The sequence below is a fragment of the Papaver somniferum genome, chromosome 5, assembly GCF_003573695.1.
Source record: "Papaver somniferum cultivar HN1 chromosome 5, ASM357369v1, whole genome shotgun sequence".
Taxonomy (NCBI): Eukaryota; Viridiplantae; Streptophyta; class Magnoliopsida; order Ranunculales; family Papaveraceae; genus Papaver; species Papaver somniferum.
In genome coordinates this window covers 184,834,713-184,978,891 of record NC_039362.1, presented here as the reverse complement: position 1 = coordinate 184,978,891, position 144,179 = coordinate 184,834,713, and the positions used below count along the sequence as shown (strand labels likewise).

General features: G+C 37.9%; 2 protein-coding genes, 3 long non-coding RNA genes and 1 pseudogene across 9 annotated transcripts; 5 read left to right on the top strand and 1 right to left on the bottom strand.

Annotated features, from left to right (window-relative positions):
- Positions 1-42,155: 42,155 nt before the first annotated feature.
- On the top strand, positions 42,156-42,971 carry LOC113278317 (early light-induced protein, chloroplastic-like). The gene is made up of 2 exons (XM_026527186.1): positions 42,156-42,400; positions 42,491-42,971. The coding sequence occupies exons 1-2, from the start codon at positions 42,239-42,241 to the stop codon at positions 42,833-42,835; spliced, it is 507 nt and encodes a 168-aa protein (XP_026382971.1). The 5' UTR covers positions 42,156-42,238; the 3' UTR covers positions 42,836-42,971.
- A 19,135-nt stretch (positions 42,972-62,106) lies between these two features.
- On the top strand, positions 62,107-63,966 carry LOC113283920. Its single transcript, XR_003327831.1, has 3 exons — positions 62,107-62,345; positions 62,658-62,763; positions 62,944-63,966. It is a non-coding gene; the product is annotated as an uncharacterized LOC113283920 (long non-coding RNA).
- Positions 63,967-71,145: 7,179 nt separating this feature from the next.
- Positions 71,146-74,307, top strand: LOC113283919. Of its 4 annotated transcripts, none has more exons than XR_003327827.1 (4): positions 71,146-72,083; positions 73,588-73,630; positions 73,725-73,784; positions 74,027-74,307. It is a non-coding gene; the product is annotated as an uncharacterized LOC113283919 (long non-coding RNA). The 4 variants fall into 4 exon arrangements; XR_003327828.1 differs by having other exon boundaries at positions 73,588-73,635; XR_003327829.1 differs by lacking the exon at positions 71,146-72,083 and adding an exon at positions 73,009-73,459.
- A 10,528-nt stretch (positions 74,308-84,835) lies between these two features.
- On the top strand, positions 84,836-90,413 carry LOC113280289 (annotated as a pseudogene).
- Positions 90,414-91,787: 1,374 nt separating this feature from the next.
- LOC113283917 lies at positions 91,788-94,555 on the top strand. The gene is made up of 5 exons (XR_003327824.1): positions 91,788-92,369; positions 92,536-92,694; positions 92,806-92,876; positions 93,224-93,302; positions 94,075-94,555. It is a non-coding gene; the product is annotated as an uncharacterized LOC113283917 (long non-coding RNA).
- A 23,327-nt stretch (positions 94,556-117,882) lies between these two features.
- LOC113283916 (protein HESO1-like) lies at positions 117,883-121,158 on the bottom strand. Of its 2 annotated transcripts, XM_026533303.1 has the most exons (11): positions 120,949-121,158; positions 120,705-120,756; positions 120,348-120,523; positions 120,034-120,204; positions 119,701-119,865; positions 119,390-119,568; positions 119,210-119,305; positions 119,017-119,086; positions 118,788-118,918; positions 118,586-118,693; positions 117,883-118,474 (listed from the first exon to the last, which is right to left on the bottom strand). In XM_026533303.1, the coding sequence occupies exons 2-11, from the start codon at positions 120,707-120,709 to the stop codon at positions 118,058-118,060; spliced, it is 1,518 nt and encodes a 505-aa protein (XP_026389088.1). In that variant the 5' UTR covers positions 120,710-120,756; positions 120,949-121,158; the 3' UTR covers positions 117,883-118,057. The 2 variants fall into 2 exon arrangements, with proteins under 2 accessions (XP_026389088.1, XP_026389089.1); XM_026533304.1 differs by having other exon boundaries at positions 120,705-121,158.
- Positions 121,159-144,179: the final 23,021 nt, after the last annotated feature.

Genomic DNA, 144,179 nt, shown 5'->3' with positions numbered 1-144,179 from the left:
CTTTTTCTTTTGTTTTTATAGTGTATGCCCAAGGTTATTAAAGAGCGGTATTGGAAAAGAAACACTCTAGGTCGTTTGATTAGTGATAAACCTAGTAGTTCTTCTTGTGAAGGCGGGGAGCTCGAAGACTCTTCTTTTGAGAGCTCTGTCTTTGGAAATTTCAGCTTTGAAAACTTGACAATTAGTGAAGAAAGTACTCATAGTCCTTTGGTAGTGCCAGGAATGGAAACTTTGAAAGCTTTATTAAACCCAACTAGGACCTCTCATCCGTCTTGTATCAAGTTAGCTGAAACCGAGGCAAATTATGAACTCAAACCTGGGACTTTACAGATGGTCCCAATCTTTTTAGTAAAAGAGAATGAGAATCCCTATTTTCATGTTAGGGAATTTGAGGAAGTTTGTAGCACTCTGAAAATTAAAAACCTTAGTGATGATGCGTTGAAATTTAGGTTATTCCCCTTTTCCTTAAAAGATAAAGCCAAATCCTGGCTGTATAGTTTGGCTTCTGAGTCAATTGAAACCTATGACCAACTTACATCTGCCTTTATACAGAAGTTTTTCCCAAGGCACAAAACATCGTCTATTAGGACACAAATCTGTACTTTTGCTCAACAAGAGGGAGAATCTTTATATAGGTATTTAGAAAGGTTCAATGACTTAATATCTCAATGTCCTCATCATGGTTTAGAGATGGTTAGGTTAGTTCAGATCCTCTACGAGGGTTTAAATTATTCAACAACAACCATGGTTGAGTCCTTATGCACAGGTGAGTTTGAGAATAAAACTGTTGATGAGGCGATGACATTTTTGAATGAAATCGCCGATAAGACCCAACAATGGGAAAATAATAGGGAACCCCAGAAAACAATTCTTCTAAGTAGAGGAAATGTCAATAGGGTAGAAGGATCTTATGAGTCAGATGCCAAAATAGCAGCCATAGCCAAAAGGTTAGAAGCCTTAGAATTAAGTCATTCTAGTGGTAACAGTGGTAGAATAAAGCCTTTTTGGGAAGGCCATACTGTTGAGGATCAAGCCAATGCTCTTTATAACAACACTAGATTCGATAACCGTCCGAAGTTTGACCCATATTCAGAAACCTATAACCCTGGATGGAGAAACCATCCCAACCTTTCTTGGTCTAAGGGCCAGAATCAAGGTCAGTCTAGTAACTCTCAGGTTCCCCCAGGTTTTGGATATACTAAGAATCCTTCAGCTCCGGCACAGTTTCAGAACCCTTCGGATAAGAAGATTATGAGTTTAGAAGAGTCTCTTGCTTTGTTAACTCGTAACACTGTGCAGTTTCACCAATCTGTTGCTCAAGGTTTAGAAGAAAATAAGAGAATAGGTCAGGCTAACTCTCAGGCTGTTTCCGAGTTGAAAAACCAAGTTAGTCAGATAAATAAGTCTTTAAGAGAAATAGGTAAGTTTCCTAGTCAAACTCAACCCAACCCTAGAGGAATTAATGAAATAGGTGAAAGACCATACGATCATGTTAATGCAATAACAACCCTTAGGAGCGGTAAAACGGTAGACAATAAGGTAGCCATGCCTAGTGGACATACTGTAGTTCCACCTTCTACTTCCGAAGAGGAGCCCATGGCTGAGGAAACTGAAACAATTTCTAAGGAGTCCCAAGAAATTCCTGATAGGACTACCTATGTGCCTAGAGCCCTTAATCCACATTTGTTAGCCCCAACAAAGAAGGAGTCGACTTTCAACGAGATAATGAAAACATTTAAGCAGGTGAACATCAACATTCCATTATTAGAAGCAATTAGGCAGATGCCCGCTTATGCCAAGTTCCTTAAAGATCTTTGTACACGAAAGCGTAAGATGAATGTCCATAAGAAAGCCTTTTTAGCTGGTCAAGTAAGTTCAATTCTTCTGAACCAAACACCCCATAAGTATAAGGACCTTGGATGCCCCACCATATCTTGTGTGATTGGTAATCATGTAGTTGATAAGGAATTGCTTGACTTAGGAGTTAGTGTTAACTTACTGCCATGCCATGTATATACCCAGCTAGGACTTGGTAAGTTGAAACCGACCAAAATGACACTTCAATTAGCTGATAGGTCTGTCAAAGTACTTAGTGGTGTGATCGAAGATGTTCTTATTGAGGTTGATAGGTTCATATACCCAGTGGATTTTGTTGTTCTAGATACCCAGCCTGTTCAGGACCCAAGTGCTCAAATACCGGCGATTTTAGGTCGCCCATTCTTAGACACATCTAATGATGTCATCAATTGTAGAACCAGACTTATGAACATATATTTTGGCAATATGACTACTGATCTAAATGTCTTTAATGTCATTAAGTCTTCTGAGATAGATGATTTAGAAGTGGTGAACATGATTAGCACCCTAGTTCCTGATCCTTTAGCCTGCACTATGCTTGATAATCCATTTTTGATGAACCTTTCAGTGCTTCGGAGGATGTAACCATGGAGAACACCTTAGTTGATGAGCCTATGCTAGAGATTTTCTTTGATAATCCATTATATGAGGATGTTTTTCGTTTAGATGAACAGTCCCCAAAAGAAGCTAGTATCTGTGCTGACTTTATGGACCCTAGAACCCATCCCATAGATTTTGGTCCATTTGAGGATATTGTTCACCCTAAGTTTGGGGGTAATGATGACTCTAATGATCGTCATGTATCCCTAATTGAAGTCCCTAACTTGGGACTCGGGCTTTGTGCGTCTAAGATACTACTTGAGTTTCTTCAAACTCTGCTACCCGATCCTCCAGATACTGTCCACGAAGAAACCCAATTCTTAAAGACATGTCATTCGGTTGAACCTGTTTTCCTAGACACTTATATAGATCCCAAAGAGACAAGCCAGATAAATCTAGTTTCCTTAATGAAAGCCCTGGATCAAGTTATGCTCCGCCAGCTCATTTTTTCCCAAGATGGTAGTCTTTCTTTTGTGTCTGCTCTATTTGGTTCTGAGGACCCGCAACTATTTCAGCTATTGGAATATGACTTTGGAAGGTTACAATCCTTTTTGAGGTGTTTGATGTCCAGCTAAAGACTTTAAATTTAGCATTTTCTGGGAGGCACCCACGCTCATGCTTACGGTAATATCCTTCCTTATTTCTTTTTTCATCCATCAAGTGGTAACAGTTTCTCCTTGTTCATGCTTTTAATTTCATCTTTAGAACATTGAGAACAATGTTAGATTTATGTTTGGGGGTATGGGAGAAAGTTTTTAGTTGCAATAAACAAACTCCAAAGCCTAGAAATTTATGCTTATTAAGGTTGGCACTAACCAATCTAAGTGGATGGAACATCTTGGTTATAGGAGTTGAGGAACCAATCTGATTAGATGGAAACATCTAAAGAGTCTATTCATAAAAGCACAGAGCTCAGGTGTTAGAATTAAAAAAAATGTTAGTTTCGCCATATCTCGTTGAATCCTGATCCTTCTGTTTTTATTTTTTAAGTGACTTGGTGGGGCACACGATTCAAGTTGTTACCATTGCCAGGGTGAAATAGGGTGATTGAGATACCAAAAAAAAATAATAATTGAGAATTGAGACCAGACCAACCGAAATAAATTCAAATAAAGTCGACCACTGGTGCCCTTGTATATGCCAGTTGTGTTGACCTAGAGTTAGGTTTATCGACCACTGGTCCCCTTGTATATGCCAGTTGTGTTGATATTAGTCAGACCGGTATCTCAGTCTATTAGGATAGGTTCATCTTGGCAGAGGCCTTCAGACAGATATAGGAAACACCGCTCACTTTAAACCATATATTTTATCTCTTTATCCATCTTCTTGATCTTTTCATGTGATTGGTTGACTCCCGTTATGATGTCCAGAAACTATCTGAGTAGAGCTCTGTTACTTATAAATGAATTTTAGTATGCTGAGTGCAAACTCGTATACAACAATTGGAATTTTGCATCAGGGTACTTCCTCCTGTGGTCAATGAGAGTATGCCAACCAAGGAGATTCTTTAGTGCCTTCCAAGGTTCTGCGTAGATAGCTACGGTATGGAGTAAAGGTTTTGTGGGTACACCTCTGGTAAACCCTCCGGAGACAACACTCCGCCGCTAGGGCCACCTAGCGGTTTAACGGCTTGCTGCACGTGCTAAGTGTAGTTATTTTATTTTCTAGATTATTATTGCTCGAGGACTAGCAAATAATAAGTTTGGGGGTATTTTGATAGACACATTTTTGTGTCTGATTTGTCCTCAATGTCTGTATTGTTGGTACTCGATTGTGTGCTTATTATGGTGTTTTATGTGTTTGTAGGTGTTTTTAGAGAAATACACTTGTGTGGAAAAAGTTGCTCGAAAAGTGCTATCTGGACCTCCGGAGGAGATTTGCTATTCGGACCCCAGTTTTCGCTAAGGGGCATCTCATTTAGGCATCTACTATTCGCACCCCTACTCTGGATAGGGGGATGTCCTTCTTCTTCACCTTGTTTTGGCTGGAAAATAGAGTTTCCCGCTGCGCAACTTTCAGGGCAAGAATTGGACGTGAGTTTTGCCGAGTTTCTCACGGATTTGATTTGGAATAATCCTGTTTCACTAAAACAGGGAAGGTAATTGATTCATGCATGCAAATAAGGGAAGATTTGGGTTGAATCTCGATAAAACAAGGAAAAAATATTACGGGGTTTATGGTTGATTTTCTGGTGATTTTTATACGGACGTTAAGTGCAGTCTAGGGAGGATATATTCTCTAGATTTTATACAATTGATTGGGAGAGATATTATACAACTGGAGAAGACGTGTAGAAGAGATAAAAAAGGGAAAAAAAGCTGGATTATTCCCGTGACCTGCAAACAAAAAAAGTAGATCGATCGGAGTTATTACGAGAGATTTTTGGATGCCCTTGGGTTATAAATTGTGCTGAGGTAGCATAGAGGGGGACAGAGAGTTTGAGGAGCAGTGAGAACGAACAGAGAGTCGAGAAATCAAAGTTACAGGAAACACCTTTCTGCTGCTGCATAGCTGAAGAACATGAAGAACAGACAAACCAAGACAGTCGTTTATCAACAGCGATAACGACACACAGCCGTGGGTCTTAGAGGCTACAGTCTCAGCGACTGTTGAGCGACAGTCTTATTGGATATTGTAACATCGACAGTACTCATTTATCGTTCTTTGTAACAGCTGGTTTGTAACAGAAATAAGTGTTACAAACCCGTTTTTAATTATTTTCTCCCATATTATCATCCTTGTAAGCACCTTTTTAGCAATGAATTATCTTTTTGAGTGTATTTGCATCATGACGAAGAGCTAAACCGAATCCTTGGGGCGATGGAGGAAGCTGTTGTTTCGGTTAAAGTGATATATCTTTATTTTAAATTAATTATAGCAATTCTATTATGATTTTTGCATTGAACTAAAAATGGATTATATGATTTTGAGAATGTGATGTTGATTCTAATTCTGCATTTTCGTTAGTGCAGAGGTGCATCTCTATGGGGTTACGAAGAGCATGTCATACTGCTGCTTAAAGGTCTGAAAAAAGAGACTTGTTAAGGTAACACAGCTGAACCTTCTCCAATCTGTTTTGAACCGTGTCTATAAATTCTATGAGTTTTTGCTGCCATCTTCTTGTTGATATGATATTCATTTGCTTTACAAGTTTTATGTCTAGTATCAAGGTTGTCTTGGCACTGTGAAGCCAAATCAATGACTCGTCATCCGATAAGGCTGCGGGGTTTAGAAGGTATTGGAAGAAGCAAATTGGTTTATGTATTGATTTGGGTACTAAGTATGGGCGGATCTGGAAAATGGATGAAGATCAGACAAGGTGGTGCTGGTCTGTATCTCTGTTAAGCCTCAATGATACAAAATGGCACTGACAGATACAGGGTATACTCTATATGTTTATTTATTATTATAAAACTGTATATGTTTACGTTCATGTTCTATCTCTGTTAAGCCTTAATGATACTAAATGGCACTGGCAGATGCAGGGTATACTCTATAATCCTTAATTTGTTCAACATGTTTGTGTGTGACACTGTATATACTTGCATTCACGTTCTGTTTCAGAATCTGATTCTACACCGACCTTCTAGGTAACTTGCTTTCCTATAAATACTCCTTCCTTTCGTTCCTCTCAACACATTCGTCTTTATCTTATTTCTTCTCAAAAATCTTCACAGTTTGTTTAATGGCAATTAACCATGAATTACAGCAACATCACAACAACTAGACGCAGTACTAGCAGAGGCCAACAACGTGGTGCTACTAGACAATACAATAATAATGTAAAGCAAAACCTACGAGAACAGGAACTCCAATTCCTGCAAGAACAATTGCTCGAATATAAGTTGCAGAAGCAACAACAACAAGGATTCGAGCGACAAAAATTACTTATTCAACAAAAGAAATCCCAGGAAGATTACTTTCTGCAACAAGAATTACAGAAGCAGCTTCAAAAACAGCAACTACTGCAGCAGCAGCAGCAGCAACAACTGTACACAAAATTTCCTGCTGGTGAACCTTACAGTACATATGAACGGAAAGAATGGGAAGAAGGGTTTCAAAAACAAACGATGACTATTTCAGATGAACAGTTTGCAGAAGATGTGCGCTTTATATTAGAGTCAGGGATATATGATCAAGAAGATAAAGAACTTGAAGAACAAACTCGCATTCTTGATCAACAAGAGCGGAACAATTATGCAAAATTGACTTCCTTCTTGTATTCATCAAGAAAAAATCCTGAGATTAATGATTCATCATCATCGTCAATCAGTTCTAGTTATTGCAAACCGCTGTTTATGAAACTAGGGTGAATCTTTCTTCGAGAAACAAGTTTTGGATTTTACATCTTGCCCAATCAATCAAAAAAGAAATGTCAGAACAGTTGATGAAGAACCCAGAGTTGCAAGATCAAGATTTTATTAGTTGTAGACGAAAATTTCACCATGTAATTTATGTTATGTATCCCGTCTTATCAACAATTTCTTGTATTTTGAAAGTTATGAGCGTTTTCGATTACATTCGCCATTTTGTGGCTTTAATTTTGTCCTCTGACATTGTTCTCTGATCTTGGGTGTTGTATGTAATCTACTTTTCTACTATGAATTATTGAATAAATGTACTAAATTTGAGTACTGCAACTGGTTTTAGGATAATCGCAGCGATTTCTGAATGTCATTATGAGCAGTTTGGTTCTCTGTGACTTTTCAAGTTTTGGGATTAGAATGTATGGCAAATGATGTTTTTGATCAAGCTGTTACTGACATCAGTATCTTGTTCATCTCCAGACCATGTTCAGCTTTGCACAATTCTGAAAGAGTTCCAGTAAATTCTTCTTAGGCACTACTAAGCCATCACTGAGGTGAGCTCTCAAAACCCTAGAGTAGAATTGTAGAAGTCCCTTGTAAAGCTTTGAAAATTCGAGTCGCCCCAACTACCCAATCCAGCAAACACTTATCATTATCTTCTCTCAGCAAACACTTATCATTATCTTCTTCGTGTATTCAACTAAGAACTCATCTTTTTCCGTTTGCTTAATTATTCTAGCTTCGAAATACGAACCCAAGAATCCTTCTTCTGCACTGCTTACTTCTACCAAATCACCATGACGGAAACCCCCCATTGCTGTCAAAAAGAAAAGAGTTTAGAGACAGAGAATGATGAGTGTATGGTAAGAAGTTAATATTTATAGACAGCTGAATGGTGAAAACAGATTAATATTAGAAGTTCGAAGTGGACATGGATTTGGAAACTGAATTTGGAAGGAGGGAATGTTAGAAACATGGCCACCGCCAGAAAATTGTCCGCATGAGAAATTAAGGAGGGAGTAGGTTTGACCATTCAGTCACCCAGATGGTCAATCTAGACCTTGGGCCCTCCTATCAGAGGTTGGTGCCGAAAACGAAAAAGTGGGTGCTGGTGCTACTGATGATTTTTGACCTGCCTTTCTCCGTCGTGGCTCGCCTCGCGTATGTGCACAATCCAAATAGTTAGGGTTGTGTAGGTAATGGATATCAGCCCAATCACTCGATTTTTGGTCTTATGTGAGGTGAATTGCCGATACAAATTAATTTTTGAAATTTGAGGGTTTAGACTGACAAGGCAATAAAATGACGAATAATGCAATTATTATGTACTATCATAATTCAATGAGAGAATAATATGATAAATTTAAAGAAAAAAGAAATTGTTAAAGGGCCTGATAATTATATTACCATCTCCTGGTGATGATAATCAGGAGAAGTCATGAAAGGACAACTTTCATGATGATGCTGGAAGGAGTACATCACAGACGACAGGCAGTCCCAGATGAACCTTCTCCTCGTACTAAAGAAGTGATCATAATCTTCATGGAAATAAAGAAAAAATAAAGAAGCAACAGATGAGGGGCCAGCCAGTCTCAACAGCTCTGTTATTTAACTTCTGGATAGCTTTTTGGCTGCCCGATGTCTTCTGTTTTCGTAGTATTTCTAACCTACGATTATTGTTTCTAGATTCCAACTCATGTCTCCCAGCAGAAGACTTGTTACTAAACTGGTAGTTAAAGATGTTAACTGATTTTGGATGGCAACTCCAATTGTGGATGACACAAGGATTCTTTGTCCTGTCCAAGGAACTAACAAAACGGTAATCCGGAGTAGAATTGTGGGATGAAACGTTATAGGTGCTTAACTTTGGTTTGGATGGTTTCATTTGGCATGTCGCCAGTGGTTCAACTCCATTCCCATGAATGGTTGATCAAGAAATTTAGAATGCTTTTGTGCAGTATAAAACCGAATGAAGAGTATTCTAAGTTGAGGCATCTTATATGTCATAGTAATATTGCTGTAGAAGAACGGTTGGAATACGAGGTAGTATATAGAAAACCAAGTTGCCTTTATATATTTAGGGTTGTTGTCATTCATGCGGGTAAGTCAAGTGGTGCGGGAACTGCTCCAAACATCACTGATGGTTTTTACTAATTATGTGATCGAAAAAGTAACTTTGAAGCAGAAGCAGTAGATATTTGCCACTGGAGAATGAGTACAGAGGTAAGTGTTGCTGCCTCCACCGTATGAAGAGCTTGATTTTGTGGAAGAATGGGTGTCCTGCTTTTAGATGAGAGAGATGACGATTATAAAAGAAAGAAGAAGATTATTTGCATCTTAGCACTTTATATCTAGAAACCTGTTTTAGCATAAATTTCCTCAAAACTGTTTCTGGAATAGTTCTTAAATGATTGTAGTGGTTTTCGGTTTTCTTATCCTCTTCTCATGTCGTTCCCTTTACAAAGTGAGCGATATGAGAAGAGGCAAAATGTAGGAGTGAAATATCACACATTCGTTGTGTATGCGAAATAACAACCATCTAATATAAGCAAAGACTATCGCACATAGCAAAATTGAAATGACGAATTTGATGATGTCAGCATAGTCACGAGTAAAGTGTGAAGATCTATGCGAAGTGTAAAGTGTGTGAAGTTGAGCAAATGTACATGAGAGATTGGTGTGGAAATGGGGTTGCACACAAAACTTGCAAGTATACAAGGTCAAGCTTTATAATATAGGGATAAGAAAGGGATCAGTCCACAGGGAGTAGGAGTGCTTAAAAGTTTAACCTAAGCTGTCAATGAAGGAAGCAAACAATATGGCAGATGGGAAAGATGGGAAAACAGTTAACCAAGCAAGCAAATGACATGTAATAAAAACAGCAAGGAACCAAGGCTGTAAGCCAAGGGCAGGGGGAAGCTTGTGCACTGATTTCAGTGCACAACAGCTACAAATTGCAAGAAATTAAACAGGAAAATCAGTAAATTTAGCAGGGAACAAAATAGAACTGAAATTAAGTGATTGTAAAAGGATTTGTGGTTAAGCCAAGGCTTAGGATCCACCTTGTGTCCTAATCAAACAACATGTTTCTAGGTTGAGTTAAAAATCCTATGCATACATCTAGAATGGGAGGAAGGCTAATTTGCTCACTAGTTTGCCCCTAGCATTGACTGTCTTTTGACAGAACAATCAATCACAGGCACTATGAGCATTAACCTCTTCCCATTGCTCAATCAAAACATACATCAGGATAACTATCCTAGCAACTTGTCAATTGACAGTGCATAAGGCTTCAACTGAGCCTTAGCTTAGTGCTACTTAGCTCATGCTCAACATAAGTATAACAACATCATTCATCAAACAAAATAGTTCAAACACAACACACATAGCATTCAACTGTCAACTGTGATAAAGAGAACTGGAATTGAAATTGCATAAAATTTGTTTCAATTCTCTCCTGGCTAGTCCAGAGATCCTCCTCACATACCCCCCCTCACACATCCCCTATTTATACATATAAGAAAAATCCCCAAAAATCAGTGAAGTTAGGGTGTACCCAAAAATCCAAAATTCACTCACCTAACACACTGATAACAACCCAATCAACCAACCCATGCTTCAATTAGACGTACAATTGATTTCCCCCCAAAAGTTCCCACATCAGAAAAATTAGGGTTCTTATAAAAATTATTAAAATTTACCTAATCACTGTTGACACTGGTAGATGTCGACCCATGCCTACAATCCTTCTCCTGATGCTTCTCTTGTTCTTCCCATACCGTCAATTTGCCTCTAGATCGACCTAATTTACCTATTTCACACTTTAGGGTTTCGGTTGAAAATGTGTGAAATAAGTAAAGTAGAGGGACTAGGGAGAGGGGAACAATGATGGGTTATCATTGTTTGACGCTGTGGTGATTATGGTGGTGATGGCGGAGCAGTTGGGAGAGCAGGTGGTGGAGATGGTGGTGGTATGGCGTCTGTAGAGGAATGGAGAAGATGGAGTCGATGGTTTTGGGAAGAAAGGTGGGTTTGGTTGGGTATAGGGTGTTCGATACTTGGGTGTTAGGCGGGTTCAGAGAGGTTTGATGATCTGCGACAAGGAGCGATGGATGGGAAGATGGTAGGTGGATCCAACGGCTTTACGGAGGTAAGCGTGGAGCGACCGTCGGATGAAGGGATGTAGCAAAACGGACGACCCAAGATGGAGATGGGCGTTGCGATGTAAAGCGGGGGCTTCGGAGTTTGATGTGCGATGATGGAGCGACCGTAGGATGCTGAAATGCTTCGATCTGACGGCTGAAATCCGAGACGGGCTTGGATATAGAAAATGGGTTTGGGTAAGGGTTTTGGGCCTTGGGTATGCCAAGCCCATATCTTCTTTAAGAACAATTATTCCTCTTCAAGCCCACTTCTAGCCTTTTGGTCTTGTGCACGACATTCTTCGCGGCTTCCTTGTGTAATTCCTCCCGGCTTTTCACTACTTTTCTTCTCTTTTCGCTCCGCAATTCATCCAAACTTTATTTATTACCTAAAAATGCAAAATTAAGTAAGAAAAATATTTATTCTTGAAAACAATGAAAATACAGAATATGGGATAAAATGTAGAATTACTGCGCAAAAGATGAGTTAAAATGCCAATTAAAAGGGATAAATATATACAATATTTGGCACTCATCAGAGATTGTAATGCACAATGATTCCGAAAATAGGGGATCTATTAGCTGTCATCCACTATGTAATATGCGATATAAAGGGAAAGGCTATCATGTAATGGGAGAGATCTCTTAGAGTGTGTTAGACAAGAAATTAGGAGAGAGAAAGTTTATTTGGAGAGCAAGTTAAGTCTTTGTATTATCTTGTATCCAACTTAATATCTTAATAAATAAACGAATGATTTTCACTATGAATCCTTAGATTATTATTTAGATTCTTGTATGGATATTGTTGTAGGATTTCCTGCAACTACACATGTTGCGTCTGAATAACCGAAATCATTTATGATTGTTCAAGAATAACTGAACATTGTAACCCAAATAACTTAACATCCATTTGTAAGTATAATTGTAGGTACGCAAAACATGCTCGCCACGTGGTTGCACGAGAGTGCACGAAATAAGATCTAAAATTTTTGCTAAAAGATCCTGTATCATTCCCAGAGATAACGGTCAGTGACTTGTCAAATCAGGAGTCAATAGGTACTTTACTGATCCCGAAGTAAATAAGGAAACTTGAAGTAAAAGGATTCGAACACGAGGAAGTATCTCGGGATTAAATAATCAACGAAGGATGGCAGAGACACGAAGAACCAGTTAGAGTATTGAGCAAGATATTAACCACGAAGTCAAATAAGCGAGATGGGTGTTGCTTGGAAGAGAAGATATCTGAAGAAGTAAGTAAATTAGTGGGAAAGAAATAAGACAGCTGTCGCGAAAAACCACCAGGATTATCGGCGAAAAGAAGGGGAAAACTTTATGGAAAATGGTCTTCACGAAGTAAAAAGTACGATCACACCAAAAGCGTGACCAGCGGCGAAGTAAAATGGGTTGTATTCCACTAACTAGTTTGTATTTAAATAGAGACCTTTGGTCATTGTTAAAGAGGTTCGATTTTTGTAAGAGAGGTGAGCAGTATTGTCTAGGAAAAAATTAGGGTTTACTTAGGTTCATATATTTGTATTTTCTCTTTCACAAGTTTCTAATTAATAAAAGGAGTTCTTATAAAAAAAATTCATGATGTCTTAGATCTTGTTTTCCTTTCTATTTGGGTGTACTATCGGATTTCCGGTAGTTACATTTTGGCGACCAGGAACAGGGAGCTTAGATCGAGGATTCATCCTCATCTAAGAGATTGAGAAAAGGTTGGAGTTGTTTTTAAAATCGTAGTAGTTTATGATTTTCAACGAGCTGTTCTTTAGGTGAGCATGATTTCATAGACCTTAAACAACTTATTTGATATTAAAACCTAAGGAATAAAGAGGTTTTGAGTAGTATTTTGAAAACTTGTCTAGATTTGAGAGAAATTTTTCTTTGAAGTTTTAAGTCAAGATTAATCACTTTTCATCATCAAAGAAAACTAACGAGTTGGTAAGTGAAGGTTGAAACGAAGATATTGATTAGGATCTAGTTAATGGAAAGAATACCGGATCGAGCAAAGTACGTGATAGCGACAAAAAAAAGAAAACGCTTGGAAGCGAAGAGAGGAGGAATAATGGAAAGAGGAGAAACATCAATTGAAGGAGGGAGACACGGCCTGAACCAGCGGAAAGACGGAGATGCTAACGGGGATAATTACAGAGAAGGATCCGTACATACCTCAGACACGGAAACTGCCGCGGAAGAAGAACCAACACACGAGAAAATGGAAGAAAATGTCGATGAAGAAAACATGACATTGGAACAGCTAAGGGAGACACTTCTTCAAGAAAGAGAACGCGAAAGGGATTTGGTGGAACACACCAGATTGGCAAGACAAAACACCAAACTGACATTGCAAAACCGTCGGCTCAACGAGGAAAGAGTAATCGATGATTTGGGAGAAGGAGATATGGACTCAGGAACGAGAACAGTCTCGTCAGGAAGAAGGAATTTTCCTCGAAGGGATGATGCGTATGACGAAAGCGAAACGAAGAAATGAGAAGTGATAACGGAAGAGAACGAAGAAGAAGGCAACGAAGATAAAGCAGCGAGGAAAGGAATTTACAAAGAGCACTAGAATAAATGAGATGGGAGGATCAAAGGCGTAGGTATGAGGAGGAGAGAAGACGAGAAGAGGAAAGATATTACGAAGAAGACAGAATGCGTGAAGACGAAAGGAGGCGTGAAGGAGAAAGAAGGCACGACGAAATAAAGAGGCATACCCGCGAAGAAAATGGAGGAAGCTTGAATCAAGAAGTCCTGAATGAGCTAAGAGATATGAGGGCTCTAATAAACAACAGTCGGAGGGGTGGAAGAGTGCAGATAGAAGTGGCAATAGAGGAGGCAGAAAAATCTCCGTTCACTTATGAGATAACACATGCAAATATTCCTGAGAAATGCGTGTTGCCAACTTTCGCGAGCATATTCAGTGGATCAGAAAGTGTTGTACATCATTTAAAAAGCAATACACCCTATCGTTGATGCAATGGGGACGAAATGATGCAGTACTGTGTAAGTACTTTCCGGCGAGCTTGACTGGAGAAGCATTGGCTTGTTTTGACGGATTGCCGAAGAGATCAATTTCCTCATTTAAAGACTTGCAAAGTATATATCTGACAACATGTATAAGCAATATGCTGAGACTGGGGATTGAAACTTTGTTCAACTTGAGACGAAGGCCAGGGAGAGGTTGCGAACATTAGTGACAAGATGGGGAACAGTGTGCAGCGAACTCGCAGGAAAGGTTGACGAGAAGAATTTCATTTTAGCTTTTGTGAACGCCCAAATCCCGACCGATATGCTATATATACAGATATTCATAATTCGAAATTCATTGACCATGAACGAATTAAGGGAGTACCAGGAGGAGTACATAACATTGGAAGAGAAACATATATAGGCAAGTTAGCGAAGTTATGCCAATCCCGGCGAAATAAGGAACTTCTTGTCTATTGCCGAGAACATTACATAACGTCGAGGATAACTCAAAGTATGAGAAAGGAGAACTTTCAAACATAGTTCCAGCGAAACTTGTGGCAGTGTCAAGTGGGGATCAAGAATGAATTGATCAAAATATCCGATACGAATAATGTAGACGAAGAAATTATGAGCTGCGAGGAAACAATAGAGGATATCAACCACGAAACAACCAAGGGCCAAGATTTGTAGAAAGAAGACCTAACGCGCCGGTTTTTGAGGATGTTAAGCTCCACAGACCCAATACGACTGTAGAGAAAGTGTGGTAGGCGAAAGTGCTGACGAAAGAAATTCCTCCGCCACCAAACCTAGGAAGGGAACCACCCTCAAGAAGTAGGAGCCACAAATTCTGCAGATATCATCGCTTTCATGGGCACAACACAAATGACTGCAGAAACATCCAAAGAATTATACTTCGTCTGATAGACCAAGGGAAACTCGCACACTTCCTGGAGAATCAGATGCCATTACCACTGCCACCACCTCGTGACAACAACTAGAATCAATCACAGGTGTACCGAATTGAGATAGATCGAGGAGAAAGAAGACTGGATTGTAATTCGATTTTACATTCAGCGAAGAACATCCAAGACTTCCACGATAATATACTTAAAAGAGTGCATAAGAGGGACTTTGACGGGAACGAGATATTCAGTGTCATGAAGAAAGAAACCTTAGAAGAATGGCAGAAGAGAGAAATCTCGTTCTCAGCTCAAGACGCACCATAAGGAGGAATTTCGCATACGGACCCGTTAGTTATAACTTTGAATTTTGGGAAATACTCGAGATGAGAGGAGGATTCTATCAAAGGAAGGAAAATTTGGGCAATAAACAAGATATTGGAGGATACAGGGAGCTCCGTGGATATACTCTTTTACCACGCATTTAAAACGATGGGATACAAAGATTCCGACCTCGTTCCCGTATAATATATATGGGTTTAATGGAGTCGCGTCAAGACCCAAGGGAGAATTAGTCGTGAAAATATTTGCAGGCGAATTGGAGATGAAAGTCACAATGTGCGTGATAGATGTTGACTAACCTTATAATGCCCTCATAGGCATACCCTGGATACATGGGATTAAAGGAGTCGCATCAACTTTACATCAAGCAATACGATTCCCAATGCCAAGTGCAATAGGGGAGATTAGAGGAGATCAAAGGGATGCACGAGATTGTAACGAAAAGGAAGTTCATAATTATGAAGATAAATTAATGAAGAAAGTAGAACATAAGAAGAGACTGTTAGAGGCGAAGAGGGAGGAACAGATGATGGTATTCAAAATTGGGACGAACGAAGTGCCACCTAAGGACCCTAAGAGGAGGAAAAAGGTTTTAATCATTCACGAAGAAGAAGGAGAGATAACCCCAGAATGAGAAGATCAAGTCGAGATAAAACAAAGTGGAAAAATGAAGAAGGGAAGAATAACAGAAGATGAGGAAATGACGACAGTCGAAGGAGAAACACCCGTGGACAAGGAGAAACGAACACCACATGGGAGGAAAAAGGCAAACCTAAGTAAGGATAAAAGAACATCAATATAAGAAACAGGAAGTAACATTGAGAGTAAGGAGGCACAAAATTCTAGAGATAAGAAGAAAGATACTAACGAAGGAGATAAAGAAATTGAACAACTAAAGGAAGATATTTATCAAGAAAGACGGAGGAAGAAAGATATGGTAAGGAAGCGGATAAAATTAGAAAAGCTGATAATCATGAAAAATCATCTCAAAAGGAAACATGACGAACATAACGCGAGGAGGAAGGAAAATATTTCGGACAAGAAGCCAGCGTCTATATAGTATCATGGACATCAACAGGAAGCAAGGAGGCGAGAAGAACGAGATGAAAAACAAGACTTGCGAAGAGCTATCAAGGTAAGCAAAAGAGAATTCAGGGAAAAGGAATACCGGTCCCGACAATCTATGACGACCAACAAGCAGGGAGCCACGAATAGAACCGGTACTAGAGTAAGGGAAGGAGTATTGGAGCATAAAGAAATAATAAACAAATGTTCAAAAAGTGAACAATGCAAACCAGAGATCGCGACATTGTTTTCCTTGAAGAAAATAGATAACGAAAGCCTACGAAGTATAGTGGCAAGATGAAAAGAAATCTGCAACAAGCTCAAAAGAAGATTGTCAGAGGAAGACCTAGTGCGATCATTCATTTATGCTCTATCAACTAGGAGTCTCTTGTTTTCGAAGTTACTTAAAATCAGGAACAAGGTGCGGATAAAGGAGTTAGAAGAATATCAGTCCGCTTATATTCGCATGGAGGAAAAAAATCGTTAATCAAGAAGAAGGAGTGTCAAAATGGAAGATATATCTTTACTTTGATCAGGATCATCTATAAGCAATGTATTGAACAAACAAAGAAATAATAATGATATCTATTTATTTTGACAAACAGATATAGTTGAGAACATGGGTTTTCATATTTTGCAAAGTAAATTTGAGTAAAACCATAAAACAAGCAAATAAGACCTCGCATTAGGAGACAAATAAGACCCAAGATGTAAAGCAGTTTCTAGGAAACTTAAAACCTTCTCCTAAGAAGGCTGGGAATCCACGGCGTGCACCCTAGTTCGCATGAAAGTGTAAGAGGCAATAATAAGTCATAACATACTTCGTGAACAACTCTCAGAGATATAAGCTAGGGGCAATGATAAGACATATCCTCCGAGGATCCCTTTTATGATGACCTTCGGTAAGGGGTGCAGAAATATAACCAGGGCGCCGACATATTCGGTTGAGCTGCGGGTGCCTGGGACGTCTGGAGCGTTACCATCCATGATCGTATGGCAAGTCCTGGCTACGATGCACTCGGTCCCAAAGAAACCCCACCCAGGGTGTGACTTCGTAACCAATAGCCATATCGGCGAAAGGGATAAAAAGTCACGAAACAGCTGACTGTCGTAATAACCGGATGGGAGGAGACCAACATGCATGTTAGGGTTAACCTCCTTGAATGGGCAATCAGGGGGAACATAAAGGGACGACACCCTCCAGATTAGGGAGCTGAGTGACCAAAAAATGACGGCAATATCATGGGGCTATTATTCATGGGAATAACTGGGCCTGTCGTATTGTCGCGAAGTAAGACCTCAAAATGAAAGTTAAGGCGAGGTTGATAGATTGTTATTCGCAAGAATAACGAGCGCCTGAGACTTCGTCGAATTAAAACCCTTAAAGATAGGGTAGGGCGCAATAAGACCTTAATTAGGAGGCGCAATAAGACCTCTTATAACCATATACAAGTAGAAGAAATGGGCAAAAAAGGTCCTACTCAACAGGATGGTAAGACAAAAATCTTACACAATATCACCAAACCAATGGCAACTCGAAACCCAAAATAACACAAGAGGCAAACTAGCGGAAAATGAGAGATAAAGCAAAGAATGAAATCGACATGAAACTAATGTCGAATGTGAAACAAAGGCGAAGACGAGTGAAATGAGGTTGCAATAACGGCTTGCATCAAAAGATGAGGATGGTATTTGAGGAAGTAATGAAGCGATTGATTAAAATGGCAAAACAAGGACAAGCTTGGATGAAACTTGCAAGATGAACTAACTCGAGTCAATCTAAGAAGCAAGACACGAAAAGAAGTATACAACCGGAACTCAGGGAAGGATACGAGATAAAGGCAAAAGAGAGTGGCGTGGACACTACTGAATGCTTCGTAAGAATAAGAGACAAGTATATACTTTTATACTTTGTATTCTTCTGAGAATTACCTCCACGAAATCTCAAAACCCCAAAGGGAAAGGTGAGGATACCTATTCAACAAAGGCAGGAAGATTAATAGGAGTTGAATTGCAACCCGAAAACACATACTGAAGACAAAATAATTAATGCAACAAAATAATTAACAAGAATAAGACGAAGAAGCATAAAGTCACTTCGGAACTCCACAAAAGAATAAGAGGCAAATATATATTTTTATATTTCGTATTCTTTTGTGCACTACCTCTGCAAGTATATATATACTTGGGAGATATTCGTCTGTTCATAAATATATATGGAATCAAAAATGATTGGCTTACGAAAATTGATAAATAAGTATACCCAAAAAAATTCAAATATATTAAAATACAAGAAAATGAAAATTTCAAGTATTCTGCCCCCAAGCTTGGGAGCGCCCAGTCTAACAATTGTCAAAGAGTAGTTAAACAGTTACATGATAACAAGCTAAAATAAGATGGAGGGAAAATCAAGATTGCTGCTGAAGAGGAACACCATCGGTAACCTCAATCTTGGGGAGATCCTCACCAGCCTCGCTAGTCTCTGCCCCACGAGCGACAACACCAGCCTCGCCAGCACCCGCACCCTGAGACTGAGAAACGAGAACTGAAGGTTGACGAAAGGAATTCGGGGAAACAGAAGCACCTTTGGAAACCTCGCCTTCTGTCTTTTCGTCCTTCACGTCCTCGTCAAAATCATTGACCTCATTGTCTGAGACTGACCCCTCATCACCTCGTTGCTCATCACCTCGTTTCTCATCATCCGAAAAGACTTCGAGATCAAGGATTGCACGAGGGATCCCGTGACCATCACAAAACTCATTGAAGAGCTTGAGCAGGTGGCTTTGAGTATTCTTGCGAGACATCTTTGCAACTTTGGCGGCATCCTTCTCCATCTCGTCCAGATCGGTGTTCAGACCTTCAGCATCCGTTTTAAGGAGAGAAACCTCATTACGGAGGTCATCCCTTTCGCGAGATACGTGAAGAATCTGGTTCTTAAAGTGCTCCTCAGACCTGCAAATAAGAGGAAAAGTGGATTAGAAACCTAGGAAGGATAATTCAACCAAAAGTTATCTATAAGACCTTAAACTACCTTCCATTTGAAGGATAGTAGAATTCGGAGTTTGTTGAATATCAGAATATAAGTGGTCGAGCCTAGAGACTTCAATATTTGCGACTTCGAGTTGGAAATAAGGTTCGGGACACGAAATATCAGAACCTTTGCCTAAACCAATTTCCGAAAAATCCTCGTCAATACGAATAACCACAGATCCTTTACTCTTGCGAAGATCAGTTCGTTTAGCCTGAGTAGATGGTTTGGTGGGCCTCTGATGATGAGGGCCATCAGAGTGAGCAAGAAGAAATTCCACCTTGTTCTTTAGGCATTGGATTTTTTCTTTTAAGCCATTTACTTCGTTGCGAGCCTTGCGAAGATCACTCTCAGACTTGTGTTTTTTCTTGATCACTCGCTCTTTATCTTCCTCTAAATGTTTATTCAAACTTAACGATGAAGAATGAAGATTCCTTGAAGTGGTAAGAGAATTATTAACTCGTTGAAGCTCAATCCTGAGATTCTCATTCTCGATATGAAGATGATGGTTCAATTCTTCGATACGAGCATAATCAGTAGACAAGCGATCCACTTGGGAAAAGAGAGTTTCAACCTTCACATTCAGAATTTCGTTTTCGGTGACGTAACTATCATCTGAGTTGAAAGGTTCAGATTCTCAACACAAGTATCTTCGAGCAGGGTGAACGCTTCGGAATCATCCATTTGACGTTTCATGCATCGATATTGACGGGAAGTAAAATAAGAAAATTACTGAAGTAAAAAACTAAGGCAAGGGTTAAACCTATGAAAAAAATGAGGGCTTTCTTCGCAGTTACTCGTTCTTCTGGTCTTGCTTACTAGAATACTCCTTTTCTTCCTTCAACTCCCGAGTCAACTTCTCGATGCGAGCATGAGCAGAATCCAGCTTTTCCCTCGAGATAATCTGGATTCCACAAGAGTAGCCATATAGCGGTTGACCTCCTGCGAGTCACAAGAATAAACCTTTGAAAAGGATGCAAAGGGTAAAGAAAAGAATGATAAACTAAAAGAGAAATCACAAAAACTTACAAATCCCATCAGAGCTGCATATTGTTGAAGGGACAGATTCGACGAAGCCTTTGCTAGGAAGGATGGATCTTTACGAAGGAAATCTTCCGAGCTAAAGGAAGCCATAGACTCGAGAGCGGCAGACTTGGTAAGGGGTTATCGTGAGCTCCATAATAGATATTCTGCAAGAACTTGATGTCTGGATCGAAAAGTGGATTATTAAACTCAGAGGCAGCAACCTTCTTCTTTACCTTCACCGCCTCTTCGCGCGAAGACTTCTCGGGGATTTCCTCGAGATTGACAGTAGGAGGAACCACTGGTTTGAGGGGAGAAACTTTTGGCTGAGAGTGGCAAGGCTGATGTCTCGGAGGAGGTGATTGATTTGAGGCAGTAACAGGGATTTTCACTGAAGTCAAACCAACGAGATCTAAGGTTCGACGTTGACGCTTCGTGGAGGCTGCAGCGGGAGGAATCTGAGAAGTACCACTCCACGAAGTAGAGAACATTAGAATTAGTAAAGCACGAGATAATTATACTTTGATAATCACTGATTAGAGTACCTGGTCATGAACCGGAGGAGACGTGAGAGGGTCGCGCTTCCTTCGTCCTCTGGTTAGCACAGGAACAACAGGCTGATTCGTGGGAACTTCGTCCTGCTAAAAGTTTTGATTAGATAAAGTTCGCAAACAATTACGAAGTAAATGATGAAAATACCTGATCAGACGAAGGGGATTCCACAGTATCCTTTCTTTTGCGATCCATGAGGAGACCAGCAGCCGGCATTTCATGCTAGCAACACAGAGATATTATATGAGAACAAATCCACCACAAGCGTAAAACAGAAGTTAGAAAGGGGACAAAGGATTACATTGTTTAGCTTGTTAGGCCATTGAAATTTCCATGGCTCATAGCCGTTGAGATGAATGTGCTGAGGAAGAGGACCTGTGCGAGGAACTCCTTGTGAATCAACTCCGCATATAAAGAGACCCCAACCACCAACGGAAACATCATTCAAGCTTCGTCAGTGGAGTAACGAAGACGATCGTTGCTTCCCAGACCAATCGGCTCAACATCCTGTAGAAGAGTTTTAGAAGGATCGACGAGGTTATTTCGGGAGAGTTTGACGCCCCACTCCTGATATTTTCTCGTGCGCATGAACTTGGCAGAATAATTGACTACAAGGGAATCAACGTTATAATCTTGACGATCATACTCTTCTACGGCAGAAGAAATTTGCGGAATACCATTCTCGGAACGGGTCCCGAATTCGTTGGAAATACGAATTGCATTACCACAAAGATGAAAAACACCTCGCTGGAGCTTGTTCAGTATCTCATAGAAAATAGGGTTAGAAGGGTTGTAGAGAGGGAAAGATAACCCCACTCTCAGCTGACCAATAATAATGATCATCTTGTCCACCGACCAAACTGATAAGCATGTATATGCTATATTTTATATCCATATTTATATTATTTATGATACAACTAATACTATTTTAGTGGTTTTGTAGAAAGCACAAGTGAATTCGATCATCCAGCGAATAAACAACAAAATGTGAGACTTACTGGTGTTTGCGACGAAAATGGAAAAATGTGGTTGGCCTGGTACTTCCATATATCAGCAACCACAATGATGAAATGTGGTTGGCCTGGTATTTCCATGTATCAGCAACCACAATGATCAGTTATGCTGGCCTGGTATTTCTATATACCAGCAACACTTATTATACTGGCCTGGTATTTCCATGTATCAGCGGCCGAGTTGGCCTGGTATTTCCATATATCAGCAGCCACAATTATGAAATGGGGTTGGCCTGGTATTTCCATATATCAGCAACCACAATGATGAAATGAGGTTGTCCTGGTATTTCCATATATCAGCAACCACAATGAAAACAATGACAAAATGAAGCTGGCTTGGTATCTCCATATATATCAGCAGCATAAAATTGTTTCATAGGCGAGGCACAAACGCAACAAAGGAATTGAAATCAAAATGGGGTTGGCACATTGATAGGTGTCTAAAACACCTAATTTTATATCTAGTATTTATGCTTTCTTTGTTATTTTTCTTGTAAATTATGTATCTTATTTTGAATTTGAGTTATTAGGTACTTTGGAGTCTTTGGAACAAAAGAAGGAGAAAACGTCCATTTGGAGCGTAAAGGAAACAAAGTCAATTCACTGGCGAGTAATACTTGGAACGGACTAAGGTTGCGCAAAGTAGGCGAAGAACGAACGGTCAGTTCCCCGCAACTGACAGCTGAGCAAGGAAGAGTGTAGGCAGTCAGTTCTGCGAAACTGACAGACCATAGATGAACTGGGTGTCCCTTATCCTAATGTACCGGGTGTCAATATCAATTCCACCTCCTACACAAATTTAGATTTCAGAGAAGTTGTAATTCTTCTCATTATTCAGTCTGAAACCGAGAGACACGCTGTTGTTGGTGGTGATAATAAACTCAGGAAGATTGAGAAGAAGCTGTTACTGCTGAGAGAATCAGATCGAAGATATGATCGATTAAGAGCTATCGTGGTGGTTTTCTGCTTAGTGATTTCTTCGGAAGAAAAGAACATGGAGAAACACAGAGTTAGGGTTTAATCACTGGAAGAAAGATGGGTTTGAAACTTTGAAACAAATCTCGAATTTGTGAATGTCTAGGTGTGAAATTTAAGATCTCAGAAAGGGGTTTTCTGTTGATTTACGAATTAGGGTTTGAAATGATTCAGATTGTTGATATTTTTGGTCCTGGTGGTGAGTTAGGTCAGGGGAAGAAAGAGATGAAGAACAAGGCTACAATGAAGTAGAATCTGGTGGTGACAAGACTAATAGTGATGCTCAGCTGGTGGTGTTTGAGTAGCTTGAATAAGAGAAACTGGTGGTGGTGCTGGTTTCAGTGGAGTCGCAGGCATGAACTGCAGCTGTTGATAATGAACTGTAGGGGTGTAATTGGTTGTTGTTGGTGGTCATGAATATGAGGTAGTGAACAAACGGAAGAAATGTTAGTTTTAACAGTTGTTGCAGTTGGTGATAATTATCTGAGATGGAGTGGAGTTTGTGCTGAAATGAGAACAATGTTGATTTTCATGGAAATGGATGCTCTGCAATGGTGGTTGATGAAAATGGTTCATGGGAATTGCAGAATGCAGTGATGATGGCTTGAGACAATTGCAGGTCAGATAGGTTGCTTAAGTCGCAAGTGGTGCTGAAATGGAAGTGAGATTAATAGAAGTTGGTTGCAGTTGAGTACCAAGGGTGAAGATAATAATTGAGATGAATTTGGAGATCTTATGGGATGGATTTGGTGGCGCTGATGGATTGAGGCAATAGTATTTTGCATAATTGAGCTGAGAAGAATGGGACCGATACATATGATTTAGATGTATGTTAGGTTTACAAGGAGTTGAAACTCAAGAAGTAGCTGCAACAGATGGTGGTAATAGTGTAAGTAAGTGGTTTGTGCTCAAGATGGATTGATGCAGTTGGTGATGTGACTGATGGAGCTAATGGGTACTGGTGGTGATGCCAAGGATGAAATCTACAGAAAGGTGCTATGTAATTCGAGTTATTGGTGGCCTCAGATGGAGTTGCAGGTGGAATTTGGCTCGGATGTTGTTACATGTTATGATGTTTTGTTGGTGGATTTGGTCATGTTGAGTTGTAATGAAGTAGATGGAGTCAAAGTTTCCGTGTGCAAATGAGGCAATGAACTGGTACTGTTGGTTTCCAAAGCTATGACTGAGCTGCAGTTGCAGGAGAGAACAAAATGAAGCGGCAGAGGCTGAAACTGGTGGTGCCACGGATATGAACAAGAGCTGCAAGAAGAATGCACAACCAACATGGCTGGAGTGAAATGGTGAAGTACCATTGTGCAACACAGCTCTTTCCTGTGCAAGTTGCAACGGCTTTGGTTTTAGCTTGGCCACCCAGCCCATCCAGCTGAGTAAGATGCTGACTCATTGACTCGAGTTGACTCGTCTGACTGGTGACCGGGTGGACTTTGCCGGTCACCTGAGTACTATTTCCGGTCACCTATCCGGCCGATTTCCGGCGACTCTCCGTCCAACTTCCGGCCATTTTTCGGTGACAAATTGGCAGAGTCTCTATATGGGTTTTTCTCACATATGGGCTTGGTGGATTTTCAGCTAATGGACTTTGAAGATTAGACCTAATTTGGGAAGGAAAGGGATATAAAAGAAAGACTCCTACAAGTTTTAGGATATCACGTTTTATTATTCTTCTTGGAGCTTTGGGAGAAAACTACTTCTAGGGTTTGCTTTGCTTTCATCTTCTTTATTATTTTATTGATTATGATGATGATGAAATCCATTATTATGAGTAACTAAATACACTTATTGGTTATGGGATAAAAGTTGATTTCTCAATGCATGTTATTTGATTCTATGGATTAGTTTTGTCTCAACTTTATTGTTTATGATTCATGGTTTATAGTGTTATATGATTTGATTGTTATATGATTTGATTGTTTGATTGGTTGAGTCCGGAATCAATCCAATTTTCTTTCATCTCTAGAGCTATATTAGGATTTTCAATACGTAAAAGTTGTTTGTCCCTGATTTTAAGTAGCATAATTGTGGTTAGTGCTTGTAGTGATATGTCCTACTACCCACATATGAATCATAACCCTGGTTAAAACAAATTAGTGCTTTTACACGTTTGTTTGCTTTGATTAGTCTTATTCCATAAATCTTAAAGCTTTTAGGGAGTTAAACTTAATTGTGTTTTTACACTTGGGTTGCTTTCTAGGAAGAACTCACTTATGCATCTTTTAATGTGGTTGTGTTGAAACTAGGGAATTAGCGGGATATTCTTGCAATCAAGGTATTCTATGACTTTTATTAAATAAGAGATTAAATTATCAATTCTAATCACTGATGAAAATACATGTTTTTGAATGATACTATCCCGTGACCAATATCTTCTCCTTATTGATTATTCCAACTATTTACTTTGCTTTACTTTATTTTATTTTATTTGCTAAAACAAAAACCCCCCTTGGTTATCTTAGAAACTGAAAATTGCATAACAACAAAAGCCTCTCTGTGGATACGAACTCTTTCATACCACTTTCTACGTTATTGCAGTTGAGTAAGGAAGTGAAATTATATTTGACGATTGACAACCGATCAAATTTTGGCGCCGCTGCCGGGGAGGCATATGGCTTGTTATTAAGTTTTTAGTTTCTTATCATCATTTTTGTTTCCATACTTGCTTTTTGTCTCTTGTCTTGTTACTTACTTGTTTGTGAGAATTGTTTTCAGGTACCTAATCCCTGGCTTCTAAAGGTTGGAACTATCCAAGGTGCGGAATAGCCACACGAAGAGGCACAATACTCCAACCAAGTCAAGGTACAACGGAAGAACAAGAGCTATCAGTGGAAGAAGAGTTACAACAAGAGGTACCGGTTGAACAAGAACCACCTTTTGAAGAAGAAGAAGAAGCAATAAGTGATGCAAATCGTACACTCAAGGACTTGGCTTCTCACAAGTTGGATACACAACAAGGGTGTATTCAATCAAATTCTACTTTTGAGATCAAGCCGGGGTTGCTTAGAGAATTACCAAAGTTCCATGGAATGGTGAATGAAGACCCAAACAAGCATCTTATGGACTTCCACACCATTGTCACGGCCATGCTTCCAGCGGATGTTGAAGCGGATGATGCAATGTTAAAAGTTTTTCGATTCTCTTTGATGGATAATGCTAAGGATTGGTTGTGTTATTTACCTCCCGGAAGTATCACAACATGGAATGGGTTGAAGAAACTCTTTCTAGAGAGGTATTTTCCAGCATCCAAGGCTACTCAAATTCGCAAGGAGATTTGCGGGATGAAGCAAAATGTGGGAGAATCCTTATATGAATGTTGGGAACGATACAAGAGATTGGTGGCAAGATGTCCTCACCAAAAATTCAGCGACGTAATGATCATCCAATACTTCTATGAAGGACTCAATACAAGTGATAGGAATCTTCTTGACGCTGCAGGTGGTGGTGCACTAGTGAACAAAACGTGGCACAAGCTAGAGATTTGATTGAGAACATGGCAACAAACTCCCAACAATTCTTGAGTCGTGGTTCGGACGTGCTGTTAAGGAGAGTAAATGAAGTGAGCGAGGTAGAGGAACTTCGTCAAAAAATGGGTAACGTGACAGCAATGATGCAACAAGTTGCAGCCGGTGATACCAAGTTCTTCTCAAGGGTATGAAGACTCCAATGAACAAGATAATGTGATCTTCCCAAATCAGCAAAGACGGTATGATCCCAACTCCAACACTTACAATACGGGATGGAGAGACCACCCCAATTTTAGCTATGCCAACAAGCAAGGAGCGGTTCAACAACCTACTTTCAACTGTCCAAGTGGATTTCAACCACAACAACAACAATTTCAGCAACCACAACAATCAATGCAAGGTCAAGGTTCGTATATTGATGCAAAACTTCAAAAGATGATGCAAGGCATTGGTACCATGTTTCAAGAGAGCCAAAAAGAGACTAAGAGCGCTATTAAGGAGTTGCAGACACAAATGGGATCCATGGCGAGTGAGATAAACAAATTGAAAGCACAAAATAGTGGGAAACTCCCTTCTCAACCTATTAACCCAACAGAGGGTGTCAATGCAATTACGTTGAGAAGCGGTACACAACTTGTGCAACCCGAAGTTACTGATTCGGGCAAGGTGGAAAGACCCAAGGAGCCGATGTTGGAGGAAAATAGAGATGAAATTCCCCAAACAACCGAGGTACCGATTCCTAACTGTAAAAATCTTATTCCTACTTATGTTCCTCCTTTACCTTTCCCTCACAGATTTGCAAAGTCCAAAATGGAGGAACTAGAAAAGGAGATTTTGGACGTGTTAAGGAAGATTCATGTGAACATACCCCTCATAGATTATATAAAGAAAATTCCAAAGTATGCAAAGGTGTTAAAGGACTTGTGTACCAATAAGAAAAATCTCCAAGGTAATGAAGTGCTAAGTGTGGGAGAGAATGCTTCGGCAATCTTACAACATAAATTCCCACTGAAATGCAAGGATCCGGGTAAGTTTGACATTCCCGTCACTATTGGTAACACTACATTTAAAAAAGCAATGTTAGATTTAGGTGCATCCGTTAATGTTATGCCTGCGTACATATATAATTCACTTGATCTTCGTCCTCTTAAAAATTCTGGAATTGTTTTGCAATTAGCCGATCGCTCTAATGTTTACCCAATGGGTATTGTTGAGGATGTTCTTGTGCAGGTTAATCAACTTATATTTCCAGCTGAATTTTGTGTGTTAGAGATGAATGAAGGTTCACCGGACTCATCTCTTCCATTGCTACTTGGGCGTCCCTTCATGAAAACGGCGAAAACCATTATTGATGTGGATAAGGGAACACTAACTATGGAGTTTAATGGAGAAATAATACGTTTCAACATTTTTGAGACGATGAGATATCCTAGTGACGTCCACTCTTGTTTCTCTATTGATGTTATGGATACATTAGCACAACAAGTGCTTTGGAAACCGTTTTAACTACATCCATGGATAATGGTGTAGAGTGTGGTAATGAAGTCAAGGTAGCCCTTGGTGATCTTAGTTCACTACAAGGATACCCGAAAACTCATAATATCTCTTTTATTTCTTTACCATGCAGTGATGAATTTTTTTACCATCTATTGTTAAATCTCCAAAATTATAATTGAAACCTCTTCCAAGTCACTTAAAATACTTATACTTGGGTGACAAGGAAGAGTTACCTGTGACTGTTTCTAACGAGCTTAGTGAATTACATGAGCAACAACTTCTAAGGGTGCTAAGGAAGTACAAGACGGCCATTGGATGGACAATCGCTGATATCATTGGTATAAGCCCTGCCGTTTGTATGCATAAGATTCGTTTGTAGGATGATGCAAAGCCTACAAGGGAAGCGCAACGTCGTTTGAACCCTCCCATGATGGAAGTTGTGAAAAAGGAGATACTCAAGATTTTGGAAGTGGGTGTTATATACCCCATATCCGACATCAAGTGGGTAAGCCCGGTACAAGTAGTACCAAAGAAATAAGGTGTGACGGTAGTGGAGAATGATAAGAATGAACTTGTCCCAACTCGTGTGCAAACCAGTTGGAGGGTTTGTATTGATTATAGGAAATTGAATGCCACTTCTAGAAAAGATCACTTTCTTTTACCTTTTATTGATCAAATGCTTGAACGTTTATCTATTCACTCTTACTATTGCTTCCTTGATGGCTATTCAGGTTATAATCAGATTGTGATAGCACCGGAGGACCAAGAGAAAACCACTTTCACTTGTCCTTTCGGTACTTTTTCTTATAGAAGGATGCCTTTTGTCTTGTGCAATGCTCCAGTTACTTTCCAAAGGTGTATGGTCAGTATCTTTTCAGAATATGTTGAAAACATAATCGAAGTGTTCATGGACGATTTTAGTGTCTTTGGTGATTCATTTGACCTTTGCTTGGAAAACTTGTCTTTAATCCTTGAACGATGTGTTGAAACAAACCTTGTGCTAAATTGGGAGAAGTGTCATTTTATGGTAACTCATGGCATAGTTTTAGGCCATGTAATATCTTATAAAGGCTTGGAAGTTGATAAATCTAAGATTGACCTTATTCGTGCTCTAACACCTCCCACTACGGTGAGGGAGATACGTTCTTTTCTTGGACACGCAGGTTTTTATCGTAGGTTCATCAAGGACTTTTCCAAGATAGCATCACCACTTTGTAACTTATTGCAAAAGGATGTGGTTTTTAACTTTGATGAAAAGTGTATGGAGGCATTCAATCTCTTGAAAGAGCTTTTGATTTCAGCCCCTATCATTAAACCACCGGATTGGAGCAAGACTTTTGAGCTCATGTGTGATGCAAATGACTATGTGGTTGGTGTGGTGCTTGGGCAGCGTGTGGGGAAGTTTCCTCATGCCATTGATTATGCTTCTAGAACGTTAAATGAGGCCCAACAAAACTACACAACCACTGAAAAAGAGTTATTAGCCATTGTGTTTGCTTTAGAAAAGTTTCGCTCTTATCTAATTGGTACAAAAGTTGTTGTATTATCTGATCATGCAGCACTTAGATACTTCCTTACAAAGAAAGAGGCGAAACCGAGGCTCATACGATGGATTTTGCTCTTGCAAGAGTTTGATCTTGAAATCAAAGACAAGAAAGGAATTGAGAACACCGTTGCGGATCATTTGAGCCGACTTGCTGTGGACAAGGAAGTTATCCCATTGCGTGAAAGCTTCCCGGATGAGCAACTATTCTCAATTGTCCTTGGAGAACCATGGTATGCGGATATTGTTAATTACTTAGTTTCTAAACAAATCCCAAAGGACTTGTCTTGTGCTGAGAGGGACAAACTTAAAAGGTTATGTAACCAATACATATGGGATGACCCTTATTTGTGGATACAAGGTAGTGACCAAGTATTACGTAGGTGCATTCCCGAATCTGAATTTAACTCTATATTGTCTTTTTGTCACTCTTATGCTTGCGGAGGACATTTTGGGAGTAAGAAAACCGCTCACAAGGTGCTTGAAAGCGGTTTCTATTGGCCAACCTTGTTTAAGGATGCACATAAATTTTGCACAACTTGTGATAGGTGCAAAAGAACAGGCAATCTATGTGCTCGAAATCAAATGCCACAAACTTTTATTCAATTTATTGAAGTTTTTGATGTATGGGGTATTGATTTTATGGGTCCTTTTGTGAACTGTCATGGGAATTTTTACATATTACTTGCTGTTGATTATGTGTCAAAATGGGTGGAAGCTAAGGCCACCCCAACTAATGATTCTAAAGTGGTTTCAGATTTTGTGCAAGCAAATATTTTTGCAAGGTTTGGAATTCCAAGGGCCGTAATTAGCGATGGAGGTTCTCACTTCAAAAACAGGTTCTTGCAAAGCTTGTTAAGGAAGTACAATGTGTCGCATAAGATTACAACACCTTATCATCCACAGAATGGACAATCCGAAGTTTCCAACCGAGAGGTGAAGTCCATACTTGAAAAGACGGTGAATCCAACAAGGAAGGATTGGAGCATGCGACTTAATGATGCTTTGTGGGCTTATAGAACCGCATACAATACACTTATTGGGATGTCTCCTTTTAGGCTTGTGTATGGTAAACCTTGTCACTTACCCATGGAGATTGAGCATAAAGTGTTTTGGGATATCAAGGAATGCACTATGGAGATGGATGGGGCTGGAAAGCAAAGGAAGTTACAACTCCAAGAGCCAATGATGCATTTGAAAGCTCACGCATTTACAAGGAGAAAACTAAGGCATTTCAGGATAATATAATTTCTAGAAAACAATTTTGTGTTGGGCAGAAAGTGCTTTTGTTTAATTCTCGCTTGCAATTATTTCCGGGTAAATTAAGGTCACGATGGATTGGACCTTTTGTTGTTACTAATGTGTTTTCTCATGGTGCAGTCGAAATTCATAGTATTGCTACATGCAAGGAGTTTAAAGTTAATGGGCACCGGTTGAAACCATACTATGAGAACTTCTCTTCCGAAGTGGTGGAAGGAGTTAATTTTGTGGATGCACTCCCTCTGGAGGAGTCATAGAAAGCAAGGAGAGAGTCGGGTTGATGACTTTAAACCAAGCGCTCAGTGGGAGGCAACCCACCGATTTTGTATCTTTACCTTTATTTTTTTTATTTTTCAGTATTCTTGTCTTGTTTTTTTTAGATTTTTATTGTCTTGAATTTCCCACCTTGACTTACTTTGGATGATTCAATTTACATTGAGGACAATGTAAAGTTTAAGTGTGGGGGAGTGGTTAAGCTTTTGCTTTGTACCTTTTTCATGCATTTTTTCAACTTTTTTGTAAATTAGTGAATAAGAAACTCCAGCTTGTAGTTAGTTTAGAGTCACATAGTATACATGTCGCTAAGATTACATCGAGAATCTCATAAGAGTGACTGAACTTACAGATGACAGAGAACGTGATCGGGTTTCTTACTTGTATGAGAGTTAAAGTTGGATTTAACCATCCCAGTGGCAAATAAGGTGCAGATTGAATTCGGTATTAGATTTGTGATCCCTTATAGTGGAGACTACCCATATTACATTATGAGAGGCACCGACCTTCAATTCTTTGTACTTGTCTAAATATGTGCTTTTAGAGTGTGTGTCACCGTACGTAAACTCCGGGTAGAATAGTGAGCTACCCAACCTCCCACCATAAAAGCACTATTTTGATCTCTTGAGTGCTATTTTTATCAATCATGAATGGTGACATCGAATTGCTAACTTACATACCACTTGTAATCTTGTTCACAATTAGCACCTTCCACTTTATCTCTCTCTACACCAACGGGTCCATAGAAACACCATCATCATCAACAAGAAGAGCATCACAAATTCGAAGGAAAGTTGAAGACGTTCAAGGTTTATGAGCAACGGTACAGAAATGAGCAGATTTCAGATTCAAGTAAAGCAACAAGATAAGGAGCAAAATTTTTACAAGTCGAAGACTATTGTACAAGAGTGAAGATTATCAAGATGAGAATTCAAAAAGTTTATGACATCAAGACATACAAGTTGTGAAGAATTGAGTGGTAAATTACTCATACCATGGTCTTTGCATTTTCATTTGTTAGTTTGTATTTTATTTTCTCAAAAAAAAAATAAAAAAAATAAAAAAAAAATCCATTGTATTATATTTTGGTTTGTTTAGTTCATTTTTGGTTTTGTATTCATTCAATAAAGACAATGGAAGAAGAAATATCCATAATGAAGTTTCAAGCAACAAGAAATTAGAGGAAAGAATCACATTGTCAAGATTATACGAAGTTTAAGAGTTATCATCAAGTGTTGAAGATCGAAGACGAAGATGAAGACAAGGATTGAAGACCGAAGACGTTTCTATGGATGCTGTGAGAGTGGTGCTAACTGAACGCCGAACAGATAACGAGGTAAGTAAGCATATTCCCACCTTCGTTAAGTGGTTGATTTCCTTTCTAAGAGATCGTCAGAAAAAATTGTTTTAAAAATGATAAAAGATGTGGGCTTTCAAAATACTTCGGAGGGTTTTTACCTTCCTACCATTCAAGGTGTCGCAGGATTTTCTCTTCATTCCTACCTGGACACATGTGTGACCCATAAAGAGCTATTTATTATTGAGAGCAGTATCATAAAACCCTTTCTTGTGAGGCAGAGTCGAGACTTTTGATCACTCTGAACCCGATTTTATTTCGAGAAGGGATGGTTATTTCTCTCTCAACTTTTAAGGATGAGATTGTGTTCATTTATGTGTCTAACTTCTTATTGCTAGTGTGCAGAATTTCTATGTCTTCTTAGCGCGTTGGATACTATCTTTTCGGAGAACTAGTAAGTTGGATAGTAGGTTTTGTAGGCATACCTCTTGTAAACCTTCACGAGACTATAACTCGTCCACTAGGGACACCTAGGGGTTTAAAGGCTTGTTATTTATGCTAAAAGTGACCGTAGCGTCGACGACACGGAGTTCTATGTATTTTAGAATTAGTTTTGTTTGATTTGCTCGAGGACTAGCAAAGTCTAAGTGTCGGGGAATTTGATAGGTGTCTAAAACACCTAATTTTATATCTAGTATTTATGCTTTCTTTGCTATTTTTCTTGTAAATTATGTATCTTATTTTGAATTTGAATTATTAGGTACTTTTGAGTCGTTGGGGGCAAAAAAAGGAGAAAACGTCCATTTGGAGCGTAAAGGAAACAAAGTCAATTCACTGGCGAGTTATACTTGGAACGGACTAAGGTTGCGCAAAATAGGCGAAGAACGAACGACCGGTTCCCCGCAACTGACAGCTGAGCAAGGAAGAGTGTAGGCAGTCAGTTCTGGGAAACTGACAGGCCATAGATGAACTGGGTGTCCCTTATCCTAATGTACCGGGTGTCAATATCAATTCCACCTCCTACACAAATTTAGAATTCAGAGAAGTTGTAATTCTTCTCATTATTCAGTATGAAACCGAGAGATACGCTGTTGTTGGTGGTGATAATAAACTCAAGGAAATTGAGAAGAAGATGTTACTGCTGAGAGAATCAGATCGAAGATATGATCGGTTGAGAGCTATCGTGGTGGTTTTCTGCTAAGTGATTTCGTCGGAAGAGAAGAACATGGAGCAACACAGAGTTAGGGTTTAATCACTGGAAGAAAGATGGGTTTGAAACTTTGAAACAAATCTCGAATTTGTAAATGTCTAGGTGTGAAATTTAAGATCTCAGAGAGGGGTTTAATGTTGATTTGCGAATTAGGGTTTGAAATGATTCAGATGGTTGATATTTTTGGTCCTGGTGGTAAGTTACGTCAGGGAAGAAAGAGATGAAGAACAAGGCTACAATGAAGTAGAATCTGGTGGTAACAAGACTAATAGTGGTGCTCGGCTGGTGGAGTTTGAGTAGCTTGAATAAGAGAAACTGGTGGTGGTGCTGGTTTCAGTGGAGTTGCAGGCATGAACTGCAGCTGTTGATAATGAACTGTAGGGGTGTAATTGGTTGTTGTTGGTGGTCATGAATATGAGGTAGTGAACAAATGGAAGAAATGTTAGTTTTAACAGTTGTTGTAGTTGGTGATAATTATCTGAGATGGAGTGGGGTTTGTGCTGAAATGAGAACAATGCTTATTTTCATGGGAATGGATGCTCTGCAATGGTGGTTGATGAAACTGGTTCATGGGAATTGCAAAATGCAGTGATGATGACTTGAGGCAATTGCAGGTCAGATGGGTTTCTTAAGTCGTAAGTGGTGCTGAAATGGAAGTGAGCTTAATAGAAGTTGGTTGCAGTTGAGTACCAAGGGTGAAAATGAACAATTGAGATGAATTTGGAGATCTTATGGGATGGATTTGATGGTGCTGATGGATTGAGGCAATAGTATTTTGCATAATTGAGCTGAGAAGATTATGGTGATGAGCTGTGAAGAATGGGACCGCTACATATGATTTATATGTATGTTAGGTTTACAGGGAGTTGAAACTCAAGAAGTAGCTGCAACAGATGGTGGTAATAGTGTAAGTAAGTGGTTTGTGCTCAAGATGGATTGATGCAGTTGGTGATGTGACTGATGGAGCTAATGGGTACTGGTGGTGATGCCAGGGATGAAATCTACAGAAAGGTGCTATGTAATTCGAGTTATTGGTGGCCTGAGATGGAGTTGCAGGTGGAATGTGGCTCGGATGTTGTTACAGGTTATGATGTTTTGTTGGTGGATTTGGTCATGTTGAGATGTAATGAAGTAGATGGAGTCAAAGTTGTCGTGTGCAAATGAGGCAATGAACTGGTACTGTTGGTTGCCAAAGCTATAACTGAGATGCAGTTGCAGGAGAGAACAAAATGAAGCGGCAGAGGCTGAAACTGGTGGTGCCACGGATATGAACAAGATCTGCAAAAAGAATGCACAGCCAACATGGCTGGAGTGAACTGGTGAAGTACCATTGTGCAACACAGCTCTTGCATGTGCAAGTTGCAACGGCTTTGGTTTTAGCTTGGCCACCCAGCCCATCCAGCTGAGTAAGATGCTGACTCATTGACTCTAGTTGACTCGTCTGACTGGTGACCGGGTGGACTTTGCTGGTCACCTGAGTACTATTTCCGGTCACCTTTCCGGTCGATTTCCGGCGACTCTCCGTCCAACTTCCGGCCATTTTTCGGCGACAAATTGGCAGAGTTTCTATATGGGTTTTTCTCATATATGGGCTTGGTGGATTTTCAACTAATGGACTTTGAAGATTAGACCTAATTTTGGGAAGCAACGGGATATAAAAGAAAGACTCCTACAACTTTTAGGATATCACGTTTTATTATTCTTCTTGGAGCTTTGGGAGAAAACTACTTCTAGGGTTTGCTTTGCTTTCATCTTCTTTATTATTTTATTGATTATGATGATGATGAACTCCATTATTATGAGTAACTAAATACAATTATTGGTTATGGGATAAAAGTTGATTTCTCAATGCATGTTATTTGATTCTATGGATTAGTTTTGTCTCAACTTTATTGTTTATGATTCATGGTTTATAGTGTTATATGATTTGATTGTTTGATTGTTTGGTTGGTTGAGTCCGGAATCAATCCGATTTGCTTTCATCTCTAGAGCTATATTAGGGTTTTCAATACGTAAAAGTTGTTTGTCTCTGATTTTAAGTAGCATAATTGTGGTTAGTTCTTGTAGTGATATATCCTACTACCCACATATGAATCATAACCTTGGTTAAAACAAATTAGTGATTTTACACGTTTGTTTGCTTTGATTAGTCTTATTCCATAAATCTTAAAGCTTTTAGGGAGTTAAACTTAATTGTGCTTTTACACTTTGGGTTGCTTTCTAGGAAGAATTCACTTATGCATCTTTTAATGTGGTTGTGTTGAAACTAGGGAATTAGCGGGATATTCTTGTAATCAAGGTATTCTAGGACTTTTAATAAATAAGAGATTAAATTATCAATTCTAATCATTGATGAAAATACATGTTTGTGAATGATACTATCCCATGACCAATATCTTCTCCTTATTGATTATTCCAACTATTTACTTTGCTCTACTTTATTTTATTTGATTTGCTAAAACAAAAACCCCCCTTGATTATCTTAGAAACCGAAAATTGCATAACAACAAAAGCCTCTCTGTGGATACGAACTCTTTCCTACCACTTTCTACGTTATTGTAGTTGAGTAAGGAAGTGAAATTATATTTGACGATTGACAATCGATCACACATGCAAACTGAAAATGAGAAGTATTCTATCTTTCTTACTTTATTACAAATATATTCCACCGGGAAAGATAATTTATTTGCCATGTGAAGAATTAATTGAGGAATATTTACACGTGAGATTATTTTGGAAATAAAATAATTCTTTCTTCATTTGGGACATTTTGGAAATAAGGAGAGTTTATTATTTCATTGGAAGAACGAGGTGGCAATACTATTTGGGGAAAGATACTGATGACGACATCAAATTGTATGCAAGTATTTCATAGAATAATTTATTTTGATACTTTGTTTGAATGAAATAAAAGAAAGGGAAGGTGTATAAGAAGGATGTCGAATATTTGAGAGGAGAGGCGCGGCTGCAGAGCCGCAGACGAGAAACAAGGGTTTTGTGATTTTGATTTCATTTTCTCCATGGTTTGCTAAATCGTTTGTTAGGGTCTATATGGAAGCCAATTAATTATTTAAACACTACGATGATATCTCTAATAATAATTCATTGACTAGTAATTTCTCTTCATATAGCTTGGTGATTAATCATTTATGTGGTTGTTTCGATTATCTATGCCTTTCGATTGATATTTCGTGTTTCGGTTAAATCCATTGACGTGATATGCTTTAGGATTGATAGGTAATGCTTTACAATCACTACCCATGAAGCGAAGGAGATTACAACAGAGAAACAATATTTTAGAATTTAACATACCATCTTCCGAGGCATGAGATTGAGTTCAATATTTGTCTTGAGTAATACATAAAGATTAGTTGAGTTATTATGATTGAATTGGTGGGAATCGAAAACCTCAATAACCCATAACCCATTTTGTTACGATTATTTATTATTTCATTTTGTTCCGGATATCTGAAAAATCCCTAAACATCATCCTATTGATTAGTTAATTCTTGGTATTAGTTGCTAGAGTATTTCACACTCCTCGTGGAATGAACTGTACTTGCCATTGTCTACTAGTTAGACGTCGTGCGCTTGCACTATTTTATTGTAGGTTTCCGAGCCTATCAAGTTTTTGGCGCCGCTGCCGAGGAATGGTTGCATAATACTCTTTAACTGATATCAATTTCTGTATATAGCTTATTTTTATTTTCTGTACATAATTTATTTTTATTTTTCTTTTAGATTTCTTTTAGTTCTTTTTACGCATTTTATTTGATTTTTGTTTTTTTAGGTACCTTAGTCCGAAGTGCTGCGGGCGAAAAGCAAGTATGTACTCGGCAAGCTTTTGCAAGAGCCACTTGGAAGATCCATTAGAGGTTTGCTTAGATCATTTTAGGTTTGGTTTTGATGATGATAGTGTTATTTGTGAAGTTAATTCCTTGTTAGACTCTGCACCGTTGCTAGACACTAATAAATGGAACCCCAAATTAGAACCTCTAGTTTTGTCCGAGTCTCTACTAGTTCCATCAGTCGAGAAAGATCCGACCTTGACCCTTAAGCCATTAAGTTCTGAATTTTTTTGTCTTGATGATATTAATAATGAAACCGTCTTAGATGATAATGGGTCTATGAGTCGTGATATTATTGCTCCATTGAGCTCTTGTTCCGCGGAAATTATTTCAGCTGATTTAGAACCTGATTTAGAGCGTGTTCCGCCAATAAAAACTGTCAAACAATCTGAATTTTTTGCGTATGAAAATGATTTACTTATCCCATCTATGCATTATTTGAATATCACTTATAGTTTTCGATTGAGAATGAATTTACATACCGTTTTGGAGGTTTATAGTGTTCACAGGGACACATATTCAGCTGACCGGATTAGTTGGGATGATCCTCAACTTTTTAGACTATATATATATATGATTGGATGTCTACTTTGGGGTACCAAACTCACCTTGTTTGAGACTACATGCTATTGGAAAGTAGGGAAACAAATACATTTCGCTTCATGGGAGTCAACCCATCATATTTGTAATGTTTAAGTGTGGGGGAGTGGGTCATTATCCATATTTTTGCAGGTTTTCACTTTTCTTAGAATAAGAAAAAAAAATCAATTGCATAATATTTCTGTTTTGCTCGAGGACTAGCAAAATATAAGTGTGGGGGTTTATATAAGCATGTATATGCTACATTTTATACCCATATTTATATTAGCTATGATACAATATTTTAGTTACTAATACTATTTTAGTGCTTTTGTAGAAAGTACAAGTGAATTCGATCATCCAACGAATAAACAAAAAAAATGTAAGACTTAATGGTGTTATCGACGAAATTGGAAAAATATGGTTGGCCTGGTACTTCCATATATCAGCAACCACAATGATGAAATATGGTTGGCCTGGTATTTCCATGTATCAGCAACCACAATGATCAATTATGCTGGCCTGGTATTTCTATATATCAGCAGCACTTATTATGCTGGCCTAGTATTTCCATGTATCAGCAGCCGGGTTGGCCTGGTATTTCCATGTATCAGCAGCCACAATTATGAAATATGTTTGGCCTGGTATTTCCATATATCAGCAAACACAATGATGAAATGAGGTTGGCCTGGTATTTCCATATATCAACAACCGCAATGAAAAAAATAATAAAATGTAGCTGGCTTGGTATCTCCATATATATATCAGCAACATAAAATTGTTTCATAGGCGAGGCACAAACGCAACAAAGGAATTGAAATCAAAATGGGGTTGGCACATGCAAACTGAAAATGAGAAGTATTTTATCTTTCTTACTTTATTACAAATATATTCCACCAGAAAAGATAATTTATTTGCCATGTCAAGAATTAATTGAGGAATATTTAAACGTGAGATTATTTTGGAAATAAAATAATTCTTTCTTCATTTGGGAGATTTTGGAAATAAGGAGAGTTTATTATTTCATTGGAAGAATGAGGTGGCAATACTATTTGGGGGAAAATACTGATAACGACATCAAATTGTGTGCAAGTATTGTATAAAATAATTTATTTTGATACTTTGTTTAATGAAATAAAAGAAAGGGAAGGTGTATAAGAAGGGTGTCGAATATTTGAGGTGGAGAGGCGCGGCTGCAGAGCCGCAGAGGAGAAACAAGGGATTTGTGATTTTGATTTAATTTTCTCCATGGTTTGCTAAATCGTTTGTTAGGGTCTAGATGGAAGCCAATTAATTATTTAAACACTACGACGATATCTCTAATAATAATTCATTGACTAGTAATTTCTCTTCATATAGATTGGTGATTAATTGTTTATGTGGTTGTTTCGATTATCTACGCTTCTCAATTGATATTTCGCGTTTCGGTTAAATCCATTGACGTGATATGATTTAGGATTGATAGGTAATGTTTTAGAATCACTACTCATGAAGCGGAGGAGATTACAGCGGAGAAACAATATTTTAGAATTTAACATACCATCTTCCGAGGCATGAGATTGAGTTCACTATTTTCTTGAGTAATACATAGAGATTAGTTGAGTTTATATGATTGAATTGGTGGAAATCGAAAACCTTAATAACCTATAACCCATTTTGTTACGATTGTTTATTATTTCATTTTGTTCTGGATATCTGAAAAATCCCTAAACATCAACCTATTGATTAGTTAATTCTTGGTATTAGTTGGTAGAGTATCTCACACTCCTCGTGGGAACGACCTGTACTTGCCATTGTCTACTAGTTAGACACTGTGCGCTTGCAGTATTTTATTGTAGGTTTCCGAGCCTATCACAAGCTTCCGACTGAATCCATCTGTAATTCAGTTCCATGTTCGGAGTTGCGACGATAGGAGGATTTACGGTGGAATCAACTGCGGGGGTTAAAGTTAAGCCTTTCTTTTGAAAATCGTTTTGGAATTCCTTGAGAGTCCTAAAAGGAGTTGGTGTTGGAACTTTCTTTGAGAGTTCTAAAAGAAGCAAAAGAAGAGAAGGTTAAAGAGAGAAAGAACATCAGAAAGAGTATAAGAAAGAGAAGGAAGGAGATGAAGAAAACGTGAAATTGTGTGGATCCGAAATATTTATAGTGAAAAATTAAGTAACCCGAAAAGGCAGGTCATCAACACGATTGAAGAACCTCAACCGGAAATAAACGGTTATGCAAAGAACGTGGCCACGTGGAAGCAAATAAAAGGGAAGCGTGGCGGTTAAGGAAAGTCAAGGGGTTCTCATTCTATTTTCATAACCCTAAATGGAATAAGAAAAGGAAAATGTAGGTACATAAAACATGCTCGCCACCTGGTTGCACGAGAGTGCACGAAATAAGATCTAAAAATCTTACTAAAAGATCCTGTATCATTCCCAGAAATAACGGTCAGTGACTTGTCAAATCAGGAGTCGAGGTACTTTATCGATGCCGAAGTAAATAAGGAAACTTTAAGTAAAAGGATTCGAACACGAGAAAGTATCTCGGGATTAAATAATGAACGAAGGATGGCAGAGACACGAAGAAGCAGTTAGAGTATTGAGCAAGATATTAACCACGAAGTCAAATAAGCGAGATGGGTGTTGCTTGGAAGAGAAGATATCTGACGAACTAAGTAAATTATTGGGCAAGAAATAATACAGTTGTCCCGACAAACCACCAGGATTATCGGCGAAAAAAAGGAGAAAACTTTATGAAAAATAGTCTGCACGAAGTAAAAAGTACGATCACACCAAAAGCGTGACCAACGACGAAGTAAAATGGGTTGTATTCCACTAACTAGTTTGCCTATAAATAGAGACCTTTGGTCATTGGTAAAGGGGTTGGACTTGTGGAAGAGAGGTGAGCAGTATTGTCTAGGCAAAAATTAGGGTTTACTTAGGTTCGTATATTTGTATTTTTCTCTTTCACAAGTTTCTAATTAATAAAAGGAGTTCTTATCAAAATTGTTCATGATGTCTTAGATCTTGTTCTACTTTCTATTTGGGTGTATTATCGGATTTCGGATAGTTACAATAATTTTGGGATAATATATTTGACCAAAGAAAAAAGGTACATTTTGGTGTCTGACTCCACCTGTAAGCCAGAAGCAAAATGCAACACATTTTTACAATCTTCGGCCGTATTTTGAAAATTATACTTGCCATTTTCCAATGATCTAAGTTGCTTAGCAGCTTTTGATTTCTCAAACTCATTTCTTCATTCAGTTGCAGACCTGTTTTTACCACATTTCATATCCACGTCATTGAACAGTGAGTCATGACTCCTGGTGCCTCTGCGGGAGAATTACCAGAGCTATCAATAACTCTCAGTTACTTTAATAAATAGCGTTGCACAAACGATAAATGACAAGACCAGAACCAATGAAATAACCAACATCGCCATTGTAATTACTGGAGACAGACAATAGCAATGCCAAGGCTCATGACTCGATCTATTGAATCCAGTTTGCTGCAATTGATTGAGCTGAAGAATTCCCAACTCAAGGCATAGGACATTTGAACAGGTTCAGAAAAAGTTCTTTCTGCTGCTATTAGAGGAGAAGAGTGGGGCGTCCCAAGTCTCAGCCCAATTTCAGCTGCAGTAAATGTTGATAGTGCATAAATGAGGTGCCCGAATTTAGGGGGCAACAAATTCTCCAGTCTCTTATTTTCAATGGCTAGCTGCATAAAGAATGTCCTTGAATTTATCAGGCTGTTGGCTTTAGGATGGATCACTTTAACCTAGTAATTTAGTTTAATGTAAAAAACGCAATCAACAAACGGAATGAAAATATATGCGACTTGGTACTGCTGTTCATTTCCAGTGAACATATTTTTATAGAATCATGCAAGAAAAACTAGAATTTGGATATAAGAAAAAGATTCTTGGAAAATTAACGGCTAGTTTGAGACCGCCACTTAAAGAACATTAGAGTCTTTAGACAAAGGTCATCTTATTTAGGATGATAAACTAAAAGTACGGAAACGACAAAGATCAAGTCGACCAGCCTTGTTGTTCTTTGTACATCAACATGTTCTCTCGCAGCAAATAACTTGATGTTATCATTTTGTCCATGTCTGCTCGTGACTCTTCCACCATCCCACTACTTCATTCATCCCATGAATCAAAAATACCAACTACTAGCTAAGTAGCTAGAATCCAAAGACTGGTACCGGTTCAAATTTTACCCACGTAATTCATTTCTGTACCATGAATCCAAAGACTTTCACGTGTCAGTGAATTAACGGTGTGTACAAAATTTGCTCATGTGGACTTTTACCAACCAATTCACTCTCTCTTTCAAATACGAACTTCCCTCTATATATACCATCTTTAGGCATATTGTTTCATCACCAAACCATATCATTCAAACTATTTATCCTTTATCACCACTACAAGAGCCTTACATCTTTGCTCTCGCATCTACAGGATTTACATTTTTAAAATATAATGGCTGCTTCTGCATCATCTGTAGTTTACAGCTCAATCTTGCCTAACCATGTCACCCGTGTTCAAAGCCAAACACGAAGAAATGCTAGCTTCAAAGTTTGCTGCATGGCCGAGGATAAGCAGTCTCCAATTTCAACTCCACCACCACGTGTTGCACCTAAGGTTGGTTGCATCGATTATATTTGTTTACCCATAATTCGGTGATTAATTGTCAATTTAACTTATTGCTTAAATGTTTTTTATGGTCTGCAGATGAGTACTAAGTTTACAGATTTATTAGCATTCAGTGGGCCGGCACCTGAGAGAATTAATGGTAGACTTGCCATGATTGGGTTTGTTACTGCTATAGGAGTAGAACTTGCAAAAGGTACTGATGTCGCAGCACAGTTGGGTGATGGAGGACTACCATGGTTTCTATATACCTGTGTTCTACTATCAGTGGCCTCAATTGTCCCGTTGGCTCAAGGTGTGAGTGTTGAATCGAAATCAGACGGCATCATGTCCTCCACAGCTGAAATGTGGAACGGCAGAGCCGCAATGTTGGGCTTGGTTGCGTTGGTGCTCACTGAAGTTGCCAAGGGAGGAGCTCTGATATAATTTACACAATGTTATTAACTCATTCATGTATTCCCTGTTTGTGTTTTTTCAGAAGATTAAATTTTACAAGGTCCCCATGTAAATGTTTTTAATCCTTATATGAAAATTTGTGCACCTTTTGACTAATGTGCATCATTTGTCAAGTAAGATCCTTGATCGGAACTTTTACACCAAGTGAGTTTTTATATACTTTTCCCTCTCTCCTAAAAAACTTTTGCCCTCTCTCCTAAAAAACTTCTTCTCTAACGGCTACTTTTCCTCATCCTCCTCCATCAATCTATCATTCATCTTGCCTCAATGGTCTGTGAGTAGTACTTTTTGCTTCTGTTGATTCCGGAGCAAAGAGGGACTAAGCAATTGAGGATTGATAAGTACTAATTTTAGTTTGATCTAAGTTTTTATCACGATTTCTTTTGATTTTGACATGAGTTTCTTTGAAATTTCCTATATCTTGAAGGGATATAGGTTGATCGGAGACTGTAGGGATTTTACGAAAAATAATCCCCCTATCTAAATGGATTTGGCTGAGTTCTTTGCATCATTTAATATCAAACTCATATGCATCTTCTGTTTTCTTTTTACATGTCTTTTCACTGGTACTTTTGAAAACTTCTTGAGTGGGATTCTTTGTTTAGCTTTGCCGGGTTTGTTTTGTTTCATAAATTAGTAGCAGAAAAATGCATAAAAATTCTAATAGCTTTAAACATAAATATAAAATTGACTTATATATTTTACATCATAGATTTAGATAGTTAGATAAGCATTGGATCGATAAGTAGTTACCACAATCTCTATTAATACTCGATCCCCTCTTCTGCATCCTTTTTCTCCATTTCTTCATATTGATTCTTATCTCGTTTCTATAGATACCGCCTCTCCCTCTTTTAAACATAGTAATAGTCAGTCCCAAATGGCATCTCATTCAAATAAACTTAAGCATCTAATGATATCCCCTCTTTATCTTAAACTGAATAACTCTCTTAGCCCAAGGGAGAAGCTTTTTCTCCTCTTCTTTATTAGGATTGTAATAAGCTAAATACTGTGCCTCATTAGGATAAAGGAATACCTCTATATTACATTTAGAACACCTATAATAGTGGACTCGGTGGAGATGATTCTTCCTGCATCGCATGATTCGGGTAGAGGATACTAATGTATTATGAGGAACCTGTTTATGATCCCGAATCATTTGATTTTCTCCCTTGATCTTCCTAATTCTTGATCTCCTTCTCTGTCATTCTCTCTCTGCGATTTGATAACTTTAATTTAGTGGGTGTATTTAAACACGGTCTAGAAGACTTATTAAGTGCATTAATGGCAATCTCATCGGCTTTCATAACTTCTCCCTCTGTCTATCTTCTGTTAATTTCTTATTTTCCGATTCTTTGCATCTAAGATTTTAATTATTGTGCTAGCGATTTGATTGCTATAACCGGTCTAACTCTTTTAACCCATCAACCCTTTTACCGATTTCATATTTCTTAAATCTTTGTCTCTTTCAGGGACTCTTTTAAGTAACTAGATTTTTTGTATCATATCTCTGATGTCTGATTGTTGGCGTAGACATAATAACTTAGTTTAGAATAGAAACAAATCTTACATTAAAACATTAAGGCTTAGACAATCCTTTTACAAGAATCAAAGGACTACCACGTAAGTACTACTTCATAATACATAGTGAGAAGGTGCATTTCTCTTAGGGTGAAATACCTGATAAACTACTGACAAACCTAAACAAACATAACATAAAAGAAAACAACTTTTTTTAGCCGCTTCGTTTGAGAGAACTTGCTAATAGAAATAGTACTCTATTTCTCCTCTTGCATATGCCTCTTCTGCTGCTTCATAATTTCCCTTCCCTTTGTTCCAATTATATCGGGCCTCCATCTTCATTACATAACCATAAGCAAATCCTGGAGGCATCTCGCTGTATAGAAGTGCAACATCTATTTGAAGTACTTTCTCGATCTGTCTCTCTGTCTCAGCCCTTACCTCTTTATCCATAGCTTCTTTTATCTCTGGCTTCAAATTACAATATGCCAAATACGTAGGCTGTTCAGCATGCAAAAACAAGTTAGTACGACATAAATAGCAAAAATAGTAATGCACCCTGTGCAAATGATCTTCTCTGCATCGGGTAACTCTTGTCATTGAGATAGGAGCTCTCCTTCAGGAATAGTAGTATGATTGTAAGCCATTTTGAGTCTTTGTTTTCTTTTTCTTTGCTTTGTTTGGTTTTCACTGGCTGAATAGGTTGCATATATCGTCTTTTATAGTGGACATAGAAAATAGTGGTCACAGAATACCCTTCTTTATGGTTGTGTGCAATAACCTTCTTCTCTTTCCCTTCAATGCTCTTCTTTCAACTTCTTCTCTCTTCTCTGAATATCTTAAAATCTTTTGAAACTGTTATACGTCTCCTCTTTTTAAGATTTGCAAATCTTACAATCTTCTCTCTTACCTTATTAAGATGATTTTAATGCTTATTATGACTAGTCTTTTCATGTCTTGGATCAATTTGCACTGTAAAAACTCTAGTTTAGGGGCAACACACATAATTTAGTCTGGGTAGCTATTAAGTCATAATTCAAATTTCTCTTATTTCGAGTTTCTATCCATGCATATTTCAAATCTTCTGTGCCTGGGATGTCTATCCCTTAGAGTTTATAGATACCTATTTGTATGAATAGGTCTGCTTTATCAACAATTGCCTTATCAGTCTTTTCTTTGACTCAATGGTTAGGTGCATTAAAAGCTCTTGAAAAACCTTATATATAACCAAGCCCTTCTAGTGTACGGGTCCTTCTAGTATTGCCCTTCTTTTAAGGTTTTATTTTAGTATTGTAGCTTGTTTAGCCACCGTGTGTTTAGATACTATACGGGTTAGGTTTTGAAAGTCTCACTTTTTGTTATTTAAACTTTTTGAATTTCTTTGACCTGGGTTTCCACGAAACTATTTTAAAAATTCTATAAGAAAGATCTTCATTGTACCTTGGTTTCAGTTTTATTGTCGCTGTCATTTATCCATTGGAATTGCTTTAGGTGGTCTTTTTTCGATTACAGTACCATTCACGGGTGTTGATATTGCTTGTCCTCGGTGCCCTTTGTCCCATGTATACCCTTTCTTATTTAACCTCCCTTCCTCTCGCCTTTGTCTTTCTTTATCATTTCTTTATTTCTTCTTGCAATTGGTGAACCCTTTAATCCCTATAAGCATCTTAGTGGTCTTTATTTAGCTCAGCGACTAGCAAACCATAGTAATATCGGTCTTCTACCTACTCCACCTTTCTTTATTAGAGACTTTGGAATCAAACAGCCTAGTATTCTAGCTAGAGTTTTTTCAATTGAATACCTTCATCAATAGGAAGTAAAAGGTGCACTAAACAATTTTTGGGGGAACCAGATCGTTTTTCAGATTAGGGAGGTAGATCCAAACATTTTTATCATAACCTTTAGAAACAAAGAGGACTTTCACTGGATTTATTCTAATGGTCCTTGGTACCCTTTTGGTAATGTGCTTCCAGCAACAACAACTTATCAAGGAATGAAAATCTCTACAAACTTAGTAAAAGAAATTCTTATTTGGGCTTCTATTTCAAATGCCAAATGCGAGCATCGCAGTGAGGAGATGCTAGGGCTGATAGCAAGTAAAGTAGATCAGGTCTCTAGGATTTGTCGAGGAAATGAGACACCAGACTGTAAGCCAAGAGTCCTACTTTGGGTCAATATTGAAAAACCACTCATTCATCATCTTCTGGTTAAAGTAGGGCGCTTTCCTGTTACATCCCTTTACTTCAACTATATCAACCTCCCCTCAAAATTATGCTCTCATTGTCTCAGGTTAGGACACAAAGTAGGTAATTGTGCAGTACTTCAAGGAAGACCTTTGGAAGACATTTATGACATCTCAGTTAACTCTCCTTATCCTAGTGACGGCATGAATTGGTTAAATGGTTTGTTAGTCCAAGTTTGGAACCCTAAAGACAATTTCGATCATACTGGGGTTTCTGTACCTGTGCAAGAATATTTAAACCAATCTGGAGTACGAGAAACATTCCATGAAATTTTCAGAACTTATGTCGATGAAGAACCTACACTGAGAGATGACAGTCATGAAAACCTTCATAGAACAACACCTTCAGTCCAACCACCAGCAATTAATTCCTATGATGTTTTAGGTCCCTTCATTATTACTGAGTCTGCATCTTCTGATGAAGAAATGCCTCTTACCTCTTCCTCTGTTCTGGGTAAAAGAACTTTTCCTTTTAACCTGCCAGAAAACTATATTCCGTTGCCATCTTCTGATGACGATTCGTTCCGATCCGCTAACTCGGAAACGTCCCGAGTCTTAGCTGAATCGGAACCAAGTGCTATTGATATTCTTGAGGCGGGTTCCGAACAGGATACATCTATTCTTATTCATTCTTCGAAATCGTTCTCTTGGTCTCATAACGACAAATTTTTGGGGGTAGATAAAAGAATTTCCTTCTCTTCTCCTAATTTAGAGAGGGATACTTTGGAATCCCTAATTTCCCCTTCTTTACATGTGAGCACTTCGATTGGCCCTTCTTCTTGCATTGCATCATGTTTTCAAACTCCTGTAACTCAGCCAAAATCCGCCTTCCAGGTCTCAGTCTTTGAATTTATCTCCTCCTCATCTTCTGAACAACTTTGTTCATTTACCTCTCATGAAGGAAAATCTTTTACAATTAATCAATACGGATCAAAGATAGATGACCATATAGAAAGTACAAGTACTTATCATCCAATCCCTTTCCCAGAGCTAGTCCCTCCAATGCAGACAGAAGAAACACAGGTACCTCTCTTTTAAATTTCATTACACAATTCTTACACTTATTTACTGATTATTTTTTTACCCTACTTATTTACAATGATTGATCTGTTTTTTCTTATTTTAATTGTGTCTTCTATGCATACTTAATTGCTTTAATTTGCTTGTTTTTGCTTTCTACTTGTTTTAAACTTCTTAATTTGATCATTGATATCCTTGGTCGTATTTGTCTTATACCGGGAAAGTCCTTGCCTGGAATGTCCAAGGCTGTAGAAACCCTTTAACTCAAAATCATCTATCCACTTTGCTTCATAAAGAGAAACCAGAAATCCTGTTCCTTTCTGAAACAAAAAATCAAAGGCATTTAGTTAAAAGATTAGTTTCTCGCCAGGCTAATCTAAGACAAGCTTGTTACCAAAATTTTTATAAAGCTGCAAGACCATATAACTCTTGTAGTTACCAGGGTGAAAAAGAAGCAATAACTGTTATTGATCCATATTCCGAGGGATCAACTGTCTTTGTTGATCCACAAGACAGGAGTGAAAACCAACCTTTTCAGCAACAACAAACTACTTATGTTCTTTTAGAACCTGCTCCCACAATGCATATATCATCTGCTAGACCACTTCAGGCTCCTCCACAACAAAATTTCGCTCGTAATACTAGAGGTAATCAATTTACACAAGAATTTCCTCCATTATCTAAACCTTTTAATCCTTATTCAAAGTTTCGAGGAGATAAATGTAACAAGTGCAACCAAACTGGCCATAGCTCTAGTGATTGTCGCAAATTTCATGCTTACATTGATGAAACTCCAGAAGAAACACACGAAGAAAAAACATTAGGAAATGATGAGTTATTTTATCTTCAAGAACATGAGACTTAGGATGCAGATTTCCTTGGAATGATTTGACCAGTTTTAATCGCTGAACCCTTTCCTACTCAGAGACATAATATTTTTATATCTCATTGTTTCATTGAAGAGAAGCTTGGCACCATGATCATTGACAGTGGAAGTACAGAAAACTATGTTTCTGCAAAGTTGGTTGAGAAACTTGGTTTACCTGTTACTCTTCATCCAAAGACATATTCAGTTGGATGGATAAACAACTCTCCAACTCAGCAAATTAATCATCAATGTTTGGTGAAGTTTTCTTTCCCTGGGTATTCAGATTATGCTTTGTGTGACGTTATTAACATGACTGCAACAAGTCCATTATTGGTGAGACCATGGCAGTATGATATTCGTGCTGCTCATAACTGCTATGAGAATACTTATACCTTTGTTCATGAAGGGTTTACTAAAGTTTTATGGCCTTTACAATCTTCTACTTCAGTCAAGGAACCAACAGATAAGAAGACAAATGCACTAGTTGCTACCATTGTTCATTCTTTACAACCAAATCATTCTTTGAGTTCTCATGAAGCTGATAAACCAATGGTGAAGATTCTAGACAAGGTACAACCTTTATTGTCTTCTTTTAATGACTTATTTCCTACTGAATTGCCCAATATTTTGCCTCTGTTAAGGGATCTACAACATCATATAGACTTTATACCTGTAACTTCTATTCCTAATCAACGTCATTATAGGTTAAGTCCTAAAGAACATGATATTTTACAAGGTCAGGTTGATGATTTGTTACAAAAAGGTTTGATAAGACTTAGCAAAAGTCCTTGTGCTAGTCCAGTCTTTTTAGTAGACAAAAAGGATGGTGGATATCGTATGTGTATAAACTATATAACATTAAACAGAGTTACTATACCATATAGGTTTCCCATACCAAGAATTGATGACATGATAGATATGCTTTCGGGTGCTAAAGTGTTTACAAAGCTTGATTTACGTAGTGGGTATCATCAAATACGCATTCGAGAAGGTGATGAATGGAAAACATCTTTCAAGACAAAATAAGGTTTGTATGAGTGGTTAGTCATGCCTTTTGGATTATCTAATGCTCCTAGTACTTTTATGCTCCTCATGAATCAAGTTCTGCAACCTTTTCTTGGAAAGTTTGTCATAGTATATTTTGATGACATACTGATTTTTAGCAACAATGAAGAAGAGCATATTTCACATTTATCTCAAGTTTTTAAGGCACTGCAGGACAATTTTTTGTATGTGAATCTAAAGAAGTGCACTTTCTTTACAAACAAAGTCACTTTCTTGGGATATGTTGTGTCAGATACTGGTATTTCTGTGGATGATTCTAAAGTTAAGAAAATTATGGATTGGCCTAATCCAACATCTATACGAGAAGTAAGAAGTTTTCATGGGTTAGCTTCGTTCTGTAGAAGATTTGTGAGAAACTTTAGTACTATTGCAGCTGGTTTGACAGATTGTTTGAAGTGTGATACTTTTGTATGGACTGAAGAAGCAGATAAGAGATGTAATCTTCTTAAGCAAAAATTATGCAGTACACCTGTTCTTTCCATGCCAAATTTTGATAAACCTTTTGAAATTCATTGTGATGCTTCTGTTGTTGGCATTGGTGTTGTGTTATCTCAGGAAGGACATCCAGTTTCATACTATAGTAAAAATAATTCAGATACAAGGAAGAAGTGGTCTACTTATGAGTTGGAATTAATTTCTCTATTTCAAGCTCTTAAGAATTAGCATCCTTATCTTATTCACAGTGAGTTCGTTGTCAACACTAATAATCAGGCTCTCAAGTTTCTGAAAACTTCAACTAAGGTCAATAGGATGCATGATAGGTGGTTATCTACTATCAATAAATATACCTTTTCCATTAAACATCAGAGTGGAAAACTTAATCAAGTTGTTGATGCTTTGAGTAAGAGAGCTCATCTTCTAGTTACTCTTGAACATCAGAGTTTAGCCTTTGATTTCTTGAAAGATTTGTATCATGAAGACAAAGAATTTCAGACACTATGGGAAAAGTGTGGTTCTTCAACAGGCAGTGTTGATGATTTTCTCATTCAAGATGGTTTTCTTTTTAAGTGGAATCGTTTATGTATACCACAATGTTCTTTACGTCTTCATTTAATCCAAGAATTACATGGAAGTGGCCTGGGAGGACATTTTAGACGTGATAAAACTATAACTTTGGTTGAAGAACGTTATTTCTGGCCATCTCTTAAAAGGGACGTTCAAACGTACGTACAAAAATGTATGGTTTTCCAACAGTCCAAAGGGAATATTCAAAACACAGGTTTATATACTCCACTTCCAATTCCATATGCTCCTTGGGTGGATATTAGTATGGATTTTGTGCTTGGATTACCACGTACTGCCAGGGGGAATGATTCTATTTTCATAGTTGTTGATCGTTATTCAAAAATGGCTCACTTCATAGCCTACAATAAAACTACAGATGCATCCAACGTTGCTTACTTATTTTTCAAAGAAGTGGTACGTCTGCATGGAATTCTGATGAGTGCTAAAAAGTGCATATTTTTATATATTTTTCTTGGCATTTAACTCATCTTTTGTGCATTAATTCTACATTTTATCCCATATTCTGTATTTTCATTGTTTTCAAGAATAAATATTTTTCTTACTTAATCTTGCATTTTTAGGTAATAAATGAAGTTCGGATGAGTCGCGGAGCGAAAAGAGCAGAAAAGTAGTGAAAAGCCGGGAAGAATTACGCAAGGAAGCCGCAAAGAATGGAGCACACGTCCAAAAAGCTAGGAATGGGCTCAAGAAGGAAGAATTGTTCTTAAAGAAGATATGGGCTTGGCATACCCAAGGCCCAAAACCCTTACCCAAACCCATTTTCTATATCCATAACCGCCTCCATTCTCAGCCGTTAGATGGGACTACATCGAAATCCTACGGTCGCTCCTTCGTAGAGCATCAAAATCTGAAGTCTCTGCAAAACACCACAGCGCTTAAATTCCAAGCCTTCAGATTAGATTGTAGTTGAATCCAACGATCGCTTCTTTGCCTTCGCATCAAACCTCGATACTTCCGCTTAACACTACAACACCTAACTCCATCTGGTGTCGTTAATTTTGTTGTATTGTATAATCCAACGGTCGATTCAGGATCCACTTCATCTCACCGTCAGATTGATCTTTCATCTCCATATCCCACGGTCGATATTCGCCAAACATCGAACTCGATGATCCCGATACACACCATAGCGACCGAACCCTATGACATAACCAAACATCCCCTTCTTCCCAAAACAATCGACCTTCACCTTCTTCCTCTCCACCATACCCTGTGCAGAACCACCACCATCACCCTGCCACTGCCATCGCCACCACCTACTCCATAGCCACCTAAACACCACCACCAACTCCACTATAATCATTCCCCCCATCTTCTAGCCATCTATCCTACCAATTTCTTTTCTTTTCTTTCTCAGAAAACCCTAGGAAAGAAATTGGTACAATAGCTAGGGCTAGAGAAGAAATCAGAGGCATGGAGAAGAGCAGGAGACCAAGGAGAAGAATGGGTCGAAGAAAAACTCGTCAAATCACATCAATTTGGGTAAGAATTTACCAAACCCTAGTTCTGTCAATTTGGGGGTTTTTACATAAATCCTAATTAGGTTGAGATAGAGCATGGAGAAGATAAAGTGGGTGATATAAGGTAGGTAATTGAACCTAACTGTGATTTTCTGTCACATTAGGTAGAACCCTAATGTCTACTGTTTTGGGAATTTTTGGGTGAAAAGGGTGTAAACCCTAATTATGTAATTGGGTATAAATAGAAGGGACTGGTGTGATGTAAAGGCTGATGCCTGGGTTAGCCAGTGTGTCACCCAAGAGCACTGGAATAGCCAGTGTCTCAAGGGTTAGTGTTTAATTTTCAACTATTTTTATGTTTATTCCATTACTCTTATTCAGTTTCAATTCAGTTGTTGTTTTTGTGTTTCAATTCAGTTCATGTTTTTGTTTTATGTCTTCTGTGTTTGTTTATGGTCAGTTCAATGCTCTGTTTAGTAATTGTTTTGTTGTTGTTGCTGTTATGTGAGCTCTCATGTGTATGTGTATATCTAGGCTGAGATGATGCCTTAAGTCACTGTTAGAGGTGGAATGTTAGGTTATAATTCTTGTAAATTGAGCTAATTGAGAAATGGAGGAATTTAGTGCTCATTAGCAAGCTTCTTCTCCTTCCATTCCATTTATGTATGCCCTGGAACATAGGCAGGCTTGAACCTTCACCTAGCTCCATTAGGGACAGGGATTTAACATAGAATTACACCATCTGGCTAGGTCACAAGGTGGATTCATAACCTAGTTGTGATGTTTACTGTTTTGTGTGAATGTTAGGCTAAAGCCTTTGAAGCATTGGATTGATTGAGCAGTGGGGAGAAACTAGTGCTCACTAGTGACTGTGAGCAAACTGGTTCTCTTCCCACTCTAGTTGTATGCCTAGGCTCTCAATTTGTTTTTTTATAACTGTTTTGTGCCTTGTTCTCCCACTGCCCTTGGCTAACAGCCTTGGTTTATTTGGTTTTGTTTCCTGTTAACTGCCACTGTTACCATTTGTTTCATTGCTGCTCCCTTGCCTTAGGCTAACTGCCTTTGTGCCTCATTGTCACTGATTTTTGCTTCTTTCCCATGATCGTTGTTGGTTTGTTTCACTACCATCTTCATTGTCATTGTAAATGCCATCCTTGGCCCTGTGTGATTTTGTTTCCTGTCTGCCTTTGCTTCTTTTGCCTTGTTCTGCCCTGTTTTGCTTCCCTGCCCAGCCTGCATTACCCTACTGCTGCTGTTGTGCCTCTCTCCCTTTGCCTGTGCTGTCCACAGCACCAGTCCTCTCTTGTCACTGCCCTGTAAATACCCTCTCATGTTGGCCTTGTACATACATTGTTTCACTTTGTTACTTCCTCACTGTCACTTTCTGTTTGCTCTTTCTTTACCATTCTTGTTCACTGATCTTTTGTTACTGCCCACTTTGCTCTCAGCTCTGTCACTTCTCTTCTGTTTTAATCCCACTATAAACTCTTAAGGTTAAAGACAAGCCCAGTCCACTGTGAACTCAAAGCCCAGAGCACTTGCAAAAGTCCAGAATCAAGTTTAGAGATCCAGGGCTCAGTTCACTACACTAAGCTCAAGCCCAAATTCAAAACCAAAGCCTAGTGCACTACAAAACCAACTGAGCCCAAGCTCAGTTCATTTCATTAAGACAACACCCCAATTCATTCCAAGAGTATTCAAAGGCCCAAAGCACAATCATAACCCACTGGTTACCAAAATCCATTGGTACCCAAAGCCCAACAATAGCAATTTTAGAGCCCAAATAGCTAGAAACTCCAAACACTCCCAATCTCTGTGGATCGACCCGTACTTGCACGAGCTAAAACTGACGACCGTGCACTTGCGATATTACTGTAGGCCCGTTTTTATTTCGCTTAATTTTCACACTCCTCCGGGCCCACCAAATTCCCAAGACAATTACTTCTGATAGAGACATTAAATTTTTGAGTTATTTCTGGAAGTTTTTATGGGTGCGTTTGTGAACTATTCTCCACCTTCCTAAAACATCGACAACTTATAACAATTCTCCACCTTGCCGATGTTTCCACCAAACTGAGTTTGATTTTCACAAGTTAACCATAGCCTCTAATGCCCCTAATGCCTCAACAACGAGCAGTATTGATCAAACTGAGACACCTCTCAAACTTGACCTTCGGAATCGTCTAGTTAGTTTAATATCAATCTCACACAAAGAATATCACCAGCAAATAATGAACCAAAAAAAGAGAATATCAAACATAACAAGACACATAATTTTATAGTGGTTATGCGTACCTACATCCACTGTATAATGATGATACTTCTTATTAAAAGGTTTGAAGAACAATTACAAGAACCCTTAGCCCCTTATGTTTCTCTCTAGTCACACACACCTTGCAAGAATAAAACATTCTCCTTGTTGTGTAAACCTCCGACTAAAGAAAGACTCTTGACTGTGTATATTCCTCTACAGAAAACCAACCTATTTATAGGTTACAGAACTTGCAGGACAAGAATATAGCCTTGCCGACCAAGTTCTACTAGTTTCCTAAGTCTGGAACTCTGTCGGTTTCCTAACTTGAGAAATACTTGAATACCAAGTCTTGTTTACCTGCTGGACACGGTTCTTTACCTAGAAGATTATTAACAAATTTTACAAATCTCCACCTTTGTTGATAATCTTCAGTTTACCTTATTTGTTCTTCACTTAACGTACATCATTCCACCTTCTTGCACCTTATGGTGCCTACACCGATAAAGTATTGATTAAGTTCAAACAATGTTTGAACTTACTCAATGGTACCATCTTTGTCAGCATGTCTGCAGGATTGTCCTCCGTGTGAATTTTTGGTACTGAAAATTCTTCACCTTCTATATTCTCTCGTGCAGAATGATACCGAATATTGATATGCTTTTCCCTTCCATGAAAATATTCATGCTTCAACAATGCTATAGCACTCTGACTGTTACAATGCACGCTTATGCATTTTTGTTCGACTCCAAAATCCTTAACCAATCCTTTAAGCCAAATTTCTTCCTTTATGGCCTCACTTATAGCTATCAGTTCATCCTATGTTGTTGATTGAGCTACAACTGTTTGTAAACAATACCTCCAGCTTATAGGACTGGCAGCCAAAGTAAAAACATACCCGGTTGTTGATCTGTAATGATCAATATCTCCTCCATAATCAGCATCTACATACCCACAGACTTGAGGGTCTTTACCAGCAACCTGTTGATAAACCAAACCAATGTTTACTGTTTGCTTTAGGTACCTTAGTATACCCTTCACAGCTTGCCAATGTTTCTTCCCTGGATTTGGCATCAACCTACTAACAACACCAACTTCATGTGCAATGTCTGGTCGAGTACAAACCATTGCATACATTAAACTTCCAACCGCATTAACATATGGAACACGAAACATGTACTCTTCATCAGCTGCAGTACTTGGTTTCATCTTCACGGAAAACTTCAAATGCGCACCTAACGGTAAACTCATAGGCTTTGAATCTTGTACTCCAAACCTCTCTAGAACTTTTTCTAGATATTGTCACTAAAAACCATTGTGAAAACCAAACCTTAACTACCAACAAACATAATAAAATCAAACCCAAAATAGAAAACTAGGAAAAGAAGACGAACAAATAAATAACATAAAAACGAAAACCCAGATTGGTGCTTCAAACTGCAGAAAAAGCATAAAAACGAAAACCAAATTCATAAATCTACAAAAATACACAAACAAATAGCATCATTAATCGATTTAAAGAAAGAAATACCAAATACACAAACCTAAGTTGCTCTGGTTTCAATGACGGGGAAATTTCTTCTTCAGATCTAGTATTTTCCTCTTCAGAGAATGAAAGAGGAGAGTGAAAGAGAGGAGAGTGAAATGAAACTGAGAGATATTCTCCAAGGGATAAATCCGTGTATGCACACGTGAATTTGGCATACCTGATGAATTGAAAAAGTGTTGGCAGTTGTTTTCTTCCACACACGTAACTGGCACGCGTGAAATAAAAACAGTTGCGAATAGCAACTGAGCAACAACAGTTACGAAATTCGCTACAGTGACGGGCTGTTGCGAATATTTAGCAACAACATTTCGCAACTGAAAATTCGCAACATCTACATTTCCGTTGCGAATTTGAGTTGCTAAAACCCATATTTGGTGTAGTGGTTTCTTGGGGAGCCAAAGCTTATATGCAAGAAGCTCATAGACTAGCTAATATTTGCAACAATTTTTTGGGTTTTGTCTTTGTCCCTAGATCAGGAAATCAAGTGGATGATAGTAAAAATATAACAAATTGTTTAGAATGGGAAAAGATCCCACCAATTTGTAGTCAAAATTAACTCTTAGTAGATAAATCTAATATTGGGAGTCTCATAAACCCCATATTAGATGGCTCTACTTCTTCTATAACCGTGACTCTCCCAGAGTCCTAGCTTTTCAATTACAAAAAAAAAAGATCCTTGATCTAGATAGTAAATAAGTATGTAGTATTGACAAATACGGAGTAAAAATTAAAAAATTATAAATACTACCTACAACCTACGAGTAGTTAAAAAGGGTACCCTACGTTTTTACTTTACGCGTCTTCAAGATAAGGATCGGTGGTATTCGTGAACTTCATTATTTTCCTTTACCTGTAAGTTATCAAAAATCAAGGACTCAAATTCAGATCTATAAACAATAACAACGTATAACACTTGTGAATCAAATCATCCTTACTAGAAATTTCACAGAAACCTTTCATTTTCTTCTTTACAGTTTTCAGTCTTTTTAAGTGTGAGATTCATTTATGGATTTAAGAATGGTTGCAATTGAAGTTGATAAATCTAAGACAGTGAGCAGCATGTTGTTGTTAAAAATAGTAAAGAGGAAGAAGAAAAAGAGAAGAACAGGGATTATCAATAACTCATAATGTTCATCACTTGGTATGTGCGGAATCAGAATGGTGGATGAGAAGAAAGGAAATGCAGGACATGGTAATAGACTAATAATCTTGATGAACCAAGAATGAATCAAGAACTCATTAACAGAAGAATGATTCTTACAAATGAAAAAATAATAGACAAAGTCTGTGAAAGAAAAGTTACAGACCCAAGACTTAAAGAAAAGCATTTATAGTCATACACAGTAAACCAAAACAGACAACACGTCTGTGTCTAATAGAGAGAACAAGTAAGAGATGAACACGCGTCATAGATGAACTGGAACAACTGTGATCAATAGAGACCAACGAGCAGGAGACAGGTGGCATTATATGACAGTCTGGTTACTATCCCCCCTCAAGTGAAGGCGCACCGAATGATGAACCTTCAACTTGTCACTGAGAAATTGAAACCTAGGACTGGATAATCCTTTAGTAAACACATCTGCAACTTGATCCAAGGTAGAAATATAATGCACCTGCAATGACTTGGAATGAATGAGCTCTCTAACAAAGTGAAAATCCACTGCTAAATGCTTTATGCGACTGTGAAACACAGTATTGGAAGAAAGAGAGATTGCACTGATGTTGTCACACTGAATCGTTGGAGTGAGTTGCAGAAATAAATGTAGATCCTTTAGAAGCTGACAAACCCAAACATCCTCTGCAGCTGAATTTTCAAGAGATTTGTACTCTGCCTCAGTACTAGAACGAGCTACAGTGGATTGTCTCTTGCTAGACCAGGAAATCGGATTGGACCAAAAAAAGATACAGTAACCACCAGTGCTTATTTTAGTATCTGTAGAACCAGCCCAATCAGCAACACTATAACCATTAACTGCAACCAAACCTTTTGTAAAGAGTATGCCATAGTCGATGGTAGACTTATATACCCTAATAATTCTTTTATATCCTGTTAAATGATCATTGGTAGGAGACTGCATAAATTGGCAGACCTGATTAACAACATAACTGATTTTAGGTCTGGTCCAGGTGAGATACTCTAAAGCACCAACTAGTGACCTATATGAATTAGGATCGGAAATAAGAACACCATCACTAGCAGAAAGCTTGGTACCAACACAAACCGAAGATGAACATGGCTTAACTCCCAGCATATCAAATTTATTAAGTAAGTCCAAAGCATACTTAGTTTGAGACAAAAAGATACTTGAAGCATTCCTCTTGACTTCCAATCCCAAAAAATAGTGTAAGTCCCCTAAATTCTTAAGAGGAAAATGAGTCTGAAGTAAAGAAATAAGATCAGAACAATATGCCGAGGAGTTTCATGTCAAAAGAATGTCATCTACATAAACAAGAATCATGGTAATCCTTGAACCAACCTTATGAACAAAAAGAGAATTATTTGCAGTGGAAGGAACAAAATTGTAGGACAGAAGAACATTCATGAGCTTCTCATACCATGCTCTAGGAGCTTGCTTCAGTCCATATATGGATTTGTGAAGTTTACAAACCTTATGAGGATGATTAGGATCAACAAATCCTAGAGGTTGTGTCATGTACACCTCTTCTTGTAAATCTCCACGAACAAAAGCATTACTCACATCAAGTTGAGTAATGTTCCATCCAAATTGCACTGCTAAAGAAAGAAGGACTATAATTGTAGTTGGCTTAGCTACAGGGATAAAAGTTTCATCATAATCAAGACCAGCTTGTTAATGAAATCCCTTAGCAACAAGTCTAGCTTTGTGTTTGTTTATAGAACCATATGGATTATATTTAATATTGAAGACCCATTTACATCCAACTAAGTTTTGTGAAGGATATGGATCAACTAAAGTCCAAGGGCCTGCTATTTGTAAAGTAGTATGTTCATTGACAAGAGAAACATCCCATTTTGGGTTCTTCCTAGCTTGAGACACACAAGTTGGTAAAAGGGGTGGTGTAGTAGAGACTATGGAAGCAGATAAAGCATACTTAGAGCAGTAAGCTTTTAGTTTCTTAATTCCTAATTTGCCCCTAGTGACCATGTTGTATTGATTCATGATGACAAAAGGTGAAGGAGTATGTGGAGAAGAAGATAGAAGTACCTCAGTAGCAGTAGAAGAGGAACCCACACAGGGCACCTCATTGGTAGGTGTAGAAGTGTATACTGAAGCTGAAGTTGTAGACTCCTCATGAGCAGGTTGTGATACAGTTGTAGGTGTAAACTCAGGTGGTGAAATGGAAGAAGGAGTTGGTAGCTCAGGATGCTTACTTGTAGTCTCAGTAGAAGATGCAGAAATATGAGTTGAACCAGTGCGTGTAGCAAACATTGGAGTAGCCCTTAGAGGATAAGTATGTTCATCAAATATCACACTCCTTGAAATATATACTCTCCTAGAAGAAGGATGTAGACATTTGTACCCCTTATGAGTTAAACTGTAACCTATAAAAATGCACTGTAAGCTTCTAGGTTGTAGTTTATGATTTGTATATGGTTTGAGCCAAGGGTAGCAAAAGCAGCCAAAAGATTTTAAGAATGTATAATCAGGAGGTCTTTGAAAGAGAACCTCAAAAGGGGACTTATAGGCTATGGACTTAGCTGGTATCCTGTTGATGGTGTAGTTTGTTGTTTGAAAAGCTTCAACCCAGTAAGCATCAGACAAACCTGATTGAATAAGAAAAGTTCTTCCAATTTCAACTAAATGCTTATGCTTGACCTCAACAACTCCATTCTGCTGAGGAGTATGTGGACAAGAAAATTCATGGAAAATACCATAATTTGATAAAAAAGAAGTCAATTAGTTGTGAAGAAGTTCACCCCCCCCCCCCATCTGTTCTAATGATGCAAATGGGAAGACCAAACATAGTTTCAACGTGAAACTTGAATTGAAAGAAAACTGTCTTAAAATCAGACTTGTCAAAAAGAGGAAAAATCCAACAATATTTGGAAAAATCATCAACTATATTCACATAGTACTTAAAACCAGCATCGGAGGTTACAGGACTTTGACCCCAAAGATTAAAAAGAAACAAAAACAAAGGTTTAGTACTGCAATGTGAAGATGATGGAAATGGAAGTATATGACTTCGGCCAAGCTGACATTCATGACAGAATATAGGTGTCTTCATTATGTTTGGTAAGGATAGGAATATGCTGACATGTTGCATTGTGTTGAAAGAGGGATGACCCAATCTTATGTGCCATATGACTGCAGATTGTGAAGTGGTACTTGAGTAAGCAAGATGCTCCTTGTTGGTGGATGGTGAAGCCGAAGGCTTAGTATTGAAATTGATAGGATATAATCCATTACTGTGAGGGCCTTGTAAAGTAATCTTCCCAGAGAAGAGATCCTTCACAGTGAAACCAACAGGATCAAAAGTGATTAAGCATTTGTTATCTGAGGTAAACTTATGAACTGACAATAAATTGGCTGACGCTTGTGGCACATGAAAGTATGTTATTTAAGGAAAACAACTGAGCAGGAGTGTACTTAGTAGTAGAACCAACATGAGATATTTTCATACCTGAACCATTAGCTGTTTGAATTTCATCAGATCCTTCAGAAGGATTAGAAGTATGAAGCTCAGAAAAATCAGCAGTGATGTGATTATTATCTCCAGTGTCTGCATACAAGGGGTTTTCTCCAAAAATATTTGCAGTTACCAACATAGCACTGAGGTGATGAGGTGTCTTATTATTTTGATATGCAAAATTCATCCCATTGCGATAAGAAAGAGCATCATGACCAGGCTTAATGCAGATTTGGCAAACAACATCATCAGATGTAGATGAACCAGAAGGGTGAGATGATGATAATAATGGTGGTGGTTGAGATGGTGGTGGAATAGAAGAAAAATTGTAATGATTAGGAGCTGGGAACGTGGATGAAATTGAAATTGGATCCTAGGTGGTTGATAATAAGAATTACCTCTACCACGACCACGAGATGAAGAAGCATTCTGATGACGCATAGCAGCTTGAAAAGACGCAAAAGCTTTGCTCTCTGAATCAAAAATAAGTGTTGAGGATCTATTTTGGACAGCAATTTCTTCAGAAAGAAGAAGATTATGAAGTTCTCGAGAATCAACCGGTGGATAGCGAATGCGAATGGAAGTACTGAAAGCTTGATAATCTTGACCAATGCCATTAAAGATAGTAACTACCTATTCATCGTCTGAGATAGAAGAACCTGAAGCGGCAAGTTGATCAGCAATTTTCTTAATCTCACCAAGATAGTTTGACATAGAGCCAGATCCAAGTCGTAGAGTTTTAAGCTTTGTGCGAAGTTGAATTGAGTGATTTGTAGAGATTCTTGCAAATCGAAGTTCAATGTTATCCCATAATTCCTTAGCAGAATTAGCTTCGACAACATACGGAAGAACATAATCAAAAATCGTCGCTTGAATCCATAAAATTAAGGTGTTATCATCCTCAATCCAGTTAGTATAGGAAAGATTGATTACATCTCTGTTATCACCATCAATCCATTCTTGTATGTATTTCCTAGGACAAGGTAGAGATCCATCAAGAAAACCTCAGACTTTGTATTTCTTCAGTAATGGAAACAATACACTCTTCCAGGTAATGAAATTATCTTCTGTAAGTTTGAAGTGGATGATGTGAGAAATGTGATTGAGAGGGATTTGAGAAATACGAGAATCATAGTGATTATAAGCCATTGGAGATCTGAAAATTTGCAGAGAAATCAATTATTTCTTGATGAATCAATCAATTTACAAAGAAAAAAAGACAGCGGAAGGAGGATCGCACTAGACGATTGATACCATAATAGACTAATAATCTTGATGAACCAAGAATGAATCAAGAACTCATTAACAGAAGAATGATTCTTACAAATGAAAAAATAACAGACACAGTCTGTGAAAGAAAAGTTACAGACCCAAGACTTAAAGAAAAGCATTTATAGTCATACACAGCAAACCAAAACAGACAGCACGTCTGTGTCTAACCGAGAGAGCAAGTAAGAGAGGACCACGTGTCATAGATGAGCTGGAACAGCTGTGATCAATAGAGACCAACCAGCAGAAGACAGGTGGCATTATGTGACAGCCTGGCTATTACATGGAACGTAGAGTCTATCAGAATCTACATGTAGCAGGAATTTTATCGCCTTCAAAAACAGATCCTAGAAGAACTGGTTTCTAGATACAACAACTATCCTCGAGTAACCCGGAAAGATGAGTGAAAGAAGAAGCTCCCGAAGATGAAGAGAAGGTGAAGGGGAAGGCTCCATTAATCTCAACACCAGAAAGAATGCTCTCAACACCGGGAAGAAACATTGGTGAAACTTCTAGGGCTTCTACTGCACGAAAGGACAGATCTGGGTCTTCTTTAGATGTTTAGTTGGTCTGGTTACTAATCTAACTCTTATCGGTGAGTGTTGATCTGCTTCTCTGTATCTTGTTTGTCTAGTCCGTAATTTAGAATATTATTATCGTTGTATTGTTTCCATACTGTTTAGATTCTTAATTAAGAAAAGAAATATAAGAAAAATTAAAAACTTCATATTTATCTAAAGAATCTTCATAAGAATCACCAACATATCATTTCACACTTTTGAGGATTTAGCTGACCATTGTTCTTAATTTAATTTATTTTGTTTGCTACTTGTTTATCCCATCTTTATTGCCATTATTTTCTCTAGTTTTGCAATTTGATTTTGATCTTATCTAATCACATCTCTAGTTTAGACAACATTACCAAATTCGGAGATGGGAAAGGAACAATTGTTGATAGTGATACAGCTTTGACATATCTTCAAGGAGCAATTTTCAATTCATTGAGACGAATGGTATGGGAGATTTCAACTGATATTTATTTTAAAAAGCATGCAAAATGATGCAACTTAATGTGTTTTAGTAGATTGTTGTAGTGGTATTTGCAAACATCTGAAATTGGGTCTTTGAAAAAGCATGGTATTTCGGCATCTCCTGTAGTACATGTTCATTAATTCTAGTGGATGCTGCAACAGGCCTTGACATAGCGAGGAAGTAGAGGCCAAACTGGAAATTTGAAGCTTCTCCTACTGACAGAAGAGCTTGATTTTATCGAACGATGGGTGTCTTCCTTTCCCATGAGAAAGAAGAAGAATGTGCAGGAAAGAAGATGAATATTGGTAATATAGCATTTCACCTCTATATCTAAGGTCTAAAAACCTGTTATATCTTAAATTTCATCAAATGGCGGCACAACATTTTATAAATGATATATTGTCGCAGGTTTTCTTATGCTAATAATCTGTAATCTTTCTGGCCATGTAAAGCATCTTTTCTGTAGGTTCTCATTTTTATGGTAAAGGAACAGATACACATTGCACATCCTTTTCTTTTGATGTATGTGCAATCTCACCTAACATGAGTTTTTCACTCTCATTCCATATATATAATGCTGTACTACTCTTTTTAGACCATCTTCTTGTTATTTGTTGTTATTGTAACTGCGTTCGGTTACCTCTGTCAAGTTAAACTCCAGTAGTCTATTGAAGTGATCCTTCTCTTCTAGGCTTTTATCCCTATATCAATGGCTTGGGTGTTTGTTGAGGCTAATTTGTTAATTCAGTTCATAAATTTGACATCGCTTTATATTTACTGCTGTTACATGTTTTGAGCTTGGGAGATATTCCATGATCTGCAATTCTACCTGGGATTTTGCACGGTGCCGGATGCTGCAGAGTCTTAGGAGGGAGATGGTGCATAATAAAAGATGCAGAAGGGAAAACTCTCCTTGGAACATTGCAATAGTACGCGTTCTGCAACGGTTACTCGTAGCATTGCAAAATTCAACACATTTTCCGTTTGCTAAGTTATTCTACTTATGGTTTATGTATTGTGATGCAATTGAACAATAAAGTCCGTGGAAAATTATTGTCTTTCCGATGTACAAAACCAATGAGCTAAGTTGGTAGTGGGCATCAAGATGTGAATGCACCATGTAATTCGCCAGTGTTATGGTGTAACACAGATAAGTTGGAAGCAAACTAGTTGTTGTAGGTTAAGGATAGGTTTAAGTTTCGTCAGAAACTTAATAAAGTTTGATCCAAGGATCAAGACTTTAGGATTTTGATAATAAACTTGATAATTGATTAATAATATTGATAATAAGATGTGTCTTAAAAAAGGAAAGCATAGCCTTTAAATAGGTTCACAAGAACCGATTAAACTTGAAAAGAAAAAGGAAATCTAATCAAACTAGGAAAGAAAAGACTTGTAAAGCAAGAAAACCAATCAGTCGTATGGGATCAAGTGTAATAGTTGATACACGTACGAAGGATCAACTGTCATAGTTAATACACGCTTCAGGGATCAACTGTCATAGTTGATATGTAGAAAGATGTACTACATCAGTCTCCCCTTCTTGGAAGAAACTCGCCCTCGAGTTAATGAATAGAAAGAACTTCATTCTCTCCATGAAAAGCAAAAATTTCTTGCACATTGAATATATTAGAGATGTTCCAATTGGATGGAAGATCAATAACATAGGCATTATCACTAATTTTCTTCAAAATCTTGAATGGTCCATATTTCTTCATCTTGGTCTTGTTGTAAGTACCAGTAGGAAATCTTTCTTTTCTGAGATGAATCAAAACCAATTCTCCTTCATCAAAATTCTTAAATCTTCGATGTTGATTATCATCTTCCTTATACTTGTTATATGAAGCTTCAAGTTTTGACTTTACTTCTTGATGTATGAGAAAAGCTTTTTCAACAAAGTTATCTGCTTTAGCATTTTGTTTACGCAGCTTTGGAAGCACCACCAAATCCAAAATATGATTAGGAACTTTGGAATAAACAATCTCAAAAGGTGTCCTACCTGTGGATCGATTGATTGAAGTGTTAGAGAAAGTCTTATGGTGGAATCCAACATATTCCAAGTATGGAAAAACCATGGAGTGTCAAGTCTAGTGGCTTCCAAGTTGGGGTCTTCCACAAAAAATCCAAGCAGAGTTCCACGGTTTTGTGGAAGGGTTCGTGGAATCCATGTGATTGCCAATAAGAATAGCATAGTAGAAGACAAGAAATGCTATTAAGAATAGCACTGAAAAAACGCTATTAAGAATAACACTCAATGTTATTAAGAATAACGTTTTTTTTTATCTGTAGATTTAAAATGAGTTGTTGAAATCTAACGGCTGAGAAAAAACGCTATTCTTAATAGCGTTTTTTAGTGCTATTTTTAATAGAGTTTTGTTAGTGCTATTAAGAATAACGTTTTCACTATTCCACTATTACACTTGCACTTCCATCCACAGTTCCAAGTGCTGAGGTGGCGTGGAAGATGGAAGATGGATGGATTCCACCATAAGACTTGCTCTTATAAGAAAATTCCATATTTGGAAGGAAATTATCCCATTGCTTCTATTTTCCTCCAATAACCTTGGCTCTAATCAAATTTCCTAAAGATCGATTGACCATTTCACTTTATCCATCTGTTTGAGAATGAGCAGTTGTGCTATACTGAAGTTTAGTTCCCAAACGCATCCATTAAGACTTCCAGAAATAACTCAAAAACTTAATGTCTCTATCAGAAGTAATTGTCTTGGAAATTTCATGCAGACGTACTACTTCTTTGAAAAATAGGTAAGCAATATTGGAGTCATTTGTAGTTTTCTTACAGGCTATGAAGTGAGCCATTTTGGAATAACGATCAAAAACTACTAAAATAGAATTATTCCCCCTGGAAGTAGGTGGTAAACCAAGCACAAAATCCATGCTAATATCCACCCAAGGAGCATCTGGAATTGGAAGTGGAGTATATAAACATGTATTTTGAATATTTCCTTTAGAATGTTGGCAAACCATGCATTTGTGTATGTACTTTTGAACATCACGTTTAAGAGAAGGCCAGAAATAACATTCTTCAACCAAAGCAATAGTTTTAGATTTTCCAAAATGTCCACCAAGTCCACTTCCATGTAATTCTTGTATAAGATGAAGATGTAAAGAACAATGTGGAATACATAAACGATTTTCTTTAAAAAGATAACCATCTTGAATAAGATAATCATCAACATTGCCTGCTGAAGAATCACACTTTTCATATGAAAATCTTTGTCTTCACCATATAGATATTTCAAGAAATCAAAATCTAATGAATGCAAATTATCAAAGAATTATAAATGAACAACAATAGACCACATAGTCATTATACAGTATAAGAATGCAGAGCATCACCTGTTGATTCATCAAGACGGTAGGGCATCGATTCAAATTAAATCAAAGTCCCAGATACCCGTCTTTTAGGAGTCATAAATCCATGTGACAAGTGACCTCCATGAGGAAGATCCAGACCTTGTGCCAGTTACATGAACAAATTAATACAGCCCCATATTTTGAAAGGAGAGTTGATTACATCCCTTAGGGGTTCAAAACTGATTTCAAAAAATTGGAGAGAAAGAGAAAGAGGCCTCAACTTACCATAATACGGTCATGTGGGTTGAGAAGTGCATTGTAAACTTCAAAGTTAGCAGGAGAACCAGACAGAGGTTGGACATTAACTCCCCATTTCTTTGGGTCTAAGTGAAATGCATCCAAAGCCCTTTGTTGACAAAGTGTCTCTAGCTCATCAATGTACTCATTGCCACCATAGTACCTACATTGCAGAATGAAATGATCAAATGCCTTTCAATACAAGTACAGGGAAAAAATACAACATTAAGCACCATCTTTACCTTTTACCAGGAAGCCCTTCTGAATACTTGTTTGTGAGACAAGAACCCACAGCTTCCATCACTGCGCGAGATGTAAAATTCTCTGAAGCAATGAGCTCCAAGCTGTTAAACTGACGATTCTTTTCACTATCAATTATTGAACGTACTTCAGGGTCTGCCTCACTCAAATTACGGTCTATAAAACCTCTTCCATTACCTAATACAACAAAATACAAAAAGACATCAGGCATGAAACTCGTTAGGTATTTCTTCCAGTCAACAAATGCAGGTAAAACACATAATTGATAATTCTTATTCATTCACTTTGGTATCTAGCGAACAACCCAGGCTCACAACCCAGGCTATCGTTAGGATTTTGAAGCCTACCCAAATCAGATTAGTACTAGGTTTGATAATAGATAACCAGTCTAATACATAGACCAAAAAAAACATCTCAAATAAGGGTAAAATGAAAGAACAATAAACAACCGAAAAGCTTACGAATTTCGTTAGAACATTTAAGAACACTAACCGATTCCTTATTGGTTTGATACTAGATCATACCATTTACAAATGCTCAAGCATTTCGATTACATACAGGAAACGGGCATCTCAAAAATGCTTGCAAGTGCTATTAAAACTCATTCTAAAATTCAAATAACAACAAATGCTACAACAGAAACAAAAAATCATTCAAAAATTCTTCTTTTTAGATTACCTCCCATCTCAGGAATAAGAACTGATACAGAAGATGGTGGTCTTCCTGTAACCAAGCTCCCTTCGATTGAAGAAGACGCCGCTTTACAAGTCTTCACGGAACTAAACCTAATTTGAGAAGGTAATCTATCCGCAGTAGTAGTACCCAACTTGGGAAAAAATTGAAGAACCTTTAGTAAAAAGATTGGGTTGTTGTACAACAGCACCCATTATTGCAGCTCCACTGTATGCCTGCATCTTCTTCACTTCTCCTTAAACATAACAAGGAGCACGTCCTATCAGTATGCGATATATGTACTGAATTCATGAACTACAAATCAACAGTATGACAACAACAGGTGACAGATCTATGAAAAATAAGAGAATCGAAAGACATATTACAGTATTTCACATAAGTACTGAAGGGTAAGACTAAAAAAGGAGCAAAACACAGCAAATAACACTTCTTATCAGTATTATACATACATACTCATAGATCGAACCAAAAAAATTGGAAAAACTTCAAATAAAACAAAATTAGAAGAGTTTTGTATCAGTACGCCATATATGTACTGTCAATTCATACACGAAAAACAACTGTAACAAACCTAAGAACCATAAAAACGTCAATCAAATCGGTTTGATTATCAGAATACAATCAAAAAAACAAATCAAAAGAAGAAAAACCGAACAAAATAATCAAACAAGATGATTAGAAAGCATACCTGGAAACAGAAAACAAATATTCTCCTCGTAAATCATAACGATGCACCATCTTGTTCTTCTTCATTCAAAATAATCTAGGTTTCTGTCAATATAGGATATACGTACTGTTGTTTCATACAAAAAAAACAAATCTAAAAACAACAAAATGGAACTAGTATGATGAAATCTAATAACGAAATGAACCAAAAACGTGATTATTCATCTAGATCTAGTAAATAATCAAGAAATCAAACATGGAGATCAAAATCTTAATCAAACACCACAACGATTAGACCAAAAAAACAGTTTGTATCAGTATGCCACATATGTACTGCTGATTCATGAACTAAAAAATAATTGTATGTAAAGAATCTATCAAAATAACATAATCGAGAGAGTCTTATTTCAGTATCGAAGACATATACTTATGAATCAAACAACAACAAGTGATAAAACTAAGAACAAAACAAAATCAAAAGAAATTTGTATCAGTATGCAACATATGTACTGTTGGATAATACCCCTGAAACAACAAACAAGCACGATTTTGATAAATAAAGAAGCGAAAACAACAAAATAATCAAATCGAAAGTTCAAATATGTTAAAAACATCATAATCTAACCAAAAAATTGAATAAAAAACAAACCAAAACAAAAATAAACGCAAAAAACAAACAAAAAACGAAACAATAAAGTGAAAACGTAATCAAAACGACCTGATCTTCACAGATTCAGTTGAGAAAAAAACAAACAAGAACAGCAAAAAGAGATATTACATAACATACTTTTAAATCTTCAAAGAGATCTTCAAAAAAACTCTAGCTCGTAATCCAAAAGAAGGAGCAAAAATTGAGCAGAAGTAGAAAAGAGGAGGGACGGAACTCAGATTTGGAAAAAATGGTGATTTTTTTTTAAAATAAATATATATGTACTATCAGGGAATGGGTAGTTTGGGTATTTTTAAAAGTGGATTATGACATCTCGCACGTGTACCGGACCGGGGGATAAAAAATTTGGTCCAATTTCCTCTTTTTCTTTTTATTATGGACCTCTGGTTACTGGGCTTTAGTGGGTGGACCTGCCATTAACTAAGACTACCATAATAGTACCTATTAGTAATTCCTACTTTGCAATTTGGTGGAATGCTTGGAATGAACACAACAGTCTGATTTCCTTCTTATTTGTAACTTAGAAATAGACTTATAAAACATATTAGAATGACTTTGAGCTGTTAAAAAACGAAAAAAAGACTATTACTAAGTTGAGGCATCTTTTATACTTAGTTGGTAAGAGAACAAGAATTGTTAACACTACCAGTACCAACTAGTGTTACAAATCAGAAGGAAAAGCTCTTTGCAGCATTTTTAGTGGTTATGAAATGCAACAAAAAGCTAACAGATGGTGTATGATATAAGTTATTAGTTTTAATTTTATTTTTACCGTCTTTGTTTTATTTTACTTCCATGGGTCGCACTTGATGTTCGTCTAAGCCCGGAGTTTGGGATTATATGCACGTCAATGTGGATATTTTGGCAACCTAGGTGTTGGATACTTATGAGTGTTTACAATTCAGAGATGAGCTTGTGAATGAAAGGTAAACTAAAGAAGAATGTGGATATATTTACCACTTACATTCAGTAGATCATTCTTATGCGAGTATCTCTAAGCTCTACCTCCAACTACGCCATAACCTGAGTTTGATCACAAGTTTCAAGAGTTTGGTAAGGAAAAGGGCTGAGGAGATATCGCTGAGCTTGTGCTTGAGATGATTCATTTACTGTTAGATCATCTTGAGGAAACAAACTCATGTGCCCTCTTCCTTGAAGAGTCCAAACGGTTTTCAATGTCATAGTTCTTGCTCCACATGGGTAATTTTCCCTTAACATGCTATCCTGACACTGGTGGCCAGGTATTGCATCGTCGGATAAAGTTTTATTTCTGAAGTATTTAAATTATACTTGTGTTTTATGTATTTACTGCCTACTGTAACTTTGTTGCAGATTGTGTACATTTCGGATTTAGCTAAAACCTAGGAAGGAGAGACGCTTAGACACACTTGATGTCACACTTCGAAGTCTCGTTGTATGTTTTAACTCAGATAATCTCACACTCAATGTCGCAGTTACTGTTTGATATTTTGCTGGTCCACCTTTTTTTTTATCCTTTTGATGCACAAGTTTGCTGCCGAACCCAGTTAAAACCTGATGCAGTAGGAACTACTTGTGGTCAGCGCCTTGAAAAGGTCTTTGGAACTGAGCATGCTCGCATTCTTCAAGAATGATAAGTGAATTCTTTGTAAGTGGATCTTTAGATTTGAAGTCCGGCCTTACTTGGAGCAATACACTGAGGTACACATTCATTATCATTCAAGTCCGTAATTAACATTCGTTAACCATTCCAATATTTTCGAAAACTTATAGCTCATAGAAAATTAATAGTAGTAGTTATGTGCATATTGTTTTCATGTTGATATCTTATCTATGAGAGCTTCTTGTTAAAACTCCGGCTGAAAAACCGATGTCATTCCCACAGACTATAGCCTATAGGGTTGTGTTATATTTTCTTGGAGTATGCCATTTCCAACAAAATTGGCTGTGTTATTGGTTTCAAACATTTTCTTGGAGTATGCCTCTATGGAACTGATACGGAAACCAAATTGGGTTGTTTTACTATGATGAATGTTTTGGGAGAAACCTGGTCATGTTGTGGAAACTACTTTTGGTTATAGTACTCATATATAGCAACTTTAGTTTCCGTGGGACAAATATTTTTAGCAGCATCCTGATATACCTTAAATTGAAAACAGATTCACGCACATAGAACTGGCGAAAACCAAATGTGGCACCAGTTGCACTACACCATATCCTGGTTTTAGCAACGATTCATTTTCAACGCATATAGACGTTGCACCCTGAGCGACGTATATATTGTTGCGCACTGAAAAATATGTTGCATTAAACATTAATTATTAGGGAAAGAAAAAGGAAAAAAGAAAAGCAGGACACGCTTGCCTTTATTAAACTAGTTTGAGGACTAAATTGTCTATCTATTTTTATTATTTTTCGTTTTTCTTTTTATTCTCTTCTCTCGAGTATCTTGGACTCCTCCCCCCATTTTTTCTTCTCTTTTAACCCTAAGCCGAGATCTCCAAATCAATCCCCATTTTTCACGAATCAAAACCCATATTTACAAATCCAATCTCATGAATCAAAAGTACTAGTCCAGAAATCAAAACCCAATGTTTTAATAACTCAAACCCTAGAAATTCTTATTTTGTGAATGATTCTGTAGGTGTACTTGAATCCTACCAGCTCTGTTCTAAGCTTATCTTTATCATCATCATTATCATCATTTTAATGGATATGCCTGAGAGAAACCGGATCTGCTCTCCTAAGTCTAAATTTGAGGTCATCTTTTACCTCCTCTCTCTTCCAAATTTCTTTTTGTGTAGTCCTAGGGTTAAGAGATGAAAGTATGGGTTTTCTATTTCAGAAAAAAAAAGTTTTAATTTGGGTTTTGGTTTCTAGGAGGTTTTTCTGGTTAGGGTTTTAGGTTAATTCGGTGTAAAGTTTGTTCATTTTTATTTTGGGGTTAACAAGGGTTTTTGATTCGATTTGATTTGGGTTTTTTGATTAACATGTCTCCTAGATATTGCATGTTGAAGAATATTAAGTTGGGCTTTTTCTTTGTGAGATTTTGTTAGATCTTTTGTGGGGAAAAAAAATTATTGTTTTGAGGTAAGTTAGTCTTTGAATTGTTTCTGGAAGGTACCTTCTGATGCTTTCTAGGGTTATGAGCTTGGAGGTGAGGAGGTGGTGCTTGTGAAAAGGGGGAGTTTGAGTTCTGTCGGGGTTTGGAAAATTGGGGGTTTGATAGTAGTGAAGTGTAAAGTGTTGAGTGTTTTGAGAATTGTGGTATAACAAGGAAGCATGGGTTCTTCTTAGAAATTGAATTTGCAGGTGTAGAAGCTATTGGAGGAACTTGGTAAAACAAAGCAAAGGTACCTCTCAACACCAGCAAAAATGCTTATGAAGTGTTTGAGACAAGTCCTTAAAGAAGCAGAGGTAAAGTTCTTCTTGTTTTCTTTACTCATTTCAATGATGATAGGGGTTTCATTATGGCTGATATTCTTTCCAAATTGATGAATTGGGTATGTAGTTAATACCTAGGATTCATGATTCATCATCTCGGATCTTGAAAATTTGGAGTTTTGTCATGCCGGTGAAGCGAGTACGTAAATTAGTCGTTTCCTAAAAACTGCACAGGCAGCCATGTTGATGCCTATTTTTACATGTATGGGTGATGTTTTAGACAACGTTTCCTTCATGAAAAATGTTCCCCTAAGCATCCTCTATAATCTGTTGAAAGGGCATACACTTTGGGTTTGTAGTTTGGTAATTAAACCATGGAAATGTATAGGCAGTTGGAACTGAATTTCCTGGAAAATGGTTCATGTCCCTGTTTTGCTGGGTTGTTTTGGAACACTTAGACTCTGAATTAGCATCCGGAGTCTTCTAAGAAGTTGTAGATGAACTTCTCTAGTTTCCATCGAGATATTATTTGATGAATTCCGTTATGTAACAAAGTCCATAGAAATTTTATAATACAGTCACTCAAGCTGGAAAACTGGAACACGTTGGTCATCTTTAAACATTTTCGGAGGCAGTTTCGACCCTCTTAGAAATAGAATTAGTTGAAGGTCCCTTCTAATGAAATGTATTCCTCTAAACAAGGTTTCAGAATTGATATTAAGTATCCCGTTTCGAATTATACATAGTGAGATATGGCCTGAAACGTAAAGCACATCGCAGCTGAAATTCTGCAAAATTTCATCTAAATTCTTGGGAGCTTTTAGTTTCTCCTTTATGTTTATTTTTTGTGGTAGACTCCATCATTTTGCTAAATGAGTAACTTAATAAATGGAGTCTACTTTCTGTTCTCCTTCTGCTGTGAAAAAAAATTATTAGATTTGCAAGGCAGGAGTAATTCAACAGATCAATATAGTAGTGATCCATTTATAGTTGTTTTGAATAGTATGGGTCTTCCACTGTGAAAGGTCTCAAAAATAGTGATGTTTAATGGAATTCCCCATGTTTACACTTTGCCTGGAAAACCCTTAATTTTAAATGAGAGCTTAATTTACGAGTTATCCTTTGGTTGCCTAAGCTCGTCATGGAACACAAAATGCTGTTAATAAAACTGTTTGTTGCTCTGGGTTTGCCAACTGGGCTAGACCCTGGTGGTATGTGAATAATCACTTGCATTTTTCTCTTATACCATTGATGTGTCTATCCACAATCATTAGTATAGCGAGCCAGGAGCCAGTTATTTTCAGTTGCTCGATCGAGGAAGACTTTGTGTAGAAAATGCAGCTGTAAGCATTTCAGTCTCTAGTTTCTCACATTTCATCAGTTACCAGCAGCTTATTCTCTTTGAAGAGGTAGTGAAAACACTGTAGTGAAGATAGGGTGAAACTACAATTTCATCTACTTGTTTAAACCATTTTAGCCATCGTGTTTTAATTGGAGGGGCCTTATTCTTTGAGTGGCTTGGGTTAATTGTTTGCAGTGACCTAGAGAACCGATTTACTCCTAGGCTTGTCATACCAGAGGTAAGGTAAGGTTGAAGTAATTTGGAACAAGATTTTGATCCCAATAATTCTTTGATTTCTGTTTCCCTAACTGCACAGTTCTTTAATTTACCAGATCCGCGGGGAGAGATTGCTGAAAGATACAAATTGGTCCTGGAAATTCTTCCATTCAGAGGTAATATACTTGGCCAGTATTAGTTATTGTTCACCAAGCATTGTGTTCTGTTGATTCATGGCACTAGATTACTTATATGTTCGTCACTCCTTTAAACACAAACATTCATACTATTTATGAGTATATAGTAATGATGTGGTTTCTTCTGTTCAATTGTTTTTAAACTTGGTACGTTTATCGTCCCAAGTATCTTTGACTCGTATCAGTTTGAGTATTTTATATATGTATTCTCCTCTTTTCAGGTGCTGCTGCAATAAAAGTTTGGGCTGGCTTCCTGCATCAAGATCAACTGTGCAACAAATACAGAAAATTGGTATGTTAAATCAGCCATAACTTATCTCCGCGACTCCGAGATCATCTTCAAGTCATATGTGGTATTAGTTCATCTCATTTACTTTTATAAGTTCAAGAAAGTATTTAAATGTATGTCAATCTTTGATCTTTTGCAGAGAGTATAAGTTGTATGTAATCCATTTTGGAAAATAGAATACTGTAAGAATTTATTGTTGGATTCAATGGAGCAGGCGCCCAGTTTTGTAATACTGGAATTTTGAAATAAAAAATTGTATTTTTTTTCTAATTTCTCAGTAAAAATTTTGCAACGGCTATTGAGGTTGCTTTAATTATTTTTCCGTTGCACAAATTAGAATATACGGTGTACAAATTGGAAAATAAAACGTTGCAACAACTATGGTGCAAAGTTTATAAGCGTTGCTCAATATAATATGTGCAACGCGTTCTTACGTTGCAGATCAAGGCGCAACGCCGTTTTGCTAATGCTTATTACCGTTGCACAAATTCTGCGCAACATTTATAAACGTCACATGTGTTATCAATCTCGAGTTGTTCGCAACAGATGAACGTTGTAAAAAAGCTACCCTATGTACTACCTGTGGAATTTTTAGGAACAAGAAAGCTAAACGGAAGAGAAGTCGCAGTACACCCCACGATATATATTAAAAACGTCTTCCAGATAAACCCAACGTGTTAACCAACAGGGATTGGAAGGATCTTGTGAAATTTCAAATTTTGTATTACTGAAGAACATCATGTAAGAAATATTCAGAACTCTATTATGTTCACCCGGTAATTTTATTCTTTACATGCATGTCTAATTAATTCTGACTTATGTATTCCTAAGGCACTTTGGGGTCACATTATCAAGAGTACAAGCCACCAGACGGGTTCGACCTTGTTCAGTTCTTCAACTCATGCAACAATGGTACTCAGAGGCAGTTTTATGGGTGATTGTTAAATTCACGATAAGTTCTGCCTTTCTCATTAGATATTCAAGATATTTATACATTAATATGACTTGGTCAGCACGACACAAGACTTGCAGAATACGAGAACTCTTCCTAATATAACTCGTAACAAACTTAAAATAGAGTCTGTTTTCTAATACCCTCCCTCAAGATGGAGCATGCAGATCACAAATGCCCATCTCGGACAAAACAAAATGAAACTGAGTTTTCCCTAATGCCTTTGTGAAGATATCAGCCAATTGTACCGTTGTAGGAGTATAAGAAGGTGATATAATCTTCTGTATGATGGCATCTCTGACAAGATGACAATCCACTTCAATATGTTTTGTTCACTCATGAAATACTGGATTCTGAGCAATGTATAGTGCTGATTGGCTATCACAAAATAGATTCATCCCATGCATATGGTGAACTCCCAAATCACCAAGTAATTGTTTCAACCACTTCAACTCACATGTTACTGCTGCCATAGATCTATATTTTTCCTCTACTGAGGAACGAGAGATTGTATGATGCTTCTTAGTCTTCCAAGACACAGGATAAAAACCAAGAAGAACAAACCAACCAGTTAATGCACGTCTAGTCAATGGACAACTCGCCCAATATGAATCACACCATCCTTTTAAACTAAGACCACTATCAGAATGCAGCAAAATTCCTTGTCCTAGATTCTTCTTCCAATATATAACAACACGAAGGCTCTGCTTCCCAATGTTCCACTCTTGGTTGTTGCATAAATTGTGATAAAATATGCACTGAGTAAGCAAGATCTGGTCTTGTGACTGACAAATAAATCAAACGACCTACCAGTCTTCTATATTTTTCCACATCACCAAGTACAGCTCCTTTCGCCAATGCTAGTTGATGATTCGTTTCCATTGGAAACTCTGCAGGTTTTGCACCCAATAATCCAATTTCCATGATAATATCTAATGTATATTTTCTTTGGCATATGTAGAAACCTTGTTTACTACGATCCACTTCTAAACCTAAGAAATATTTCAACTTTCCCAGATCCTTCATCTTGAAACATTGTTCCAAGTAAGTTTTAAACTTCTGAAGTTCAACTAGATCATTGCCTGCCACAATCAGATCATCTACATAAACTAAGACATTCATCTGCATTTTTCCTTTTGTCATAGTAAAAAGAGAATAATCTGAATACGACTGTTTGAAGCCACAATTCTTCAAAGTTGTTGATAACTTTGCAAACCAACATCTAGGCGCCTATTTTAGGACATATAATGATTTCTTCATTCTACAAACCATAATAGAATTTCCTTTGGAAAATCTCGGAGGTATCTTCATATACACTTCTTCCTCCAGTCACCATGACGAAATGCATTATGGACATCCATTTGATGCACTTCCCAATTCTTAACTGCTGCAACATCTAGAAAAGTACGAACTGTTGTCATCTTTGCAACCGGTGCAAAGGTCTCATTATAGTCCAATCCTTCAACTTGATGATTCCAAAATATGACCAATCTTGCTTTGAGACGTATCAAATTCCCATTTTCATCATGCTTCTCAGTGTAAATCCATTTACTTCCTAATGCCTTCTTACCTGGTGGCAATTCCTCCAATTCCCATGTTCCTCTAGAGCTTTTATTTCTTCAGCCATGGCTTTTTGCCATCCTGGATGTTTCATAGCTTCTTTGAAGTTCTTAGGCGCATTTCCAGCTGTTATAGCTGCAAGAAAATTTCTATGTGCTATAGAAAAACGATCACGACTAACATAATATGTCAAAGGATAAGGTGTACCTGAGGCCGATGATTATATAGGTTGAGCGGAAGGTGGACTATTTTCTCGTACAACATGCGTCACAAAACCTTTGAGTCTGCTAGAAGGAATTTTCTGACGTTTTTCTTTACCCATCTCACTTCTATTATCTTCCACAACTCCAGCTGACGTATCACTAGAGAGAGCATCCTATGTACTCTCCTTAGGATGTTCTTGAACACCTCCTTCTAATTCTTCTGCTTCATATTCAATATCAAGCTGTGGTTCTTCATTACTTTGTTGTTGTTGTAGATCAAACGGTTTATATCCAATATCTTCACTAGGTAACTGTACTTCTTCTCTATCCTCATCATCACTCCAACATACTTCATTACTGGATGGATCAATATTATTTGACTTCCCAACGTTTTTCATCATGTATGGAAACTGGTGTTCATAAAATTCCACATCTCTTGAAACGATAAATTATTTTGTGTCTAAGTCATAAACTTGCCATGCCTTCTTACCAAATAGATAACCAAGAAATACACACCTTCTTCCACGACTTGCAAACTTATCTCCTTAACTGTTTTGATTATGTACATAACACAAACACCCAAACACTTTCAACTGATCATATGGTGGATGCTTTCCAAACAGAATTTCATATGGAGTCTTATTATTAAGTAAAGGTGTTGGTGTTCGATTTATCAAGTATGCTGCAGTTAATGCACACTGACCCCAGAACTGTATTGGTAAATTAGATTGAAATCTCAAAGCTCTTTCAACATTCATTATATGCTGGTGTTTTCTCTCAACTCTCCCATTTTGTTGGGGCGTACCAACACAAGATGTCTCAAATATTATCCCATTAGTCTTAAAATATCCACGCAAAGTATTAAATTCTGTTCCATTATCACTTCTAACATGTTTGATTTCCTTGCTAAGCTGATGTTCAATGAGAGCAATGAAATTAAGAAATACCATTTCAACTTCAGTTTTAGATTTGATCAAATAAATCCACACACCTCTTGAAAAATCATCAACTATTGTTAAAAAATAATGCGTTCCACAAGACGAAGGTGTCTTTTAAGGCCCCCATAAATCCAAATGAACCAACTCAAATATACAGCTAGCTTTATTCTGACTATTAGGAAAACTACTTCTACGATGTTTTGCTCGTGGAAAAATATCACAAGCATTATTCTTCTTCTTAGATAACGAACTCACAGCAGGTATATTTTTCAATACTTTTTTTGAAGGATGTCCCAATCTTTGATGCCACAGCTCGTACGAATCCCCACTAACTGCAAACACTTTTACTGGAGGTATATCACGAAACATATATAGTCCACCTTGTCTCTCACCCACTCCAATCACCTTCCTCGTCAGCCGGTCCTGTATAATACATAAACTGTTAGTACATTGCACAACACAAGATATCTCATCGATCATCTGTGTGACGAAGATTAAGTTGCAAGTTATCTGAGGTACATAAAGCACATTATCAAGTTTCAAACCACCTAGAAGAATCACAGTTCCAATTTTATCAGAGTTCACATACTTTCCATCTGGCAAACCTACTGAGCATGCCTTAATATATTTTACTTCTATCATGTCATCTATATTGCATGTGACATGATTCGTAGCTCCTGTATCTACAATCCAGGAAGCCCGATGTTGTTTACCTTGTAGTTGAATTTTTGGTTTGTTTGAACTCAAGTACTTGTTGAAGTTGAGTTATTGTCACACCAGTCAAGCCAGCTCCATCTGTAGATGTCGTATTTGACTGCTGAGCTACTGGTATATTCAAGTTATTTGCACGAACAGGATTGGTGTTGCCATATCCTCTGCCACCTCTGCCAGATGCAAAACCACCTCGACCACTACCACCAGCTCTGCCACCTCTGCCATATCCTCTACCACTACGAGGTCTGTCTCCCCACCATTCACGATAACCAATTATTTGATAACACCCATCATCAGAGTGTCCCTCTCGATTACAATGCCTGCAAAACTTTGAAGCCTTTTACACAACTATAGCATTCGTTGGTGCAAAGTTATTTGGCCCTGAAGTGAGCTCACAAGTCACCCTCAACATGCCTAAACATCTCATTGTGACAAAGATTGCATTATGGGCAACTGTGCTAGCACCTCTCACAAAATATGCTTTCGCGCTCGTTCCAATAGCATCTCAGTACGATCGCAAATTACCTTCGTCAGTGAGTTCTAAAACGAGATGGTTCGTCAGGGGTACTGTGGGGTCTATGTTGCTCATACTTGTCTTGATCTTAGCTTTAGCAGTTCCTTATTTCGAACAAGTTCTTGGATTAACTGGCTCTCTTGTTAGCATTAGTGTTTCAATTATTTTTCCTTGTGCTTTTTATACCAAGATATATTGGTCTCAAATATCAAAACCATTTTTAGTTCTTAATGTATCCTTAATTGTAATTGCTTCAGTATTAGGTGTATTGGGTACTATCTCATCCTCTAAATCACTTATGAATATAGTCATAAAGAAGTCACTCAGTGTAAGTTAATGTAAATCTGTAAAGAGGAAGAGGACATCAAGTTCCGCCTTATTCATATGTTGTTACATTTGTAGTTTTCCTCTCTTCAAATATAGTTGAGTTGGGAACTTTTGCTTATGAAGTGGGCTTACCAAGTTATGAAATGAAACCGAACATCATATGATTTTTGGGCTGCTTTGTTGTATATTTTCACTTGCTTATCGCATTTCTTGGCCGGTATGAGGGACTTAGGGATGCACATGGTATGGTTTAGCTTGGTTTTTAACTAAACCACAACCGAAATTGATGATCTCGGTTTTAGTCACCGTTGGAAATCAAGTCTAACCAAGACTATATCTGGAATATGAACAATAGAGAATTTGCATTAGTTTACGTATTTGAGAAGTTTTGATTCTTGTAGAAGATCGTTTGGTTTAAGAAGTATTTGTGTCTGCTCTTTCTTCAGGTTGTACCTTAAAATCCATAACGTTTTCCTGTACGTCCATAGATAGAAGCACATCTCCCATTCTCAACCGTTCAGAGTTAATTGTCGTCTGGTACGCAACATCTATTGATGGTAAAGGATCTCTTGCTAATAATTGTTCACGTAGTGACCCATACACACTATCTAAACCAATCAAAAAATAATGAAGATAATCTTCTTCTCTCAAAGTAGTCACCTGACTTGCAATTTCACAGGTGCAATGATCACACTTGCATTGTGGTATTTTCATATATGTCACCAGGTCACCTCACAGCTTGTTTAATCTTCCAAAATAAACAGCTATACTTTCAGATTTACCTTGTTTACACTCACTCAAAGATAACTTTATTTGACAGATTCTTGTACCACTTACCACACAAAATCGTTTCCGCAAGTGTGTCCAGAGAAGAGCAGCATCATCATAATCTCCCAGTGTCGATTGTATGGAAGAATCCAGGGTGTTGTTAATCCAGGAAACAATGGTTGATTGAACCGCAATCTATTCCTCCAAATGTTCGGGATCTGTAGGTTCTTTTATTGTGCTGTCAACAAAACAAAACTTTCGTTTGGCTATTAATGATCTTCTAATGGATTTAGCACATTCATCATAGTTAGTTCCTCTTAACACAATCGGGGTAATAAGAATACCAGGACCATCACCCGATCCTAGATGATACACCGGATTTTTCCTCGATGAATCATGCTCCGGTTGTTTTCCTTTTTCTCCGTCTTTTGATGTTTCTTCTACCATTTTGTTTGATGAAAAAAAATTGATTTTAGGGTTTTAGGGTTTTAACCAGGCTCGATGCCATGTTAAATTCACGATAAGTTCTGCCTTTCTCATTAGATATTCGAGATATTTATACATCAATATGACTTGGTCAACACGACACAAGACTTGCAGAATACGAGAACTCTTCCTAATATAACTCGTAACAAACTTAAAATAGAGTCTTTTTCCTAATAGTGATGTTTGTCCAATAGACAGGCATATAGCATTGTCAACCTGATTTAAAAGAGTTCGAGACCAAATGTTTTGAAAGTGCCATGCAGCCTTCCATGTTTAGCCAATTTGTCAGCTGCTGATTTATTTCTATACTGAATAGTGTGCTTTGGAAGCAATTGAAGCCTTTTGAGCTCATCCTAGCTTAAGTCCATAGGGAGTTTGGTACCCTCTTTCACTCTAAAGTATTCATGTTGATAATTCCTTGGGTTCTTTTCCCTTGGTGCTAAAAATAATAATCTCATTCTATGTCTGGACCTTGTCCTTCTCTATGTCTAACTTTGCGTTGTTAACCTATTTTTGTTGGATAACTCTTCACCCAAATATCTTTTCCTGAAACCTTGAATACCGGAGCCCCTTACGAGGCACAAATAGCTCCATTTGAGAGGTTGCGATGATGGAGAAGCTGACACAAATTGCTTCTGTGTTAGATTTGAGAGTAACACCAAGACCAACAACAATAGAGTGAGGTAAGAGTGAACCATCTACCCTCTCTTTTTTTCCTCTACTATTTTGTTTTATTCTTTTGCTTAGGTTTCATGGTTTCTCTGATCAAGTTGACAAAAACAAATGAATCTTCTAGTATTAGAATTAAGTAATCATCTTGACAAGGAGCTAGATTTTCTTTGCTGCTGGGTGGCTTTTGCATCTTTAGATTCCAATATAACTCCCTATTGAAATATTCTGGATGTGAATATATCTGTCCATTATTACCACTGTGTTATCAAACCTTGTCATTACAATTTTGTGAAATGAGTTTCCTATTGATCATCAATGTCATCCTTATTTCATTGTCCACGAATTATTAACCATTTCAATCTGACTTTACATATGGAAACAACGCAACTGACCGATTTGCTTTACTTGAGTTCTTCAAGCGATTTACCGTAAATCATGAAAAAAGGTACTCATTGTTTGTTTGAAATGAAATGTCAACAAGGAACATTTTTAAATTAAGTTAAACAATCTTCCTCGTCTGATAGCTATAATCAAGTGGTATACATGGATTTATATTTTACAGATGTTATTGAATTTCTTTGTATCATCTTACAGCAAGTCTTTCCCTGTAAAAAAAAAAAAAAGGAAAAATCTAGCCAACTATCATGTGGTATACATGGATTTATATTTTGCAGACGTTCTCAAAACTAATTTTTCTATAATATTGATCAATTATAATACCCGTTATGCATCTTACTTTCATGTGGAGGGGCGCACTAAGAGCATCTACAATAATGAGGAGTTGCCATGTTAACTCATTTTACTCGATCATGGAATGACCTATATTTGGGGGTTTTACTTACCTATGACAACTTGAATCTCATCACATGCACAAAAGAAGCGCAATTAGTCACTAGGTTTTTACTAAGTTAAATCTTTAATTTTGTCTGGTTGAGAAGATAAGCGGTATTCATTTTCTGATAAATTTTCCTTTGCATGAACAACAGCATAGGACGGGCTGTGTTATTGGCTGTTTAAGGAAAATGCAGAACTGATGTTTGCCTGTTGTACTTGAAAAGTACCAGCGATTTGCAGGTGCTAAATCTATGCCAACTGATATGAAGTTCATTGAGAACTATGACACTTCACGTCTAATCTCTACGGTATCATCGACCACTATGTTTCTCATAATCGTTGTTTGGTTTCCCAAGAAGAGAGTGTGCAACAAAAGCGGATCATTTCCATTTAGCAATGTAACCCATACTACCATACTGGAACGTGTATGCTATGTAGGGGAGGCCAATATTTGCTTTTTACGATTTATATGATAGTTGTTGGCGGTTTTGGGAACAATGCGGCTCTTTTAGCAAAGACGCTGGTGTTTGATTCAGAAGCGGGCATTGATGGGACAAACACCAGCGCTTCTGGCTCCAACGCCAGCAATTAAGGCACGCACGCCCGGCCTACCATCGCGCGCACATGTTCTTCCAACTCAATGAACAAACCAACAAATTTGTTGGTTTATTCATCCAGATCAAAATGAACAAACTTCATGTTTGTTGAGCCCATAGGAACTGCTCTTAGAAATTTAGCTTTATTTTTTAATGGCTTGAGTTTGTTGTACAAAGTACATACCTCTTTCTGGATAAACGGTATGAGCGAACTCCGAAAATGTGCCAAGATCGATGGCAAATCAGTTATACAAATGGCACCGAGAGAGTTTTGATAGGAAACATAATTGTATACTCTAAATCTTCAACTTGTTCGGCATGTTAGTTTATTTTTGTAGCATCATTTTATGTTCGTGTTCAATTTCAGAAGTGATAGATGTTTAAGTTCATCATTCTGTAACTTTGGATTCTCTATTGTGTAGGCATTTGTGTGAATGGCCTAGTAACTAATTCATCGGTTTTGAACCATGCTACAGCTGTTACATTACATTGATGAGTTTTTGCTGCCATCATATGTTGATAGAAGTGTAGGGCCGGGCCTGATAGGTAAGCAGGGAAAGCCTCACTTGCAGGCAACAATGTCCTAGAAGCAACAAAAAGCCCAGTTTTGATGGGGGTTTTAATTAAAAAAAAAAAACAGATGGACTAGCTTATTACTTATATAATTTTGAAGGCCGGAAAAGACTTACATATATAGTTTAAGTTTGATGGAAATGTTTTTCATTTCTTTCTCCCATCTTCTCTTTATCCTTTCCCCTCATTTTTCTTCCCCTCCACGAACCATCATAAACCGGTCTACAAATACCCACCACCAGCAAACTATTTAAAATAGATTTTTATTTTTATTTGAAAGCAAATTAATATTTTATTGCCACGTTAATTATCTTTCATTCACCCATAAACATTAAATTTGTCCCATTATCACTTTTTGTTACCCAACTTTTTCATTTTAACTTTTAGTTAGTTATTATAGGACAGTAGTCTATTTGTAAATCAGAATTACACGCTAACAAAAGTTTCGTCGCGGCCTTCGGCCGCTTCGTATATTAGTGGCACTAACCTTATATACCAAAGATAATATCCTTGATATCCCTATATAAGGGCAAAAAAAATATCGTTCGCTTCGGGGCAAATTTTATCTAGGAACGGCCCTGAGAAATGTCAGTTACTCTTCAGGGGTATTCTAATATTTGGGACGAAAGAAATACACACTTGCTGCAGTGTTGGGGCAAGATAAACACAAAATTGGTCAATTAATCCAATAATGAAAATTCTTGGATGAAAAAAACATGTAAATTTTGATATTGTTTAAATGGACGAAAATGTAAAAATAGGTAGGATGTAAACAGTTTCATCCTACCAATTTTTAAATAATATTTCTTATTTTTAATTTATATCAGGATGCATCCGGTTTCATCCTCGCTATTTTTTAGGTTTAGGTCGGGATGAATCCAGTTTCATTCTTGCTATTTTTTTTTGTGTCTATTTCACCCATACTAATTTTTATTCGTCCACTAAAATCATATTTTAAAAATATTTGGCCAAATGATCCATTTTCTGCAAGATAAACGGGTCGGATCGGTCAAGCAATTCTGGGGTGAGGACTCATCATCCAATAAGGCGCCTGCGACAGCCTCAATCAGGGTTTGGCAGCTATCAAGTTGGTAGGCCGAGGCTTTCAAAAGTTTGAATGTGAGGGTTGTTGTGTGGACTACACAATGTGCTCCTGCTTGTTTGAATCCATCATGAATATTATATCTTGTTGTCCATGACTGCTCCCGAGTCCCGTGACTCTTCCACCATGCCAGTGATGCCACTACTTCTCCCCATGAATCAAAGAAATGAACCATAGCTAGAATCTAAAAAGACTAATATCGGTTGAAATTTTATCGACGTCATTCATCCAAAGACTTACACGTGTCAAGTGAATTAACGGTGTGTACAAAATTTGTTCATGTGGACTTGTACCAACCAGTTCACTTTCTCTACCTTTCAAATATGGACTTCATTGTTCTCGCTCTATATATAATACCACCTCGAGCCATATTACTTCACCACCAAATCCAACTTGCTCATCATTTTATCTATCACATCACATCAGGAGCCTCGCATTCTTTCATTTGCTCTTGCTTGAAGAAAAATTCAGAAGTTGGGTATTATCACATTTTCAAAATATAATGGCTGTTTCAGCATCATCTGTTTACCACTCTATCTTGTCAAACAATGTCAACTGTGTTCAAATCCAAACACGAAGAAACGCTAGTTTCAGAGTTTGCTGCATGGCCGAGGATAATAAGCAAGCTCCAATTTCAACTCCTACTTCTCCACCACCACGTGCTGCACCTTAGGTTTGTTAATTACATCGATTTTATTGGTTTATCCTTAATTTGGTGATTATTAATTATTAATCTAGCTAACCAATTACATCTTTTGTAATGGTGCAGATGAGTACTAAGTTTACAGATTTATTAGCATTCAGTGGGCCGGCACCTGAGAGAATTAACGGTAGACTTGCCATGATTGGGTTTGTCACTGCTATAGGAGTAGAACTTGCCAAAGGTACTGATGTCGCAGCACAGTTGGGGGATGGAGGACTCTGTTGGAACAAAGGAGAATATTTGGTTTCTCTATTTATGATTGGCTTACACTGCAAGAAAATATTCTCTAGATATGTTGCTATCTATACGAATATGTGGCATGTATAGGATATATATATACACGTCTTGTAAAACCTCCATTGATAACAAGAAACCCTAATCATTCTTCTCCCGTGGACGTAGGCTATAGCCGAACCACGTTAAACTGTGTTTCTTCTTTAATCTGTTTAGTTAACAACACATACCCTGCATCACACATTGTTTAACTGCATAACATCTTATGCAGATCCAATATTGACTGCATAACATCTTATGCATACTTCATAACATCTTATGCATAACAACATGGTATCAGGGGATCGTTAACGATCCTGGCCGTTTCTCTGTAATCAAGTTTCGTTTCTCTGTGTGTTTACTATGGCACAATCAGATCATAATACTAGTTTGCGTTTAACCTCTGTCTTGCTGAACGATGTCAATTATGTCAGCTAGTCTAGGGCTGCTGCTCTTGCTCTTGGGGGTAAAAGAAAATCTGGGTATATTGGTGAGAATAGTACTTGTCCAGATGCTAAAGATCCAAAGTATGAAGATTGGATTGCTGATGATCAACTGGTTCGCACGTGGCTGCTCCAGTCGATGAAACCACATATTTCTGAAATTTTCTCGTTTTCAGAGTCTGCAAAGGATTTGTGGAAGTCTGTTGCTAGTCTGTATGGCTTACGGAATAATGTTGCTCGGGTGTTTGAGCTGAAACGTGAGATTGCTGAGGCTGCACAAGGTACGAAAAGTTTTACTGAGCATTTTGGTTATTTAAAAAAGAAGTGGGATGAACTGGATACATATCGTCCTCATACAACTGATGCCAAAATTCTCTTGAAGAGGGTTGAGGAGGACAAAATTTTCGATGTGCTCAGTAGCCTCACATCAGAGTATGAATCTCTTAGAAGCACTATTCTCATGAGTGTTGAATTTCCAAGTTTGTCTAGTGTCTGTGCGACTGTGCAACGTAAAGAGACACGTAAGAAAGTTATGAATCCTGTTTCTAAAAGCATTGTAGACCTGGATGCTGCTGAATCCAGTGCTCTTCTGAGCTCCAGAGATGATAAACGCAGAGCCATGGACAAGAATTTTCGTGCTAAGGGTAAGAGAGAAGTTTTTCATTGTGATCATTGTAATAAAACTGGTCACACCAAGGATCGTTGTTGGGATATTTATCCTCATCTTAATGCTAATTTTGACAAAAATAAGCTTTCTCGAGCTGCTGTAGCTGATAATTCATCCTTTACATAGACCAGTTGAAGGATTTCTTTCACCAGTTGGGTAATAAGAATGAGCGCAAGGCCAACCATACTTCAGGTAACCTGCTAGCCTTTCTTACTACGCCTGTTTCCAACCGCCATTTGGATTATTGATTCAGGAGCTACAGATCATATGGCAAATGATCCTTCGTGTTCATGCATTTATTCGCAGCTCTCATAAAAATGTGTCTGTTGCTAATGGCTCTACTGCTCCTGTGATGGGCAGTGGGAAAGTGCATTTTTTTCCAGATTGTCCGCCATCTAATGCACTTGTTGTTCCCTCGTTTCCTACTCAGTTGTTATCTGTTGGTCAAATCACTAATTCTCTGAATTGTGATGTTACATTTACCCCTACCTCGGTCATCTTTCAGGATCGAAAGACGAAGAAGACGATTGGTAGAGGCATCTTTTCTCATGGATTGTACCTGTTACGCTCTAGTGACATGGCATGTCTCACTCAAAGATCAACTCCGCAGTTCTTTATCATCAAAGACTTGGACATCCTTCCAGTCGTGTTTTGTCTAGGATTTTTCCCACATTTTCTGTTCAGTCTCAAGTCTGTGATGTTTGTCAGTTTTCTAAACAATCTCGTTTTCCATTTCCTAACTCTGTGACTCGAGCTACAATGCCTTTTGAATTAATTCATTCTGATTTATGGGGTCCTGCTCCAATTGATGCTTATGATGGGTATAAATATTTTGTTATCTTTATAGATGATTGGTCACGTGCTACATGGATCTATTTACTCAAATCCAAAACTGAAGTTTCATCTGTATTTGCGGATTTTCATTGTATGATACGCAACCAATTTGATGCACAGGTTAAAATTTTTAGATCAGATAATGGCACTGAGTTTGTCAAAGGCCCTCTTCCAGGTTATTTGCGTAGTCATGGTATTATCCATCAAACTAGCTGTGTTGGTACTTCACAGCAAAATGGTGTTGCTGAAAGGAAACTTCGTCATATTCTGGAAACAACCCGTGCTCTTATGATTCAGATGCATGTTCCAAAGAAATTTGGTCTCATGGTTCTCTGACGGCCACTTACTTGATCAATGTCTCCTAGTCGTGTGCTTGAGTTCAAATCTCCATTAGAGGTTTTAAAACATCATCAGCCTGGCATTTCTCATCAGAGTTTTCGGTTGTGTTTGTTATGTACATTTACAGGCTAAGCATCGTGATAAACTGGATTCACGGGCAACTAAGTGTGTGTTCTTTGGTTACTCATCTACAAAGAAAGGATATTTTTATCATCCACCCACTAGAAAGCTACAGATTTCTCGTGATGTTGTGTTTGATGAAACAGTGGCTTATTTTCAGTGTGATTCTGGCAGTCGGTCTCAGGGGGAGTGTTATACAGATTTGGCACCACTTCCAGTTATTAATGAGATACCTACTGCAACAGATTCCCACAGAGATAATGGTGATGGGGTAGAGTTGGTGGACGTACCTAATGCAGTGTTGGATGTGCATAATGAAGCAGTTCATGAAGAAGCTTCAGACAATAATGTTAGTGTTACTGATGATAATACAGGACTACAAGATGTGCCGCATCAAGTTCCAGAAACTGAGGTTATGGTTCCACAAGATCATCAACCAGTGGTACCAATTGTCAGAACCTCAAGTCGTGAGAAGAAGGCTCCAGAGAAATACAAAGATTTCTTTACATATCATTCCGCTGCGTATCCTATACAAGCACATTTAACTTATGATCATGTAGGTTCTTCACACTCTGCATTTCTAAGTGCTATATCCAGTCATCAAGAACCTAAAAACTACAATGAAGCAAAGTCTAATCCAAAATGGAGGGCACCAATGGAGAATGAGTTACGTGCCTTAGATGTAAATAATACATACAGTATTGTCAAGTTGCCTCCCGGGAAGAAGACTGTTGGATGTAGATGGGTGTACAAAATTAAATACAGAAGTGATGGAACTGTTGAGCGTTATAAGGCAAGATTAGTGGCAAGAGGTTTTACTCAGAGATATGGAGAAGACTACACAGAAACCTTTGCACCAGTTGCAAAGATGAATATTTCGTGTTCTTATGTCTCTTGCAGTTAATAAAGATTGGAAATTGTTTCAAATGGATGTGAAGAATGCATTCTTACAAGGTGATCTAGAAGAAGAGGTGTATATGAGTATACCACCTGGACCCTCGAGAAGGAGAGAGCAATATGGTTTGCAAGCTTAAGAAGGCAATATATGGTTTAAAGCAATCACCACGTGCATGGTATGCAAAGCTAAGTTCAGTACTCATCCAGAATAAGTTCAAAAGGAGCTCTGCCGATTCTTCCTTGTTTATTAAAAGAAGTAATCTTGGTACAACTATAGTTCTAGTGTATGTTGATGACCTTGTGATTACAGGAGACAATCAACAAGAAATTAGAAATCTTAAAGCAATGCTTCATTCCAGATTTGACATCAAGGATTTAGGAATACTGAAGTATTTCCTGGGATTAGAAGTTGCTTACTCAAAGAAGGGTATTTTTCTGAATCAAAGAAAATATGTGTTGGACCTGCTGAAGGCTACAGGAAAAATGGGAGTAAAGCCTTGTGATACTCCTACAGAAATGGCAACAAACTTGATAATGATGGTGATGTGTTAAGTGATATTGGGTCATATCAAAGGTTAGTAGGCAAGTTAATTTATCTCACTGTTACCAGACCTGACATAGCACATGCAGTAAGCTTAGTCAGTCGTTATATGCATACACCTCGTGTTAAACATCTAAATGCAGTAACTAGGATTCTACAGTATTTAAAAGGATCACCAGGAAGAGGAGTTTTGATGACAAAGAATGAAGCCTATTCAATTTCTAGCTACTGTATAACAGCATATTCAGATTGATTATTATGCTGGATGTCCAGTTGATCGTAAATCAACAACAGGGTACTGCATATTCTTTGGTGGTAATCTGGTTACATGGAGAAGCAAGAAACAAAATGTTGTTTCTCGATCAAGTGCTGAAGCAGAATACAGAGCCATGGCTTCAACAACTTGTGAGATTGTTTGGCTGCGAGCATTACTTAAAGATTTGGGTTTTCTGTCACCTCAGCCAGCTAAGATGTTTTGTGACAATCAAGCAGCGATACAAATCGCATCAAATCCCACCTTTCATGAGCGTACAAAGCACATAGAAGTGGATTGTCATTTTGTTAGAGAGAAGGTATTGGCCAAAGTAATATGCACTCCCTTCGTTCGTAGTCATCAACAACTGGCAGATGTTTTTACTAAGGGTTTACCTGTCAAGCAATTCAATGGAATTCTATCCAAGTTGGGCTCCATTGATATCTTCGCACCAACTTGAGGGGGAGTGTTGGAACAAAGGAGAATATTTGGTTTCTCTATTTATGATTGGCTTACACTGCAAGAAAATATTCTCTAGATATGTTGTTATCTATACGAATATGTGGCATGTATAGGATATATATATACACGTCTTGTAAAACCTCCATTGATAACAAGAAACCCTAATCATTCTTCTCCCGTGGACGTAGGCTATAGCCGAACCACGTTAAACTGTGTTTCTTCTTTAATCTGTTTAGTTAACAACACATACCCTGCATCACACATTGTTTAACTGCATAACATCTTATGCAGATCCAATATTGACTGCATAACATCTTATGCATACTGCATAACATCTTATGCATAACAACAGACTCCCATGGTTTCTATATACATGTGTTCTACTATCTGTGGCCTCAATCGTCCCGTTGGCTCAAGGCGTGAATGTCGAGTCGAAATCAGATGGTATAATGTCCTCCACTGCTGAGATGTGGAACGGCAGAGCCGCAATGCTCGGTTTGGTTGCCTTGGTGCTCACTGAAGTTACCAAGGGAGGATCTCTTATATAATTTACATGATTTTGATCTTTTTCAAGTACTCATTCTTGGTGTTTTGGAAGGTTAATATTTACAAGGCCGTTGTAAATGTTGTTGATCATTATATGGAGGGAAAATCCACTTGTAAAACATTGCCCTCAAATACCATATGATATGAGATCCAAAATGAGGTGGGGCTACGATGTGGTCGGGCCACATCTTAGAAATATGTGGTCCCCTTCTTTTTCTGCCACCTCTTGGAAATCTTTAGTTGTTTGCTTTTTAGGGAATTTGGAGAGGACTAGTTTTTAGGAGAAAAATAATTTTCATGTTTTTTTTGGAGAAAAAATAGGATATTTTTAGTTAAAACTAATTTTCCATTACCTGTAAATAAAAAAAAAGGGTTACATACTTAGACGATGTGACCGGACGGCATCGTGGCGCCAGGATGTCATGTCTCAAAAGACAAGTCAGTTAATCATTCCCAGCACCAAGTGAAATTGGGCGGCCAAGTATTACCGTGGATATAAGTAAATCAAAATGGTAAAAAAAGGACCCTCACCCTTCATTATAAACCCTAGTTAGTAAGTTCGCGAATCATTCGCGAATTTTTCCGTATCACGAATTTTACCGTCTTATTCGCATACGTTTGCAACTCCGAACCCAAGTCGCGTATTATGTGGCATTCCCGGATTATTCGCGAATCGTTCACGAATTTTACGTATCCCGAATGATACGTCCGCTTAATTCGCCATAAATTCTTTAGCTTTTACTTTTCAAAGACTCCACTTTTTGGGATTTACTGCCTCCCGAACATACACGACCGGATATTAGACGTGTTGTAATTTTTATGAAACAAAAACGACTGAAGAGATTTGAAGGTGAATGTGAGAGAGATCTCAAACTCACTAACCAAGCATCTAAACCACCATACGGCGTCCTTTTGGATAAGTAATGTTGTATATATTATTAATATCATCATATTGAGTTTATTTTTTCCTTAAATAACTCACACATATGCATAAAAATTGGTCTATGACCTTATAAATACAAATTATTTGTTATATATAGATACCGAATTTTCAGAACCGAACTCACATTTATAAATCGAATTATACACATACGTATGCTGTTCCGAATTAATGACGAATCACGTCCCGTTGACCGAATTTTGGACCGAATCTGGATTTTACAAAACCGTATAATACTCGTACGTTTGCCGTTCCGTACGTTTGCCGAATCCCGAATTGCTAACTAGGTTATAAACTACTCAATCAAGATTAAAAAAAAAAGCAGCAGCAGTAAAAGTTTTGTTGTCTTCTTTCTTTCCACGTGGCAGCTTCTTCCCTTTAATATCCAAAACCCATTAAGATATCAAATATCTTCCCACTTCGTTCAAACCACCGGTCCTCAGCTGAAACTCTAGAGAGAGAAAGAGAGAGCTTGAAAACGAAGAGGTTTTCTAAGATTCTAAATCTAAGAATCAGAACCATTTCATTTTATACCTACAGTTTTCAATCTTAGTGTTTAGATTCAGTTTTTTCAGAGAATGGTTGAAATTGAATAGATCTAAGACAGTAAGCATGTTGTTGTTACTAACTAAGGCAATAGCAGTAAAGAAGAGGAAGAAGAAGAAGAACGAAAAAGAGAAGAATAGGGTTTATTCATCACTTGGTATGGGCGGAATCGGTAAAAAACACCTTAAATCTCTTTCGGGCAATATAGCAGACAAATAAGTTGCCTTTATTTGTGACGGATATTGTCGTTCAATGTTGGCAAATCAAGTGGTGCTGGAACTTGCTCTGACCTTATTGATTTTGTAAGTCACCACTTATGCGGTTGAAGCAGTAGAGGTCATTCGCCAAACATAAATTAGAAGCAGAAGCAAATTATCTGGGTGTTGCTAAAACAGTCTCGGCAGTTCAACTGGACAGACCATTGAGATAAACAAGCTCGAGAGGATAAGGAATGGCTGTGGGTAAAACTCAGGTGAACATACTTGACAGAACCTGCAATTTTATCCTTCTTTCATTGTCGGCATGTGATGTAATTAACCACAGAATTAACCATCTCTTTAAATTATGTTTGCTTGTTCCGTGTGGCATATAGTCTCTTTGTGTGCTGAATGACAAGTTCATTGTTTTATCTAATTCAGGATATTTCGCACTAGATGGAATACTTGGGAACACGGAAGCTAAATGGAGAAAACGTCATCGTACACCCCACGATACAAGTGTCTTGCAGATAAACCCAACACGTTAACTGACAGGGAGTGGCAGTAACTTGTGAAATTTTGGATATGGAAGAGCATCAGGTAAAAAAATTCAAAGCTCTGTCATGTTCACCCTGTAATTTCTTCTTTACATTCATGTCTAGTTAATTCTGAATTGTGTATTTGTAATGTACTCTCGGATCGCATTATCAGGAGTAGAAACCACCAAAAAGCCAAGCTCTCAAATGGCTAGGAAAAACGTCCATCGCTGCGGAGCTGAAACGGTTAGTACATGCATATGTTGGTCTTTTAATCACTTCTCATTCCTGCTATTCCTAGTATTGGATTCTACTATTCATGGTTGCAATATTTATCATATTTGTCTGTGTAAAACATTACAAAACTTGTCAAGAATGGGAACCCTGTCTGCTAGTAGACATTGGATAGTGCTACACCATGTTTTACGGCTGTAAAAAGTTTGCTGCGTAACTTTCATTCTTTCACATTAACTTGTATATATAGTACCGACTACTCAACTTAAATGCTTAGTTTTAACCTGCCAAGTTGAGTGTTATATATGTACTACAAGTAGTGTACTCTCTGATTTTTTAGTTCTTCTTCCTATATGCAGACTCATGAAATAAATTAGGATGCTTTGAGCTGTCTAAAAGCGAAAGTAAGAGATATGAGACATCTTGTATGCCTAGCTGGTAAGCAAACAAGAATTTTTGGTAACACCACTAGCTCCAAATATACATATTGGTCCTTAGAAGCACCAACTGCATTGATGTTTCACAATTAGCTTGATATCTGTGAACTTTTCAGAAAACAAAAATGTATGTTTAACTTGAGGCATCTTATATACGGTAGTAGTGTTATTTTAAGGGAACAGTTGAAATGCGAGGTAGTAGATGGACAATTAAGGTGCCTTACTGCCTGTACGCATTAAAGGATATTGTCATACTGGTGAGGGAAATGTCAGATTAGTTGGCTTCTTCTCCAAAATTATCTCTCTGAGACCACAAATAAATGACCTCATTATCTAAAGTGAAATACTGCTGACTCCACATTAAGAAGAGCTACGGGTGTCATGTTCTCCTTTCCTGCCAAAGAGAAGAAAGATATTTGCAGCATATTCCATATTTAAGATCTAGAAACCTGTTGCAACTTGAATTTCATTGAACATCCACCGTCTTTAACCTTTTTTTTCTCTCTCCCCCTCTTTTTTCATTTAATCTGTTTGCTAATTAAACAGATTAGTAATTATCTCTTCCTCTGTTTATACATTGTAATCTTAGTTCTTCGGTTATTCTTTCCATATTTGTATTGTTTTCTGTGGTTATTCTTTCCATATTTGTATTTTTTTCTGTGTAATGCACTTTTTTGATTATCTTGCTGTTACCGGAACTAGATTCAACTTGAACTTCAATAGCCAATTAAAGTGATCCTCCTGTGATATCTTGGGTGTTTGTTTTCTGTCAGAAACCTTCATACCCCGGGCTTCGCTATAATTCAAAGTACTACAAGTACAAGAACACTTAGCTAAGAGCCAAGCAGCATCTTGCAGGGATTTGCTGTGATTCTTTGATGCTGAAGGAAAAGCTCTTGCAGCATTGCAGTGGCAACACAACTCTTCCTGCTGAGTGACTGTAAAATTCTGATTTATGTTTGAAACAATGAAGAACAAAAGTTGTGGAAAATGTTTTTTCACGCCAGTGTGCAGTCTTCTAGTTGTGGGAATTGTCGGTCATTTTTCATGTCTGCTATATCCATATTACGAATTTACAGATGCGAATGAGCTAAAAATGGCAATGGATAATACTTTGTATTAGGAGTTCAGGGTTTCAAGCTTATATGCAACACAGTAAGAAAGAAAAAAAAAAAAAAAAAAGGATGGAAATTTTGTTAAATTTGAGCTGGTTTTTGGTTCTCAAAAGCTCATTTTATTTATTTATTTAGTATTTGATGGTGGTCAAGTTTATTTATTTAAAAAAGAAAGTTGAAACCTTTGTGTAATTTGAGAATGTGCATTTTTTTTCTAGCTAACTTATTCATTGGAGGACTGACATTGAGACCTCCATTTAGAGCATCCACAGTGGGCGAGTATAACCAAATTTATGGGATGAGATCCTAACACAGTGGGACGGAGTAAAGATCAAATTTGGACCAAAGATCAAATTCCAGACCAAATATGGTCGCGACCAAATCCCAAATTCTGATATAGTCGGGCGTAAATTTAAAGTACGTTTGATGCTGGGCGTAAATTTAAAGTACGTTTGTTAAAGGGCGTAAACCAAATTTACGTATGTTGGTGGGGCGGAATTTAAATTTACGTTTGTTGCGGGCGTAACATAAATTTACGCATGATGAGACGGACAGAAGAATTCCGCACGTTGACAGGCGGATACCAAAATTCCGTCTGTCTGGGGCGGACACCAAAATTCCGCCTCTCTGGGGCGGACACCAAAATTCCGCCCCTCTCAAACGGACATTTTTTTTACGCCTCATCAAAATTATGAAACATGAAATGAAAATTTTCGAACGTTAGAATGATAAATTTTTCGAACGTTGGCGTTGGAGATTGCGTAGCAGATTTTTGACCGTTGGTAAGATATTTATATCTTTCGAACGTTTGAAATTGAATGTTAATAACGGGTTTATTTTATACCTATATATACCAGATGAATTCCTTTGACATTTTCATATCATTCGTTTGTATTCGGCAACAAAAAAATAGTATCAGGAAGAAAAAATAGTTTTCCATATTTCAAATCATTTTGAAAATTTTCATCGAATCGTTTTTAATGTCAACACCACGAATAGCAAGAGGTCCAAATTTTACGACAATCGAAGATGTCACGATGTGTAAAATTCATTTATCAATATCTCAAGATCCCGGCGTTGGAGCCGATCAATCAGAGATTGCGTTGTGGACTCGTATCAAGGATGATATTGAAGCTCATTTACCGGATAAACCAGAGCGGTCTTGGAGTTCCTGGCAAAAACGATTTCAGGGAATAAGTAAAGAAGTGGCGTTGTTTTCGGCAAAACAGGCGGAAGTGGAAGGTGAATATCATACAGGATGGGGTCCGGAAATGACCGTGAGTATTCTCTCTGTTTTGAAACAATTATTTTCTAATATTGAGATGCCCATGAACCTAATTGTTTTTAAAAACATTAACAGCTCGAAGAAGTAAACAAACGGTTTAAGGAATGCAATCATGGAAGAAAATTTAGGCACGAAGAGTGCTACCCAATTGTCATAGAAAATATAAAATATAATCGTCGATCGACTTTTGTTTTTGATACGACGCACGAATAGCGTGAATACCGAGGAAGATGGCACTCAAGTCGAGTCTGGTAACGACACAGATAAAAGAGACATAGAGAATACATACCTTCGTCAGATGGGAAAAAAGCAGCTAAACGACTGAAGAAAACCGGGCGAGAGAAATCCACGAGCCAAGAGGAATTGATGGGAATAATTATTACACAGCAAGAAAATTTCAATTCTCATTACCGGGAACAATCAAGATTCAAGATGGAACAAAAAAAGGCCGAGTTTGCACAAAAACAAGCTGAGCATGCGGCTAAAATAGCCAAGGAGGTCGCAGACGATGAATTTCGCATCATGATGATGGATCTTTCCAAATTGGATCATGTACAAAAGGAGTACTTCGAACTTCGAAAGGCTTTAATAGTACGGGACAAAAGGAGCCAATTATAATCGTCAAAACGGGATAGTTCGAACCTTAAGTATTAAGTCTAATAATAAGTGATAATAGTTTTAGTAGTTTATTTACGTTTTAATATGTATTAATTTTGTCATTAGTCGTATTATTATGTAATATTTGGGATTTAATTTTATCTTCATTTAATTTAATCAACTTTAACTTATTTTGTAACATCTTACTTTAATTTACCAAGTGATGAGTATATGAAATAGAGTTAATACATTTCAATAAAATTATTCGTTAAAATAAAATCACATAATTTTTTCATATGGGAAACAACATTTAATTCCAATATTTTGTCCTCGTCTCCAACCTTTTAATTCCCATATTCTGCCCATATATGTTCGATTAAGTCATCGCGCAAGCGAATATGCCTATCTTTGCTGCGCATATGACGTCGGCGTTGCTCAGCTCTAATTTGGGAAAACTCCTCACTGTTGCCTCTTAATATATTAACCGGTGTCGGGTTGCTACGATGATCATAAACATGTGGCCATTCACCGGGTAGACGCTCATCCTCGACTATCATATTATGTAAGATAATACACGTTTTCATGATATAGGCAAGCACATCTGGATTCCACATTCTAGCAGGTTGTTTGATGATTCCAAACTGTTGTTGAAGTACACCAAATCCCCGCTCTACGTCTTTTCTTGCACCCTCTTGCATCGCTGAAAATATCTCTTTTTTCCTACCAAGCGGATGTTTAAACGCCATAATAATAGTAGCAATTTCTGGATATATTCCATCACCTAGATAATACGGCATGTCATAAGAATGACCGTTTACCACATAGTTCACCGGTGGTGCTTTTCCCGTGACCAGACTTCGAAAAACATATGAACGGTTCATCACATTAATATCGTTGTTAGAGCCTGGCATACCAAAAAATGCATGCCAAAACCATAGATCATACGACACCACCGCCTCCAACACGATACTTTCGCTCCCTTTATACGCGGTGTAAGCCCCTGATTCGGCAGAGGACATTTATCCCATTTCCAATGCATGCAATCTAGGCTACCTATCATCCCTGGAAATCCTCTATCTTTGTTTTGGTTGAGCAACAACTCAACATCACCAGCCGTAGGTTCACGCAAATATTCTTTCCCATACACATTGACAATCGACTTGCAGAACCTCCGAGTTGCTTCCAACACCGTGGTTTCGCCTATGCGTAAGTACTCGTCTATTGCATCTGCCGCACATCCATAAGCTAACATTCGCACCGCTGCAGTTACTTTTTGATGAGGGTTTAATCCTAAAACTCCACACGCATCGGGCCTTTGCACAAAATATCTGTCTTCGGCTGTAACACCTTCCACTATTCTGTTAAACAATTGTCGACGCATCCTGAATCTTCTGCGAAAAACATTAGGTGGTTGGTTTGGATACGGAGAAAAATAGTCGTTCCACAGAAGTTCAGCACCAGTCTCACGATCTCTTGGTATTTTGATACGAGTTTGAGGCCATTTAGAATTGGTAACAAGGACTCCCATACTAACGGCCATGTTATTTTGCATAATTGCTATTGAATCATCATCCGAGGAATAAAAACTACTATTAGAAGAAGAAGAAGAAGATGAAACAGAAGAACAATAGTGAGCGGTATTCTCATATGCTTCCATATTCTATCCGAATCAGAATAAGTGTGTGATTGTAAAAAGAGGTGTGTTGGTATTTATAGAGTGAGTGACGGAGATCACATGCTTCCATTTTCCATCAGGATTAATAAATAAAATAACATAAAGTATTTGACAAATTTTGTAAACTGTTTGTCAGTGAGGTGTTTGTCGTATTGAAATGACTAGTCGGTGAAATTTGATAAAGTATTGAAATACTACTCGCTGAAATTTGATTGCCTATTGAAATGACTACTCGCTGAAATTTGATTGCCTATTGAAATGACTACTCGCTGAAATTTGATTGCCTATTGAAATGACTACTCGCTGAAATTTGATAAAGGATTCAAATAACCACTCGCTGAAATTTGATAGAAATTTGATTGAGTATTGAAATGACTACTCACGACTACACATAACAAAGATAAATAACATAATAAATGTCTAGTATGACTACACATAACAAAGATAAATAACATAATAAATTCAAAGCTAAACCATATAAATAGTCATCACAGGCTAAACATTTCCCGTATCCGGAGGCCCGATCGCGGTGGGATAAAAGCCGTTCTCGGAATGGGCCTGACCGAGGACGTTGAAGATGATCCTTGACTCATAGAACTCCACACTTGTGGGGCAATGTGGGGGAAAAGGCGCCGAATCCAATGGAAGGTTGGATGGTGTGTGGCGTTCGGAAAAGAGACAGTTGATACTCCAATTCCGTGATCTTATTATTCTGGTTTCCTATAAGTTCATCTTTCGCTAATAGACACTCCATCCTATCTTTCGTTTCTCGTAATGTAAAATCTCGAAATTGTTTAGTAAAATCAGCATATTCTTGGAATAATGCATAACTATCGCCCTGTCATGAAAAAATGAGATAGATGAGATTTTTTTTTTTTTTGGAATAGCAATGTAAAGTTGAACGAACACTTACGGGCGATAATTGTTGTTGCGGTGGAATAAGAACATGTTCATCTGGTTTTCCAAGTTCGGTAGAATAGAAGTCACCGCTGTACCCAAATGTTTGGACCTCCCAATCAGGATGTGTCACATATTTTCTGAAATTAGTAACCTTTTTCCAATACTCTAAATATACTTCATACTGCACAACTTGCACCACCTCGGTTGCATCAACAAAACCGTCCGCTAGCAGGAGTTTTGCTTGGTCATCACCCAAATGCCCAATAATTACATGTAGTTTCATGGGAACAGCAAACGAGGGATGGTTTTGCCTCCAACATCTTTCTCCTAAATAAACATTATGCTGTATAACCAAAAAGGGAATATAATTGTAGTGAGTACGTTATTAATTAGATAAATAACGAAAAATAAAAAACTATGTTATTGACGATTAATATTAATGATATAATATAAAAAATCATGTCTAACTCACAACGCCATTCCAAGAAAATATCCATCTCGAGTCCGACAGCTTCCTAGCAGACTTTCCCATCTCAGAACTGAGGACGTCGGTGTATGATTCCCATGGGTGCCATGTCACTTGGTCAATCGTCAGCTGATTCAGTAAAATCCTACAACGAATAATATCATTCTGACACCTCCTTCCATTCCATCTGGAAATTACAGGCCATTTCTGTTCATTACCGGTCATTGAGATGTCTGGTCGACATATGCCTAGGTATTCATACCCCCAAAACTAGTCCATAAAATTAATGAATCAAATTAATATATCCAAGGAAATAAACTTAAATGAAAATATACTTTACGTTGAAAATTAAAATAAAATCGATTACCAAAATACCTCTAATATTTGGAAGGGCCCGCTTAGTGCCTTCTGTTGTTTCCTACAAGCTTGTCGGAGACCTGCATACAATCTCGAAAAGGCACTACCGCCCCAGTCAAGGTCTTGTATTTTATCAATTTCTTCGAAAGCAGCTAACCATCCAGCATCAATATAGTTCTTTGCATTAGGAAAGAAAAATTGACCCAAAACATACATAAAAAAGGCAATTGCTATTCTATGGGCGAGGAGAGAATCTTCATTAGCCGCCACCAACTTATCTTCTTTGAAGTATGAGCTTAAATATGTAATTGTAATTGAGTTTGATATCCACGACGCGCCTCTTGTTCCCTGTGTGATATCCGGAAAAATCTTCTCACGGACATAGTCAAATTGGTATAGGCTCGAATCATACGGAACTACATAACCATCACCGATACTCAGTCCAGTTAACATGACCCAATCTAATGGCGTGAACCCCATCTCACCAAATGGAAAATGGAACGTGTTGGTTGTATCCCAAAACCTCTCAACAATATAATCAACAACGGCATGTTGGGTAACGCTACACTCTATGTTCAACAATTTTTCCCACCCCGCTTTTTCAATCAAATATTTAACTCTAGGACAATGTATTGAAATAAATTTATAATAATGAATTACCGATGCCAGACATCCACGATGTTTAAACTTAAATGTTGGTGCGTCTGAAAATGTAATGTCTTCAGTAGCGTGCGGCTTATCATCTTCCACTATAGGAAACCTCCCTAACCCGGGGACGTCGACCTCCTCAATTTGACCGGTAGAGATTAAGTTGTAATCAGCTTCGGTAGATTTTTGTCTCTTGTTGGTCTTTTGGCGACCACTAAACCTCGATATAAACTTGTTCATTCTACGCACAAACATGTTAAATACAATTTCATAATTAAAAGACCAATCCACGAACCATAATAGACATAAATTTAACCGAACAAAATTTCAACATCATAAAATTCCATAAACATAAATTTAACCAAAAAAATAATTATCCAATTAACTATATTTATAACTATTTATAATTAACAAAAAATTCAATTAAAATACGAAACTAAATTAACAAAAAGATAAATTAAATTAAATCACGTAACTAAATTAACAAAAAATAATTATCCAATTAACTATATTTATAACTATTTATAATTAACAAAAAAATAAATTAAATTACGAAATTAAATTAACAAAAAAATATATAATTAAATCACGTAACTAAATTAACAAAAAATAATTATCCAATTATTAATATTTATAACTATTAAATAAAACAAAAAATTAAATTAAATTACGAAACAGTAACAAAAGTAATAACATTAACATTAACATACTATTGGATTAAGATGTGATTAACCCAATTTTAATAAGATTTGATTAACCCAATATGAATATCCAATTAGTAATAAAGTCTGATTCAATTTTCAACGTAAAAACCCTAAATAAATTCGAACAAAAAATACAATACATGATATTATTACACAAATTGAAATAAATTCGAACAAAAAATACAATACATGATATTATTATTACACAAATTGAATAAAGAAAGTAGAAAATACATACCTTATAATGGAGTTTTTAGGGTTTTTGTGGAGTTTTTAGGGTATTTGTACGGTTGGTAGATGGGAATGGAGAAGAAGAATATGAACTGAAGAGGAGCGGTGAAGCAAGAATAATGAACTGTGTAAGAATATGAACTGTGGAAGAAATGAACTGAGAAGAAGAAGGCTCGTGTAGAAGAGATGGGTTGTGGTTGGGAAGGAGAGGCGGTATTGGTGGAAGGGGCGGTTCATTAAGATTACGCCCGATTTGATCAAACGGACAGGAAGAGTACGCCATAACCCTAAACCCTAATGAAAACCTACTGGGCGGAAATTTTGGTTACGCCCGTCTCAGGCGTAATAATATTTTACGCCTGACAAATTCATCACGCGGACAGAAGATGTCCGTCCGTACAATTCATCACGCGGACACCAGATGTCCGCCCGTCTGATCTCACACGTGCTGTGTGACCGTGTTTAACTCGGGCGGAATTTAGTTTTATGTTTCTTCGAGCGGTCATTTGGAATCCGTCTGATTGACGGGCGGAATTTAAGATTCCGCCCCTTACCAAACGTAATTTATATTTACGCTCGATAACAAACGTGATTTATATTTACGCCCGTTTCAAACGTAATTTATAATTCCGCGCAGAAATGAAACGTAACTAATACTTCCGCCCGTCTTCATGCGTAAAATTGTTTTACGCGCGACCAAATTTGGTCTTCTCCCCATAACGTCACAATACAGATTAAACTCATATTTAGTCTTTTTTTTTTGGTCTTTGATCTTTGAGTTTAGTCGTACCATTGCAGTCGCTCTTAGGGGTGTAAATTCTGCCGGGCAGCCCAAGGCCCAGTACCGTCCGCTCTGTCCCATGACAGATCATGGGTTCCCGTGACCCATTACGGGCTGGCCCGACCTAGACCACTTAAATAAGAGGACGGGCACAGGTTACAATTTAAATTTTCTTGCCCGACCCAATATCCTCCTTATTAGCCCGTCAATGTTATCCGTCCTATTAGCACGTCAATGTTATCCATTTAACTAGCCTAAATAACTATTTTCATTTTTTTTATCCTAGAATATACTTGGTACAGATATTTAATACAGTCAATCCTCATAGTTCTCTTATGTATTTGTTAACTTTTACTTCATAGGAATTTAAATTTGCTAACTTTTTAGAGAAAATATTGAGCAAAATCTAAGGTAGGAAAAATTATAGGAAGCTTGGTTTATCTTGTTCCCAACTCAATCTCGTATTTGATTATTAATTTAAAGTAAAATTTGTGTATTATCACAATTACTTTATTTTTATTTTTAATAATATATATATATATGTAATATATTCAAGGCCTTCCCAGCCCTACCCGCCCGAGCTCAAATTACATAATAGGCTTGGACAGGCCATGGGTACTAACTGTAGATAAATAACCTTGCCCGTCCGGCTCTTTTAATTTCTTGGGTAACAGATATCCTGGCCCGCCCTGTACCGTCCCATTTAATAATTAGGCCAAGCTGCCCGGCCGGGCCCAATTTACACCCCTACCTCCATTAACTACCAATCTAACAGTTATGGATATTTTTTTTCTCAAGATAATTCATTTCTTGTTGGTTCTAGTTTTTAAAGTCCCAGCAACGTCTAGATCACATTTCATACCCATGCACCTTGAGCCCTTGACCTTATTGACTGTACCCTGCCCTTATCCACTGGGGTAAGGTGTGAATATAAAACCACAGTAAGACCTGAAGTCCTACTTTCATTTCACATATAAAATGGAAAAACTTGAGAGAGAGGGAGAGAGGTGGTGATTCAAAGTTCAGAGAGGCGCAGAGTATGTGTGAACACTCAAATCACGAAGGCATCCGAATGCTCACAACCAATCATCGTAATATAGAGTGATTTGTGATGATGATATCTTAGTGTTGATTCCTTGTCTCAAAACCTTCGGGTTTATCACAGCCTCATCTAACAACTCCATGCGGGGCGTTTGCGCACGGGATATGACGACGGAGCAAAGAAAAAAATACATACAAGTAAAGATCCATGGGGTTAGGAAAATATAAAGTGCTGAAATATAAACAAGACCGAGGTTTACGTGGTTCAGCACTAAGGCCTACGTCCACGGGGTTTGTTGTTTCACTATGTTTTTCACGGTTACAAGAGTAGTCGAATGACTTTTGGGCTTACATGTATTTTCTCTTCTAAAGGATTAACTTACACTCGAAATCTCTCTCTCCTTCCGTTCCTGATTTTTCCGATCCCCTTTCCTCTTGGTGGGGAGGGGGTATTTATAAGGTTAGAACGTGGGACCCATCTCTGAAGACCGTTGGAACCTTATCTTCTTGTGTCCTTGCGTCCATCGCGCGGAGTTCTGCGTTTCCCCCTTGATCCCGCAGAGGCATCCTCGCTCGTTCCACAGGTTGGTCGACACGTACACTGCTCGGAGTGTTTAATGTGGGTAGTTGAGGGGTCTGCTCGTGTCAGACAAGTGTCTTCTGCCCCTGTCAGCCCGTGTCAGCTAACTTTCTCTCCACCGTTGATCTTGGCTTCTCTTTTGGGGATGAGATAAAGTAACTCCTCGGACTTTATTTGGTGTTTCGTGACCCATCATGTCTTGATGTTTTTGGCCTGCATGCTTTCCACGTACCTCTTTATATACACGTGTCTGATAGTGAGATATATGTGTACACAATTTGCCCCTTTTCTTCGGGCTTGAATGACTAATGGGTGCCTTGAAGAAAAACTATCGTCGCATATTCTTCTCACTCCTAATAACTTCTCCTAGATATTTGGGCACGTCTTTTATTCGTGCATTAACTGCTTATGTAACGGGAACGTTTTCCCATTCCTCCCTTAATTTCCTTCTCTTTCTTTCGGGTATTTTAAGGATAGAAAGAGAATTTAATTTCATTCTTCCTAAACACTCTCTCAGTTTTCATTCTTCCTTTAAGTTTTCTGTCTGTCTTCATTGAACCTGTGACCTTAAATTCTCTGTCAGTCTTCATTGCACTTGTGATTTTGAATTTTTTGTCAGTCTTCATTGCACCTGTGATCTTAAATTCTCTCCACCTTAGCATTAACCACGCCCGCTTCTCCTGTTTGTTTCTTCTACTGCTGTTTTTGCCGGTAAGTTTTCCTTTTCTTTATTTCCACCGTTTTATGCTGTGTTGACTTGTGAATTTTCTGCTACTGTTGTTCCTTGTTTGTGATGAAGAACTTCTTCTGATGCTTGCATACTAGTTTGCCCCTGTTCTTCGTCTTAAATTAAGGGAGCCATTACTTCGAGGGTGAAATATTGAGCATGTATACTACTTTTAGGGTTGCTACGTTATCGCGGTTGTATTGCTATGGATGTGTTTTTTGATTTTGGTGATAACTTGTTCTTGATTTTATTCTTTCCGCAGCCATGTCTGACCGTCCGCGGCCTACTTATCAGACTCCTGATTCTGGGTTATCGAGATCTCCTCCGCGTCGAGATTCTCAAGATGATGTTCGTCGGAGTCGAGTTTCTTCTGGAGCGAAAGCCTCGTCCTCTAGGGAAGATATTCCCCCGATAAATCCGTCTGGTTCTCGAAGAGTCTTTGATCGCTCAGTTTCTTGTCCTCGTGATGATACTAGGAGTACGCAGGCTCCGCCCCGCGCTGTTGCTTTTGACATTCCTCCTCTACGTTCGTTAGTGCCCGAGCATCATCTACGGTCTTCTCCAACTTTTAAAGGGAAGAATACGAAGAGCGTAGCTCCTAGGGTTGAATCTTCAAAGAATCCCCCCGTGAAGAGAAAAGCTTCGGAAGCGTTCGTTAGTTCATCCGGCCCCGCCGAGGAGAATGAGGCTGCTCCCTTGATACGCATTGTCTCTGTTAGCAGGAAAAAAGTAACCTTCAAGCATATCGATCTTGAAATATTCAAGGAAAAGCATGAGCTTCAAGCCTTCGGGGTTCGTTTTTATGCCCCTGAGGATGATATTACGTATGAGCTTATCTCCAAGTACGAATTCGATGAGTTTCATTTGTTAACGACGGTTGGGGCATTCGAGGATGGTTTGATGCTGCCGTTGTACAAATCCGGTGATTCCTTCTACTACGACGTGCTCGCTAGTCGTGAGGGTTCTTCCACCAATACTCATAGCCGTTCCGTATCCCAACTATCGGGGAATTATCTCCGCCCCCTGAAGGAATGCTATCTGCGGAGTAAGGGGGAAACGTCGATGACTTGTTACGTTCCTAATCCCATGGAGAAGGAATGGTATACTCCTGAGAATTTCAATAACTCCTTTGGGGATTACGTCAATAGTAGGAATCGCAAGCCGTGGAGTGTCAGCCTTCGGAATCTCCCTGCTCCTCGAGGCGAGATTCGTCTGTTAAATGAGGTCAGTGATGCCAAGCTGAAGTATGTTCCTGGCACGGAGGCGTCCAGTCGTCGGAAACTCTTCCCCGCGCGAGAGAGGATCAAGCGCGATCATGATTACGAGTGGCACGCCACCGTTATCGAGATAGTGGGTCCGTGGGCTTACGGTTGGATTCCCGGTCCCCGCGGTTGGCGGCCTACCGAGAATAATAAGCCGCGCGAATCTTCTTCTGCCCCTGGCGTCTGAACTTCGCGGGCATGAATTTTCCTTATGCCCTGGACGTCATAGAGGGAGACGAGGAGGATGGTTCCGGTGCTATACTCCCACCGAAGAATATCTCAGCTGCTCAGGTACGCAGATTCTAGCTGCGCTTCTTTTTTAGAACTTCCATCAGACGGGAAAAATAATTCTTTTTGTGGTGTTGGTTTCAGGTATTGAAGAAGAAAAAGATTAGACCGAAGCAGTCTTCTACTATGGTGATGGGCGAGGTTGAGGCCCAAGAAGAGGTTACTAGTCCAGTGAACGAAGAGTTTGCTGAAGACGAGATTACAGATGGGGAGGAACGTACTGGTACCTCCCCTATCAATGTCGGAGAAGAGGTCTTCGCTGGTCACGCTGGTGATGAAGGAAGGAATAAAGTTGTGATGGCCGATGACGTTGTCATCGGGGATGTTTCCGTCCCTGCGGGTGATGTCGCGGATACCCTTCCCACTTCTCAAGAATTTTCTTTTGATCGGATGTATTCCACGGGGGAGTTCTTTGACGAAGCCCTCGATTTTCCCGAGGACTTCTCTTTACTTTCCCCCAATGATGATTGGGATGTTCTTGGTGGTGATGGTAATGGGGATGCTACTGTAGAAGATGTTGGTGCGGAGGAGCCTGCTGTGCATGTAGGCGCGGAGGAGCATGCTGAGGGGGTCGAGTCAGAGAAAAAAATCTGTCGTTGACGCCCGCGATAGTCTTCCCCAGTCGCCGACGTCTGAGGGTGAGGACGCCATCATGGATTGGTTTAAGGAAAAGAATCTTCTGTTTGTCTCTCATCCCGCTCCTGTTGGGGAAAAGGAATCACCGCGTATACCCGTCGCATGATGGAGATGTCTTCAAGGCGCAGGTGTCTGAAGCCTGGGGAAAAAGGTTGACTGTTCCCGAAGCTACCCTCGTGCCGGAGCCTCCTACTTCCGTTGCCGATATGATGGCTATCGCCGACGGGTATCAATATGGCTTTCCGCAGCAGCGTGTGCTTGAGGTAAATTTTCGTACACACTTCTACGTGACGATCAGACGCTTCGGTGAAATAATGTTTGTCATCTTGATGTGTAGATGATGAGGAGCGAGCATTGTAACCACGTGCTGTATCAGTTCTTCAAAGCGAAATCTCTGAAGCTCGAGGCTAAGCTTCGTCATCGAGAAAAGGAATTATCTGCGGCTGAGGTGGAAATTGAAGAGCTGAAGAAAAGCCTTAAGGAGAAAGAAAAGCTGGGTGAAGCAGAGGCTGATCTTCGTCAGAACTTGTTGCAGTGCGCGCTAGTTAGAGCAAACTCGTAGCCAAGTTTCCACTTTCACAGGTTTGGTTCTTTTCCCTCGCCGTATGTCGTCATTCTTTTATCTCTTAGTTGTTCTGTCTGAGTCTCCCCACCCTATCTCCAGTGGGTGGCGTCCCCGAGCTGATATGGCTTCGAAACGAAAGAGTTCGGCAAAAATCTCGTATTAGAGATTTGGTTGAGAAAATTAAGAGTGAAGCTAAGAAATGGGATGCTCGGGCTGAGGTATGGCGCGCGCGGCATGTTCAGATGGTCGACATGCAAAATCTGTACAACCATGATCGTGCTTTATTTAATGGCACACTGCTGTGGACCCGTGATAATCTGCGGGAAGCCCGTGAGCGCACTTCCTTGTTGGAATCTAGGATTCAGCGGTTGGAAGAAGAATTACAGACGGCTCGATCCATTCCTCTTTCAGGGGTCCAGGATAATATGCTCTGTCTTGCCAGAGAAAGATGATGCTCGTGCTGAAGTCTACGCTCTCAGCAATGCTCTTTCCGCGTCTCGTTCCGACGTAGCTCGTCATGCTGAGTCTGAGAGGAATCTCGAAGTGTGCATGTACAGACTCAGCAAAGGGGTCTCAGAGATAAATAAAGAGGTCGACCACCTTCGTCATATGGACTCGATGAAGCAGGTAGAATTAGATGCCTGTCAATTTACTCTCACCAACCTTCAACTAGACTATAAGAAATTATCCGCGGAATATGATCATCTTGATGAAGCGCGAGATGCGGTTGTTAATGAGTATGAAGAGGCTTCGGCTTGTGTCGAAGGTATAATCCCATTTCATCGAGTGTGACCTTGTCTTTTTTCTACGCTAACTCCGTGGTGTTGTCTTTTTCAGAGCTCGAGGGACGCCTTCGCGTCACAAATGAAAAACTTGAAAAGGCTCAATCTTCCTTAGCGCAGCAGGAAGAACAGACCAATCACTTCAAGAATTTAGCAGCAACCCGCGAGGAGGCCGTTGGTGCTGCTTCTGGAGAAGTGAATCGGCTATCTTCGTTATTATCCCAAGCCCAACAGCGGACAACAGTTATTAAACACAAGGCTCGTTGTCAATTGGCTGAGGAGACGAACAAGATGCTGGAGAGGATAGAACTTGGCCTAAGGAATGAACATGGTCTCGTGAAGAACTATCCTCGTCGTCCCGTTCCTTCTGCCTTGCCCAGCTCCTCGGGCCCTCTTCTGGTGGGAGCGTCCCATCAAGTCTTCGGAATAATCCTGCCGATGGGGCCGCCACTTAGGTAGAGATCGCAGCGTTTTGTAGGATCCGCGGCATCATTATACTTTTTGTAATCATGTAACAAGGATATTTTTTGCTGATGATCCTGTAAAAGGAATATTTTTTGATTGTGTATCCTTGACTTTGGCCTTTCACTTCTTGTAATCACCCTTTATGAAATGAATCCTCTTCTTGATATACCTACAATGTTGTTTTGTTTTTATTTTAAGTATTTGTGAAAAATCAAAACAAAAGTTTTTAAGTGTTTTTGAGTGCGATACTGAAGGAAGGTACCTTCGTGATCGTCTTGAGACCTGTCACCCCGCTGGCGAATCCTGGGCCAGAGGATTCCCAGACGGTGGGGGCCGGGGAACGTTCTAGGATATGGGATTAAAATATTTACGCACCCATTCCGTCGACCCGTTGCCTTAAGATTGGTTGGGTATCTCTTTCTGCTGGGTGCCTTCCCCCTGGTCCTACACTTATGGACACTGATGGGGGAGCCCTGAGAGATTGTAGATTAACTACTTTCCCCAATATTGTAGGTAGATTCCACTGACTTGATAATTTGAAAGCTTGTTTGATTGATAAGTTGAGGTCTGCAATTCCTCTTCCAGAGATAGAAACATGTGGAGCGGTCAGGCTCCCTTCTTCTTCTGGTACACTCCAAGCAGATTCAAATCTGCGTTGCTTCTATGGGAAGTATGGTTTGAGCCATTTAGCATTCCAAGGATGCCGGAGGACCTCGCCTTTTAGATTACGAAGGTAGTAGGAACCGTTACCCGCAATGTCGTGGATCATAAAAGGTCCTCCCCATGTAGGTGCTAACTTTCCCCATTTCTTTTCTTGCTGATACCGTGGGATTGTTCTCAACACATACTGTCCCTCTACAAAATTCCGTAGCTTTACCTTTTTGTACTCCCTTGCTAGTCTTCGTTGATAATTTTCCATCTTTTGCAATGCTACTTCCCTTCTTCCTTCCAAGTCGTCCAACCTTTCTAACATCATATCTGTTGTGAGGTTTTTCTCCCAAGCTTCGGTCTTCGTGGTTGGCATGAGGATTTCCGTAGGTATGACTGCTTCAGCTCCATAAGTTAGAAGAAACGGGGATTCCCCGGTAGCGGATCTTCGTGTTGTCCTGTATGCCCATAAGACATTGTGCAGTTGTTCGCACCATCTTCCCTTATGCTCGTCTAATTGTTTTTTGAGTATAAGGGCGAGGGTCTTGTTGGTAGCTTCCGCTTGTCCGTTGCTTTGAGGGTATAAGGGGGTGGACTTGTTCTTTCTTATTTTGAAGGTGTCGAAGAGCATGTCTATATTTTTTCCCTGTAATTGCTTGCCGTTATCAGATACAATTTCCGCAGGTATACCAAATCTGCAAATGATGTTCTGGAATATGAAAGTGAACACATCCGCGTCTCTGATCCTGGCCAAGGCCTTAGCCTCCACCCATTTACTGAAGTAGTCCGTGGCTACTATCAAAAATCGTCTCTTCCCTGATCCTTCGATGAAAGGCCCGACGATGTCTACGCCCCATTTTGCAAATGGCCACGGGCTATCGACAGAGTTTAACATTGTTGCCGGCGCGTGGATTTTTTTCGCGAAGCGCTGACATTCTTCACATCGTCGGGACATCCTCGCAGCATCTTGTATCATGGTCGGCCAGTAATATCCTTGCGTTTTTGCCTTGTCAGCGTGATCTCATGCCGCTATGATTCCCCGCGTCACCATAATGGATATCATTTAGAATTCGATGCCCCTCTTTCCGGGACAAGCAGCGTAGTAATGGTCCAAGGAAGGATTTCTATACAGGACCCCCTCCCGAAGATCATATCTTCCCACTTTGGAGAGCATCTTCCTAGCTTGTTTCCGATCCGCAGGTAAGCTTCCTTTTTCGAGAAAGGCATGTATTGTCACCCTCCAGTCATCTTCGTTGCTGAAGTCTTCGTCTTGATTTGCTCTTGACAGGATGTCTTCTTCATCAAAGTCATTATGGATGTCTTCTCCTACCTTGGTCTTCGATATTTTCTTCCATCACATCTTGATTGGTAGCGAAGGAGAATTGAGATGCAATCGAAGGCTCGTATACCCTTGCTATTTTAATACCTTCGGCATTTTTATCCCTCAGCATGGATGATATATATGCTAGGGCATCCGCGTGCCTGAGGTCCCTTCTGCATAAGTGCCGGAACTTAATGTTCGGGATTTGTGATGCCAATGTTTGGACCAAGGCCATGTAAGCTGAAAGGTGTCATCGTACACATTATACTCGAGCCCAATTTGCCGTATGACAAGCTGCGAATCACTTGTCAGCCTTACATCGGTTACCCCCATCTCTATTATTATACGTAGGGCATGTACGACAGCTTCGTATTCAACAATGTTATTGGTATGCTCTTTGAATTCCAATCTAAGTGCCTGTATAATCCTTTCTCCAGTTGGGGTGATAATGACAATACCTATTCCTCCTGCTCCTTCCTTATTTTTAGATCCGTCGACAAAGACTTCCCATTGTCTATGACTCGCAGGTTCGAGGATATCCATTGGATCCTTGATTTCTTCCTCGGCTTCTGGTATTCCCTTAATCTCTTCGTCGTTGTCTAGGGGGAGGTCTGCTAAGAAATCTGCCAGCACTTGGGACTTCTGAGAATGTTGAATTTCATGAATGATGTTGAATTGGTCCAGATGGGTGTTCCATTTGGCTATTCGGCCCACTTTTCCCGTGCTTTTGAGGACTGCTTCCAATGGTGCTTTGCATGGTACCCTGACGAGGTGAGTTAGGAAGTAGGTTCTCAGTTTTTGGGTAGCCCATACCAGTGCGAGGATGAGTTGTTCAATCTTAGTATAATTTCTTTCCGCGGAATTGAGTGTCTTGCTGACGTAATAGATAGGCTGTTCTACCTTTGTATTGGTTTGACTAATACCGCGCTGACTGCGTCCTCCGTTGCTGCTATGTACAGTGCCAAAACTTCATCAGGGTCTGGTTTCTTCTGCAGGATTGGGATTGAAGCTAGATGTTCTTTGATTTTTTGGAATGCTTCCTCGCATTCGCGGTCCATTCGAACCTGCTCCCTTTTTTAAGAATATTGAAGAAATGTTTGCATTTGTCCGAGACCGTGCAATAAATCTGCCCAACGCTGCTATGGACCCATTGAGCTTCTGCACTTCCTTCAGATTCTTTGGGACGGCATCTCTACTATGGCTTGAATCTTAGCTGGGTCTACCTCGATGCCCCTTTTCGTCACCAGATACCCGAGGAACTTCCCCGAGGTGACACCGAAAGTACATTTCTCCGGATTCACTTTCATGTGATGCTGTCTCATTGCTTCGAAGATATTCCTCAGGTCCTGGTGGTGATTTTTACGCAGCTTGCTTTTGACGAGCATGTCGTCCACGTAGACTTCTAGGGTTCCTCCAATCCATGGCTTGAAGATAGCATCGACCATCCTTTGGTATGTTGCCCCTGCGTTTCGGAGCCCGAAAGGCATTCTGGTATAGCAATAAAGGCCATGTGGGGTATAGAACGCTGTGTGTGGCTGATCTTCTTCTGCCAGGGCTACTTGGTTGTAACCAGAATATCCGTCCATGAATGACAGCTCTTCGTACCCTTCAACTGCTTCAACCAGTTGATCTATGCTCGGCAGGGGATAGCTGTCCTTTGGACATGCCTTGTTGAGATTAGTAAAGTCGATGCATATTCTAACCCCTCCATTTTTCTTAGGAACAATGACCATGTTGGAGATCCAGGTAGGGTATTGACTTCCTTGATAAATCCTGCATCTAGTAGCTTCCGAAGTTCTGTTTCTACCGCCTCATGATATTCTGGAGCCACTTTTCGTATTTTCTGCCTGAACGGGGTGCCCGGTTTGATGCGTAGTTCATGTTGGATTACTTTTGGGTCAATCCCCGGCATATCTCCTAACTTCCAGGCGAACACATCCGCATATTCCTTAAGTAATTTGGTTAAGGAATGTTCTCTTCCTTCGTCCATGATGGTCCCAATTTTGACCATCTTCGGGTCTTCTTCCGTTATATTGATTTCCTTTACGGGTTCTACTGGTGTGAACACAGGCTTCGGGTTTCCGAGGACTGGGGCGCTCTTTAATTGCTATTTAGCGTGTTTCTGCTCTTCGCTGGTTGTTGAGGTACTTGTTTCGCCTGGCATTAACCATCTTTCGTCAAGCCTTTTCCTGTAGTTTCCTTAAGGAAGGTCTACGGCTTCTCTTTCGCGGTTTCTTGATTTCTTACTCTTCGGATTTTTCGCTGCTCTTCTTGCTCATTGTTGATATGATCCTGAGTGGCCTGGCACTCTCGCGTAGCGATTCGATCTCCCTTGATCTCCATTATTCCCTCAGGTGTTGGAAATCTGAGGTATTGGTGGTATGTTGCCGCAACTCCTTTGAGCTTGTGTACCCATTGTCGTCCAATAATGGCGTTGTAGGGGGAAGGGGTGTCCACCACACTGAATCGGGTATCCAGTTTCATGGGCCCTGCGTTAACCTGTAACACGATGTCTCCCAAGGGCTTCGTGGCTGCTCCATTGAATCCGTAGATGGTGTGATAAGAGGTCATCAACTGTTCATCATGGAGCTTCATCCGTTTGAATGCATCATAGAATAGGACATTTACAGAGCTTCCCCCGTCTATGAGGATCTTTTTGAGGTTACATCCAGCTACTGGTAATGTTAGGACCAAGGGATCGTTATGGTCTTCCATATCTTCTTCGATATCCTCGGCATCGAAGATGATAGGAGATTCCATCCATTCTTCGTGTTCGTCCACCGCTATCCCATCGACCTTATATAACTCGCAGCGGTCTTCGAATTGCTTCCGTAACCTTTTTCCAATCTGCGCTGTGAGTGAGGGTCCTGTGGCTTCGGAACACGAGATGGTGTTGATTTTCGGTTTTCTTCCGGAAGTTGGACTGGTTTGGTTCGTTTGGATCTGTCCTCGGTAACCTCCTTTCGTATGTGTTTGAGCTCTCCCGCATCAATTAATTTTTGGATCATTATTTTAAGGTTCTTGCATTTTTCGGTCTGGTGTCCGTTGAAACAGTGATACTCACAGTAATCTTTAGACTTCTCGGATCTCGGGGGCTGCTTTCCCTTAGACCATGGCCACTCTAAGTTTTCCCTCCCTTTGATTCTCGTAGGATACGAGCATAGCTAGCGTTGAGTTTCGTGTAAACTTGATCTTCGAATTTTCGGTCGCCTGTTCTTCGTTCATCCCTCCGTTCCTTCCTATCTTCGTGAGGTCTCTCATCTGAGCAACCCCTTTTGGCCCCATTGGTTTGTTCCGCTGAATTGGTGCGGTGAGACCTCTGCGGATATGCCCTCGGGTTTTCCCGTTGAATTTCTTCAAGTCGAGCGTGCTTCTCGATAATTATTCGGAGATCTCCTTCTGTCTTGGGCACGCTCCCGTGAATTTCAACAAATAGGGGACTCATTCGGTCTAAGCCCCATTTATAGCAGTTGATGCTTACCACTGGGTCCACGCTCCCTATGGCTTGGCAGATCTTATGCCATCTGTTTGTGTACTCCCTCGTGGTTTCCTTGTAGCCAATTGCTAGTGAAAAGAGCTTATCCATCCCGGTGTTTACAGTCTTGTTGTACATGTATGTTCTTAAGAATTTCTCTGCGAGTTGGTCATATGAGTGGATGGAGTTTGGTGGCAGATTATCAAACCATGATAACGCCGATCCCTTCAAGCTTGACGGGAAGTATCTACAGAGTACGGCGTCGTTCTGACCCCATCTAGCTAAGACACGGTTGTAGTACCGAACATGTGCAGCAGGGTCGCTGGATCCATCATAGCATTCGAACGTCGGGACAGGGCATTTCAGTGGAATAGGGGTGTTGGCCAAGCGATGCGTTAGGGCGTGGAGTTAGCTTCTCTCATGACCTCCTAACCTTCCCCCACCTTGTTTATTTTTAATTGCCTGATCTCTGCCATCATCTCATCTCGTAGTTCCTCCATTGCGCGTTGGTGCTCTAAATTCTTCCTCATTCACCGTCTGACTCTCCATCGTCATAATCCGGGTCGGATACGCTACGTCTCCTTGTCACGTCTTCATTAGCCGCTAGGACGACTCTACAGTCTTGGTTTGGCTCTGGTGCTTTGGAGCTTGCTTCATCAAGTTGTTGGCTGGTCTTCATGCTTAGAGCAATCCGCTCCTTTAAATCTTGATTTTCTCTGGCCAACAGAGCTACAGCTTCTGCGTAAACCTGCTGGTTCTTCCTCAGTTCCTCAAGCTCAGCCATTAGTCGGTGTGATTGGTTGGACCCCTGATTGGGAGTCCCAGCGCGTGCCGCTACAGCGTGGTGCCGCCCTCCTCCATGGTCTGTACTAAAGGTGGCAGGGGTTCAGCTTCGGTTGCTGGTGTTTCCAAATTGGAGTGAGCGCCCCTCTGCGGTGCCAGAGCCGCCGGTATGGTTTGATTCTGATTATTTGTTAGCGGCATTCCAAAGGTTAGCAGGTGCGGGTTGGAATGTTCTGGATTCATCCACCCTTTCTCTTGGTTGATTAAGTTGACTCATGGCGAAGGTATTGCTAGCCTCCGCAGCCTTCGGACTACCGCAGCCTCCCCGTACTTTATCGTTGCTGCTCTGAGAGCCGCCGCTGCAACTGAATTAGCGTTCATGGGTGAAGTGATTTCTGCAGTATCTTGCCTTCGATTGGTCATTTAGCTTTATCTCCTTTCTGCTTGCTTCGGGTGATGATCGGGGTTGTCCTGGGTGTTTCTTTTGACAAAGCTTTGGATTTTCCTGCTTCCTGCGTCTTTTCCATCACGTGCCCTTTTGTTGATACTGAAATCTCGCGTAAACTTGCCTTCTTTACTCACAACACGTTCTCTCTGCATAAGTTATTTCAAACAACAGAAACGGGAATATCCGCGTGAAGCGGGTTAGTTGGCGAAATACAATTTTTCAAGAGGGAATTAATACCCGCAGGCTATAAACTACGGGTTAGAGTTTTATTAAAAGCGATCCTTAGTATAAAAACTACGAAAATTGTAAATCCGATGGATTAGAACAATAACCCGCTTAGAACAATAACTCTTATCGAAGACCAAAGGTGGGTTTTTGAACATAATACAGTTGACGAATGATCTATACGGTCCGAGCTGATAAAATCAGAGTAATCATATGCCAAATTAAAATGAAATCACAGGACAAGATAAATCTTTTACCGGGACGAAGTCCCTGTTTCTAGCGCCAAATTGTGAACACTCAAATCACGAAGGCATCCGAATGCTCACAACCAATCATCATAATATAGAGTGATTTGTGATGATGATATCTTAGTGTTGATTCCTTGGCTCAAAACCTTCGGGTTTATCACAGCCTCATCTAACAACTCCATGCGGGGCGTTTGCGCACGGGATATGACGACGGAGCAAAGAAAAAAATACATACAAGTAAAGATCCATGGGGTTAGGAAAATATAAAGTGCTGAAATATAAACAAGACCGAGGTTTACGTGGTTCAGCACTAAGGCCTACGTCCACGGGGTTTGTTGTTTCACTATGTTTTTCACGGTTACAAGAGTAGTCGAATGACTTTTGGGCTTACATGTATTTTCTCTTCTAAAGGATTAACTTACACTCGAAATCTCTCTCTCCTTCCGTTCCTGATTTTTCCGATCCCCTTTCCTCTTGGTGGGGAGGGGGTATTTATAAGGTTAGAACGTGGGACCCATCTCTGAAGACCGTTGGAACCTTATCTTCTTGTGTCCTTGCGTCCATCGCGCGGAGTTCTGCGTTTCCCCCTTGATCCCGCAGAGGCATCCTCGCTCGTTCCACAGGTTGGTCGACACGTACACTGCTCGGAGTGTTTAATGTGGGTAGTTGAGGGGTCTGCTCGTGTCAGACAAGTGTCTTCTGCCCCTGTCAGCCCGTGTCAGCTAACTTTCTCTCCACCGTTGATCTTGGCTTCTCTTTTGGGGATGAGATAAAGTAACTCCTCGGACTTTATTTGGTGTTTCGTGACCCATCATGTCTTGATGTTTTTGGCCTGCATGCTTTCCACGTACCTCTTTATATACACGTGTCTGATAGTGAGATATATGTGTACACAGTATGAAATGTAAAGGTAGATCTGAGTTAAATTGGTGGATCCAGATACTAAAAGTCTTCCAATTAAAACAAAGATATGGAAGATATTAGAAGAAAAAAAGTTATCAACAGATCGAAGTTGTTTGGGTTGTTAATCAACTCCCAGAAGAATAAAAAGAAAAGGAAGAAGAAACAAGATGGTGTAATAATGTAGTGATACTTGGTATGAGCGTACTCGGAAAAAGAGGTTGAAGGGTTGTGCATAGCATACAACCCATCTCTTGATGCTTCTAAGGATGGTTGCAGATCTAAAATAGCATTAGATGAGTCTCCTCTGAAAAGCAAGGATGGTGGTTCAGTTACGGCCGCTACCTTGTTTGATGCTGACAATGGTATATATCCTGTTTCCGTTTACATCTGCAGGACTGAGAGCCAAGAAGCATGGAACAAGTTTCTTTCAATTATTTCACCCCATTCACCCCATCTGAAGAACACTAACAACTCATTGCATTTTTGTTAAAGGTGAGACATTGTATTCTTATCAAACTTTATGGGATGTGCTTTATGCAAAATGTTCAGTGTCATCTATCAAACTTGAGAAATAATTTTGCTGCTGCCTGATTACAAGTAGATGGGCAGGTGTACTGAACATGACTATTTGCTTGATTTTAGATTTAATGTCAGATGTTGGTATCACTATTTAGGTGTCTAGAGTATTCGGTACCATGTGTCCACTCAATTCCTGCAGGTATTGAAGTTTGTTTAGACCCCTTGAGACTTCTTCACCTTCTAAAAGGACATGAAATTAGGTTTTACGAACAATGCTGTTATCTTCTTGTAGAGGAAACACTGTTTCTGATGCCATTGAGGCGGTTCAACTGGACAGGCCTTTAAGCAGAGATTTTATTCTTCTTTCGATCATCGGCAAGTCGTGGGATTATCCATAGAAATTATTGGATAAGTTGTCATGGGGTAACCATTTCTTCAGATCATGTTTGCTTGTTTTGTGCGACTGATTCACTGAATGACGAGTTTATTGTTGTATCTATTTCAGGATTTTCTCGCACTAGATGAGCATCACAATGGCTGCCCTGTCTATTGCCTGTGGAATATTTAAGAACAAGAAAACTAAATGGAAATCACATATCACCATACGCCCCATAATACAGATTCAAAACGTCTTGCAAGTAAACCTGATGCATTAACCGAAATCACTAGATTGCTGAAAGCCATGGCTAGACAACATATGAAGGAACACCTACCTGTAATGGATATTGCTGAGGGAGATTCTGTGAGTGAAAAGGCAAAACTGGTCTGTATGTTTGTTAATGCCTCAATCATACAAATGGCAACGACAGACAAGATATACTCCAAATCTTAACTTGTTTTATATGTTTGTTTATTATTGAGACTTAGGTTCTAGTTTTCAGAACTCAATCATTCGTATCCCACCACTGTCTCAAATAAAATCGATCTGCATTTCTATGAATTTATAATATATGTATGATTTAAATTTTGCCAAGTGTTCCAAAATCAACTGATTTAAGCAAAGGGAAGATATCCCTGCTTCAGACAGACTTGAACTCAACTCTATTGACCTGGAACAAACTCTGCATCACCTGGAATTCTTTCATCTTGTGACAGACCTAGGCTTGTTTCTGGTGTTGGCTTTGAGCATGAGTTGTGCTAACTCTCTGCGGATTGTTATAATTGTGGCTTCATCACTTTCAGTTTCCATATTGTTAAACTGCTTCCGAGAAGGAGGCACTGAATCTGATAGTGAACGGTATCTTGTAGCAGCTCTACTGAACAGTCCTGGACGGTATGTTGTAGCAGCTCCTGAAGTGAACAGTTCTGGATTACTATGGGGCGAAATAATCTTTGTGCTGATAGGATGTCTAACTAGACTGCAGATCAGAGAAGTTCTATCATGATTAGAGGAAACAAGTCCTTGATAAGACTCATCGAATACTTCACATATCCTGCTTAGTTCAGTCATAGAAACAGTCCTTGCTGTATTATCTGCATGCTCAAATGGATCTTCAATCTGACAAACAATGCGCAGTAAAGTTGATCAGAATGTGCAGAAACAGTCTGTTCCTGTTAACTAATTGTAAATATCCAATTTGCAGGATTAGAAAGAACATGAGAAAATTACAAATAGAGGATAGTCGTTTGTCCACTTAGTACTGTTACTTCTGTGTTCCCATCGCCCCGTGTAAGTGCAAATTGCATACTCTGATGCCAGCATGTTTAGATTAGAATACTGCAATATTGACGAAAATCAGATATAAATCAGCTTTATAATGATGCAACTCTAATCTACGTTTGGCGCTATCTTAAAATAATGCAAGAATTACCTTCCGAAAAAATGATACGACAAGCTCAGACAGGGAACTTCTATTTACATTTCTGAAACTATTTGTTTTGAACCTTTCTATGTTAGCAGAACACGTGTCTTGGATGGCTCTTTCTGCGATGACCCTCGCACCTACAACAAAGAAGGGTCAAGAGTTTGCAACCACATAAAAGCATTCATGATGTATTCCATGAGTTTATCAAACTTATGTTGGTATCATTGGCAAGCACCTGTAAGATTGTCCGCAATATTCCCCTCATAAATTTCCCTTAGCGGAGGTAAAATTGGAGGTTCACATGTCTGAAGGAAGCAAAAATAGTTATGGGAATACCATAGACACAGTAAAGAAAATGGTGGATATTAATCCTGCTACCATATAAATAGAAAATGCTAATTCGGACAAGAATAAAAAAGATATATAACCTGAAAATGGAAAATGACGAGCAAGCAAAGAGAATGTGAGTTCAGCGTTCCATTTTTCGGGTCGTTGATTCGTTGTGACTTGGCCCACTCCTTGATCTGAAAGGAAGAAACAAAGAATAAGGTGACGTGTTGGTGCTGACATACAACAGAATGTATGTATCATGCAACACTAAAACTGACCAGTAAAACCATATCACGGAAGCGCTCATCTATCCCAGTAATCCAGAAAAGTAATTTAGATTTCATTTGGCACAGCAGATTACTGATTGAGATATCACATGAGATATTGTGGAGGTTGCTCTCGAATATCAGAACGGGGACTCTCGCATGAAGAAGAGGTCGCAAATCACGAACCAGGCCTGAAACCAACATTCAGCCATCACACAGCGTAAGCTGGAGCCGTGATAAAGGGAATGTATAGATGCAAGAGTAAAGAATACATTAGAGGAAATAAGATCGATGAAATGAAAGAAGTGATCAATGCACGCTACCTCTCCTCCCCAAGACTTTCCTTATCTCCCTTAGAAACTGCTGCTTATTTGTTTTGTCAGTCGTTGAAACAAGTGAATCACAAGGTACTTCGATAGATATATCCAAATCTCCCCATCTCGTGTAGAGATTAGACACAAAAGATCCAAATGGTTCAACTGTTGCACCTGTGTACATTACATAACTATCGACATTTGAATATATTAACCACTTAAAGATCAAGTTAGCCCACAGACGTAAATGAAATTACGTTGTAGGCGCACGGGAATTCGGACCAAAAAACAGCGGTACATGAAGCATTATACACTTTTACATGAAAATCAAATAAAAATTACCTTTTAAACTATTGATAGATCCGACGACAGTCCGTAAGTCATTGATGATGGTGTATCGAGCTGTAACATCTCCACCTAATGGTTTGATAACTTTGAGTATTTCTCTAAGGCAAGGTTCCAGCAATGTTTCACTACCCTTTGTATAAGATAAAGAAGGACTCAACTTCAACTCTGAAGATATTGAAATGGGTATTCCTTAGTTCACCACAATAACATTTCCAATTCAAGTAAAGTCGAGTTATACTCGTTCTTATGGTTTAAACTAAATTAAGTTAAATTTATTGAGGGAGTTACTCGACAACTTGGATGAGTACCTGCCGCTGTAACTGGAACTTGTGCCGGAGCTACCACCACTTTATTATCTATGTTGTGAGACTGGTAAGTAGCAGCAATCTTTGTTGCTTCAGCGACAACATGATTAGAAATAGTGTCATCCTTGACTATCGCACTCCCTCTTCGAATTAATGGTTGAAGCGCACTCATATTATATCTATTTGAAACATCATAAGAAACTATAGCTGAATTAGAAACCTGAATCATACTTCTAGTGATCAATTCAATCTAAAATGTGATTCTATCAGTTTCAAACACAAAATTACTCAGAGCAGCATCTCTAAAAAAATCAACCAAAATAGGGATATGCAGAATTCGAGAACAGCATCATTGCTCACCTCATTAAGGACAACCAATCGAAAACCAGAATGCTTCATTCCCATCAGGAACCTGAATAGAAGTTTATAATTTCTTCAGTAAAATCATAAAACCCTAACCCCCTCTAGCACCTAAAATTCTCAAAATTGACTGAAAAATTAAAGCCAAGATGAGTTTTCGATGATTTGGGTTTTTAAATTACATCAAATAAATGCGAAATTCAGAGAATACAGGAAGAAGGTTAAGTTTTTTTTAGGTTTATACATTCTCTTCTGTAAGACTGGTGCGATGATGATAGATAGAAGTTTGTAGGTTAATCGCTCCCGCCCGCCTTCTCTAGAAATGGGTTTCTTTTCTTCTTCTGATTCCCTGATGGCTGGAAGGTGTTGAGCTCAGAGTGTTTCTCTAAACTCTACTTAAACTTGAGGGTCCAGAGACTGGTTACGAAAAACAGCAAGTGCGCTTTTTCTAAGAAATCTATTTCGAGGCATAAGGCATACAAAATGATTTGTCTAGCAAGGGTATATTTATAAGCCTCGCGTTTTTAGGTGCCACTCAAAAGGATTTAGAGGCCAACAATAAAACAAAAAAGGTCATCCAAAGGGAAAATGTAGTCAGCCCTTATCTCGCGTAATTCGTAATGGCGAAATTACTCTTATATATTCGGAGAATATGATAACATTGTTATCCTCCGATTTTAATCGGAAGCCAAAATATTACCCAGACTTCCGATTGTAGTCGGTGCAGTATTAGAATGATTTTTGTTTCATTTTTTCCATTTCTTTTTCATTTTTGAGTTGTTAGAGTTATAGAGAAGAATGTGAAGGAAAAAACGGAAAACCCATTTTATCACTACAAAAATGGATGGATATGAAGAAGTAGGTGAGAATCATGGCGAAGAACAAAATGTTGAGGGTTCACGACCGTTTAGAGAAGACGATTTGGGGTATATGTTGAATGATCCAAACTTTTGTGGAGAGGAAAACTTAGACGACCCTTTCATGGAAGAAAATGGAGAATCGCCTGATATTGAAGCTAACGATGCATGTAAAACACAGGTATTGTGTTAAGAAACTCAAATACTCGATTTGCATGCGTTTGTGTGCTTTTGTAAACAAGAAAAATCGATTATTGCATGAATTGAATGCCATGAACTACCCAGATTCGGTATATAATTTCTCGAATAAACTTACGAATATAACACATTGAGTACCAAATATGTATATTCGGTAGTTCCAAGATAGTAGTTTACTGCCGAATATGAGAAAAAACCCCAAACTGGTTTTCCAAAAAAAATCTACATTCGGTAGTTATGTAGAGTTATTTACCTCCGAATGGCCCCAAAAACGAATTCCTCAAAAAATTTCAAAACTCAGTATTCTTATCCTCTACAATCGGTAATAGTTTAACATTATTTGACTGCCGAATATAACAGTGGCCTCAAAATAAAATTTCCGAAAACTTTAAAATCGGATGTTTATCGATTAAAGTTATCTCCCGGTTATTTATATTCGGCTGTTGTACTATATATTTTAGATTCCGATTATATCATTTTTTGCACTCAGTAAACTGTGTACATTCATTTGTATAAATCGGGTGTTTTGGGTAACCGATAGGATTCCGAATATAGTATATTCGGGAGTTTTACTTATTTAATAACCTCCGATTATTGTATAGTAATTTGTTGCTTTCATATGCAGGCCGTTGAAGAGTTTGTTGATGATTTCTATTTGAGGCCCGACACTTCCCTATACTATGCAAACGATTTGGTATACTCATTACTACTTTTCTTTTTTTTTTTCAAAATTTATATGTTAAATGGTTATGCTTATTAGATTTGTTTTGTTTTATGCACGTTTAGACATTTGGAAGTAAGAAGGAGGCAAAGGAATGGCTTATGAACAAGGCAAAAGATAACATGTGCGTGGTAGTTCAAAATAATCATGTTAGTGACACTCGATTTGAAATGATTTGTGAGTGAGGTGGGACGCGAAAGAGTCACGAGGGAAAGAATAGTAAGTACGTACGGAAGACGAATAGGAAATACCGAAGCAATACCAAGAAGATAGGATGCCCATTTAAGATTGTCTTCTATAAGCCCGATGGTATTAAAGGTAAAGAGTATAAAATGTATAAAGTTGATAACGGTTGTCACAACCATGATGATCCGTTGGATTTAATTGGACATGTAATGGTTGCCAAGTTAAAACCACATCAAATGCAGACGGTGAGGTCTACGCGGATCCAAAAAGCGAGTGCGATCTTAAGTAAAATAAAGGCGGACGACCCCGACAACTTGTCTTCTTTTTCTACAATTAAGTCGGCCCTAGCTACGATCAAAAGGACTGAATGGGATGGTAGAACGGTCATGCAACAATCGGAGTGGGTAGCGGAGTTACACGGCTACACCTTGAGAAGGGAAGAAAAGGATGGTATAGTGGTTCGTATTTTCTTGGCACATCCCGAAATGATCCAATTGGCTCAATGCTTTCATCAAAATTTGTTGATGGATGCTACTTATAAGACAAACAAGTATAACATGCCGTTGTTGAACATTGGTTGCCATACTTCAGACAAAAACACGTTTACGATTGCATGGGGTTTAATGGATCATGAGAACAATGTGAGTTTCATTTGGATGTTGGAGACGTTGAGGTCCATTTATAACGGTGATAATTTTCCAAGGGTTATTGTAACGGATAACGATCAATACGAGTGTTTTCGTTCAATATGAATGATTATCACTAGATTTGTTCAAATTAGGTTCTACTATGGAGTGAGAACACCCACTCATTCATGAATAATTCCTCGTACACTCATTGGGGAGAATGAGTGGGCGAAAGGAGAGACTAATCGGCTAAAAATCAGTCATTTGGAGAAAAACACATCGAGCGGCTGAAAATCTGCCTCTCAAACCTATTTTTAGAGTTTTATTAATTTAAAACTCTTAGATTTGGGACCCACAGTTAGGGTTTTATTATTAAAAAAAAGTACGAGAGGAGGCAAATGTTAAGCCGCTTGGAGAGAATTTTTCTCTCCAAACGGATAAAGATCAGCCGTTTAATATCCTTTTTTAGGCTCTCATGGTCAAAAAATACTCTTTCACTCATTTACTCACCCAATTTGGCAGTGAATGAGTGTTAAAAACACTCATTCCATAGTCCTTGCTCTAAGAGGTATTTTAGGATGGGTAAATTATTTAGCTACTTTGATGTTATTTATTTAATTAATTAATTTTTTCAAATTTAATTTATTTTTTACATTTTAATTTTTAATTTTTTTTTGAATTCCTGTTTTAAAATTTTTGTTTAATTTGAATCTTTTTTATTTAATTTTAAATTATATTTTCAGATTTTCAAAATAATTTAATTTTTTTTATTTTATTTAATCTTTAAAAAAAATCAATTTTTTTATTTTAGTTTCTGAATTTTATTTTTCTTTCGAATTTATTTTTTTGTAAAATACCTAGACCTAGGTTCAGCTGACAAATTACCAGACGAACCAAATTTTTTTTAATACATATAAGTTTGGCGGTTACAGACTGAAGTTGTCAGCCGAACCCATGTATGTTCTCAAAACAACTAAGTTCGACTAACAAGTTACTAACCGAACTTATCAATGTTCTAGGAAGAATATCCCGAGGTTCGGCTAATAAGTTGTCAATCCTAGTGTTTCATAAATAAACTAAAAAAAATATAATTTTAAAAAGATTAAAAATATATATATGAATAAGGGCAATTTTGTCATTAAATGGATAAGGGGCTTTTAAGATTACTACTTAGTGACCTATTTGTCTTTATTTGATATGCCTCGAAAAATTTCATTATGCCTCAAAATAAGTTTCTTTCTTTAAGCGGAATCAGAGAAGACTAGTTGGGCATGACAAAGCCAATCCCCCTGGCCTCTTAACTAAAGTCCAACAAACGATTATTATATTATTTTTTTTTGACACAAAGAAGGAAAAATTTTATTAATAAAAACAGCAGGCCCTCGTAGAGGGTATGGTAGCCACTGTAAAACAAAACACAAGCCAAACCAAGGAAAGAGAGCCTGGCTAACCAGAAAATAAGAAAAACAATAAGTTACAATATGGCATTTGTGAAGCACCATTTCCAGTGAATAGGTCCTAAACACTCCATCCTTTAATAGCCAATTGTAGAGAAATGTATTAGTATCATCAATCATCCTATCGATAGAATGATACTTCCCTTGATAAAATCTTCTATTTCTTTCCATCCATATAGTCCACCAAACCGCAAATGGAATGAGCTCCCAAATTTTCCACTTTTTAGCTTTCTTCTTCCTCTTCTGCTTCCATTCCCATAAAGTGTTCTTGACATAATTATTAGAAACCCACTGAAATTTGTAACAATCCAAAAAGAAGTGCCACAATTTCCTTGTGATTTCATAGTGCAAGAAGATGTGGTCATTTGATTCAGCAGCTATTTTGGAGAATAAACAGCCATTCACAATGATTGTATTCCTGAACTTATCCATAGTAGGAGCAGCACGATAACTAAGAGACCATACGAAAAAAGATATTTTCATAGGAACTTTATGATTCCACACAATATTGTATGGAAAAGTATTACCTTGTGTACTGCACAATGAAGAATAACAACCTGAAATTGTGAAAGTGTCACAATTTCTCCAGATTCTGATATCATCTCCAGTAGTTAATGAATTTGGCTCAGGGATAAGATTCAGCAGCTGCACTAGTTCATTTAAATCAAACTCATACATCTCCCTTGTTCAGTTCAAGTCCCAAGTCCTAAAACCATTACAAGCAGAAACTACTTCAGAAAGGGTACAGTGTTTGCTTCTACAGATTCTGAAGATGTTTGGAAAAAAGATTATTATATGATTCGACCAATATGAATTATACAACTTTATTAGGAACATATGGCTCCAAATTTAATGGTTCCTAAATTTTGTATGGTCTTCACTTTCCTCAACGTCCTATACGACCTAGATGTCGTTTTTTTTTTCTAAAGGACAATTTTATTTAGGGCCAATTACAAAATGGTCATACTTTTTCTAATTTGGTTACAAATTATTCATACTTTTGCTAATTGTCTACAAACTGATCATACTATGGGCGACATAACAGTTTTTCAAAAAAACGCTGTTAAATGTCCCCAAAATGCCCTCAAACTTAACTCAGCCAATTTAACTTGGGTTACCCTATCTATGACGTGGCAGATCGGTGAGGTAGCAAATCAGTGTGTGGCAGATCGATGATCTGGAAAATCAGTGACGTGGCAGCAAAATAGTGGCCAGAAAATTAGACCGTTCCCAACGGTCTGATTTCAGTTTTCTTTATATACCTGCACATAATGATACTTATCATTTCAATTTTATTCCAACAACAATGACATATGACATGTTCAAACAAAAAATGGGTGGAGGCAAAAGTGAATGGTGCAACAATTCAAGTTAGGCAAGCAACAACAGGGTAGTTGATGGATCAATCAGCATCAACATCATTTGTTTGTATGTGAGATTGGAATGCATGACCCTATTGATTGTCCATGGTTATATTCAAGGTGTAAGAATGTACCTTGCAATGAAGTGAGAAAGTTGTTGAAAGCTCAAACTGAAGATCATGTTGCTGGGAAGTTCTTGAGATGCTCAGTCTGCCCATACTTTGAGTGGTTTGAAGATGCCACAAACCAAAAAAGAGCAATGAAAGTTCAACTCCCAACTCCACATTCTTGTTTTGCTTGTGGTGACAAGAGCCATATGCACAACAACTGTCCATGGAAGAACCAACCCTGCAAGAAGAAGAACTATAAGGGAACTGTGAGGCTCTTCTTCTACCAGAATGTACACAACCATAACATTGCTTACCTTAAATGCTCCAACTGTCTTGATTTTCAATGGTTATCTGATGTTGTATTGAATGCAGTAAAATCCATTGTAAAAGAAACATCTCTGAAAATGGCAAAATTATGCAAAGAAATAGGAGATCTGCAAATGTAATGAGCTACATCTTAAATAAAAATAAAATTTCATGACACCATAACTTAGAATATTAACATTAACACCATAATATAATATAAGTGAGTTCATCAATCCAAAATACAAATAACGAACTGCTGCAAACAGATGCAGTAACAAAAGTAGTAGTTTTTAAAACATAAAGGACAATAAACAAGAACCAAGCACATTACTTATTGAGTAGCTGCAGCAGGAAATGTAACCTTTTCTTTTTCTTTGGGTTTTGGAATTGTGAAAGTCTGAGTTAGTGGAAAAAGTTGACTCATCCCACCAACACCTGCAATGCTCTGTGACAGTGTTTGTTGCACCTGCAATCCACTGTTAGACCTGCCTCTACCACCTCTTGAACCTCTTCCTCCTCTTGAACCTGTACCACCAGTTGAACCTCTACCACCTGCATTTGTTGATGATGATGCACCAACAACAATATCTGTAGGTTGAGATGATGATGATGCAGCAGCAACAGATGTAGTTGAAGCACCTCTCTTCCTCTTGTTGGTTTTCTGCTTATCCTACTGGTACTAAGCTCATGAGGATCTGGATAAGAAGTGGAGTGAGATCCTCCTTGAACCATAGTTCTTTGCCTTTTTTCCTTTGGATTAGATCCAACAGGTGGACCAGCACATGTTATCTTGTTGTGACCAATAGTCTTACACCTTGTACAACTTCTAACCTTCTTCTCAGTGTGACCCTCATCATAAGTTCTCTTTCTTTTCTTACATGGTCTCACTAGTTTTCTAATGCCAATAGGAGGTCTCATATTAACTATTCCTTCTAACTTCACAAAGAAACAAGAGAGAAAGAGATAAGAATAGATAAGGAAGAAATGAAATATGACAATAAGTAATAGAAGCAAACCCTAATTATTAAAGAAGTATGGAAAATATTAAAGTGAAAGATTCCATAACAGTTAAATTACATAAAAGGACAAATGAAAGGACAAAAAAATAAATAATAAGGGTAAAGCTGGTGCTTGCCTCATCCCAGTAATAAACCCATCTCAGGAGCATAAGTTGCTCCCAAAGCATCAACCAAATAGCACTTGTCACAATAACTGCCACCAAAAAGATAACAATATTAATAATGACTTGATTCAACTAGAATGCAACCACATTATAAACGACAAACAAACAAAAAATAAAAAAAAAGGGAAGAAAACTCTCTCAGCCCAATTAATTCTCATATCCATCAATACACATATAGCATGTATGCAAGGGATTCCTCTAAGTTGCCACTGAATGCAACTGCAAGTCTTTTCAACAATATCAACTTGAAACAAAGTATTAGTTTCAATGTTCTTCACCTCATATAACTTGCCATAAACTGCTCCATTTGGTCTCAGGTGAGATGTGCATTTCTCTATCTTATTTATCAACTTCATAACTTCTGGCACCAAGGTTCCAAGCTCCAACTTATCAGCCTCAGCTCTCCTCTTGTAAAACATACACATAGTGAGTTGACCATACATCATTCCAAGGGTACAAATGGGCTTGTCTCTCATTGGGCCAGCCATGTTGTTGTAGGACTCACAGAAGTTGTTGTTGGTGTGCTCAGAACAAGTAGATTGGTCATAGAATGCCCTAGACCATTGCTTGGTTTTCCCCTCATCATGTACTCTGCTGCTGCTGGAGACAACTTTACAAGCTCATTCATTTGTACTTAATCATAACAATAAGGGTTAAAAGATTACATAACATTAAAACAATTCTCAAATAACACTAAAAATAAAGAGTAATACTAACCTTCAAATCTATTTCCTTATAACATAATGCAGCATTGCATACCAGTTGATGTAGCTTTGTACATTTATAGTATTTTTTGAAATTTGCATACATATGTTTGAAGGTGAATACATATTTAAATTCAGCTTCTTCTTAGTAAAATGCATACATACTTGTTCTCAGTAAAATTCAAATTCAAATTTACAAACTAACATTTACCTGAAACAATATCTTTGGTTATGATCTGGAAATAACTCAGTAATGGTTTCTAACATGCCTTTTTGTCTATCTGAGATAAAAGTCAGCTTTCCTCTAAGGTGGTTGATAATATATGGCTTCAATGCTTTCATAAACAAGTGCCAATTCTCACCAATTTCATTCCTAGTAACTATTATATCCAATGGGACAACCCTATTCTCTGCATCCAAAGAAGTTGCAGCCATCAGACATCCACCATGCTTTCCAGTCAAATGACAAGCATCAAAACCTATAACATTTCTGCAACCATCATGAAAACCTTTGAGTGGTGCTGCAAAGGCAATTGTCATTGACTCAAAGCATCCATCAATACTGCAATAAAATAAGAATTCACATCAATGTTCAATTAGAGAGTTAAAACAAGTGAAACTAAATACAACTTATCTCTAAACTATGTAAAATTGCAACTGACCTTCCAAATGTGTAGTTTGTCAAAGAGCCAGGGTTGGTTTTCTCTACCATATCACAAAAGGATGGAACAAGTCTGTAAGACTCATCATAATTGCCATTTACTCTTTCTAGTGTCTTAGTTCTAGCTCTCCATGCCACATGATAAGGAACACTAGTATTATGAGTAGTGTGGAATTGGTCATGTAAATTGAAAGGACTAGGAATTGGGTCTCCATTCTTCATCTTATCATACAAAAACTGTGCCACAAATTCTGCATTTGTTGTTCTGTTTCTGGTTACACCTTCAGTGACACATGTCGAGAGGGCAGAGTTCCTTTGGGCAGACAGACACATGCTCCAAGTTCATCTTTCTGAGTATGAAAGTAGGTTCACCAGTTCTGACACTTGCATAAATAAAAAAAGAACAACTCTGAGACTTGTTATACTTGCAATTAACCTTGATCCTTTCTTTATCATTGGTCTTCAACTTGTACTGAAACTTGTTCTTCACTACATATGCCCTTAAGTGATTCTTAAAGTCTTTCTTATCCATAAAATCTATCCCCACAAACATTGTATCAACATCCACAAATTCCTCAGCATCTTCAGTGTCATCATCAAAAGCACTTGTTCTTTCAGAAGCTTCTACATGTGGCCCCCAAACTTGCTCATACTGAGTGACCCAAACTGTTTTTTGACCATCATCCTCAGCAACTCCTTGGACTGATAAAGTTCCTTCTTTATCTTCAGAATCATATCTACCAGCACTATCACCACTATCAGTATCAGATGGTACAACAACTACTTCTTTTCCTTTTGGGTTACACTCCTCATTTTGGGCTTCATCTATAACAAAATGAAAACAAGTTAAAATGCAGACAAGTATTTAATCAAACTAGAGAGATAGAAAATCATACCTGCATTTCCCTTTTTCTTATACAGTTGTGGATGTAAGAAATCAAAAGAGTCCAATCCTCCAAAGTAGTTGTTCACAAATTCAGTATACACTTCAATACCCATTTCTGCATCATCAGCAACTGGACTTCTACAGTCATCTATGGGATGACACATATCTTCTTCTGCATTTGTGAGTTGTATGTTTTCATACTCCAACTCATCCTGTCTTGATTCTAGTGATATTTCTTCATCCACAACCTCATCATCATCCACATTAACAAATAACTTCTTACAATTTACACTACCCAAACTACCACTAACTGCAGCAATTGACTGCTTCACCATCCTAGGATTTCTTCTTAGTAGCTCAGGTGATTTACTATATATAATCCTCTTCTTAGCTGTTATGATCAGGGAAGGCTAGGGTCAATACTGACTGGTGCTGCACCTCTTTCAATATGTATCCTTGATGTACTCTGAACTTTCTCAGGTGTTGAAAAAAAGACTCTTTGAAACTGACACACAAGAAGATGAAGGGAATTCATCACTAAGAGGTACTTTCTTGTTGATAACATTCATGTAAAGATGAATATACCCATCATCTTCAACCGCTCCTTTATCCCACATCTCAAAGAATTCTTCATTATTACCAAAATAAAAAGGGTCTATGTCACTGAACCAAGTCAGACTTACCTTCTTAATAGGTGGTAACTGATAGGAAGCATGAACAACATCACTGAAACCATTCAATCCACCAGAATTCACACTTATATTATCAAAAAACCTAACCTTATTTGTATGATATTCTTCAATCCTAAAGCTTCTAATTGGGTTCTTCACATAGTTCCTGTACAAACACATAATCAAATTCAATACACTCTTCACTGGTAACAGATAACATACCCAATTTTCATAAATTAGGGTTTAGTATGTTGTTTTGTAAAATACCCAATTTTCAGAAATTAGGGTTTATAAAAAAAAATACTTAAATCAATAAATTTTATTTACTGAAATTAAATTGTCATAAAATGGTTGTGACTACCAACCTCATGATGTTCGTAAATAGTGACGAAATCTTGTAAGAAAACCACCACCGTCCTACAACCAGTTCCTTCTTTGTTTGAAAATCTTCACTAAAGATGGATAAAAACCATACACACTACCAGCATAAGCTATTCAGGATTTGTTTGCGATCAAAACCACACGAAATTTCAAGTTTTTGAGTGAATCGCCATTTCTGCAGAGCTTTTGGAGAGAGAGATGGCGGAGACGGAAATGAAGATGATTTTCTCAAACCCTAAACTATTATAAATTCGAGTCTTCCCAAACCCTATCATATCCGTCTTTTTCATCTTGAGATGTACCAACAGTAAGATGTGTGGCCGCAGATCTAATATCATTTGGTTTGGGATATACTCTTAATATAACCTTGAATCCTAATCCTGACTGTATAAGTTTTCCTCTAGATCCTTTTACAATATATGTACGGTGTTAGATATAACGAGTTTTGGTTAAAGGTAAACTCGTAACTTTACCAGAACATTTAACTCTGCACATGTAGGTCCCAGCGACATAACTCTGCATTTAAAGGAAGTAGAATTGCTTTGTTAATGGTTCTTAGAAGTATGAACCTTTTGCAGATCGGGTCTTAATACTAGGACTGTTTTATACATTTCCCTTTTATTTGTAGGCTCAGTTTGTCAAGTGTTACATAGTTTAAAAATGCAGCATTCCTAGTCTTTACAATCGGGTAGATAAACATTAGCATAATTAATTCCTAATTATAAATATTAACTTTTTTTGACGGATTTGTTCGGTAAGACGTTATCCACTTGATGGCGTCGACGTTACTGTGAGTTTTAATTCATGTTACATGCATATATTCATCAAAACCTTGGTCATTTCTTGATCCTAGTGTCTTAATCCAAAGTTCGCGTACAACACAACAATAATAGCTAGCCCAATAGTTGTTGGTGGTGGTAAATCTGGAGCGTGAAGGTTTTGACACCTTCTTCAATGACTATCCACAACAATAACCTAATTTTTGATGGATAATTCTTAGTATGAACCTTAAAGTGTTCCTCCGTGTTGATGGCGGTTGTGTAGCTGATCAGTTGGTGGATTGATAGCTATTGTTGTTGTGCTGTGGTGTAAAGTAAATGACACGACACGATTTTTTTAACGAGAAAACCGCAAATGCAGAAAAACCCGGGACCTAATCCAGTTTTGAATACTCTCAGAATTAAGTCGCTATAAAAAATTTAATACCAACTTCGTACAGTTAAGACCAAGCAGACTACTTCTAGATACTTAGTTCCCTCAGTATCCATGTTCCTTCGACTTCTAGAGTCGCACAAGTGAACCACAATTTCCTTCGGATCGTATTCCAAATAGTAAAGGATGGAAATCTATTTGGTATCAAATTTATTAAACTTGTGATTTGATTTTGACAAAGGCTCTTCCGTTTAATCTAATAAACTACTTTGTCGGGCATAGATCAATTTATCCAATAACTATCGAAATATTCAAGTTTAGATTTACAAAAAATCATATCCAGACACTGAAGAATACCACCAAATGATTGTTGTCGATATGACACAACTATAAAATCAAATCTATCAAAGAAAACCAATTCTAGTTGGATCCCATCCTGATCAAGGTTTGTGCACTAGATCCACAAGATAGGAAAACTAATACGAAATATTCTTCGTCTTCAAATATTTTATTTCCTTCATAACAACACTTGAATATTCTTGTGATCAATCACGCACAGAATAAAGCATGTTAACAATGGATCATCACAAGATGTCTTTAGATCTAACAACAGTTCTAAATATCCCGTCGATACTTTGATCTAGTCTTGGTGAATCTTATATCAGAAGAGAAGATTTTGAGGAATAAATAAACAAACTGCAATAAAAGTTTCAACAACCGCTAGTCATCCAAATCAAATCGAAAACTAATAGCACTAAAATTATCTAGTTTTCCACCAACGGTACTCGTAGAGCTTCTTGATCCCACAGAAATATTTAAACGAGAGGTCGTAGAGATTTCACCTAATTAAGATACTTTCCTCTCCGAATATACAGCTCCACCAGAAACAACAAGAATTAAGTTTTCTTGGCTCTTAAAATAGTTTTCTAGATATAAAAATATAGGTATTTATAGACCAAGGATGTTTAGACACCAAGGAATTTCCAACACCGAAAATATATCAAGATATGCAATGAATTCCCAAATTCGATTTTGTTAATTCCAATAAATGCTTGTCAAATATTTTTGAAATCTCTCATAGAAAATCTCCAATTACAAATGCACATTCACTAATTTTTATTCTCTAGAGTTATGCGTTAATTGATGGTAATTAAAGCATATAAAATCAAAAACGTTAATTAAGAGATTCTTAATTTATTTCGTCACAGGATGACCTTGAGTACCAAGGAAAACCTTTGAACAATAAATGATAAGAGTTACTGCTCGTGTTCAAATTATGTTGACATCTTTATACTGCAAATCCTTATTCCATATTTACATGGATTTGCATCTTGGAATCAGTTCTACCACACTTCCAAACAAGTTTAGAATTGGTTATACCAGACTTCCAAGACTACTATGTGATTGGTCATACCAAGTCACAATAGTTTGTTGTGATCGGTCCTACCAAGTCACATACATGGGTTCGAATCGGTTATACCAATCACTAGGATCGGTTTTACCTATCTGTGGTATCTACGGCCACACCAGTCACTAGGAGAGGTCATACTAATTCCAAAGATCGGTCACACAACCACTTATGATCGGTTACACCAATTACCATTATCGGTCACACCAATTACAAGGATCGATCATACCATCTTATGTTGATTACTTAGAACCGATTACACCAATTACCAGGACTGGTCATACCAAATCATAAGTCTAGCTATTGTGATCGGTTATACCAAGATACATAACCAGAGTTAAGATTGTTTATGCCAATTCACACATATTTGTCATCCAAAGAATATGAAATGAATAGTTGTACCAATAAACCTATCGATTTCCATTTCGATTCATGAAACAAGTTCATGAATGTACTTCCTTTAAACAAATGGAAGAAAAAAAATTCCCAGGATGAAATCTTCACCATATACTCAATACACATAATCATAAAACTATATACAAGATTAAGTCGACGTCTTATCTACGAAGTTCATAATATAAACGTTATACTTTGTAGTCTAATTTCTTAGTAGTATGATCAAACTATTATGATCATGTCTCTCCATTAGAGCATTATATACAATATATACAGCTTCATAGGTAATTTTTTCAATATAGCACGACTTGAAAGATGCGTTAGAAATGGACACATATACAAGTTCAAGTAAATATTACCAACATCGAGTGGAAGGATGATTTCTTCGTTGTAGTCGTTACTTCTTCTCATTCTTAGGGTCTAACAACCTCACCCAATATTTCGCTTAACAATCTGTATGGAATAACTCCAATATACTTTCAAGAGAATCAACTAGACACTCAATCTTAAGAAATATATATTAAAGAGTTAATATCTCTATCTCTCAATTCAACCTGCAATCAACAAGTAGAAATATGTAAGCCCGATTGAATACAAGAGATATAAACTTGAACGGTACCAAAGACCAATGTTCAAGGATCAATCAATTTCAATCAACAACTAAAGGTTGGATTTCACAATTGATCGATACAACGCACAACCTGTGATATTTCAATTATATAACAAAATATAATTTGGAAAATAAATAACACAGACACCAGAAGTTTTTTTAACGAGGAAACAACAAATGCAGAAAAACCCCGGTACCTAGTCCAGTTTTGAACACCATACTGTATTAAGCCGCTACAAACACTAGCCTACTACAAACTAACTTCGATCTGGACTATAGTTAAAACCCAATTAATCTCACATTGATTCAAGGTACAGTTGCACTCCTTATGTCTCTGATCCTAGCTGGATACTACGCACTTGATTCCCTTAGTTGATCTCACCCACAACTAATAGTTTCTACGACCCAAAGTCGAAAACTTTAATAAACAAATTTGTATCACACAGAAAAGTATACGAGAATATATAAATCTGTCTCCCACATAAATACATACGAGTTTTTTTCCGTCTTTTGATAAATCAAGGTGAACAGGAACCAATCAGTAACCCGGACATATATTCTCGAAGAACATCCTAGAATTATCAATCACCTCACAATAATCTTAATCGACTAGCGAAACAAGATATTGTGGAATCACAAACGATGAGACGAAGATGTTTGTAACTTATTTTATCTTTCCTATCGGAGAAATAAATCCCAAACCAATTTTTACAATTGAGCTCTTACGATGGAAACGACAAGATCAGATCACACAACTACAAAAATAATAGTTGGGTCAGGTTTCACAATCCCAATGAAGTATTTAAGTCGTTAACCTACAGGGTCTCGTGAGAAACCTAAGGTTAATGGAGAATCGACTCTAACAAAAACAACTAGTATCACACAGGAGGTGTGAGGATTAGGTTTCCCAGTTTCTAGAGTTCTCCTTTATATAGATTTCAAATTAGGGTTTGGGATCTAAGTTACCTTGGTAACAAAGCATTCAATATTCACCGTTAGATGAAAACCTGATTAGATTCAAGCTAATATCTTTCAACTGTTAGATCGAACTTAGCTTGTCACACACAAATGAAGTGTAACTTCATTTAGGTTTGAGTAACCGTACCTAAACGTGTACACTTAGTTGGTTCAACAGTAGTTAACCAAATATTTAGCCATATGAGCACTTTCAAATCAACCTTATTCATCTTCACACAACTAGTTCAAATGACTTCAAAAGAACTAGGTAGAGAGTTGTTCAATTTCTTAGATCTTGTATATAAGATACAATCAAATCAAAATCGGTTTGATTCACTTGAATCAATTCATGAACTTCATAGCCATGCTTTGCAAAGATTGCATTCATTATTATATAAATGTTTTAAGTTCATGAACACACCGATTTTAGAAAGTAACACACTTAAGTATGCGTACGGGTATGCGTACGGAAGTAACTAGTTTTGAGTTTGTTTAAGTTTCCAAACTCATTAGAAACTCACGGGTGTTAACTCTCCACCAGTGTGCGTACGGGTACGCGTACTTTAGGTAACCAGATAAGAGTTTGTCAATTTCCAAACTCAGCAGAAATTCACGGACGTGAATCTTCCGCCATTATGCGTAGGGTACGCATACTTACCTAGTATACTTCAACCATTTTATACACACACAAGTATGCGTACTTTAGGTTCCCGGTTTATGGACTTATACACTAATGTGCGAACACACTATGGTTATATCCAAAGATGGTTACACAATATAAACTATAATTTCAATCATTGAAACTTTCCTAGAGGATGTTATATAGTTGTTATTCATTAACTATTTTTCATCAAAGCGATTTTCAAGTTATTGAAATGTCAACATGACTTTCGTCACGAGTAAAGATGAATTCGGCTAAAGCGAAAGCTTACTAACACATATTTAGAGAAATAGATAAGAGAGATAAACTCGGCTCGAAAAGCAAATGTGTTTGATCGAAGTCTATATATCTATACGACTTTTGTATCAAAATATGAGATAGAATAAGTAGACTTTTCAATGATAGATAAGTTCAAGTCTCCACATACCTTTTGTCGATGAATATCCACCAATTCCTTGAGTAGTTCTTCGTCTTCATATGATGATCTCCGTGGAGTCTGGAGATAGCTAAACTACACTTTACTATCCTAGTCCGAGACTTAGCTATAAGTAGACTAGAAATCAAGACATACAGTTTTGGAAACTAAACTTGACAAACAAGCTTGAGATAGCAACACTTGCGAGTTCGACTGAGCAATGATCTAACAATCTCCCCTTGTCAATTTTAGTGACAAAACTATCAATACATATGGAATATAAAATAAATAAACTTTGTAGCTTCTCGTACACATGCTTGATCTCCTTGGTTCTTCAACATTACTCGAAATATTTGTCACTTCCAAGTACTCCCATGATTCCATAGATGTTCAATTCAACATCATAGTTGTTGAAGATCCGTAGCCATAACAATGAGAAAACAAAAGCTCTCAATCATTGTTATACAGTGTCATAGTATTGTTACACAACATCAAAGTTCAATTTATTACAACTTTGACAACAATACTATGGTGATATGTATCACTCCCCCTTAATAAATACTTTCATCTCACATGAAAACCACTGCCCCTTACATAATGATCCGAAAACCATATGTATTTGTAGTGTGAACTACACATTAATTCTCCCCCTTTTTGTCAATAAAATTGGCAAAGGTACGAAAACTAGTGGGATCCTAATGAAATTTCCATGGATATACTTCATGACCGAAATAAAAGTACATATCAACTTTTTAGATACAATCATAAAGCCGAATCTAAATGCATTCATCAAGGAGTTTATAAAGATACAAGATAACCCCTATAATATTCCACAGACGCACTCCGCAAAAAGATATGGAAATTAAGCGCAAGTTCAAAAAGAACCCCCCCCCCCCCCATAAAATGTCATCTCCGAAAGAACGACAAGAGCGACCATACTTTCACAAGAAAAGAAGGATTTCTTTGGACATTAACAAATCACATAAAAATATGAATTTGTATCCAAAAAATCTCAATTAAATTAACCACAAGAGAACCCATGATTACTTTAATTGGAATACTCAACCAAATTAACCACGAACGAATTCATGATTAATTCAATTGGAAATGCTCACATAAGTAAACTTACGAAGCCGCACAGTATATACATAAAAAATGGATCAGAGAAGATCAATACTGCTCATCACTATTTGCACAATGTCATGTAATAGATATAATATTTGTAGACAAAAATTCATCCAAATTTTCATCAATATTTGCAGAATGACACAATAGGTTCAATTTTTGTTTGTCAAAAGTTCATTCGATCTTTTATCAATACTTGGATATCGACATATGAAAGAGATAACTTTTGACCACGTACGGGACAATCATAGTTCACGGACGCAAACACACATATCCCATAACACTTTGCAATATATAAAACCATAAAGATTAATACTGCAAAAATCATCTTCCGAATAAACTTTAGAATTTAAGTAAATTAATCTAAAAACACTGCAAGATGAAAAACGTTGGAATAGCTATGTGTACTCACAATGATGGTTATTCCACACCCTAGTTATCCTTCTTAAATAAAAACAAGAATAAAAATTCTCATAAGAAGTTTCCTAGAAATTAAGACCTTTGAAAAATTCTTTATCGTCCCCAAACTTCTTGTCGTCAATAGTCATTGGAACATAAGGTTCATGAAGGTAGGAGTTGAAACCAATAAACCTTCTTGACTGATGCCGAACTAGGGCCTTCTGAATTTCAAGAGTCTTAAACACGAAAGCTTTTATTTTTTGAATTTCCTTTCTAGTTTCCTTCAACTCTTCAAGAACATCTGAATACTTCTGAGAGTTTGAGGGAACAACTCTTGGTTTCCTCACATTCCTTCTTTTTCTCTTCAAGGTTGGAGGTAATGGAGATCTTTCTTTTTCCTTCATGATTGATGGCTTAATAATCATATTGACATCTTTTCCATCAGAAGACATGGTGTTTGGAGTATCCATAAGCATACGGGTTTGTGAGAAAAATTCACAATCTAATCTCAACAAGCAGTCTTAAGATATAAAGAGTATCAGAGTAGGAAAGAAGATAATGTAGGGTTACAAGCCTTTAAACACAGGTTCGTGCACGCACAATCACAACCCTATGAAGGGTAGAATTGTCGATAATAACCCTCTTTTATTGAAAGACCATATTGGTCCTTCAATATCTAAATCCGTAGGCGGAACTTTGCCAAGTTTTGAACTACGCCTTGGTTCCATATACCTTAAAAGATAAAAATCCATTCTCATTTTCCTTCAAGTCCTACATTCTAGATCCATGATCACAAGCATGTGGATGTACATTTTTATGAGATATAATTATATACATACCTCCCTAATTAAGAAGTAGAGGTAAAGAATATGATTAGGTGGTTGATAGGTGTGTAAAACCTTCTCATGTTGTACTAGAATCTCCTTACTCAGACTCTCTGATAGAAGACCATGAATATGTAAGTCATAACTAAGTATTTGTTTTCTCATAATAATTAAAAGAATCATGACTCTTCTCAGTCGGGTAGCGACTTCAAAACATATTTCTCATTTACAGAGTTAGCTCTTGTTAACGAATTATTAAAAACTTATCTCCATACGACTTGTACAATAAGCATTCATGAATTGATGAGAACATATTAAACACACTCCACTCTTCAACTACCAATCCATAATAGAGACCAAAAAACTCAACCCTGACAGACTCATGTCCCGTGGGTTTCTGCGATTTCTAAAATTATATTAAGAAATTGCATTTGTTAATGAGTCGTAAGTGGCTTACTTTGTATTAGGAATTCAGGATGTGAAGTTTTTATGCAATACAAGTAGTAAAACGGCTTGAAATCTTGTTTAAATGTCCTTCTTAACTGAATAATTCGAGGATAATGACATTAAGATTTTCACTAACTATTAAATTAATAATAGTTTTTGATTTCTCAAAACAACTCATATTTTTATGTAATTTGAGAAATTTATGTATCTATTGATCTCCAAACTTATGCAAACCTAGTTAGGACTAGAGAATTATTACTTTTTATCAAGAATTAATTTATCGAAGTTCTATTATATATTTTGTACCACATTATCAAACAATGTGTCATAAGTTATCTTTATCCACTTGGTATATGTCAAATATAAAACACCACTATTTGGTGTAAGTTATTTCCTTCATTAAATTGGGTGCAAAAATAAGTTGTAACCTTAGTAGAGTATGAAATGAGTAGATAGATAGATCTAAGTTATCGTGAAAGTGGATAAAGAAACATAAAAATGCGGAAGGCGTTGGAAGTAAAATTAATATGAAATTTAAGTTGATGAATGCTCAAAAGACCAAAAAGAAAATGAATAAACACAAATGGTTTATGTTCTAATCTTGATAATTGGTATGAGTGGATCCGAAAAAGTTAACAATTTAGCAGTATGAAATTTAAGTTGCTGAATTCTCAAAAGACAAAAAAGAAAATTAATAAACACAAATGGTTTATGTTCTGACCTTGATAATCGGTATGAGTGGATCCGAAAAAGTTAAGAATTTAACAGATGTGAGTTTCATGATCAACTGGATCCACAGGATTAACACCTTGAATCCAAAACTCGATCCAAGAATTCAAGGTATTCAAAAGACTTCATTGTATGTTTATTATGTTTTAAAAATTACCTCACAACTGTAACTTTCTACGTCAATGATTTGGTAGATAACATAGATGATGTAGGGATAATAGAAAGACTCCAAAAGAGAATTAAATATTTGAAAAAACTTTTAAAGAGAAGCTCTATCCAGATACGGAAACTAAAAACCATTACATGCCCTAACTGGAATCTCCTTGAAGGTAAGTGACAACTATTTCTACAAGAAAATGGTTGATTCAGAAAGGGAGCAAAGAATCGAACCTCTTGCTCTTCATCATTTAGCAAACCTGCTCGATGTATAATAAATAGAAATTCATGAAGCGGCAGAGGCTCTAGTTCTTATCTCAATAGGTATTGAATTCTACGAAGAAAGGGGTCATGAATTTGGTTATCTCAAGTGTCCTTCAGATGGCATTCCATCCCCCAAGAAATAAGTTTGGGAGACATGTCCTCTAAAATTCCGAGTTATGGTCATAGGGGTGATTTCGGTCATGGTGGTGGCGCTGGCTTTGGCACTAGATCATCAAGCTCATCATGTCAAAGCCATTATTAACATATATGCGACCTAGGGGAACAAAGATTAGGGTTTATTTTTTTGTAATTTTTATTTATGCGTGTGCATTTAAATTATACATGGATGGAAAAAAACAACTCATAAAAAAAAAAACTCCAAAACTTGCAACATATATAACAATAATAACCAAACCATGAATATGCAACATTTTAATTTAATAAAGCATTATTCTAAAATCAGTAAAATATATATGTAATATTTTAAATTTTGAAATGCAAAAATAATAATATGAATCACATACATTTTATATTTTATACTTATAAAAGTACCACATGAATCACCAAATACAAGTTGCTTATTGTTAGTAATCCGAAAACCTAAGACCAATTGAAAAGGGGAGGACAACAAGTACACCACCAACTTTTTTGTTTGACAACAGTATGACAGAACCTAATACAATCACAGGCAGGTCAAAAGTAAAAATCCTTGAATAATCAGATTGTACATATATATGGATTTTTTTCTCTTTCTCTCCGATAACCAATATATACAGATCAAAGGTACATTTCCTGATTGTGTAAAAGAGATCTTGGACGATCTCAAAAATCAATATCCGAGATTATTATAGTTGTATCTGAATTATCAGGATCCGGTCTAACAAGTATGAAACTTAACCTATCTTTCAAGATATGATTTCAAGGAGAACAAGTCTTGTTTTTTATTTCAAATAATAAGAACTTAAACTATCTAGATTGATTACGTATTACGTATGTTCTTATTATAAAGATAGCCAATAATGTGGAAAATAAAAAACACAGTACACCAGAATTTTGTTAACGAGAAAAACTACAGTTGTAGAAAAACTCAGGACCTCATACAACTTTGAAAACTACACTGTGTTAAACCGCCACAAAAACTAGCCTATTATCAGAATTAGGACTGGAATTTAGTTGAGACCGAAGTAACATTCCAATTAATTCAACTGCAATCGTGTTTCTTACGTTTCTTGAACCTAGTAAGATTGTACACCTTTGATTCCCTTAGATGACATCCTTTACATTCTAAGAGTTGCTCCAATCTGTGTGAAGACTTTTATTACCTATCTGCCTCTAGCAAACACGCCTATTTGATTTCTCTTTTGATATGTCTTAATTTAGGTTTGGAAAATGTTTCTAGTAGACCGAGTCAAGTAAACCTCATGGATCCGGAATAATTACACTCTTATTAAAGAGAATCCTAAATTACTAACAACTTCTCAAGAATAACCCAAACAAATCAAAAAAGAGTTTAAATGTCTATCTTGATGAATCACAAAGTCTGAGACGAAGAGAACTTTGTGATTATTATCTATCTTGTTCCTGATCTAAATTTCGTGATCTCTCAAAAAAAGATCTGGATATAACAACTATTGTGTAAAAGATAGTCTAACCAGGCTTCACGAATGCCTAAGTAAAAATTTCAAAGTTATAATATATAATAAGTTTCATAAAGAAAACTAGGTTATAGAGGTCTCTCTAGCTTTGAAACTAGGGCACACGAGTGTCAAAGATTAAGAATTTCTCTATTTATAGATTTTCAAGCCTAAAAATAGCTTTGAATTCAAGTTGAGCTTAGCTTGAAATTCAAGCAAACACTTTCTCATTTTGAATGAAATTCTTAGTTATGAATTCATGTAAGCGTGAAAATTCCGAATTGAAATTAAACATAAGAATATGCATTATGATATGGAGTTCTTGACACGTGCTCACTGATATATAGTCCATAACGACTAAGTAATCCTATGAACTTACAAGCAGTAACAATATTCAATAACACTCAAGACTAAATAATGATCCACAACCCACAATAATTTTGTGAATAAATTTATCGTAAAGTTTCCATGAGAGTTATAACTAAAATGAACATAGTCATGTAAGATAGTTCGTGAGATTATGCTAAACTAGAACTGGATAGCTTTACAAACCTCTGGAAGTTCGTGAAGTCAGGCCTTGAAGGGTATGCAAATTTTCCCCCATTCCCGAACTCAAATATAAAGGGTATACAAATTGGGCTTGCAAACCTCTACAATTCACAAAAAATAAAATCTTAGGGGAACACAAACCTACTCTCATTCCCGAACTCATATGTAAAGGGTATGCAAACCGGGTTTGCAAACCTCAAAAGTTAGTGGAATTCAGATCGACTACTTTGCACCAAGCAGTTCTAAATTTCTCTCGCTATTAAATTTGAAACGTTTCCAATAGCCATAGACAATACGAATTTTTTTCTTGGAAAATTTCCAAATGATCAACTTAAACAAAAACAGTTTGAGAATAACAAAATTTTCGTAAGATTGATAAGAATCTATGAACAACCATGGATAGAATTATATTTTGAGAGTTTAACCAAGACAATCTTGAACCCAAAATTTCTTATTTGCAATATTAAATCTATTAAGATCATACGACATGATCTCATAAGATAAAATGGTTAACACCATGAGTAAATAGGATAGGTCAGTCTTCGCATACCTCTTGTTGATAAAGTTTTCGCAAATCTTTGTTCATCCTTCAGTCTTCAACCCTCGAGGTTATTCAATAATGTGTGATGCTCAACTACCTAACCATAGTCCGAGACTTAACTTTAGTAGTCTAGAAATCAAGATTTAGTTTTGTATATCTAACATTGATAACAAGCTTGAGGTAGAAAAATTTGCGCGTTCGACCGAGTGATGTTCTAACACTATTATATGTAGTAGTACCAAAAAACTGAAAAGGAAAAATACTAGTAGTAATACTTTATCATGTTAACATTTCAATTTTACTACAATCACAGACAGACAAACTAAGACAAAACTATGTGTGTGTATATATAATAGAAAAGAAATTCTTTTTTTGGCCCCTCATTTTGCTAGGATTCATACGGTTGACCATCCCATCCTACCTAAAAGACGTCCATGCATCAGGTTCTCATTGAGTACGATATTGTTCCTTACATTTGTTATAGAAAACCATCACGAGTTTTTTTTTCTATACCTCGTAAGTTAGTACAAAATTTTACATTCCTCTAAATTTTTTTAATCAAATTTATCTCTCAATGTAAATGACCGAAGGATACTTAATGTGGTTGATGTGACTTGCCTACAAACTTTTGAATATTCAAGATTTAAGTAAAACCTTTAGATCCATGTGTGTGTAATTGGACTACATTTGAGATTATAAGTAGAAGTATCATTTAAAATTGACTTCATTTTCCAATTATGTACGTGTGTGTTTTTTCCTGACACTTACATTTGCTTCAAACCTAGACAATTAGTTTCATTTGCACTTACTAGTTTAAATTGAGGTTATACATATCAACTAGTTGAAAACATAGCGCATCTAGTACACAACACCACCGACTTTTTCGTTTGGAGACCTGCA

Coding starts and splice junctions, on each gene's coding strand:
- LOC113278317 (XM_026527186.1), top strand. CDS start 42,239: ATGGCTGCTTCTGCATCATCTGTAGTTTACAGCTCAATCTTGCCTAAC. Junction 42,401..42,490: donor CACCACGTGTTGCACCTAAG/GTTGGTTGCATC, acceptor TATGGTCTGCAG/ATGAGTACTAAGTTTACAGA.
- LOC113283916 (XM_026533304.1), bottom strand. Junction 119,569..119,700: donor GAAAGTCTTGGGGAGGAGAG/GTAGCGTGCATT, acceptor TGTTGGTTTCAG/GCCTGGTTCGTGATTTGCGA. Junction 119,306..119,389: donor TCCGTGATATGGTTTTACTG/GTCAGTTTTAGT, acceptor TCTTCCTTTCAG/ATCAAGGAGTGGGCCAAGTC.